Source organism: Glycine soja, chromosome 19 (genome assembly GCF_004193775.1).
Source record: "Glycine soja cultivar W05 chromosome 19, ASM419377v2, whole genome shotgun sequence".
NCBI lineage: Eukaryota > Viridiplantae > Streptophyta > Magnoliopsida > Fabales > Fabaceae > Glycine > Glycine soja.
The window spans coordinates 44,594,129-44,695,946 of NC_041020.1; the positions used below are offsets into that span (position 1 = coordinate 44,594,129).

At 32.8% G+C, this 101,818-nt stretch overlaps 12 protein-coding genes, 1 non-coding gene and 1 pseudogene across 20 annotated transcripts; 7 read left to right on the forward strand and 7 right to left on the reverse strand.

Annotated features, from left to right (window-relative positions):
* Positions 1-4,604: 4,604 nt before the first annotated feature.
* Positions 4,605-7,012, reverse strand: LOC114399556 (wall-associated receptor kinase-like 20). The gene has a single exon (XM_028361759.1). It carries the CDS (start codon positions 6,849-6,851, stop codon positions 4,920-4,922), a length of 1,932 nt encoding a protein of 643 aa, XP_028217560.1. The 5' UTR covers positions 6,852-7,012; the 3' UTR covers positions 4,605-4,919.
* A 5,282-nt stretch (positions 7,013-12,294) lies between these two features.
* On the reverse strand, positions 12,295-14,406 carry LOC114399632 (protein CHUP1, chloroplastic-like). Its single transcript, XM_028361840.1, has 2 exons — positions 13,316-14,406; positions 12,295-12,870 (listed from the first exon to the last, which is right to left on the reverse strand). The coding sequence occupies exons 1-2, from the start codon at positions 14,153-14,155 to the stop codon at positions 12,415-12,417; spliced, it is 1,296 nt and encodes a 431-aa protein (XP_028217641.1). The 5' UTR covers positions 14,156-14,406; the 3' UTR covers positions 12,295-12,414.
* A 2,100-nt stretch (positions 14,407-16,506) lies between these two features.
* Positions 16,507-28,018, reverse strand: LOC114400851 (E3 ubiquitin-protein ligase UPL7-like). Of its 5 annotated transcripts, none has more exons than XM_028363501.1 (15): positions 27,873-28,018; positions 27,572-27,694; positions 26,031-26,271; positions 25,186-25,775; positions 23,515-24,480; positions 23,093-23,427; positions 21,845-22,123; positions 21,482-21,734; positions 19,591-19,761; positions 19,403-19,495; positions 18,961-19,068; positions 18,251-18,367; positions 17,711-17,800; positions 17,333-17,426; positions 16,507-16,846 (listed from the first exon to the last, which is right to left on the reverse strand). In XM_028363501.1, the coding sequence occupies exons 1-14, from the start codon at positions 27,894-27,896 to the stop codon at positions 17,343-17,345; spliced, it is 3,474 nt and encodes a 1,157-aa protein (XP_028219302.1). In that variant the 5' UTR covers positions 27,897-28,018; the 3' UTR covers positions 16,507-16,846; positions 17,333-17,342. The 5 variants fall into 5 exon arrangements, 4 of the variants coding, with proteins under 4 accessions (XP_028219302.1, XP_028219303.1, XP_028219300.1 ...); XM_028363502.1 differs by having other exon boundaries at positions 16,507-16,939; XM_028363499.1 differs by having other exon boundaries at positions 17,330-17,426.
* Positions 28,019-28,670: 652 nt separating this feature from the next.
* Positions 28,671-31,924, forward strand: LOC114399551 (pentatricopeptide repeat-containing protein At5g03800-like). The gene is made up of 2 exons (XM_028361754.1): positions 28,671-31,474; positions 31,574-31,924. Exon 1 carries the CDS (start codon positions 28,750-28,752, stop codon positions 29,587-29,589), a length of 840 nt encoding a protein of 279 aa, XP_028217555.1. The 5' UTR covers positions 28,671-28,749; the 3' UTR covers positions 29,590-31,474; positions 31,574-31,924.
* Positions 31,925-36,967: 5,043 nt separating this feature from the next.
* LOC114400499 (probable glycosyltransferase At5g03795) lies at positions 36,968-41,820 on the forward strand. 2 transcript variants are annotated; one of them, XM_028362969.1, is made up of 4 exons: positions 36,968-37,567; positions 39,053-39,318; positions 40,278-40,626; positions 40,956-41,820. In XM_028362969.1, exons 1-4 carry the CDS (start codon positions 37,208-37,210, stop codon positions 41,622-41,624), a joined length of 1,644 nt encoding a protein of 547 aa, XP_028218770.1. In that variant the 5' UTR covers positions 36,968-37,207; the 3' UTR covers positions 41,625-41,820. The 2 variants fall into 2 exon arrangements, with proteins under 2 accessions (XP_028218770.1, XP_028218771.1); XM_028362970.1 differs by having other exon boundaries at positions 36,973-37,567; positions 39,083-39,318.
* A 1,437-nt stretch (positions 41,821-43,257) lies between these two features.
* Positions 43,258-44,351, forward strand: LOC114398424 (late embryogenesis abundant protein ECP63-like). Its single transcript, XM_028360614.1, has 2 exons — positions 43,258-43,873; positions 43,945-44,351. The coding sequence occupies exons 1-2, from the start codon at positions 43,316-43,318 to the stop codon at positions 44,155-44,157; spliced, it is 771 nt and encodes a 256-aa protein (XP_028216415.1). The 5' UTR covers positions 43,258-43,315; the 3' UTR covers positions 44,158-44,351.
* Positions 44,352-49,060: 4,709 nt separating this feature from the next.
* Positions 49,061-52,177, forward strand: LOC114398293 (sulfite exporter TauE/SafE family protein 4-like). The gene is made up of 12 exons (XM_028360475.1): positions 49,061-49,218; positions 49,309-49,468; positions 49,565-49,765; positions 49,897-49,958; positions 50,063-50,111; positions 50,337-50,392; positions 50,487-50,573; positions 50,664-50,714; positions 50,831-51,070; positions 51,159-51,252; positions 51,539-51,679; positions 51,786-52,177. The coding sequence occupies exons 1-12, from the start codon at positions 49,063-49,065 to the stop codon at positions 51,866-51,868; spliced, it is 1,380 nt and encodes a 459-aa protein (XP_028216276.1). The 5' UTR covers positions 49,061-49,062; the 3' UTR covers positions 51,869-52,177.
* Positions 52,178-52,680: 503 nt separating this feature from the next.
* Positions 52,681-54,699, forward strand: LOC114398004 (60S ribosomal protein L24-like). Its single transcript, XM_028360107.1, has 5 exons — positions 52,681-52,803; positions 53,410-53,485; positions 53,644-53,745; positions 53,913-54,061; positions 54,364-54,699. The coding sequence occupies exons 1-5, from the start codon at positions 52,793-52,795 to the stop codon at positions 54,518-54,520; spliced, it is 495 nt and encodes a 164-aa protein (XP_028215908.1). The 5' UTR covers positions 52,681-52,792; the 3' UTR covers positions 54,521-54,699.
* A 1,361-nt stretch (positions 54,700-56,060) lies between these two features.
* LOC114398380 (homeobox-leucine zipper protein ATHB-22-like) lies at positions 56,061-58,056 on the reverse strand. The gene is made up of 3 exons (XM_028360568.1): positions 57,831-58,056; positions 56,948-57,270; positions 56,061-56,389 (listed from the first exon to the last, which is right to left on the reverse strand). Exons 1-3 carry the CDS (start codon positions 57,919-57,921, stop codon positions 56,159-56,161), a joined length of 645 nt encoding a protein of 214 aa, XP_028216369.1. The 5' UTR covers positions 57,922-58,056; the 3' UTR covers positions 56,061-56,158.
* Positions 58,057-68,950: 10,894 nt separating this feature from the next.
* Positions 68,951-72,228, forward strand: LOC114399843 (protein Mo25-like). Of its 2 annotated transcripts, none has more exons than XM_028362062.1 (5): positions 68,951-69,218; positions 69,612-69,797; positions 70,049-70,130; positions 70,221-70,317; positions 70,937-72,228. In XM_028362062.1, the coding sequence occupies exons 2-5, from the start codon at positions 69,790-69,792 to the stop codon at positions 71,035-71,037; spliced, it is 288 nt and encodes a 95-aa protein (XP_028217863.1). In that variant the 5' UTR covers positions 68,951-69,218; positions 69,612-69,789; the 3' UTR covers positions 71,038-72,228. The 2 variants fall into 2 exon arrangements, with proteins under 2 accessions (XP_028217863.1, XP_028217864.1); XM_028362063.1 differs by having other exon boundaries at positions 71,816-72,225.
* A 5,117-nt stretch (positions 72,229-77,345) lies between these two features.
* LOC114398199 lies at positions 77,346-79,317 on the forward strand (annotated as a pseudogene).
* A 489-nt stretch (positions 79,318-79,806) lies between these two features.
* On the reverse strand, positions 79,807-79,879 carry TRNAR-UCU. Its single transcript has one exon. It is a non-coding gene; the product is annotated as a tRNA-Arg (tRNA).
* A 905-nt stretch (positions 79,880-80,784) lies between these two features.
* Positions 80,785-87,952, reverse strand: LOC114398116 (pyruvate kinase 1, cytosolic-like). 2 transcript variants are annotated; one of them, XM_028360264.1, is made up of 17 exons: positions 87,715-87,952; positions 87,537-87,633; positions 87,327-87,424; positions 86,883-87,038; positions 86,429-86,506; positions 86,051-86,182; positions 85,850-85,930; positions 85,651-85,722; positions 85,455-85,544; positions 85,190-85,334; positions 84,086-84,174; positions 83,411-83,506; positions 82,998-83,065; positions 82,703-82,802; positions 81,989-82,033; positions 81,578-81,637; positions 80,785-81,369 (listed from the first exon to the last, which is right to left on the reverse strand). In XM_028360264.1, the coding sequence occupies exons 1-17, from the start codon at positions 87,781-87,783 to the stop codon at positions 81,217-81,219; spliced, it is 1,629 nt and encodes a 542-aa protein (XP_028216065.1). In that variant the 5' UTR covers positions 87,784-87,952; the 3' UTR covers positions 80,785-81,216. The 2 variants fall into 2 exon arrangements, with proteins under 2 accessions (XP_028216065.1, XP_028216067.1); XM_028360266.1 differs by lacking the exon at positions 81,989-82,033 and having other exon boundaries at positions 87,715-87,949.
* A 4,567-nt stretch (positions 87,953-92,519) lies between these two features.
* Positions 92,520-95,269, reverse strand: LOC114397968 (leucine-rich repeat receptor-like protein kinase PXC1). Its single transcript, XM_028360063.1, has 2 exons — positions 93,501-95,269; positions 92,520-93,405 (listed from the first exon to the last, which is right to left on the reverse strand). The coding sequence occupies exons 1-2, from the start codon at positions 95,002-95,004 to the stop codon at positions 92,738-92,740; spliced, it is 2,172 nt and encodes a 723-aa protein (XP_028215864.1). The 5' UTR covers positions 95,005-95,269; the 3' UTR covers positions 92,520-92,737.
* Positions 95,270-101,818: the final 6,549 nt, after the last annotated feature.

The window sequence follows — 101,818 nt, forward strand, 5'->3', positions numbered from 1 at the left end:
TGGTCCTGGAAGCTCGATTTGGACGTTGATCGCTAACTTCAGACGTTGACGGCCACGTGTCAACGTCTGAGTGGTTCCATGTAAATGCTTCATTTTTTATAGGTAAAATTGTACTTTTGATCTCTCAGTTTTACTCCAATTTCGATTTTGGTCCCCCAATAATTTAATTCACACATTTGGTTCCCCAATTTTATAAACCTCTTTATAAATTGTTCCTGCAAAATTGGTTTTTTGAATAGTTTAGTCACTGGTGCTATATATATGGTAGGTCTTAATAAATCTCACACTTCTTTTTCATCGTAAGTTTTTCACTCACTTGGAACCCAAAGAAAAATCACTCTTTATCTCTCTCTCATTTCCGAGGTTGTTCAACTTGGGAAAGTGACGCATGAATTTCAACCTGGGTCTGAAATTTTCAGATCTCTTACTTTAACAGGTTCTGTAATAACCCCCTTTTTTTTTCATTTTTTGCTCCCCCATGCGATATTATGTGTATACGACTGCTTAAGTGATTTATGTATGACAATGATATTTTTGTTTGAAATTTGAAATACAACTTCTCTAGTAATGAAATTTGACTGAATTTATAAAGAGATTTTATAAAATTGAGGGACCAAATGTATGAATTAAATTATAAGGGGACCAAAATTGAAATTGGAGTAAAATTAGGGGATCAAAAGTGCAATTTACCTACAAAAAATGAAGCATTTACAGAGAACCACTCAGACGTTGACACATAGCATTGACATGTGGCAGTTAACGTCTGAGGTTAACAGTCAACGTCCAAATCGGGCTTCCAGGACAAAATTTGTAGGGATTTATAAAACTGAGGGACCAAATTTGTGAATTAAATTATAGGGGGACCAAATCCGAAATTGGAGATAAACTGGAGGACCAAAAATACAATTTTGCCTATTTTAAATATAATATAAAAATTTCTTAATAGAAGAAAAAAATTTAAATGGATAATCATTAAAAAAAGAAAAGTAATTTTCTCACCTTAATATTTAATTAGAAAATAAAAAACATTTGAAAACTAATTTAAATGGTTAGTATAGTCTTGTGTTTATTTTACCCTTTCCTTTGTGTGTTTATCTTTCTCTTTAATTTCAATTTTCTTTTTTTGCTTCTTATTTAGTGTTGTTTGGATTGTGAAAAAGGGTTTTCCCTTTTAGTTTTTGATTAAAAAATTGTCACCTTTGAAAATGTCCCTTGAATATTTTGTCATGTTGAAATTATTAATTGGTCAATGAGTATAAATGATTTTGTTTATACCATTATAGGCTAGACCAAATGTAGATCATTGTGGTAGAAAGCGCAAAGCAATAATATTTGCAATTGATGACAATGAGAGTTTGCCTAAGAAAATCAAGCAAGAATGGAGTTGCAAGTTGTGTCAAATTACTGTTACAAGTGAGCAAGGTTTGAACGATCATATTCAAAGCAAAAAGCATAAGGCTACAGCATCCACAAGAACTATAAAAATAGGTATGGGCAACAAAACATCATTATCATTAAAGAATAGTAAACAATAAACATTGAGTGAAATGTACTAAATCCATTGTTACGTCTACGTGTGTTTATGGCTGGATTCAAGCAAGTAGACAAAATACTTCATCCTTAGAACTCAAACAGAAATTGTCATGTAGAATTAAGAATGGAAAAAAACACTTGACTAATATGAAGAAATTTATCCAAAACATTTGTGGTGTTGCAAATCCTGAAAGACAATACAACACATATAACACATAAATATATACTAACTCTTTTTCTCCAACACAAAAAAAAGTTTAAGACTCTAACATTATGTTTGGATAAAAGTAAAGAACATATTTTTGATAATTTAAATGTACACACCTTGAATTTCAACACATAAAATAAAGAAGAAGAAAAGTGATTACTTTGAAAGTAAAAGTTCTTTTAAATTTTACAGTTGACATTTAAACATAACTAAATAGTTTGGTTCTATTTTACTTAGCATGTGCTCATTTATAAGTGAAAAACATGTTAGAATATTTGTTTTTTCTTTTGAATATCAATGCTACATGAGTGATAAATTTATACTTAACGCTTTATTTGAAACTTGGAAATGAAAAATCAAACAAACTTAATCATAGGAAAGGATTGCAAAAACTGAAGTGTGGTAAATGACTTCTTGTTAGGTTCAGTTTTTTTTTTTTTTTTTTACTTAAAAACTATTTTTAAATTAAAACTAAAAATAAAAAGTTTTAAGGATAAAGTAAAAATTGGTTGTAAAATTTCATTTTTAACTTGAAAGATCCTTTTAAATTAAAATTATCTGATAAAATTTTCAATAAGTTAGCCTTCATTTACAGAGCAATAAGTTATCAGGGTCGATACTAAAATCATGGATGAGTTTTTGAAACCCAGGATTGTAAGTTAATTTGGGTTTGCTAAGGTTGTTCAAGCCAACATTGGCAAGGATTCCTGCTCTACTCGTGTCATCGTGGAATCCACGACTGTGATATACAATAGGGAACATATTATTACACTATTAGAACTTATAAATAAGGAAACGAGGAAAGGAAAAATGTTGAACAAAAAGAGGTTTTTTTTTTGCTAAATTTGTAACAAAGACATAGGATAAAATTACAAAAAATAGATATAATAGGCAAAAGATTCTTTAAGAAATATTTTTTTATGAACAGCTAGTTTTGAAGAAGAAAACCTCACTCAATTCACAGATTTTTCATTTTCTATAACAAGGTGAAAGAATTCGTGGTTGCATACATATAATCAGCTATAACAACAATTTCATTTTGTCATTATAATCCTTCATGGTTTTGTCTTGCATACATCTTGCTTTTGAAGGTGCACGGATGTCTCGGTCCATATGATCGCTGATTTTGCATTAAAGAAATTACTGTAGGAACTAGTAATATAACCATTAATGCCTTCCAAAATAAAATAAAATTAATGTCAGTATGTTGAACTGGTTGAACCATTAATAAATAAGAATTTATAAGGTTGACCCTTCAAGAGCAAGAGTGTGTTATTTTAAGTCAAACCGACTTTCCAAGGAACGTTGAATGTCAATTTCACTCTCAGATTAAATGTTGTTCGACTTGAGCAAACGGAATTCAAAAGCAGTTATGAACGTAATGTTATTTGTACTTCTCAATTGTATTGATTTTCTTATGAATCCCATCAGCATTTAACAAAATAATGGGCGTGCATTCTGTGATTACACTCGTGTGTTTTTTTTTATGTACACGGACACGGGAGTGTAAAATTCCGAATAAACCATCAATTTAATTTGTAAAATACTATCTCCGTTCAGTTGTCGAATTTTGGAAATTTTTTTATCTATTATTAATTTTTAAAGTTTAAGATGACATTAATTACTCATTTATCATGATAATAGCTAGTCTTATTTTCCACTTAAAAAACAGTTAAAAAAGAACGGGAGAAATATTACTCTTTCTTCTAATTAGTTCTCGAAACAATATTAAAGTCTTAACAATTATATTAAGTAGACCCTTAAGTATTTTTATAATTTATTAAATTAGTATCTCGATGTTAATAAAATATATTAATGCATGGGCACGCTAATATGAATTGTACTTGCTCAACTTCTTTGGCCTTGAAGTGGAACAATGAAGAGCAAATATATATTATGCTTTAATATCGTATATGAAGAGCAAATAATTTTCTTCAATGATGTTTTATATTTTAATCGGAAGGAAAGTTTTAATCTTTAATTAAAATAAATATGATTTTTTATTCATAAAAAATATGATGTGTGTGGTTAACAATATTGTAGCAAGTTTGAATTTTAATTCTTTTGATTTTAGCTGCAAAAAGTTTTCATGTTTCCGCATAAATATATGTTTTAGTTAATTACTATTTTTATCCTAAAACAATTGATGTTTTAGAATTTTAAAATTTAACTAATACTTTTTTTTTCAAATATACTCTTATTTAATGTCATTAAAAAGTGGTGTAGCCATTAAACATCAAAGTATTAATTACAAGAATTTTTTAGTTTAAATATAACAATATTTTACCTTAATTAAATATTTCTTAATTTATATGGTGTTTTTTGAAGAGAATCAACACGCTACTTTCTTAATTTTTCTATTTGAGTCTCATAATAAACCATTTCTTATTTGTATATGATTTATAATCATCTATTTATATTTTATTAACACATTCGACATAAAATAAATAAATAAATAAATTAAATACCCCATGCTATACAACTACTAGTTAACATTAAAAAGATAAAGTTATGAAAAGGAGGTAGTACTTAACAAGTTTATAAAAATAAAAATAAAAAGGAAAGAAAGAAAGTACTTAGCAAAGTAGTGTGTTCATTCTCTTCAAAAAAGCAAGTAGTGCGTTCATTCTTTATTGATTTGAAAATTTATACAAATAATGTTTCTATATGCGCGGATATATTAGTGGAGGGGGAAGAGTGATTATCAACATGAGGCCTATAATAGGAAAAAGATCGCATATAATCCTTTGTGGATTATATGAATCATGACCTTTTAATGATGCTTTCCTAGTATAGCCAAATCGAGTTTCCATTTCAAAGTCTAATTGAAAATGCTTTCCTAAAGTTGTAAAAGGAAGATTACTTTGGACGAGAAAGAAATCCATTCTCAAAGATTCTAACAACTGCATATACTTTTGAATAGTTCATACTTTCCACAGATTGAAAGCATCTGATTTCGACTCAGTTCTTCCCAACCCAATAAAATTAATTTTGGAATCACTTTACCTCTTCTCTCAGTGGGCTAATCACTATCTGTCAAAGACCACATTGCCACTGCCATGTTTCAGTATCGATACAGCTTTTAAGTTTTGGCACCATTAATAATTAAATACTAACTATAAGCTAACTATTACACATTTCATTTATAATAAAAAACAAACCACATGTGTACACTAGTTCACTCTTGTTCTACAATCCTAATTATGCATAGTAAGCGTTGAACAATATCCCTCATATTAGGCCTTTCACCTTTCTTCTCCCTTAGACATTCAAGTGCAAGCTCCAAGAAGAGTTTTATGCTTGTGAACATTTTATCCCCCAACAAGGTCTCCACGGAAATAAGAAGCCTTTGATCCACCACTTCCATGATTGTACCATTGCTGGCATGTTGGTTCACATGAATGGCTAGGTTGACATCATCTTGATCACGATTGAAGTCAATCGCTTTCTGTGATGTCAAAAGCTCTAGCAACACCACCCCATAACTATAAACATCACTTTTATCTGTTAACTGGTAGTTGCGGTAGTATTCAGGATCCAAGTACCCCAACGTTCCCTGAGCACACGTTGACACGTGACTCAGTCCTGGGCTAGCCAATCTAGAGAGTCCAAAATCTGAGACCTTGGCATTGAATTCATCATCCAATAGTATGTTTGTTGACTTAATATCTCTATGGTAGATTGGAGTGTGTGCAGCAGAATGCAAGTAAGCCAATGCTTCTGCAGTTTGAAAAGCAACTTTGAGCCTTGTTTTCCAGTCTAGAAAGTTGGAACAATACCTACCATGAAGATGGTCATAGAGGGTCCCATTTGAGATATACTCATAGATCATCAGTGGAAGCTCAGATTCCACACAACACCCCAAGAGCCTGACCAGGTTCTTGTGATTCACTTGAGAGAGTATTGCAACCTCATTAAGCACTTGTTGGGTGCTTTTCAGGTTTCCCACTCTAGCTTTCTTCACAGCCACCAATGTTCCATCTTGTAATTCACCTTTGAAAACTTCCCCAAAGCCACCACTCCCCAAGAACCTCTCGTGGGAAAAACCGTTTGTTGCTCTCTTCACCTCTTTCAGTTGAAACATCCTGCAAGGCTTCTCCACAGCACTTGATTTCAGCTTATCTTCTCTTTCCTTGGCCTGATTCTCTTTATAGGTAGAGAGTTTGCAGGACTTTGTGATGATGGTCAGAACCACAGCAAGAGAGAAAAAAGTAACAACAACCCCTATTGAGACCACCAAGCTGGTTTTCCATTTGGATTTTCTCTCATACCTGACACAGGTTGCTTCAAAAGGGTTCCAAATGTGTCCCCCATTACAAAGACAGCGAAATAGGCCATTTCTACTTGTAGGGGAACACTTAGAGTCTTCAGAGCAATCCCTTTGTGTCTTGCACACTGGTTCAGGTGGAGGAGCCCATTGGATTTCAAGCCCTTCCTCCCACTGATTCGGAGGCTTGTCTTGGTTCAAATGAATTATGCTTCTGAATGCTTTGCAGCCAGAATCATGAAGCCTGATTCTGTAAGCTGAAGGTATCCCTCCAGCTAGAAAAGTGCAACAAGGGTGAAGATCATTTGCACACTCAAGTGCTCTTTTTGTGTCAACATGGCCTGAATTCTCCAAATAACGATGGCAAATACTAGAAGAAGTGCAGTTAAGTGGAGAAACCAAGAGGCGCGGGGAACAGTTAAAGAGGAACACTGTGTTGGATGAAGTTATGTTGAAAGGGAGTGACTGGTTTAACCATATACCATTGCTTCTAGGCATGTCTTGTGTGACACATGAACCTGGTAACCAAGGTGATGGCTCTACCACCATGCGTTGGTTTGAAGACATGATTCTTAGAACAAGATAGGAACTTCCGTTGAGGGTGTCGAAGAAAAGCCTTTGAGAGTGGGGATCACAACGAAGCTTGTAGTGTGGATCACCACAAGTTGAATCTGTGCTCAAAGGGTACGGAACTTGCATAGAGCCACAATTTGTACAAGTCTTCTGTGAAGAAGTGTGATGGCCAAGGACAAGGATAAGAAGAAAGGCATAGCAAAAATGGAAGTTGGGTCTCATGTTTGATTCAGCAATCATTTTTGCATGGAGAATTAGGGGAAGGAACATCTTATGATTTATGAACTCATAGATACGAGGATCAATAAATATAAAATGCTACACCTAGCTACTGTAAACGGAATAAAGTGGGGGGAATGCAAGTTAAAGGCTGCAAGAATCTACCATGTGGAATACTATTCTGGACCCGGCCTAGCCTAGGTCCAGCTTGGTCAAGTATGTCCAATGCACCAAAAAGCCTATATTATATGCAGTGGAAATTTTCAATTTATAAGAAATAACTAATAATACTTAATTATGTGTGTGCTATGTGAAGATTAATTGAAATATTCATAATAATATATCTATTTTGATATATCATAAACTCTCATATTATTTAAGAGTAAAAAAATAATGATAATTTATAAATATTTTTTTTCTCTTAATCTAAGAAAATGTCATTTTGTTAAGAATAAAATAATAAAGAATCATTGGCTACCAAAATAAATAATATCTGATAAGGTTCCAGAATGTCACAAATCTACTTATTTTCCTGTTTAGGGGTAATTTCCCTTTGAGATAACATATGATTCTCAGGTTTAATTTCCTATCAACATCAAAGGCGTATAAAGATGATCGATCTATAGCCATAGGAATTATATATGACGCCAATTTTGGCCTTTCCTGGTTTAAGTGTCCGAGTCTTTGCATCAGTCATCATCCCGCGTGGAGACCATCACTACACGCAGGCATCGACTTATTGGCTCACAGGAGGCACGTAATCCTCTATTTTGTGTCAGAAAGGAACAAATACCATAAAAATCGTGGTGATTTATGGGACCAATTTTGATACCGCGTGTATGGTCATAGAGACAACTTTTGTATAGCTATATATATTCTCTTTATAAGATGCAAAGAGAAAAGTTTTTTTGTCATGAAACCGTTTTTTTTTTCTTTAGTCAAGCAGCAGATACAATGATCATAGTGGAGAAATTACTAATTAATTAAAATATATCAAATTGCAGACGCATGGTCCATTATAATTCTTGCACTATCAGTAATGTGATGAGCCAATATTCTTCCATGTAGTATTCTGACACATGGATCATGCGCAAGCATGCACATTACACCGTTAATATCGGCTAGTGAAGTTCAATGTTCAAACAACTATATATACATGAGAATGCTTATAACACATATAAGAGTTTCCCCATTCATTAACTGGTATATTAGATATCTCTTAATTTACTTTATCAGAAAGCCACTGACAAACATTTCCTAACCTCTGGATATTTTTGAATGAATTCTTCCTCTTTTCTAGAAAGCATACAATCGCTATGCAATGGGTCCACTAAGTCCAGTTAATCAATATTCTGTAGCGGCATTTTGTTCCCCACACGGATATTCCCATTTTAGTCACTGATGTAGAATTTCCAAAGTGTAGAAAATGAAAAGATGGATTTACTTTCGCATAGCAAAAATTCGGAAAAAAGAAACTGTGTGGACAGATTCATCATATGCAAAATAAAAAAGACATAGATAGAAACATTATATATTCTCTAATCATATTAAAGGATTAATCGAATTAAAATTTTAAAAGATTATTTTAAGTCTTGTAAATTTTAAAGATTATATAAAAATATTATCAGATTTTTTATAAGACTTTTATGATAGTTTGAAAAGGATTTAAAATGACCTTATAAATTTATGAGGTTTGAAAGGATTTTATAAATTTTTAAAAACACATTCAAAATTATGAGTTAGTGAAAAAAATAATAAAAAAATGATGAGATTTTGATAAAAACAAAGTAAAATCAATATATTTTTTTAAATCTTTTAATAGCTATATTGGTTCTAGTTTTATGTCTTTCAATACTAATCTTTCTTACAATAACATCTTCTTTTTCTCATTTTTATATTTAAATAATAGATTTAAAATTATATGTTGACTTTCTAATTTTTTTTAATACTATAATTATTTCATGATAAATCTAAAAATATATTTAAATAGGATGTAATAATAATCATATACCGAAGGAGAGAGTACTGAGGGTGAAAAATTGGTATGAGAATTAGCAAGTTATGTGGATGATGAAATCAAGGGTGATACTCACAAAATATTACATCAAGTAGATGATAAACATAATTAATCAGGATAAGGAAAACATGATTAATTTTAATACACAAGAAAAATATTAATTTAATTTAGGAAACAAAGAAAAAAAAGTGCAACTTTACCGCTGCACCAGGGCTCGCCCTCAAAATTAATGATTCTTAAAAATTAATTCATCAAAATTTGTATATTTTTTATCATCAAAAAACTTTTTATAAGTTATAAAATATTATAATTGAATATCACTGAATTTTATTGTCTCTCTTAAAAAAATTTAATTAAATACCACAAGACTTATTTATACTATTAAAAAATTCTAATCGAATATCATAAGACTTTTTTATAATTTTTTTAAAATTTTTTTTTAAAATCCCAATTCAATACACCTCCTTCGATATTAAGGGGAAAAATATTTTTAAGATTTCTATTTAAAAGAATCAATACGGAATCATTTGAAAAAAGATGAAGACGAAATTTTTAAAATTTAAAGGGTCAAAATAAAAAAAATTAAAACACAAAGAACCAAAACAATAATTTAACTTATTGAGTAATGAAGTGCGCAAGACAACAAAGTTCCTACGTGCTTTGAACGTAACGGTGACTGTGTTTATCACAATCAAGATCTGATTTACTCGCGAATGCTTCTTGATCTCTGCAATCAGAAACATCTTGGAGATTTTTCCGAGTGCCAATGTTTGCAATATTTTGTGTGGGGAAATGGTGTTCATTGTACTATTGTGATCGATTAATGTGAAGTACTCTGGGTTTCTTTCTTCATGTTCTTTTTCTTTTTACTCTTTGTTGTTTTGTTCTCTTTGTGTGTGTTTCGATTTTGTGGATTTTTTTTTTAATTTGTGGGGTTTTTAGTTTCGCATAAATCATAAGAAGAGATTAGTCAGTGATTGACCAACGAATGAGGAAGTGACACGCAAAAAAAAAAAAGTGATAATAAGTATGAGAATCAATCGAGTTTAATTCTATAAAAAAATAATATATTAAAAAATACTAAAACATTGTATGAATGACAATAATATAGAAACTAAAATTACACTTAAGTTTCTTAAAAATAAGTACAGTTAAGTTGCATAAAGAAAAGTACATAAGTTTTTTTCATACTTTAATATTATTTTAATAAGCATAATTTGTCATATACACTCCACTTTACAAACAATGACTTTATGCATGTTAACAGTCAAATGGAGTGCCCAAGATAATGTGATAAACAAAGTTCACTTAGGAATGTCTTTTTGCAGTATTCGTGGCTAGGGAATTTTTTAGTTAGCACTGTCTACCGCATCATGATATCTTTGATTAGTGTGGCAATGTTCACTTAGCGATGCATTATCACAAACCCGGTTGAGTTTCTTAGTTTATCATAAAACCAACATCAAGTTTCCTATTAACCATGGTAAAAAGAAATAATAATGGCAAACACTCATCATCAACTTTCACTGGTTGCCAATATTTAATTTACTTTTATTCTCTCTGGTATTAATTTGTAATAGCTTAATGATAATCACAGCGACTAACTTCTACAAATCTCTGACTAATATTTCTTCACCTCTCGAAAGTGAGTAGCAAACTAGCAATATGATGGAGAGAATGCTATTCGTAAAACACTTGCATTAATAATTCCTTTCAATGTTATACCAACAGTTTCAAGCGTGATCACAAGTAGAAAACAATACAAGTAAAGGTTAGAAAATACGTGTTATTTGGATGGATTAAAAGAAGTGGAAAAAGTTCTCTCCACTTATTGTTTTGATCGATCTATAGAAGAGTAGATGAAAATAAATAATTTTTATCAACTTCTTTTTCAACGTATTAAAAATTTAACTTTAACTAAAAAATAAAATTATACTTTTCACTAAATTATTTTTCTTAACACCATATTAAACTATTTATAGTTAAGCATGTTTTTAATTTTTGTAAATAGGACAACATTTCCTTTTAGTTTCTTAAATGGATTACCCGAATGGGTTTTATTGTAAGCAAGCAGTTCCACATCTAATTACAGTCCGAATGTAGGAAACAGTCAAACAGAAAATTTGAATAGTGAAATAAATTCATTTATTTTAACATATAATAACTTTTAAATTGTTATATTGCATTATTTTTTTTACCATATATTTCGTTTTGTTTTCTTAATTGTGATTCTCACGTTTCAATCAATTTATTCTTTTCTTACGCATCATTTTCTTTCTATTTGAAATAAACCCCTTTCACTTTCTTTCTATTTCAAGTGAAAAGCAACTTTAAAAATATTTTTCTTTCTTTTCCTAAAAGTTGATGCATGAAATTTTTCTTTTTTTTTTCGAAAAACTTGACGCATAACACAACTGTTAATGTGGATTGGCCCAATCAATTTGGACCACCATAATTTAAGAATGGTTGAAATTGACTAATTAATTATTGGTTAATAATTTTCTTAGTCAACTCAACTAACCAGCCCTTTTTTATACATTCACTTCTTATTTTTAACATTATAAAGAATATAATATTATTTTTTTATTTATATATAATATTTGCGTAATAGTTATTTTTCTAACACATTATATTGTTCTAATGACTATTGATAATACTGTCAAATTTTTAAATTAATATATAAATAAATCTATTTAACAAAGTTCATTAAAAAAAACACATGAATCCAATATAATAAAAAAAATTAAAACATCATTTTAAAATAAATCTACCATTTGTAGGTTTGGATGGATCGGTTTACAAGATAATTCATCTTAATTGTGCATTTGGAGGGACTTCTTGGACTACCCTACATCCATAGGAAAATTAATAAGGAACGAATAATAGTACCAGAAGAATCTAATTAGTTGCTTATGATCTAATACAAAATGTTAACAATTTTCACTCCTTTCATACCAAAATATTTTGTTGAACTGTAGTTATCACAAACTATAATTAACACTTTTTTGAGACAAGCTGTGATCTCCCAGCGATGTTTTATAGAAAACTAATGAGTAATGACCATTGATTCAAATAGTAAGGAGTTTTTTTACACAGCAAAAATTAATCAAACTCCAAAATAATTTCTGAATATCAAAAGTAGCATTTCATAGAAGGCGAAACAAATCAACGTTTTGAAACTTCGAAAACAAAAGTGCATACTCAATCATCTTAAATGATAAACATTCTCTTCTTAAATTTGAAATTGTCAAAGTCAAACCAATGATGTGGCAAGTTACTTACAGATTTCTTGTAGCTCCCAGTTAGTAGGTGTTTATTATACTTCAACTGAATATAATATGCAGTCGATGCATATACTATGCTTAATAATTATTTACAGAAATTTACGTGGAGAAAAACTCCTTTAAATATGATCTCTATGCACGAGTTCATGGAAGATCAAACTGTGATGTATCTTGATAGAACATTGTGTTCTCATGAAGAAGGAAGGAGCTAGTTAGTATAGCAACAAATGTAGTGTCACACGGTCACTGCTTCTATGCCAAGCTCAGAAGTTTCTTGTTCAAAACTAGAAATAACACAGAATACTAATTTGAATCAAGCACTAGAGCATGACTTCCTTCTAGGAACTAGATGTTCCTCTGCCCCTTTGGAAACAGAATGCCTAACCCTCGCTTTTTCACTGCCATCAACCCATCTCTTTAGCCTTTCAAGCAACTTTGTCCTTTTTGAACAAGCACTGTCACTGTGATCATGACCCCTAGTATGCTCATCAAAGGAAGGATCACTGTGATGCTCCAAAAGGGAATTGTGTAGTTCATGCTCTGAGTCATAATGGATAAGTACATCATTTCTTCCAAATTCCAATTCTAAATGGTTTTTATCCTGGTTCTGTTGTTGTTCATGGTGCCTCACTAGATCATGCCTTAAACAAGCATTTGTCCACCGCAAGTAAATCAGTTCTTTAGCTTCATCTGCTCGTTCTTTCTTGGCCTGCTCCAATTCATCCAGAAGCTTTGTGTACTCTTCCCTACTTACATCTCCTGCTTCAATCTGCTCATGAAAAACCTTAAATTGTAACGATTTGGATGCTAGTAAATTTCCTTTAAGAAAGAACTTTGTTGAAATAAAATGACAGTGCAAAAACTCTTTATTGTAGCCCAATCATAAATTGTTATGCAATTGAATATTGTTAACTTTTGTAATAAATTCATATCTAGGGTGATTTTCTATTGGTTGATGTGAAAAAAAAAATTATATTGACATTGTATCAAAATTATAATCCCAAAGAATAAACCATTATATATAGTCCAACCCCTTTAATGACATGCCAATATATGATTAACATGTTAAATTTAACACTAGAAATAGATCAAAATTAAAATCATGCATACCCACTACTACTATTATTGGTGTTATTGTAGTTTATATTAGTTGATCAGAGAAACCTTTTAGATTTCAACCAGTACATGATTTTTTATACGTTTGTATTGCTTACCTTAGAAGCATAGGATTTTTCTGCTGTGTCAAGCTTCTTCAGAAGTTCATTCTTCTCATCCTGCAATTGATCCAAAGCCCTCTGCAGCTCTTCCATTTTATCCTCAAGTTTACCTATGACATCAATTTTTGTTTCCAAGGCATCACGGCTTCTCAAGATTTCTTCTTCTTCCAGTTTGAGCTTCGAAGCCTGCTCCTTCGCGAGGCGGGTTTGTGCCTTTGATTTCCTCATTAGCTTCTGAAACTTCCTCCGAAGCATTCTATTCTCAGATTTCCAACGCTCAATCTGTTCCACAACTCTGAGATATTGAGCAACAAAACTCTCCAACCTCCTATTCTGCATCTCCATCGACGAAATCTCCCTGTCCAAGAAGCCAACACGAGCAGTCTCCAGTGACAACATGTTTTTTATCTCCCCAACCACAGTTTCTTGCTCTTTCATATCACAATAGCGACCAAACTGCAAACGTAAGGCCAACTCCTTCATATGCATACCTTCAATCATGCTTCTCAGGCCATTAATCTCTTCTTCTAAACACGGGGTGTCATTGATCATCGAACTTTCAGCAACAACACTTTGATCTATTGTTGTACTATGTCCTTCATCTTCCAAACATGAAAGGCTATGACTATGACAACTTTCTTCATAGTTTGGCTCAAGATGGGAATTGGTTTCGTGGGAACTTCCTTCATTTAGTGATAAAGAAGAGGTTTTAGAGAGGCTTTTCTTTGCCACGAACCAAGCATAGATGCAACCAGCAAAAGACACAGCCAAAGGAACACCAGCTTTGAGGATAATTGGCTTTATTAGGACCTCAGGCTTTGATGTTGTGTTTTCCATCCTGAACAACAAAGACAAGTTTCAGCAATTTGATTTGGTTAGGCTTTTATTTCCATCAAAACCCAATGGAAGAAGACACCAAAAATCTTAATTTGATCCTTGTTGTGTGTTGTGTTAGCAATGGTTTGAAAGATGGTTTGCATAGTAGTATTATTTTGTGGCATTGGCATTGCTTTTTCTTTGGTTTAGAGGAAGAAGCACAATGATATAGCTTTTTGACTTCCCCAACACCACCAAATGCTGTCAACTAGCCTTGTTCGTGCTCTTTGGAATCTAATTCTTTTCTGGATTAATAAAATTTCGGGCTTCTTTTCTTCTATTTGAAATCATACGTGGGATGTTTTAGTTTCCACATGTTCAAAGCTTGAACATACATAGGGGTGTCCATTGGGAATTACCAATTTCGAGGAGTGCACTTCCAATATTCATTCAAGGTCAATGCTCCGTTGCCGCGAAAAAATATTCTGCATTTTTTTTTTGTGGGATCAGACATATGGTGTAAAACTATGTATAGTAACATCAAATAATTTTTTTATATCATGCTAGGAAGTATTCATTAATTTTATTCATCATTATTTTTGGTTGATCATTATTTTTAAGAAAGTTTTTTTCTTTTTATTTTTTTTATTTACAGGACTTAAATCTAAGATTTTTCTCAAAGGAATTAAAGCCAGTACCATTTAGATTAAAAATTTGTTGATTAAATATTTGTTTTTATGCTTTAAATTATTTATACAAGTAAGTATAAATAATTTATGTGCTCTTGGTATAATAAATCTTTTACTAACTTATTAAAAAAAATCTCACTAATTTAGTTTTTCTATTTTCTATTTTTTTGTATCATATGATTATGGTAACACAAACCGCCTTGTCCAGTGGTAGGATCGGAGTAATACGTATGGGATCGTAGGTTTAATTAAAATAGTAGTACATTCATGTAAATTTTTTACATTATCAATTAATTATAAATGTATCATTAAAAATAGTTGATTTTATGCTAATTATTTTAAATCATGTTGTAGTGTTACTTAATTGATTGAGAATGTAAATTTTTTATATTAATAATTTTAAAAAAATTAAAATCTTAAATATATTATATTAAAATTTTAAATTTCCTTAAAAAACATGGATATAATAAATACTGTGTTTTTTAATACACTAAATACATTATTTTCTAATCAAAAATATTTTTATCATATACTAAAAAATTTCATTCTTTAAGCCGGTTTGATTATCTAAATACTTCTTTTTTGTCATATAAATACGTACTCTAATAATCTAATGCAACGTATTCATGTCATAGCTTTAATTGCACAAATCTAAAGTCAAGTACATTTTGTGTGCTTATCACTAGCGAGACCAATTTTGTCAATTTTCAATGTTCAATAATTTACTTATTGTAGTCGTCAATGCTCCTAAATAAAACCCTACTTTTAGAGACCAACATTAAGCCTTTAGAATTAGATATTTAGGATAAATCCATTTAAGACATTAAAGAAGCATATTTCATCCCTATTTTCTTTTCTCTTACACTTTTACATTTAATGGTAAGACAATAAATAAACAATAAAGAAAAGTGAAAATATTATATAAAAAGGAAGACAATAGTAAAAAATTAATTAATATAGAATAAAAAAGATAAGAGGAAAATTATATATATATATCCTTTTATTAATGATGTATTTTTTATGTTATTAATGATGTATTTTGGGTTAGGCCTAGTAATTAAAATAAAAAAAAACCTTTTTCGTTATATTAGTGTCAAATTTCAATCAACTGTAAAAAATATTATAAAGAAAATGTCAAAAATAATATCGCTAACATTCATCATAAACATCAATTTCTAATTAAATTTTACACTGTCAAGTATTGTTAACTCGAAAACGTATCCATTACATCATGCCAAGAATTGTAATTCCTATCTGTTAAGGAAAGGATATGATTAATACCTTTGCGGTCTCAATAATTTAATTGAAATTGTGGTTGGTTTTTATTATATTGAACACAAAAGGCATCAATTAAACAAAAATGATGGAACCACCTCATACTTCAAAGCTAAGAATTTGTAAATACAGCTAGCTGTTAAAACTTCTTTATTGTCTCAAGACCTCCATTGTTTACTGAGTAAAACATAAAGATACAGATATTTCTATTATAATATTTAGATTACAGATCTCACAAGTTCATTTTTTAAAAAATTTATTGTTTTCTTTCATTTCTCTTTTTTCACATATATCTTCTTTCAAAAAAACAATTTTATTTGAAACATCATGTGTTAGGTCTAAATATGAACACCTCCCGATGAAATTCTAACCAAATGCACTAAACATTAATTGAACTGGACTTAAATATGCCATTCTAGTCGTGAAAAACTTATAACGATATATTTTGATTGCACAATGATCATTATTTTCATTTACACGCTTACTTCAAATAACCAAATATAATAACAGCGTTTCCAATATGAACATAAAACAAAACCTCCATGCACGGGGATAATGGAAAATTGGAGTAACATTGGCACCAACTGGCTGTGTTGACCACAGCCATTATTAGTCGCTTCCCAGACCAAATCAGGATGCTATTTTCTTCCACAAAAACATAAATAGCACGCCTGAGAATTTGCACAATTGATATATACTAGCCTCTTTGGGATATGATCACCAGGCTCACTAAAACAATGGTATGTGCCTGAAAACAGACACATAAAAAGTCACACGAACAAATAGACTACTCTCAAATTCCTTGAATATGAATTAAACAGCAAGAGATTAGCTAGACCACCTGCGGCATTTAAGTATCTGTTAATTGAATTGCAACAATGTACTATGTATGATTTTCAGACTCAGATAAACAGACACAAACTCAAACTGGAAATCCAAAATCCAATGACGTTATTCTAGAAACAATCCTCTCTCATTTGGCTTGTTTCTAAATTGCCCCTTAAAATGAAATGTTAGTCCCTTCAGAAACTTGTTTGACATAAAATTAAGACATAAAAACTTTATTTGTATCCTTAACACAAAAAAGGACACTACCAATAAGACTCACAGTACAGGACAGGTGAACAGAAGCACAGAAACATGCCCTAATCTTGCAGAGCACAATTTATCAAAGTAGATGCAACAGAAGTTGGCACCAATTCATTATATTATACAACATAAGAATACTGACCACCTGAAGCAGATCAAGAAAGTTCAAATCCGGCATTTGAACTGATGGCATATAGAAGCTTTGCTCTCAAAGTGCCTGGACGTTTGTATGTTGGAAGCTGTAATCATTGAAAGATGGAACATAAAAGTGTAAATAAATCTGAAATATGACAAGAGATTACCTTAAAATGTCAACTATTTTGTCTCAAGTGACTCAAATCACTAAATGGACAGAGTTAGTTAATGGACATCCAAAAGTCCATACTTCTTCCTAAGAAACCAATTTTCATGATATTTTCACTATGAGATTATGAAATTTTCAAGATTCTAAAGTTCAATGTCATATAACCCACAAGTAACATAACCATGTCTTCCGTCTTCCCTATTACTATATTAGTATTACCTTAAGGGTATTGTAGCAGGTTGAAGCTGATGGAAGCCGATCTACATCTTGTCCTCCAATTGTTGCCCAAAGAGGAACATCACATGCAACCTTTGTAAACAAATAGACATGAATGCCAATCAATGGAATCAAGACATTTTATTATTTTTAGGGATTCTTCCAACCCATAACTGGATCATGATGTTGCAAAGGAGGGAGAGAAAAGCAGAAATCCTAGAAACCAAAGGCTGGTACAAAATAAAGGCTGTAACTAATGCAACCCTTTCAACTCATAGCAAGCAATTAAAGCACTAACATCTAATGAAAAACTGATTCGTGCATAAATCCCATCTAGGGAAACAAGTTATTTTAGATAACTGATCAGAAGAGTTCAAGACGCTTTGCTTCCTAACTCTATTGTTGTCCTTAATGTACTCTGCTTGAGTAACAAAAAATACAAACCAAGCTTTAATCATTTAAGAACAAAGCAAAATGGGAACATAGAGGAGTTAGTATAAATGATTTTGAATGCCCATCAATCATAAAAGATCAAGAACATACCTTGTGGATGGTAAAAGGTGGCTGCAAGTATTTGAACCCAAGTAATGGGGCACGAGAACAACTGGTGACAAATTTAAGAAGCATACAGCGCTCTTTAGGTTCAAAGCCTTTAATTACCTGTACACAGTTGGCAGAAAGCAGAAAATAAACATAGATATCTTAAAATTGGCATCTGCACAAATAGCATGCATGAACTCTTCAATATAACTCATGAGGCTGAAAAAATGGCCAAATGTTGCATTCTTTGGTAATCAACATGTACAAAATTCACAAACTAGTAAGTTTGTGTGTCAGAGAGAGAGAGAACCAGTGGTTCAACCAAATTCACCCCAAAAAAATGAAACCTATAGCCTTTGCTTGGAGAGGGAAAGAAGAAGGGGAGTTCCCTGCTTCTTTAACTGTAGAGGATTTACTTCATCTATAAGCCAAACAACAGAAAATATAAAGAAATAACTTTGGCTCTTGTCAACAATCAAGTGCTTTTACTCAAATAGGAATCTACATAGTAATAATATAGCCTTTGTATGTATCTGTCCGATCAAAATTCTAGAAGAACAAATTGATTGTTTGAAAATAATAAAGAAAGCACAAACAATAATACATCATCTTAAATAATTTGTATTACACAGAAAGCTGTAATACCACTCAAAACAAATTAGACAAATATTCATGAAAATCGTATACATATATATAGTATTAGATACAAATACCTCCCAAAAAATCTTGATTGGGCGGCTTCCCTCATTGTAACCACCAGTGTATCGTGTGTTGTTTTTCAAATCATCAATGTCAATATCATAATTGCCACCTGAAAGCAACTGTGTTCTTGTATATCTAAGAAATCTTCCTGCCAAAATGAACTCACTAAAACATATTTTTCACAGTATGAATTATTTTGCACATCGGTTGCAGTTGGTGAGTAAACAAATGCATCTTGATTTGGGGACTCTATTTATGACTTTTTTCTCTTATTATGGCATTCCTTTGCACAAATTAAAAAGCTACTTCAGAAGTGATACAGCAGACAATAATAGTAAATGCAGAATTCTATCACAAAAATGTCCTGCTGCCTTTTGTGCGAGAGAAGAGGAAACAGTATACTTGCAAACAAAGTAAGAAAACCTTTTCAACACACTAAGAAAAAGAAGATACCTGATTAAATTCACTAGCATTGAATAACTTCAACCAGGCTGGAGATATAAGATCAGTTAACCCTCTATAAAATGCATTTGAAAAGGGCAATATCTGCAATTTCAACATTGTCACATATATACACATGATACAACAGGGAATACAGAAGTGAATAACCTGCATTATACTACAGTAAATGATGGTAAAACCTGTTGGTTGAGTTTGTAGTCTGCCATTGCATGTATGTACTGCATCTTGTTCTCATTTGTCACAGAAATATCTTTGCCACCAGATTTAAGTTCCACCACATACCTTTTGCCCAATGATTCTTCAGTAACTGTGAAATCAAGAGAGAGCTCCTTGACATCACCGTCATAATTCTGCATGAATGAGCATGTGAACCTTCCAGTAGTTTGATAAAATGCCAGAACAGGAATACACAGTACCCACCCAAGTCAAACATAATCAAGCTAAATTAAAAAATGAGACAAAGAAAAAACCTGATTCCTGACCCTAAAATCAAACTACATTAAATGAAGAATGAATAACATTAATGAAGTTTTAAGGTTGTCACAAGTAATACTTTTATTCTAGAGTTATATAGCATCCGGTTGCTACACGTACTGATAACTGCGAAATTTGAGCTAAATTAATAGTCATTTTTGGTTAATAATGATAATGATTTCTTCACTTTATTATTGTTTTTAACGAGATAACGAAGAAATTAACATCTGTGCAAATGTTTGATTAGTAGAAGTCAAAAGGAGAAGAACTGAAGTGCTTTAGAGGAAAATTGATGAAAAATGTGGAAGAAAAATCATTGTAGAAGAGTTGAAAGAATTCGACAACTCGCTCAGTGCACAAATCAGGCTCAGCGCGCAACTCTCGCTCAACGGGCGAAGCCAAGCTCAACGCCAAGTCTCGCTCAGCGCGAAGGTCAGGCTTAGCACGAGAAGGTCCACAAGGAAAAGCCCAGGGCTCGCTCAGCGCACAGATGCGCGCTTAGTGCGAAGTCAGCATGAAAAATAAGCTACCTTAGGCCTATAAAAGGAGTAGAAGGCAGAAGGAAAAGACACACCGAGTCTCAGAGCTCTCCAGTGCAAAAATCCAAAGTCTAAGCCTCTCCCCTAGGGGAAACCCCCTTTTCTTAGTCATTCCCCATTTTCTTATTACTAGTCATCTAGCCCTTTCTTTTATTAGCCTTTAAGTGTAAAGTCTCTCATAACTATAAGAGGCTAAACCCCCCGTAGTTGGAACCTAGCAGTCAAAACCCTTGTAATGTAACTGTTCTTCTTATCTATTAATGCAATTTCAATTTGTATTATTCCTTTTCTGCTTTTCATTGTTATTGTGTGGTTTGGCCATCCATTCATCTTTTTTTAAGGGTTATTCATTGGAAAATGATAATTTCTAAAGAACTGGGAAAGGGCATCTTAACATTGCATTGTTAGGAATAGAGTGACTTTGTTGTGTCTCTGCGTACGTCTTTATACTTAATGTTGTTTATGATTTCATCTTTGCAAAGGAATTTGAGAGAAAGAATACATAAATTAGGCTCGTCATCCTGAGGGATCAGGGTTGAGCATACTAGTAGATGTAGGTGGAAACTGGGAACAGAAAAAAACATTTTCTTGTTGTCTTTTTCTTTTGCCTTTTACCCTCAAATTTCACACTTACAATTTCTTTCCTCTTCTACTTCTTCTATTGCTTACAAATTGGGTATTTACCAACGCAACTACAAACAAATTCCATGTGAACTCGACACTCGGTCTTCCGTTTTAATCTTTACTACTTGTGATAAAATTGGTACACTTGCCAATCTATTAACACCTACCCGGCAAGACATGGACTCTTTTGAGCAATATTCACATATACAATATTATTTATGCCTAAGTAGGATTGCAAATGGACCAGGCTGTCTACAGAAGGAGAAAAATTTAGGTGTCAAGCCAGCATCAAACCAAGTCAAAATTCAAAAAACATGGATCCTAATATAAAGCAATGCGAGTCATTTTGAATGGTCCTGAATCCTGATTAATTTTGGCAAAATATTTATAAGAATGAGATGGAAAACAACATGGATTTGTCTCATGGGTTTACCTTGACATACATAAGGTTCCTGTATAGCTCTGGATCAAGTGTTGATAATTCATCAAGAAAGCTATATCGTCCCAATAGCTTTTGTACAAAGACATGGGAGAAAGAGTAATCAAGTAATATTCCTTCATATAGAGCTTTACCCACTACTCTTCCAAGGAATTCAATCATCTGAAGACCATTCTCCAAATATCTGGCAGATGCAGTTGGAATTAGAAGTCTGTCTGAAGTCGAGTTTTGGGAAAAGAGTCCATATCTAAGACAAAAGGAAAAGGTTTCAGTTTATAAAGTCACTCCTAGGTCCTGAAAGAGGCAATAACCAAGAAACAAAAAGCAAGAAAGTACAAAATAGCTTTTCAAACTTACTCGGGAGAAAATGCTGCTTTTGATATGTCAGTCAGAAACTCTTTAGACAATCCACCATAGTCCAGGCCAGCCTCAAGAAGACCACATTCACTGACAAATGATACATGGATGGATGACTTCAACCTTGACCCAAGGGAATTTAATTGCCGAAATCCATCTTCAACAATATGGCCCCGACGTATTACTATCTCAATGGCCCGTGAACCAGGTTCAGAAATTTCACCAGCCATTTTTCGGGATGCTTTGTCCATCTTGATAAATTCACGAAACATCTCAACTCTATTTCAGGGATAAAACAGCCAATTGAGTACTTTCTATAATCAGTAGTAGACTATATCATGTGTTACATACAAGACAAATGAAATGACAAGTTGCAATCAAATACAATTCAATCACTCTACTTTTCTTAAGAAGAAACAAATCCAATTCAATCACATTGATCAATACTCTCATTGACAATAGTTCTCACTTTTCAAAGTTAATTTTAATCGCTTGTCTTCAATTATGGCTTCCTAATGCTTAACAAATAATGTAGATAAATAAATGCAACCACTCATGTAATCAATATCCACTATTTCATAAGATAAATGAGTAATATTCCCAAATGATTTTCCATGAACATATCAAATTTAAAATAGTTTATAAGATAAAGACATGACATATTAACAGTAATCTTTTAAGGTGAACTCATTTATTGATTCTCAAATCTCAATTTGATCAGTCAACAGTAGAATAAAAAACTTCGTACCCCATTGCCAGCTCTTCGCTATGCGAAGGTATGGGGGAGGGATGTTGTACGCAGCCTTACCCTTGCATATGCAAAGAGGCTGTTTCCGGATTCGAACCCACGACCAACAGGTCACCAAGGCACAACTTTACCGCTGCACCAGGGCTCGCCCTCTAGTCAACAGTAGAATGAACAAATAAAAATAAGGTATGAAGGTACCTTGAAAGTTTTGCTGGATTAAGTTAATTAAGACAACCAGAGTGGCTAGATAACCAAATTAAGACTAACTTTTTTTGCAACTTGTACTTTCTACTCACAAAAGAAAAATTGATATATAAATTCAGGCTGGCTGCAACCCAGGTCATTTAGCTCTTTTTTACATGTATCTTATCCTTCTAAAGATCAATTGAATGTGACAGCTGAAATGTCACAAAGATATAAAGAACATAATAGCATAATTGCATAAAACATTTATCTCAAGAAGCAAGAGTCCTCTTAATGGTCATGGAGTTATTAGTTACCTTTCCTCAAAAGGGAAAACATGAGGAACAATGGTGACAACAGAACCTACACTCAGTGAAGCTGATGAATCATCAGATCTCAGGTTGGTTGCTAAAACTTCATGAGTTCTGGCAGCAACTGCAATTGGTGGCCGGCTTTTTCTAGCAGGAGAAAGCCACAAAGCAGGAGGGCAAAATGGGTGTCTGCAATCCCTTTCATACAGTAAATGTAAGCATCTGACAGCACAATCCATGAGAGGCCTATTATGATGACCACTAACATGGGACAAGCCATTATAAACCAAGGTATTGAGCATTGACGCAATTCTTCTTTGCTGCTCTATTTTGAATGGAATCTAGAAGCATTATATCCCGAAAAGTTAGTTTTGAAAATGTGAACTAATTGATAAAAGGACAGGGACAAGGAGAAATCAAGCAGTTACCTGTTTCTCATAGAACTCTATGTCATCAAGAACTAAAAGCAGGTGAGAATAGGTTGCACAGAAAAGATGAAGCATGGCAAACATATCCTTTGGAACGCCTTGTGGGCCATGCCTCATAGGTTCTGTGTCCCATACATCTGATGAATCGTCATTCACTCTGCTAGGCTCAGAGTGACTGCCAATGGAATCTATGCAATCGGTCGCTGCTTGTGACCTACCTGTAAATTTATGAAGTACGTTGACCCACTTATTAGCCCCATCTTTACTGACATGTTTTTGCATCTTCTCAAAGGCTTTGTGTTTGCTGCTTTCACTTGTGTGATTATCAGAATTATTTTTGTCTTCAGAAAAAAAGGAATCCTCCAGTACACCCCATAATCTCACAAGAAATCCAGGAGTGAATGCTAGCATGTTGAGAACTGATAATGGGCCACGAATTGGACTCAAAACTGAAAATATTCTAAGTAAGTTAGAATAAAAAAGTGCAACATCACACAATTCTAGCTTCCCCAGACATGCCAGGTCATTTGAGATCACAGTCGCAGCCTTGTTATTGGCATCTCTATCTATTGATGCCAAAAGATTTTTGAGATGCCACTGCTGACAAACAGGCCTAAATTGATCCATGTATGACATTATTATGGATTCATCGGTTGCTTCACCCTCATGCCGAACTGTATCAACTGGCTGTGTTGAACTTTCAACATCAATTTGAAGGGCTTTCTTTTTCTTTTTGACCCATCCAATATTATCAAGACAAGCCAGTAGGGCCTCTGCTAGAGTAATAACAACACGGACATACAATGCATACTCTAAACCTTGATTGAAGGATTCATTCTCATTCCCTGTTGCTAGGCATATACTGTTAGTGAGGGCCCAACCAACTGGTGGAATAGCCTTGAAAGAGACAAGTATTTCTGATTTGACGAACTCCAACATCTCCATCAAAACTTTCTCTTTCAAAATCTGTCATCACCTGTCAGAGTTTGATCAGTTCTGATATGTTTAAATCATAAACCATAATCTATGAAGTTATATGATCTTACTGACTTCAGGTGAAAGCTTAATAGAAGGCATATTCAAGAATTAACTTCAAATTCTAACAATTCAATTAAGGCTCATTATTTTTAATTTCATCTGTCACAGGAAAACAGCATCTCAATATACATCAGAGAGAGGTTTCCCTCACCATCAATAATATAAAATAATGCAATTAGGCAAAAAAAATGATAATAAATTTGATAGCTAAGGGTGAAAATTCACCTTTGAACCATTATTTTTTTACTTTTTAAAGAAAAATATATTGAGTGTTTTCAGTTTAGAAATGTAGTAAACTGAATGATAGATACTATAAAATACAAAACTTAGCTCTAAAGCAAGAAAGATTCATCTTTGATTTAGCAAACTTACAACATCAAACAAATTATGTGTGCATAGAAAAACCAAATGTGCATGCACGATCATCAACTCAGAAGGTAAAGAATTGGCACCAGTTTAAGTAAATTATACATATGGGTTACATTTACATGATCTGTCACAGCCTTAAAGAAGAAAAAAATTAAAAAATTCAAAACAGAATAAAAAACAATAAAAGAGACCAAGTTGTCATTAAAATAAAAGAGCGGACTAATAATTTTGCAGGCGAAACTGTTCTAGTTTAATGATGCTTACCAATAGAGTCCGGAAGCATGGAAACAAAATAGATTTGTGCTTTAAAGCAGGTAGAAGAACAGGTGGGAGATGTTGCACTAGCCAAGGTATAGTCAGAAGATAAACAAAAAACTGCTTAGCAGCATGGTTGACATCCAGTGCGCCAGGCACTTCTACATCATAGTTTGTCAGATAAAATGGCCGCACAGCTAAAGTTATTGCACTTGCAGTAATGAAAAAAAAATCATCTGCCTGGGTGATACTCTTTGACTGAGAGGAATGATTTTCTAATGCACTAATATATCTGCCAATAGACACATAACATCCACTTTTATTACCCCCCAGGAACTGAATTAAATCTTTCACTGCTAAATCTGCATCTAAGTGGTTGTCATCTGTAATGCCTTTCCATCCTTTCAGATCAGTTAACATTACAAGAACACGCATAGCTAGAGATGTGACAATAGTAATATCTTGAGCCCTTGAATTGCATTCACTAAACTCCAAAAGAATGAAAAAACTAAGAGAAGTCAGTTGTCGTGCCTGGTATCTCCATATTGTTCTTTCTTCAGTTGTACCAATTGCCAGAAAACAAAAGTTCTGCTTTGAATCTAACCAAAGACAAAAATAGATCCATTAGTAATGTATTAAATAGGTATGTTAAACGAAAGGAAAAAGGAGGGGTGAGGGTGGGGCAGGGGAAACAGCTCCTTTGAACTCTCAAAACTAAGAAAAACAGACCAACAAAAAGTATGTTGGCATTCATAATCATATAATCACTTGTCATGTCATTCAGTTAAAATGAGTTGCATAATTGGAAAGTGATCTTGAAACCCAATAAAAGACATCTGATTGAGGGGATATACCAGAAGATTTCAGGCTTTCCAGTAGGATTGTAAAGCACAGCTTCATAGAATCTATTCTCTTGCTGTGGACCTTCTGATGCTGAGTTGAGATACGGGTGATAAAGAACAGAAATGGTCTCAACAAATTGTTTGAAATCCAATTTGCTGTCATCACACCAGCATAATGATTCACCGCTATCTCCCACTCCTGCTGAAGCTGCAGGGAAATCATCTTTGTGACCTTGAAGCGCCTCCATACTCTCTTTTAACATTAAGAAAGAGCCGTTATTTCTCCATTGTGATACAAACATGAGGTGCAAATGAAAACTATAAAGATACTAACAAATTGTAGTTACCAACATTCTAATGTTGAGTTTACTAAAAAGTAGGCCTCAAATATACAAATTTTTGTTTTCAATGATTTTAAGTTCATTGTTTCATTTATTGAACAAAATAATATCAAGCATTGTCATCTAAAAGCATCAAGTAAAATATACTAAGAAAATCTGGACACTCTTACATTTCACTTTGTAACCCATTGCTTCTCTAAGCATTCAAGAAATGACACTGAATAACAGCTCCCAAACACAAAAGCTGGCATAAAAGGGAAGGCACAAGACTGGCTCCATAGTGGGGTCTAGGGAAGGTAAGATAAGATATACACATAGTCATGAGCATATAGGTTATTTCCACAACCAGAACTCATGACCATGAGATCACATCAGGCTGCAATTTTTCCATTGTACCAAGGTTCATTAAGAAGCATAGACACTTCTAAATGGTAGCCATGTTATAATAGACTACATCAACTTAGGGTCTATCATTCCTCCCTATACTTTTAGTTAATCAGTTAGAATTACAACTGATTGTTGTAACTGCTTTATAGCTGACCTCACCTAATGGGACAAGACTTTGTTGTTGTTGTAACTGCTTTAACAGACTCCAAATGTTTACAGCTGTGGCTCACTCATCTATAGATATGAGAAATTACAGCCATGTCAAAAGATAAGAACAACAGCTTCTTCTTTTTTTTCTGAACCTTAGTTTTCTTTTCTCTCTCGATTTTCTCATAAACTTGTAATTATAATGTGTCAAACAAGTATCAATGTCAGACACTGCATGAACACTTTGAATGTTTCTAGTTGTATTTTTTTTTTTTTTGCTTTTTTATAATTTCAGTATTTCACACCACAATAAAATTGAGTACAATAACATGAATTCTCTCTCTCTCTGATTTAAGGTTTTTATTTATATTAATTTTAGATTAATTCTTTTTTATAAAGACCATATGTATCTTCTGCCGATGGCAATATGCTCAAGCCGAGTAAGACCAGTATGGGTGCCCTCCACGTATTTAACAGAGTTGCATACTACACAGAGCCTGAACTTGAAACTTAAGCTAGAATAACTTTGTACAATTGATCCAGGTGGTCGGTGGTTGGTTAATTTTATATGTTATAACTTTGTCGTGTAATGTAATTTGTAAAATTTATCCTATTCCGACACCCATGTGGTATGGTAATTTTTTAAAATCAGGGAAATCGGAAGCAAAGACGAAGAACCTGAATGAAGAGCGCAGCAGAAGCAGCTCTTTTTGCGTAATTGCGAAGTTCTCTTTCCCGAGAGACCTTCTGAAGAAGCGCGTCTCTCGTTATCTCCTTCGCACTTGCTCCTCTCAACGATACCTGAACAGTGAAAATTAACAACAACCTTCCATAATCAGAACCGGCGAGTAATGATCAAAATCATAATTACTTGAATAATTGATTGCGGAGGCAAATCTGGAGATGCATTCATGCGAAATTAAGGAACGAGATTGATTGATTCATTGTTTAAAGGTAAGAGGAGAGAGTGAGTAGCTACCTGCTGTTTACGAGGTGCGTCCATGGAAATCACGAACAGAGGCTCAGCTCAATTCCATTTGCTTCCCCTTCGTATCATCTTCAAGCGCTCTCTTTTTCTTTGCTTTATTTTTAAGTTAATTTTCAAAGTGGAAAAACAAAACAAGGAGAAGTATGTTTTAAGTTTTTTTGCGTCATAAAAGTTTGACCAGTGATATTTTTAAATTTTATCGAAAACAAAGTGTTGTCATTATTATTGGTCGATTTTTCCCATGCCCATGATGACAACTCTACCCACAAAAAATATTCATAATAGTAGGCTAAATATTCCCTCGAATTATAATAGAGTTAAGAATATATATTACTAATTAACTTTAAGAATTAAAACATTGGATTTAAGAATAATTATGCTAATGATTATGTTTTTTTATAAGATAGCTAATGATTATGTTACTAAAATAATAAGATTGTGTTTAGATAATGTAAGAATGATTTTTCAATTATCAAACAAGTGAAATAACTGATGCATGATTTTGTGTACCCATGATAATTTTATCTAAATTGAGAGAGATTATGTCCAGGGAAAAAAGTTATATTAGAAAAATATTTAATATATGATCTTCAACATCTATTAAACTAATAACATGAATATTTTCATATATTATATTATAACCAATTCTTAACTATAAATATGTTATTATATTTAATATTAATTAAAGAAATACAACTTTTGATTAAAAAACTCATTAATACAATTGATTAAGGTGACAAAAGAAAAACTATTAATATAATAAGGTATTGGCAAGAAAAAAATGTAAATAGGATGTGTATTGACACGAAACGTAAAAAATGGAGAGTGCAAATTGCAGTTGCAGGAGAGGATATGGTATTGGTGGTAGATGGCAGGCAGCGGCGGCGGCGGCCTCCACTGCAAATCCTTCTTGAAGTCTTCCCTTTCTCCTCCATACTCCAAACCACCGCCCTCCCTCTCTCTCCGTCATGGCACCCTCCACGCCACGCTCCTCAAACGCGACCAAGACACCCATCTCTCCACTTACCTCAAACTCAACCTCTTCCCCCACGCTCTTGGTCTTTGTGGAACTCTTGGTCATCTTGATATGGGTAAGCAAATCCATTGCCATGTGGTTAAACGTGGCTTGGGATGTAATTTGGAAGTTGGAAATGCAGTTGTTAGCATGTATTTTAAGTGTGGGAGTGTGGATGATGCAATGAAGGTTTTCAATGATATGCCTTGTACTGATATAGTTACATGGAATACTTTGATTTCTGGCAATCTTATGCACAGACAGGGGGATAGAGCATTGGAAATATGGGTGGAGATGCTGCAGGAGGGCATGAAGCCTAACCAAGTTACATTTGTTTTGATCATTTCAGCTTACAGGAAAACTAACTTAAATTTGGTTGATGATTGTCGTAGTTTGTTTAATTCAATGAGAACTGTTTATCAAATTGAGCCCACATCCAAGCATTATGCTTCCTTCATCAGTGTTTTGGGTTACTGGGGTCTTCTGCAAGAAGCACTAGAAACTATCAATAACATGCCTTTCCAGCCTTCTGCTCTTGTTTGGCGCGCTTTGCTTGATGGTTGTAGATTGCATAAGAATGCGTTGATTGGAAAATGGGCTGCTCAGAATATTCTTACCCTAGAACCTAAAGATCCTTCAACATTTATACTTGTTTCAAATTTGTATTCTGCTTCTGGGATGGGACCGCTCTGAAATGGTCAGGGAGGATATGAGAGAAAAGGGGTTTTGCAAACACCCAGCTCAAAGTTGGATCGTTTGTGAGAAGAAAATAAATACATTTTATCCGAGAGATGGATCACATCCACAGGAGAAAGATATACACAGAGGTTTGGAAATTATGTTCTTGGAGTGCCTAAAAATTGGATATGAACCTGACACGAGCTTTGTTCTCCATGAAGTAGAGGAGTATCACAAGAAAATTTTTCTATTCCATCACAGTGCTAAACTGGCAGCAACTTATGGGATGCTGATGACCAAGCATGGAAAACCCATTCGGATTGTAAAGTTTCCTTCTTTGTGGGGACTGCCATTCATTCCTAAAATATGCATCTATTGTCACAAAGAGGGATATATTTCTGAGAGATTCTTCTGGATTTCATTGTTTCTCCAATGGCCAGTGCTCGTGTAAAGACTGCTGGTGAAACACTAGTTCATCCAACTGGTCACCATCATTCATGTCATGATGTTTGCTGAATAGTTTTTTTTTTTTTAAGTTATAGGATAGCAATGTTATATGAGAGTAGAATGATAGATTTTATGTAGATGTTACTACCAATTTTGTGGGACCAATCAAGTGGAAGGAAGATGCTTCTTACAAATGCTTTTGGAAAAAAAGTTAGGAATTAGAACTGCACAGCCTCGTCAGAACAAAGATGTATTTTCTTTGTTTACTGAAAACCTTCACCGTGTATGATCTGTCACAGTTAGGTATTTAGTTATATACCAACTCAGCTGGGTATTTTGTTGGGGTTTCGACTTTTGAAAATTTTACTCCAACTGCATGAATTTTTAATGTTCAGGTAACTTTTTTTAATTCATTTTATTAATGTTCTGTGCTGTGTCTTCCTATTGTTGTATGTACACCAGAGTAACACCTGCGTAATTTGTTCTTTAACAAAAATCGAACATTCAAAAGGTGAAATAATAGGCTGGAAAGGCATTGGCCTAATTGTGTTGCAGTTTGCACAGCTATGATCTCAGGTTATGTACTTCATGGACTGAACATTGATGCTATAAACACTTTTAGGTGGATAATTCAAGAGGGAGTGGTGCGTAATTGCCTAACTATGATTAGTGTTTTGCCAGCTTTTGCTGCTCTGAAATTAGGGAGAAGTTGCATTGTGACATTCTAAAGAAAGGATTGGAGAGTAAAGTTAATGTGGATCTGCCATCACTTATATGTATCCAAAATGTGGAAGACTGGATCTTGCTTATGAATTTGTCAGAAGAATGTTCGAAAGAGATAGTGTTTGTTGGAACTCAATGATTTCAAGCTTCTCACAGAATGGGAAACCAGAAATGGCCATTGATCTTTTTAGTCAAATGGGAATGAGAGGAGCCAAGTTTGATTCTGTGAGCCTATCTTATGCTCTCTCTGCTTCTGCAAATTTAACAGTACTCCATTATGGGAAAGAGATGCATGGCTATGTGATACGAAATGCTTTTAGTTCTGACACATTTCTTATGGAATGACTAGACAAAGTATGCAGATGAGATTTGTATTTATTTTTGTAATGTGTAATTTTACTGCAATTAAATTCATATTGATTTTTAAAGGTTTGACAGATATTAAAATAAGATAACTTGTATTTTCTGCACTTATATATTACGTGTATATGGACTAAAACCATTACTTGTTAAGCTATCAATGTATATTTATCATCTGCCATAAAGTTGGTCAAGTTGAAAGCATTTTCTAAATTTGAGAACACTTTACAAGCTCTAGAGGCAGCTACTTTACTTATTGATGGCAAGGCTAGCAAGGGTCTGCACAAGTTCCTGCGTGCTCTTTGTGAAAATGAAACACTAGCTAGGTGTGGCTGATTCAGAGCTTGGGAATGTGATTAAGAAGAAATTGGTGGGTCACTTAAGTTTCCCTTAAAAACCTATGATATGACATTTTACATTTCACTTATCTAATAGCTAACTTGATTATTTATTTTGTTGATCCTTTCAGAAAATTGACTGTATTTACAACAATGCAGTTATGGAGTTGATGAGTGGTGTTAGAAATCAGTTAACTGAACTCATATTTGGTCTAGCTATTCAGGACATGGCTCCAATGAGCTGGGGTTTATCTCACAGCTTATCCAGATACAAATTGAAGTTAAGCGCAGAGTAGGTGTATTTTATGATTATAAGGAATTGATGTTATCATTGTACTCGCTGTACCTTTTTTATATTCTGTTTTCCTAGCTAGTATATTGACATCACTGTAGATTTGTATTGTGTTGAGGTCTGTATCATATTCTGCTATTCACCAAAGAAATTCTCCCCAAATTTGGTAATTGATTGATATGGATAAAAATATCAAGGTATTATTCCAAAGGTGGTGTGATGAATTTGGTTTTTGTAAATCACATCGTGTGAGGAAAGTAACATAGTTAAAATAAGAGTAAGGAAAATACTCAATAGTACGAAGGATTTATCGCACCAAAAATACGAAAATGCAAATCAACGGCAGTCCGTGATTCTCGTTAATTCTTTTTTACAGTTTTTTTCTTTTCATTTAATCTTTAACCAATAAAACAAAGCCACATGTATTTGGTACTGTTTCGTAGATATTGTTTCATACTTAATAGCAGTACTGTTGGAGTAATTATTTGTTTTAACTTCTTAGTAGTTGTCATTTTTTATCTTGTATTTGAATTCCATCGATATGCCCTTTATTTCAATTTAAACTCGTTTGGATCATGCTTTTTAGGAGGAAAGTATTTCTCATACAGGACTTCTATCATTGTCACTAATTATATTAAATGATGTTTTATATACATACACCAGATCAGTTATCTAGATTTCTTAGTTTGCATGTTGCCTCATACCTGTGTTGTTTTCCATTGAGGACCAGCTTTTTTTGGGTGTTCATGTCTTTAGGAAGTTTATCTGACTACTTTTTTTTGCATATTTGAATAACACACCAAAGTAACAGTTTAAGCATTTAACAGTACACAGTTGTTTGGGGTGGGAATAGGATGAATCTTTGAACCTTTAGAGGTGGACCTTATAAGCAAGATTTTGTCTATTATTCATATTTCTAAATCACTGAATTTGGTATGATTGAGTTTTGGTAATGGCAATTTTGACCGATGCAATTCTTTTTCTGGTGGAAAAAAAATTGTAATGACAGTTTTGACCAATGCAAATGATTGTTCATTGTGTCTTTTTAGTTTTTGTTTGATACTTATTAATAACTATTTTCTGTCTTAAAGATTTTTTTTAGGTGGATACCATGATTGTCCAATCTATTGGTTTACTTGATGATCTTGATAGAAATGAATATTTATGTGTTGATAATATAAAAATATTTATATTATTAACTAATAAAAAATTATAATTTTTAAACTTACCATACAAACTTGCTATCCATACATATACTATTTACTCTTGTTTAAAATTTCATTTTACAATGTGACTGATGTAGTAACTGTGTTGTTGGAAAACCAGACACTGACAGAAAAGAAAGAAAAGGGGGAAAAAAATCAAAAGATTGAAATTTTACTGAATAATAGAAAGTAATCACACAATAATCATATAGTATTGATTTATATATCAGTAAAATCGTCAATTGTTTACAAATTAACCATGTGTTATCTCAGTTAACTAGATGACTATCAATTAAAATCCAAACAATATTATATAACATAAAAGTTGTCATGAGTGGCTATGTTTCATTTTCCCTCCACTCGGGAACACGAGAAATGGGCATAAATATTTTGCCTGCCTCTCCACCTCTGCAAGAAAAATTGTGGAATGTGGATCCAATGTGTTGAGTATTGACCACATCACCCATTAAAGAACACAAGAACAATTCTTGTTAACAATAAATATGTGAGTAACCAACCGCATATCCGTTGCTGTTCAAATTTGGCAACTTGCCAATTCCTTTCATTTGTTTGTACCTTTAATAATATGGAGGGTCAGCAATATCACGGAATGGAATGGCATAGATAAATTTCAGAACAACGTTCACGCCACGCAGGGCATGTATATGAATGTTAATTTGCTGGCATGTGGTACGAGGAAATAGAAATTACTACTACTTGGTTTATGTATTTATTTCAGTAATGGTGGAAATACGCATCAATATTTATCGTCAACTCTGCTGCTGTGTCGTTGCGTTAAGGAGTGGAATATAATGAATTAAATGACGCACTATTGTTGGCCTTAATTTGCCGCCACACCGCAAAACTTGCTTTCTTTAAATACACCAAAAAGGGAAAAAAAAATAAAGAAAGAAAAGTCTTTTTTCACACGAAAGAATATAGTACATTTTTTACGCCAACGGCAAGGATCCCAACATTTATAGTCTTGAAATATTTTTTCTCCGAAATTGACAAATATGAAGCCAATCTGGAACAATAATTTTTTTTTGGCTGATCGAACTTCAATCCAATTTGTTGAAAACGCTTTATGAAACAAAGAAGCTGCCCCTCCATTTTGGTTATATATTTGAATCATAAAGACTATAAAATAGACATGATGGAACACAAATGAGAGTTAAAATAATAGCAGTTATTTTAATTTAATAAGTGATTTGGAATCCAATTTTTTAAATATTTAATTAGTCTTGAATTTGATTCTTAATATGTGTCTGTATTAAGGATTCAGAACAAAGTTTTGTCATAATCTTATTCAACTTGAATATCTTCAAAAAAATAAAAATACATGTGATTAATATAAAAAAATAAATAATAATTAGAACTTAGAAGTCTAAGGAATGAGACCCGGCGGCACAAATATATTACGTGTCAGTTTTTATTAATTTGTTATTAGCCTATCAGGGTCATGCAAAATAATAATAAAAATTATTGTAAAATTTCAATTCTGCAAATTAGTGTGAACTGGTATCGCCGTTTTGGATTTAGTGAAGCTCTGGAGTATGTAGCGTCCCTTTCGTTTGGAGATATGTGTGTGTGTGGGAACCATTTGCACAAGTTGGGTTAAAGCAAAAGGTATAGAAACATACGGCACTGAAAATTATATATAAGACAGAACATATCTTAATAGTTAGTAGAGAGGAGAAAATAAATAATCATGATAATTTTTGTTCGTACAGTTATTGTTTAATGAAAATAGATTTACCAATATAAATACTATAAATTTATGTTAATAATATGATATATAAACAATATATATAGTTTTATATAAACAAAGACTAGCAGACAAATATATTTATATTAATAGATAAGTATACAATTATTAAATAAAATAGCATAAGAAATTAACAAAAATTCATATATGATATTATTAGTATTGGCTTATAATATCTATATTACCTTATAAATTATTGTTTAACTAAAAGATATATTAAACAAAGTAAACACTTAATAATTAAAAACTGACCAGAGTTTGAGCTAGTGATAAAAAGCTAATCGAGATAGATAGGTTTTAACTTTCGATTTTCTTCTATATCAAACACATCATAAGGTGTGTGGATGCGATCGAAGAAGAAAAAGATTGAGAGTAAAAAATAAAGGAATCAAGAGAAAATAATAGAGATAACAAGAAATATGATGAGAATAAAGAAAGAAGTAGAAAAATAAAGCGAAAATGAATTAGAGGATAAAATAAACAATTGCTGCGGAAAAATAATATATTCATCAACAATTTAATTATTACTCATAGTAAAAGCATATAGGCCGATAGTGAGTACTAAAAAAATATATCATTTATTAAAATAATTACATGAAATGTATTTTTAGTTAAAATATATTTTTATTATATTTATTTCTAGACTTAAATATAAGTAAAAGTAACTGATTTACGTGCTAATTAAGAATGTTAACATTTTTTTTTTAATTTTACTGATCTCATTTGAAAATATTTTTTTTTAAGTTATCTTTCATTATAATTTGACATCAAAAATAAAAAATATATATAATTAAAAATAAAATCTCAATTAAATAAAAAAAATATTTTAAATATAATAACATTAAATAAAATAAATTAAAATCCGTTTATATTTTCATTCATTATTCATAAATTTTCTTTTTATATAAGTTAAGAGGAAGTATTAATATTTTTAAAAATGTTTGGGGACAATTGGTGCTCTTTTCTTTTCTTGCATAAGAAATTATGAGTGTTTTTCGTTCCATTGAATAAAAATTAATTTTAATTATAATACATTATTGTTATTAGTATAAAAAGAATTATACATAAAAAAATAAAGAATAGATTCTTTTATTAAATAAATTATTATCTTAACATATGAACACAGAAGTTCTTCTTCTATTAAAATGCAATGTATGTTTACATAATTACATTTAACAATTAATGTGCAATTTTTTTTCTTAAAAGAACATTACTTCATGTTCTTAAAGTTTGAAGAGAGATAATAAAATTACTATTTTATTGGACAACACCAAAATAAAGAAATATTCTACAGCTCTTTATCGCAAAGTTCATCAATTAATTAACCTTCCCCGGTAACAAAATAATGTCACTATACACCCATTCAAAACAAGATGCTGAGCTGTGCTTGTGCTTCAGTTCGTGTGTTGAGAAAAAAATCGTTCATTTAATAAAATAGCATTATTTCAGGACATTTTTTTCTTTTCACAAATTTATAGCCTAAACTTTCCACTTGCCAAAAATAAGAAGAAAAGCCGAAATTTTCTACTATCGATTAGTTGGCTGCTTAAAAAGAATAACCTTGCATAAAACCGTGACGTTATTCTAAGCATTAAAAAAATGATAACATTGACCTCTAATTCCCGCTGATGAAATAAATGGGAGGTGGCATGCATCAGAGAGTTATGACTTGTGAACTACCTGCTTAATTACCCTTCTGCTCCTCATTCAATTTGTGAATTTGTTCTTCTTTTCACAGTCTTGTCTTCTGTTTTATACTCTCAATTATAATAGTACATTTTCAGTATAAATATATTTTACTCAATTAAACCCCTTGATTACTATTCTGTATAAAATAATTAAAGATAATAAAATCACTGTACATGTATCATAAATACCAATATAAAGTAGATATTTTAATGAGTAATAATATTTTAACATTTTGATATTTTAAATATTCAATCAATACTTCTTATTTCTCTCTATTTTTCTTCCTACCACATCATATTACTATTATATTTATATTTTTTTCTCTCTCACTATAGAATAGCATTTGTATGTCTAACTATGTGTATCCTATTTTAATATCCTCCTCAAATTCTATTCTTATGTTTGACTATTTGTACCCAAAACGACACATTTGAAGTGGATTGAAGTACCAAAACGACACGTGTGGAGCAAAACACCTCGCATGAGGGGATGAATAAGTGAGGCAAAAAAGAAAAGGGTAAAAACGGAAATCCAAAAAGTTGCATGCAAAGACTCGGATATTGACTATTGAGGGGAAAATGTGAGAAACGCTTGGCCTGAGATCGCACCCATTTATTACCAACACTTCACCATCATATTCCTCTGCCTCACTCTCTTCTAAACAAGTAAATTCTGTCTTCCTTTTTCTTCTTTCTTTCCATACAAAACAGAAGCATGAGTTCTGCTACCACAGTATTGTAGGTAGAGAACAGAAACCACCTTGTTTCGGAATTCTGTTGCAAAATTAAGAAGGAAGAAACATACTCCATTAATGGGTGGTGTTAGATGGGGTCGTCCAGAGTCATCTTCATCCATGAAACTCTTCTTGCTCATGGTGCCTCTGGTACTGGTTGCAGGGCTTGTTTCTGTATTGGGTCCTAACCCCTCTAGTTGGCTTTTTAGTGCAAACGCACCTGTGTTATATTTGGAGGGCTCTGTTACTTCCTCTTCCTCAACTAGTAGTGGTGCTGTGACTGTGACCAATCCTTCCGAGGTGAAGCAGAGAGAAGGGTTAGTGGTGGTGGCCGTGGAGAATCGTGGTGGAGAGAAAGTTATCTCCGATGACACTGACTTCAATCACTCTTCTACACCTCCATTTTCTGTTCAGGCCATACAAACACCTCAACAACCTGTAAGACCTTTTTCTTCTTACTTTCTTTTTAATTATTGTTAGATTACTATTTTGATTTTTTTTAATCCTAACTAATTTGGAATTTGGCTGGAGTAGTTAAGTAAAGTCTGATAAAAAAATATATTTTTTCAGATAAAAATCGAACTTGGATAATCAACTATTTATTTAAGTTGAAGTAACTTCAGCACTTGGATAACCAACTATTTATTTGTGTTGAAGTAACTTCAGCACATTAATCGCCAAGAATTGTTTACAATTTTTTTATACTCAAACACCTCAAATAGATTTTTTTTTTTTTATTATCTCTAAAAAAGTTATTAAAGAAGGGGTGGGATAGAACAAAACTTAAATATAGGTTCGGTCTGTTGACTGTTGGTAATTTTATTCAACTAGAATTGATGTTTTACTATGGCAATCCAAGTAATAAAGGTATGCATTAAAAGATTGTGCATATTACCAAAGTAAAACTCCAATTTTTATTGGAAGAAAATAACACTAATAATTCCTCTGATGGAATAATTGATAAGTAGCACTATGGAAGCAAGCTTCTCTGATGGAATTTTTACAAAATGCCAGATGATTCTTATGTTCAAGAAGGAAAGAATGTACAGATAGAAAGAAAAAAGTGTAACCAAAGCCATTGATTTTTCTTTTAATTTCTCTCTAGCTTTTTAAATACTACTATATGCAATTCTTTGAGAATGCCAATGACTAGTGACTTTAACCTTTTTTCTTTAATTTTGCAGAAAAGGTCGAAAAACTTAAATCATTTTTTTCTTTTGGGATATATAATATCAGAATGACGAGAGAGATGTTATTACATAATTTCACTATGTTTTCATTTAAAATTTTAATTTTATAGGAAATAAATTTAAAATAAGGAGATAACTAATGCCTCAGTTGAATTTAGTAAAGGAAAGGAAAACATCGAGCGCAGATTGAAATTGTAAAATGAAGATAAATTTCGAACGTTCCCTGTCACGAGTAATTTTAAATTACTAACATTTAACGTAACCTCAAGTTTTCGTCTACGCACCGCTATTATATTGATATATAATATACAATAGTATTTGCTTTATATTTCTTCTTTTCGAGGCAATTTTTCTCGGTGAAATAGAAGGATTTGAAATAATGCAAATTGCTGTATATCAACTTGGATGTTGGGTCATAATCGTTGCCTTAGTGTAGCGATCCAAGGAATTATTTACGGATTTGAGGATTTCAGACTTAAAATTTATGAATATCATGTCCCCTTGTTGAATTAACTTTGTAAATACGCAAAGAAATGTGATTGTATTTATCTTTTAAAAAATAGTTGTCGATTCCGTTTTTTAAGTTAGGGCAATAGACAAGGTAGGTTACGTTAATTTCTGGTGTATTATATTGAATTGAGTTTTCAGAAGCTACTTGTTAGGTAGAATATTCTAAATTTCTAATATATTGAAATTAAAATCTTATCCTTTTGTGAGTTTTAAATAAATTAAGGTGATGATGACCCATCATTTTATTTACAAGAACAAGGATGAGCAAAATGTTTCGCAACTTTGGGCCAACGTGACTGGTGTGAATGAGTCTTATCTTCCACCAGAGAGGCCGAAGCTACAAAGAAAATTCAGCATCTTAGATAGAACCGAAGCTGGTCTAAGACAAGCTAGAGCTGCAATTAGAGAAGCAAGAAACGGGAATCAAACACAAGATATAGACTATGTTCCAGTTGGACCAATGTATAACAATGCTAATGCATTTCACAGGTAAATAATGCACTGCCTTATTTTCAATCGGCTAAACTGTTATTATAAACTTTTAAATTGTTATTATAAACTCCTCACAATGTTTTGATTATTACGTATTAAAATAAATAAAATAAAATAAAATTTGCTGAACTGTTATTTCCAAATATACTCCTCTACATAGGTGTGAAATTGAGGGGGTAAACACTAGAGAAATTTTTACCAAATCATGAGTAACTACATTAGTGAAACATCACATTTTAATCCAAAACCTTAAGATCGGATTTTATGAATTTTATTCTTACTTATCTGGTATTTAACTTTTTCATCTATTCGATGTGAGATTTCATTTCATACTTAGACTCCAACAATTTTTTCTTTAAGTGAGTTTCTTTCACATGATAGTCTTTCTTCGCGATCATTTTCAATCTACTATGGTCTTTAGAGTTTCATCATAACTGTTTCGTCTTGTCTAATCATTACTACCAACATGTTCTGATATCTTGCACCGTCATAACACTCATTAGACCAACTACATAGCCTCCATTTATGGCTCACCTGTCAAGAAAAGAAAAACTTTATCCCTATCTCCATGGATCTATCATTAAATTCATTATACTTATTTAAGCCGGTCAGCAAGTCTAACTATTAGCTTTGATACCAATTGTCTTAAAATTAAGAGGAATAAATATCGAAAAAAATTTCATGGATGAACCATGAATAATTACATAAATGAATTTGGTACTTTAATCCAAAATCATAAAATGATACTTCATATATTCACACTTATACTCCAATCCAACAGTAACATTCACAATTGGCAATAATCAACAAGTAATTATGTACTGTAAGATTGCAATTCCCACTCACTTAATGGGCACGACTAATTCTTAAGTGCCACAAGCACAGTAACAAATAAAGTATATTACCGTTATATTGGTCTAATATAAATTAACTTATTTTATTTTTGCATATAACAGGAGTTACTTGGAAATGGAGAAACAGTTCAAAGTATTCGTCTACGAAGAAGGGGAACCTCCGGTTTTCCACAACGGACCTTGCAAAAGCATATACTCCATGGAGGGAAATTTCATCCATGCTATTGAGATGAATGACCAATTCCGAACAAGGGATCCTGAGGAAGCGCATGTGTTTTTCTTACCTTTTAGTGTAGCAATGCTGGTGCAATTTGTCTATGTACGTGACTCTCATGATTTTGGCCCCATAAAAAAAACTGTCACGGACTATGTCAATGTCATTGGCGGAAGATATCCCTATTGGAACCGAAGCCTTGGAGCTGATCACTTTTATCTTGCTTGCCATGATTGGGTAATTACATCACTATTACTTACTCATAAACCCTCGTTAATTTTGGCTTAAATATTTTTTCTTGTAATTTAGTATTTTTTATTTTTGTTTTTGTAATTTTTTTTAGTTCTTGTAAAATGTATTTATTTTATTTTTCATCTTTCAAATGTTTTAGATAATATTTTGAACAATAAAAAAAATGAATTTTTTTAGAACGAAAATGAAAAAAGTCCTAGATTGCAGGAGAAAAAGTATTTAAACCTTAAATTTTTTTTATTTAATGGGGGTATGTTAAATTAAATTAAATACTTAATAATGTAATGTTGTACAAATATTAAATTGTTTTTCAGGGGCCAGAGACATCACGCTCCATTCCTAACTTGAACAAGAATTCGATCCGTGTGTTGTGCAATGCTAACACCTCGGAGGGATTCAAGCCTTCAAAGGATGTCTCTTTCCCAGAAATTAATCTCCAAACCGGTTCAATAAACGGTTTCATTGGTGGGCCATCTGCGTCTAGACGTCCACTTTTGGCCTTCTTTGCTGGTGGGCTTCACGGCCCAATTAGGCCCGTTCTTCTTGAACACTGGGAAAACAAGGACGAAGACATTCAGGTTCACAAGTACCTTCCAAAGGGTGTGTCATACTATGAGATGTTGAGGAAGAGCAAGTTCTGTCTTTGTCCTAGTGGGTACGAGGTAGCAAGTCCCAGAGTGGTGGAGGCAATCTACACAGGGTGTGTGCCAGTGCTCATTTCAGACCATTATGTGCCTCCATTCAATGATGTTTTGAATTGGAAGTCCTTTTCCGTTGAGGTTTCGGTTAAGGATATTCCCAGATTGAAGGAGATTCTGTTGAGTATTTCTCCAAGGCAGTATATAAGAATGCAGAGGAGAGTTGGACAAGTTAGGAGGCACTTTGAGGTACACTCTCCACCCAAGAGATACGATGTGTTCCATATGATCCTTCATTCTGTGTGGCTTAGAAGATTGAACTTTAGAGTCCACGATGACCAATAGTAACTCGCTCATTAACGTATTAAGTTTCTGATTAGTTTGGCAATGTAAGATTGTGTGAATGTGTGATTCTTTTCCTGTCCTGTATAAATTTTAAATTTGTCAGAAGTAAACAATAAAATTAAAAAAATCCCCACATTAGGTGCCACTGTCCATTATTTACTACTACTGATCGGACCAAAGATGTTTACATATCTTGTAGAATCTAAACTGTTCCGCAAAGAAATATTTGTAGGAAGTATAGGATTATTATATGCATTAAGTTTATATCATCCAAGGAATGTGCGAAGAATAGATATGGCTTAATAAATAAAATTGAGATTATTACTTTTGACAATTCTACTTTTCTTTAATTTCTTTCTTGATTTTCTTCAAAAAAAAATATTTCTTGATTAATTTAAGAAATAATTTTGTATAAAATTGGGATAAAGTTTGGATAATTAATAAATTTTTATTTTCACGTAGTCTATTCGAGTCCAGCTGAATTGAGCTTTAACATGCTATCGATGAAGTGTGAATAACATCATAGACTCATACCGATAAAAAGAAGAAAAAAAACACCATCATACCCTCATTCAATTAGAGGTGGCAAAATGGATTATCTGATCCAATATGAGCTGGTGATCTGTTCCGATGCGGTCGCAGAAGGTCGAGAAGACTTCACTCTAATTTGAACTTCAAAAATGAAGCTCAAACCTGAAAAATTCCAACTTTTCAGGCTTTTGACAAGTTTTGCCTACTAACCCCACATTGGATCATAAATAGACTAGACAAAAAAAAATCTTATTTAATTATGACTCAAAATTTAAAGTACAAATCCTATATATTATCAGGCAGATTTTGGTTGGTTTGACTATCCCAGCCAGCCTGTTTTGTCAGCTTTACATTTATTAATTCAAGTATTAAAAAAACATTATTCTTTATGTAAAAAAAAAATTGTTCATATCTTGTGAAAGACAAAAAATAGTTATTAATAGAATTTTCCTTCTTTAAATGATTTCAATAAATTAATTGAAATTCATTTTAATTTTAAAACATCAAAAGTCTAAAATAAAACAAAATATTAAATGACTAAATATATAATTGATGAGATTTTAAATATAATTTGTTGAGAAAGAAAAATACTGGTGCTTATTTATTGATCAAAGGCCTAGTCTAGAAAAAACAGAATCATTCAATAGAAGGGTTGTCAGTTTTATAGACAAAATTATTGTTTACACTTTTGATGATAAAAAATACGCATATTAGGATAAGTTATACAAATTTAAATTATATTTAACAATATAAATAATCTTATCAAGCTAATGCGGATTAACACATGTAGTTAGAGAACGAATCTTCATCTCATCCCTCGCAACGTGCCTTGGTCAGACACGCGATCTGTAATCTGTGTAATGGATTTGATTTTGTTTCTGATTTCTGATAGACATGGAGATTGGAGATACTAGTTTTATAGATAGATAGATATCACCACCGAGAAGCATCACTTGCAACGTGCCACACTTCCATGCCTGCTAAACATGGAGAAGCATCCTCGAACTGCCATTTCCCTCCACGTGTCACTCAACCCTAACATTTTGTGCTTCTAAACCATATATATCCATGACCAATTGCCCATGCATCACACCACCTTCCACAACCTGTTCATTGAAACCCACATCAGTCACAACACTGTGCAATCATCATAAAGATCGATGGCGTCGAGACGGCAATTCAAGGAGGAGAGAGCGGAGGCAGCGGCCAAACTGGCAGCGAAAGACATCGGCGATATCAACAGAGCAAACGAGCGCGACGAGGGGTACGACTTGCGGAACGAAGCCAACTTCAAGCAAGCACGAGCGGAGGCAGCTGCAAAGCTCGCCGCGAAGGATCTGGAGGACGCTAACAGATTAAGGGACAGCACTCTAATCAACACTACATGTCATGATCACGATGAGAACAAACCCAGTTTGATAGGGTCCATGTTAAGAGCCGCCAAGGAAGCCGTGGTTGGCAAGCCTCACCACGACGAAGTTGACAACAGCTCAGGGTTTTATGAGAAGGCCAAGGAAACAAAGGTCGACGCGGCTGGGTCCAAGATGGGTGAATACGCAGATTATGCCACACAGAAGGCGAGGGAAACGAAGCAGAAGGCAAAAGAAGCAAAAGACTATGCTGCGGATAAGGCTAAGGATGCTAAAGATACAACAGTGCAAACCGCTGCTAAAAGGGCTATCGGTTTCTTCTCGGGGGGCAACAAAGACCAAACAAAGGTTATTTATTTAATAACTTAATTACTATTTGTTGTTGCATGAATGTATGTAATGAATTGTACGTGGTGTAGGAGGAGGAGGAAACGAGTCGGAGAATGCAGGAGGTGAGGGTGCAAGATAAGGAATACGGAACGGGACGGGGTGGAGAGAAGTTGGTGATAAAAATGGAAGAGTCGAGGCCAGGAGCGGTGGCGGATGCGCTCAAAGCAGCCAATAAGGCCATGGACGGCGTTATGGAGGAAGAAGGCGTGCTTCATGTGGAGCGTCGTAGAGAGAAAATTTGATTCTGATTGTGATCATCATCGTGCAATTTATGTGCTGGTACTACTAAGATGCATGGGGATCGATCTTGTGTTCTGTAGTAATAATAATGTATTTGTTACCTTTACTACTTAATGGATCCTCTTTAATTAGCTTTCATCCTCCTAAAACTCTTCTCATCTTTCATTTTAAGAATGTGTACTTCTTGGTTTTGAGAACATATAATACATGAAAATCGGGTTTGGTCATCATTCTTCACTCTTCGTCGAGTAATTCCTATATCGACACATACTTAATCTATGACATTTAGACATATCCAATTAACTTTATGGTTTTGAGAATATATAATATATGAAAACCGGGTTTGGTCATCACTCTCCACTCTTCGTCTCAAGTAATTCCTACATCGACACATACTTAACTATCATTTAGACATATCCAATTAATTTTATGGTTTTGAGAATATATTATATATGAAAATTGGTTTTGGTCATCACTCTCCACTCTTTGTCTCCAATAATTCCTACATCGATACATACTCAACCTATCACATTACATTTAGACATATCCTATTAACTTTATGGTTTTGAGAATATATTATATTTTGAGACATATCCAATTAACTTCATGTGTTAAAAATAATAATAATCACGTAATTTATTTAATCACTATTATTTTTTATTTTTTAACTAAAGTCTAAAGACCTTTTTGTAAATTTAATATTTTATTTTTAATTAATTAGTGTATCTTAAAAAGATATTTTAATCCTTTTTGCAAATTTAATATTTTATTTTTAAATAGTGTATGTATGTTAGAAAGATATTTTAATCCACAATTAATTCTTAATTTTCTAATTTTAAATCTAACTTTTCCTGCTTTATTTTATTGCTTCAATTAAGTCAATCATAAATTATTCATAATTTCAAGTAACAATATATTCTCGATCTCTAAAATTTTATTTGACGCTCCAAATTTTTAATGATTCAATCATTCTTTTTTGGGTGAATGTTGACTTCTCACTAACCAGTTCACTTGGTGATGGTAGTCTAGGAGAATGTTGACTTCTCACTAACCAGTCACTTGGTGATGGTAGCCAAAGAACAAAGGACTACTGCTAGAAGGCTATTGTGGAGATGGAGACGAGGAGGATGACGATTATAACTACGTCAGTATACGTTTTAATTTTTTGTGATGAAAGACTGCAATAATTTGCCGTCCTTGTTTCTTGTTTGAGGTCAAATTCTCCTTGATATATGACGTTTTTGAACTTTTCTTTCTAAAGTATTCAAGTTTTACTAAAAAAAATGTGAGGATGGCAGCTAAGATTGATAGAATGTAGAAAAAATTAGATTTAGAATTAGGAAAATTAACAAGGGATTGAAATGTTTTTAAAAATATATTAAATTAAAATTTAAAATAAAAATATTAATTTTTTTTAAAAAAAAACTCTTAAAGTTTTTATTGTAAAAAAGAAAAATTAATTATCTAAAATTAATAAAATCTCTCTCTCCAATTTATCCCGTTCCTTTCGGTCTTTTCAATTTTGCACCCCACATCCAATTGCAACTCCAACGTGAGTTTTTGAGTCTTTCCAATATAATTTGTTTTTGAGTTTCATGCTTTCGAGGAAGAGGGGGATTCTCATGGTCATCCTCTAATGGGAGATCTTAATCGCAGCATCTTGTTGCTTGTTCTGAACGAATAAATAGAGAGGAAGAAAGAGGTGAATGAGACGAGATTGACAGAAGAGAAAAATGTTTTTTTTTTTAAAAAAATTAATGATGTCTAAATTTTTAATTAGATGTGTTTAAATATGATGTATTAGGTAATATCAAAGAATTACTCCTTCATCCCTCTCTCCTTTACAGTTTCTCTTTGTTCAAGCCTACACTACAAGGTCAGCCTCCGTTTGCATTCTTACCTATTAAAAAAACTTATACGGTGAATCTATAGAGAGAGGAAGATTAGAATTTTTCCTGTAAAAATAAATTTTGAGTGTTAATAATATGCTATGCCTGATTTTGAAATATAATCATTATGGAACCTTGAATCTAGAAGATTCAAGTCTTCAAGAGACAAGACCAATTAATCTCTAGTATGACCCACTAGCAGGATGATGTCAAATGAAAGGAAAATTATTGTGGCAAAAAACATTACAATAATTTCATATGATCCAAAGGCCTATAATTTCAGAACGATATCGACTTTTTGTTAGAAATATATTTATCCTCAATTTTTCTTTAATCTCATTTTTTTATTATATCACTTTTTTTTGTGAATCTTTATTATATCGCTTATTAATAAAATCTTTATTTTACTTTTCCCTTCTTCCCTTTTCATCCCAATACATGTCAAAATAAAATTTTAGTATAATGAGTTAAACAGACACGAGCATACTAACATCACAAGTAAAATTTTATTCAGATTTATTACGTAAAAGTCTTGGATTCATATTTCTTACAAGTATTAGGTTTTTGTACATGCATGAAAAGATACAATTGAAAAAGAGATCTTACGTGGTCAAGCAATTGATTGTAAGTAACTAAAAAAAATTAAATGAAACCCTAGGTGGTTGCCCACTTCAACCACCTCAGGGCCACCACCGATCACCATAAGCTCCGTGGTCAAGCAATTGATTATTGCACTGCTAGCACGGTTTAATTAGCAAGCCAGGAGCTGAAATCTCATGTAGCTATACGTCATTCCAGATTAAAACAATTTTGTCATGTTTTAATTACCGAAAATGATAGTCTCATAAAAGTAGTATTGCATCGTTGATTTTTGAGTTTTAAATTGTGAACATTTAATATTAAAAAATATATATGCTATATCATCAGATTTTTTTTCTAGTTACTTACAATCACTCTACGTGTAACTAACTATCAGAAAATATGAAAAAAAATTAATATATTAAAATATAAAACTATTTAATATGTATATTTAATTTTAATAAAATACATCTTAACTTATGTTATCTTTGTGAAAATGATCTTTTGGTATCTAATGGGTATTATTGATCTTGGTTGACTCTATAGAGGAAAATATCAAAACTTTAGGCTAATTAGATACTATGATACAAACTGTGTTGGTGAACAAATTGAAAGGAAAATTGGAAAAATATTAGTGAGGAATGACATTTCATTGAAGTCTTCTAATATAAAATAGTTTTATGCGGCAGACAAATAAAAAGTCACAGTTAACCAGATGATTTATAATTCGATAACAATCCAAGTTATTTTACACTATAAATCTACAACTTAGTTTCCCATATAATTTATATATTTTGATTGTTTTATTTGTTATAAATTTTAATTATATAAAATAAAACTTTATATTTTATAATCCCATTAATTCATAAAAAAAGATGAAGTATCAACCGTTAAGTACTCTTTTTCATACTCAATTATTAAAGAGGTGTATTGGATTATGATTTTAAAAAAATATTTGAGTATAAAAATGTTCGGTGTATTTTAAAGATTACATAGAAATATTACGACTTATAATATTTTATTAAAAAAATTTTATGTTAATTTGAATTTTAATGAATTTATATTTTAAGAATTTAAGGAATTTGAAAAGACTTTATAAATTTAAAAAAATTCTGGAAAATTTAAAACAACACATTTAAAATTACAATAGTTAGTGAAAAAAAATAATGAGGTTTGAATAAAAAAAGTAAACCTAATATAATTTTTTAATCTTTTAATAGATATATTAATTATAATTTTATGTTCCCTTATAATGACATTTCTTGCAATAACATTGTTTCATTCTCATTCTTAGATTTGAACAATTGATTTATACATTGATTTTTTTTTATTTTTTTAACTACTATAATTATTTGATGATAAATCTAATGACATATTTAAATGAGATGCAATAATAAATATATATTAGAAGGGAGTAATAAGGGTGAAAAATTGACAGTTAATGAGTTATGTGGATAACGAACTTAAGATTGGCAATTATAAAAATATTACGTCAAGTGGGTGATGAACATATTATAACAAAAACATGATTAGTCTTAAAATATAAGACAAATATTCATGTAATTTATAAAATAAAACAGAAAGTACATAGGGGAAGAAGTATATTTGATATTTTTTATTGCAAAAGAATAGGAAAAATATATATGTAAAATATGCCGTTGAACATAATATTTTAAAAAAATTATTTATTTTAATTGAAAGAAGATGAAGAAAGTTAAAAAAGAAAAATTTATAAATTTGTAGGTTTTTGAATACCCAAACCTATGTCCGGACTAAAAAAGTAACAAATTTCAAATTTTCAAGGACGAAATAAAAACTAAAAATTTTACAATGAGACTCCAAATATTTCAATATTTATAGGAACAAAAAATATATTTTAACCTATAATTTAAGTTTTAAAAAATGTTACATATATTCAGATTTATCAAAGTCTAACTCTCGGAAAAAATAACACATTTTAATTTTACGAGAATAAAAAAACATATAAATTTTTTATAAAAATAAATTTTAAATTTTTTAATATTTATAAGAAAGAAAAATATATTTTAATCTTATAACAAATAACTTTTTTTTAAAAGGAGAACAAATATAATATTATGTGTGACTGGTCTCGTTTTGTGTACTTTTGTTAATCAATTATTAAAAGTATTATCATATAAAGTTTGGCGAGCATGATACCATTCCATTTTTTTTTCTATGATGATACCATTCCATTTTTTGATAACAATTAGTTAACATTTTTTGAAAAATACTTATTTTTAGAAGAATAAAAGAGTTAATTATGTGTCCCCCTTAGTCTCGTACCTCTTGTGTAGTTTTGTTATTAGTCTGTTTTGGTGGATAACAACATAAGACGTACGCATGCCATAACGTGACTATCTAATATCTATCTCCTTCAAGGTTTTTACTTTTTTGTTCCTCAAAATCTGGCCGCTACCCATGTCCACCAAAGGCTTCATCATCTATCTCCTATCCTCTTTCTCTGTCGCGCTTCTCTCTGCGTTGTTACTCCCCCGAACCAGCAACTACAAACATTATTCGTCAATATCTCCTCCCTCGCATGATTATGGATTCGGAAACGATAAACTTTGGCCCGTATGTTACACCTCTCTTATATGTCACGTTATCGACTTTATCGTTGTGGCGGTGAAAAAAAGATTAATGCTTGGTTTGTTGGGGTTGCAGGAATTGAAGGTGGGTTGGAGAGTTGCGTTGGCCACAGTTATTGGGTTTCTGGGATCTGCTTTTGGAACCGTTGGAGGGGTAGGTGGGGGTGGCATTTTCGTTCCCATGCTCACTCTCATTGTTGGTTTTGATACCAAGTCAGCTGCTGCTCTTTCTAAATGTAATGATTACTTATTTTCTCTTTCATTTTATTCTTTCTATCACGTTGTTGTGACTTATTAGGCCTTTTTGCTTTTGGTTTTGTGACTTGTTTCAGGTATGATAATGGGGGCGTCAACAGCGTCCGTTTGGTATAACCTGAGAGTGCCTCATCCAACCAAAGAGGTACCTATAATAGACTATGATCTGGCCCTTCTTTTTCAGCCCATGCTCATGCTTGGTATTACTGTTGGTGTCGTCCTCAGTGTTGTCTTCCCCTACTGGCTCATCACCGTTCTTATTATTATTCTCTTCATTGGTCAGTGTCTCTGTTTGTTATCTGTATTAGCAGAAAAGTTTACTTGCAAACCAAACCATGTTTTGGATAAACCAGTTCTTAGTTGGTCTATGCTGAAAAATGATGGAATAGGTTCTTTCACTTTTTGACAGGTTCTTCTTCAAGGTCTTTCTTTAAGGGAACTCAGATGTGGAGGGAAGAGACTCTTCTCAAGGTTAAACTTTCACCACTTAAGCTAAGACTATGAATAAGAATAAGTCCTCAACAGAAGCAATCTCATTAGTTCTCTCTTTATATTTTTGTGTTTGCTAATTGCAGAAAGAAATGGCCAGGCAACGAGCAACTTTAGTTAATTTTCGTGGCGAACGTAAGAAAAGATCATACTTTTTCATCTTTATTTGGGATTAATTAGAAGTAATCTTTTCTACTGTATAGTAATTCAACCATTTTCAAATTAATCACTAGATAAAAATTTGGAAATAGAAATCGTTAAAGCCTGCCCTGTCCCCAGTGTACATGTAACTTTTCAAAATGATTTAATTTCTTTGATCGTGTTACGTGTGATAGTGACTATATTTCATGAAATAGGCAGTTCTAATTGACACAGAATATGAGCAGTTGTTTCCTAAAGAAGAGAAATCATCTATGGTATGCAAACTTATCATAGTTTTCGTTGAGTCGTAGTAGGTGATGAGTAGAAACCTGACTTCTGTTTTTTTGTTTTCTCCCTTAAATGCCTCAGCAAATTTTTTGTTTCAACCTCAAATGGAAAAGGATTTTGATACTAATGTTCGTGTGGGTTTCTTTCCTACTACTTCAAGTCATCAAGGCAAGACCCCCCTCTCTCTGATTCACAATTTCACATCACATGTCCATTTATTATTTCTTTGTTTTAAGTTTATTTATTGTTGGTCTGCAGAATGATGTAAAGATCTGCAGTGTATGGTATTGGGTGCTTTTCTGCTTACAGGTATGATAATGACAGTAACATCAATTACACGAGCACAACTTGTTACTTAACTTTATTATGCAGTGGGGTCAAAATGTCAAATCAAACTTATTGACATGCACCTTTCTTGTTTCCAGTTTCCTATTGCACTTTTGGTGTTTGGCTACGAAGCAGTGAAGTTGTACAAGGGTCACAAAGAGAGAGTGAGCACAGGAAACCCGGAATCCATATGTGAGGCATCAATTGAATGGACTGTTCTGCACATTTTATTTTGTGCACTATGTGGAATCTTAGGAGGAACTGTTGGAGGCCTACTTGGTTCTGGAGGTGGCTTCATTTTAGGCCCTCTTCTCATTGAGATTGGTGTCATCCCTCAGGTAGGGTGCATGTGCACGACACACTTTGATTTGGCATTAATGTTCAAGCAACTTGACTTCCAAGGACGTGTTGTTGTTCAAATTGCAGGTTGCTAGTGCTACAGCAACGTTTGTGATGATGTTTTCATCATCTTTGTCTGTGGTGGAATTCTACCTTCTCAAGAGGTTCCCCATTCCTTATGGTAATTGTTATCATCTTTTTTCAAGCTTACATCACTTTGCAATGTCTTGCCTTTAAATTCTCAATGTCTGCCTTTTAAGAGGTGAAAGATGTCAACATATATGGTCCACCATATACGATATTTGTATTTAACCATCATTTTTCACTTTCCTTCCTTTCCACTCTAGCTACATGCTATATTTTCACCGGATTCAATGCATTAACAAATTTTAAAATAACAACCTGTAGTGATCTGATCTGCTGTATCTGTTTGTATGCTAAATGTTGTTGTCATATTTCTTTTGCAGCATTATACCTCACCGCAGTGTCTGTTTTGGCTGGCTTTTGGGGACAGTATTTTGTAAGGAAATTGATGGTAATTCTTAAAAGGGCCTCAATCATTGTATTCATCCTCTCAGGGGTCATTTTTGCTAGCGCTCTCACCATGGGTAAAGTAAACCATATTCAAAGCCAATTGCTGAATTTATATAGTTTCCGCATTAAAGTTCTACTGTAATACATGCAGCAAATGTAATGTAACCATTTTCTTTTCAGGTGTCGTTGGCATTGACAAGAGCATTAAAATGATCCAACACCATGAGTTCATGGGTTTTCTAGACTTCTGCAGCAGTCAATGATATATGTAGTGTGCAGTAGGTGGCAAACAAAAGCAACATTGTGGAGTCAGTGAAAAATGCTTGTAAATTCAGGGTAGAACAATAGCAACATTCATGAATGGTGGTCAAAGTCTAGTTGACCAACAAGGAGATTCTTCCTCTTCTAGTAACAAATAAGGCTAGCTTGCCCTCCCTAGTGTGAAACACTGTTGGTAGTTGAGTGTTAGCTACTGGCTTAACACTTTTCTCATTGCAGTGCAACATTTATTTGATATGTATATTTGATTTGTATATTAACTTATTAATTTATATAAGAATGAAGAGAAAACATACTCCAAATGTTCAAATGATATCAAAAGTATTTCATTATATTTTATTTGTTCTTGAAATTATATAAATTAATGCCATATTACAATTTTTTCATATTGTGGTTAATCATTGAACAAAATATGAGACGAGAGATATAATTTTTTCACACTCATATGGGCTGATTTACAGAGCCCAAATACTAAAATGGTAAACAGTATTGCTAGGTGCACCTAGCATTCTTTAAAAATGACAAAATTGTTCCTGCTAACTTCTCACCTTACGGATCAAGTTGATCTGTAAGTCTTAAAAATTAACTTACGGATCAACTTGATCCGTAAAAGACTTACAGACTTGATCCTAAGTCTTAAAAATTAACTTACTGATTAACTTCATTCGTAAGGGGTATTTCTGTCTTTTCGTAGTTAGGCTGAGTGCACCTAGCAGCACTCAATGGTAAAATACCGATTATATGGAATATAGGCCCAAATAAAAACACATGGACACGTAAAGTCTTTGGGCCCAGGAGTGCACTTATGTGGTTTTATATTCGGGGTATAGATAGCGAGGAATAAGGATCAGCAGGGAGAATTAGGTTTTTAGGGTTTACACCGAGCAGCCACACCTCCCGCAGCAGCCATGGTTCTCAAGTACGTATCCATCGCACTTTTTTCTTCTTCCTCCATCAACTCTTATTGTAGGATCTCAATCTTATATGTAACTTCTTCTATCATTTCTGTATTCTGTGATACATAAATTCATATGCGCTCAAAAGACGATGTGCCTTATGTTGTTTGTGAATTTGGTTTACCTTTTCCTTTCTCATTTTTCTGCCGTGATATGGTTACGTTGTTTTCATTTTCTGTTTTTTAAATAATTAGTTGTGCGTTCTACAGGTAATGATATCTATATTGAAATTGTATTGAACATTTTCCGATGTGCAGAAACGTTATTGCGCAAGATTTACCTCATTCTTCGTTGTTGTATTCGGCTTGATTTCAGTCCTGCAACGCAGTCTTTGAAATTTTGACCTAATTTAAAGCTGCTTCTCATTATCTGCTTTCACTTTTTCGATATTTAGAAACATCAGTAGCTTTTAAAACACGTTAAAACAGCTTTTGAGAAATATATCACACGCATCGAAGATTGATGAAAATAATTATTGCTAAAACAATCTGTGTCTTGAGCATTATTTTTTATCAAATGAATAATCATTTTTCTTGTAAGTGTATTAATATTTGATATTCCTTTATCAGAACTGAACTATGCCGATTCAGTGGTGCCAAGATCTACCCAGGAAAGGGCATCAGATTTGTTCGTGGTGATTCTCAGGTAACATAAAATATGTTTTGGGTTGATGTGTCGCATTATTTCAGTCTGGTTGTTCTGTTTGCAATGATGTGATCATTTTTTAGTTATGAGGGTTTTTTGTTTGTTGCTAGTTATGATATTGATACTGATATGAGGATTTTTGTTTGTTGAATCTACAGGTTTTCCTGTTTGCAAACTCAAAATGTAAGAGGTATTTCCACAATCGCCTGAAGCCTTCAAAGCTCACCTGGACTGCAATGTACAGAAAGCAACACAAAAAGGTGATTATTTAATTGTATTATTTTAAAGATGAAACAATAAACCAATGAGTGAAAATATTGTTGCCTTTAACTTGGTTATTCTACATATAAACAGGTTATGGTGCTAAGTAATTCTGCAATGGTTGCATGATTTGAATTTTGATTGTTTGTGTGCATGTGATATCTAGGACATTGCTCAAGAAGCTGTGAGGAAGAGGAGACGTGCTGCCAAAAAGCCTTACTCTAGGTCCATTGTTGGTGCGACCTTGGAAGTAATCCAGAAAAAGAGAGCTGAGAAGCCAGAAGTTCGAGATGCAGCTAGGGAAGCTGCTCTTCGGTGTGTTTTCATTTTATTTGTTTCTGCCTACTTTTGTATTTGCATTTTTGGATTTGTTATAGATGTGTACATAATCACATTCTCAGCCATTTATTTTCTTATCAACTGTTATAGTTGAATTTTATTCTCCAAGTTTATATTTCTCACTTTAGAAGAGCTAAATTCTGTTTTTTTTTTAAAACTTCTATCATTCTATCATGTTCGTATATATTTTACCTTGTGTAAAATTTTATTTGTTTCAGCGCTTTATTTTTAACAGCTCTACTTATTACATATTTATCGGAATCTATGATGTGGTGCAGTGAAATTAAGGAGAGGATCAAGAAAACAAAGGATGAGAAGAAGGCTAAGAAAGCAGAAGTTGCTTCCAAGTCGCAAAAAGCAGGAGGGAAAGGCAATGTTTCTAAGGGTGCTATGCCCAAAGGTCCCAAACTTGGCGGTGGAGGCGGGAAACGCTGAGCTTTTAGTTTTGTTCCTAATTTTGGCTACAATTTAAATAGTTGTTTTGACACTGCTGTACTGATATTTCATTTGGAAGATTAATCTTTTATTTTACTGTTTTACTAAACCTGTGTTTGGATATTCAGAAGGTACTTGGTTATTGAATGGATTTCGCAATCTGTGCTAGTTTTATATTCTTTTTACGCCAATCATCCTTGACGTTATCTATACTATTGGTTCATGTTTGATTGTGAATTTGACTAACTGAAGAGATGGAGATGCCAAATCCTGCCTTGGTTCAAATGTTGCATTTGTTTTGTTTCATTTGAAGCATTAGCGTAGTGGAATTGAGGGAATGATAATTTACGAGTTATAATAATTGTATATTTTAATATAGGAGGGAATGATAGTGTAATTCTCGCATCTTTAAGGGAGTGGAGTATAATTTACTCAATCATATTTTATTCTTATGCTGGGCTTACACCCAGATGGGCCTAAATTCTGGGACAGACAATTGGCCCAATTAGTAGCAGACCTTCTCAAGACACTAGCTTGAATCACAGTACAGTGCCATGAAATATCTAACAACCCCTGGAAATAAAGTAAATAGCATGGATTGCTTATCATTCAGTTATGGACTAGGATGTGCAAGGAAATGAGCACAATTTGAAAATTTAACCAGTTTATCTACGTATGCGTTTATATTATCTTCCGAATTAATTTAACGGCTATTATTTAATTAGATTACATTGCGCTACCGCTAGATGTGGACTGCGTATTAGAACTTGAATATATGACGAAGGCATTTAGAGTTATCATATTTCACCACTCCATTACTTTAAACATTTTATTAATATATATTATTTATTTATTTCATTCTATTACATCATGTTATCTATCATATGATTCATATCTATACTCTTTTTTTTTCTATTAATTTTCTTTATCATTCTAGGCGTCAACTAAAATAGTAGTGTTCAACAATATGCAAGCAGTATATGATTTAATTGCAATCATGTTCATTATCTTCTTATTCTTGTACCGATCTAACATTAATGACAATTATTTGCACCTAATTTTTGTGACATAATTTTTTTGCCTATTTTTTTTAATAAAATAAGAATTTTTTTTAACATTTCTGCACACTGACGCCAAAATCTAAAGTAGTGTCTGGTTTATTCACTTGGATGTATTTGAGCAAAAGTTTTAAAAATTAGTGTAGGTCTCACAACTCTATTTAACTCTAATTTAAATTTTTACCTTCTTTTGTCTTTTTTTACTTTTATACCTTTCATTTCTTTAAATCAAGAAGGGTGAGTAAACTAAGTGGTATGATGAAAAAGGTAAAAGGGATGGAGTGGAATTTTACTGTTCCTACGTAGAAGTAGCTAGTACGAGATAACTGATATGACTTTATGTATGCAAATCAATTAATTAAAACTACAAGTTAAATAAATTATGCATGCCCTGATTAGCTGTTTTATGAGTCATAACTACCATCCCGACAGGTCTGCATGGATCCTAATGTCAGTTCAGAAAAGGTTTATAGATCATCCTCTAAGCTAGAACACTATAACATTAAGTAATCTGAGTCATAGAGTTCAAGTTCAAATTAACTTGTGGAAGATTAACCATAACCAGGGATAATATTAATAACTAATAAGGCACAACTGGCCAGTGGCAGTGAGGCAGTGAAACAGTGGTGTTATAATCCTCCACAGCGAAAGAACAGTAGCCTTGATCTGCAACATGCTCAATGTTACTCTTTCCCCTTAGACCCTCTGACGTGCTTTCTACTGTTTCTTCCCCAGATATTTCTGTATAACCTCCAAATTTTTGCGTCCAATAACCTTGCTGTTTACTTAGCATTGCCTTCAACTTAATAACCTGCATGCTCACAACAGACACATATGTAGCAGTAGTTATCAAATCAACCAATTCAGGCAATAACTATTGCTATAGGTGCATATTCATGTTAAGACAGGCAAAAGCAAAAGAATAATCAATGTCATATTAATGTGTAAACACAATCTAAATTATTTCTTTGTCTTTATTTCTTTTAACTCGAAAGCAATCATGTAAAGATAATATAAAATATTAATGTGTAAATAAAAAAAATCAAATTTGAAAGCAATAATTTGGTATGAAATTAAAATGTTAATTTCACATTTCTTTTACTGTATTATCTTTCACATCACATATGTGACAGGATCAAAAGTTAAACCCTAATGATAAAGATGGAAAATCACATTATTCATTTTTTTGGGAATGATCACCAAGACATGAGATAGGGGCCACTACATATTCAAACTTGAAATGAAGAGATCTTTCAATTCTGAAAGGCAAAACCCATATAATAAATAGTTCAAGATCGAGCATAGAGTTTGAGTTACATGGAGAGATACAAGGATATGTGTGTAAAACATGTGTGAAGTGGGAAGGTACCTCTTCTTGAAGCTTCTGCTTTTCGTTGGAGACGACATCATATTGGTGTTTAAGCATATCGTACAAGTGCTCAAGCTGCTTGGCCTTCCACCTTGTACGTCTATTTTGGAACCAAACAGCGATTTGGCGAGGCTGCAGACCTAGCTCCCTCGAAAGCTTCATCTTCCTTTCAGGGTCCAACTTTATCTCCTCCTGAAAACTCCTCTCCAATAACTCTATCTGGTTATTTGTTAACCGCTTCTTCTTCTCTTTGTTTCCACGGTCCATTGCCGGAACCGACCTTTCTCCTGTCTCCATCAATGCCGCTTGTTTCACTTCCACTCCTTAATAAATGTAACACAGAGGGTTAGATTAGAAAGTTCAGTCTCTAATACATGAATGAAAGCATGTTGGTTAGGGTTATAACTTATTTTGAGATCAAAATAACATATAGTAATAACTTTGAAAATATAAATATATTCCTTCATAAATAACAGAATCCTAACAAACATTGAGGCTGTCAGATTGATTTTTTAGATGTTGTCCTATACCAACTTACCAAGTGTAGTTTTCAAATATATGCTTAATTTGTCAAGGTTTCCTATGTTAAGTTTGTCTTCTTCAGAAAGGCAAGAAATTGAAATGGGTCAATTACTTGGGATTGAAGTCGCTATTCATGTGCAAAACTCAGAAATAGTCCATAAATTTAAGTTGTTGCCAAATTATATGCGGGCTGCTTGGGAAGCCATTCACTGATTCACACACATGCGCTCACACACATATAGAAGCTAATTGCATTTGAAAATCACAAACCATGAGAAGTAGAAAAGAAATGCAACTTGGCATTATTCGAGGATAATAAGGATAAACTCTTTCAAAGAGTAGTGTTTTCATGTTCTTTTACCTGGATATGAGTTGTTGTTGTCATAGTTGTAGAAGAAGCTTAAGGTCTCTGGCCGAGGAACAAATGGTTTTGTGCCATGATGCCAATCCATGTTTGTTTCCACTTTCCCGTCTAGATCTCTTCTTTTCAATTATATTCCATCTGCAAAATTGATCTGTCTTATATGGACTGATCGAGGGCTTCACTGGGTTGCGATGGACCACATAGGCAGAGAGAAGATACAAAAGGTATAGGGCGAGTATGGCTAAGCCAGTGAGGTGTGGCACTATGGTTCTGACTTGTTATAATTATGAGAGGCCAAAGACTAGCTCTCTACATTCCTTTCTCTTTTTGGGTGCCACTTAAATTATTTAATTACTTCTATCTAATAAATTTAAGATTTTGTTAACCAATGTCATCAGATATTAATTAAGAAATTATCGTAAAAATCATGAAAAAAAAACATTAAAAAATCATAAATAATATAATTTTACGTATTTTAATACAAAAATTTTCTTTCTAGTTTATTATTTAATACCCCAGGTAACACTGATTAATTAGCATTTACCTAAGTTTACTTTAGAAAAAGTTAATTATCAAAATAATATAAAGAGCATTTATTTCGTTGGTTGTTTCTAAATCGAAGTTAAATTTAACAAAGGTACTATTAGTATAGACTATTACCTATCCTGGGCTTTATATAGTGCTATGCGCATCCAAGGTTAGTGTGTGTGACATTTGTGAATTGAAAGTGTGAGCTTCTTTCTATTCTTTTGGGAGCAACAAAGTTTTGTGTTAAGCTGGGTGGAGACTGTAGAAGGACCGTGCTGTCAGTGTCAGGACAAGGTGCGTAAAAGGGAAACCTTGTGTTAAGTTGGCCACAGAAGTAGCCTTTGCGCTAGGCATTTAGAAAAATGTTACTTGCACCATTTTTTTCACAACAATTCTTAGAATTTACTAGAGAAATAAGAAAAATTATCCTCTTAAACAATTTTTACAACAGTTCTTATATTTTTTTTAAAAAAAGTGACAAAATAAATGATGGGAGAGAAGGAAGTTAAAAATAAATTATAAAAATATATAATGAGAATTTATTATATAAAGTGGCATTACTTGACTAGATGTTTAATTTGATCAAAGACATTGAAATTTAAAAATAGAAAACAGTTTTCAAGCTTATCACAATTTATATAAATTAAGTTAGTGAAACTTTATATTTTTCAAGCTTATCACAATTCTTACTATATACTCAAAGGACAAGTTATGTCGTCATACTATGTTGATTAATGACATCTAAGTTACTAATTAGTCAATAGATAAATTAAACGAATATATAATAACTTTTTAATTTTTATAATGAATTATTAATTTGTTACTAAATTTGTAGACCGTAATGAGTTTGATTATTTACCTTAATTAGCAATTAGGTAATTTATTTGATATCAATGAATGATCGATGACATTTGTACATGATCAGTTTCATAACATTATTAATTCTACATTATTTTTGAATAGACACATAAAATTGCCTTCCAACCAACACTACTTTGTCTTTTTTCTTATTCAAATAAACACCATGACATCTATATGATATGGTTAATTGATGTAGCTAGAGAATAATGTAGAGGAATTTTCCATTGGCAAAAAATAGTCAAATGAGTTCCAAAATTGCAACACCGAGGATGACAGAGAAGCAGCTATTGCCTCTGCTGCACCATTAAAAGACAAGTAAAGGACGGCAAAGAAAACAGAACTTGGGCTAATCTTCTGTTCGTTCAACCTTATTTCCCTTTCACCTTCATTATTTATCGTGCAGTGTTGCAGAAGATAGAGGACAGCTGATACCATCTTATAACTTGCACCCCTTCTTGTGTCGGAGCATAAATTTGGGATCTAGGTTCCCTTGCTTTGACAAAAATTTAAGCAATATTTTTTATGTGGCTATATATTTTGATGAGTTATAGGACTGCACGTGTTTGGACTTTTGGAGTACTTACTAGACAAAAAAAACTGAGTGAAGAGGATTCCAAATGACAAGGGAAGTCCTTTCCTTTTCTTAGAGCCCGAAATGAATATGGTGTGAAAAAGATCGTGCATTGCATGGATAATATGAGACTGATAGCGTGAGACAAAGGTCATTGTAGAATAGAATAGAATCCAACCTGCATTGCATGTCATCAATATAATTAAGTTAATTGGTTTCGTTTGTTAATTTATTGATTCATGCACCATGATAACAACGCTACATACTTTTCAATAGGGAAAAGCCTCAGTTCTGATTCTGACGTACGGGTACGGCCCAAAAATAATGAAACACTGGCGTCATCTCCAAGCTTCAAATGCCAAGAGTGATCCATCGTAGAGAGCTATTTATTACTCCACCAACAGGTGCACCAAAGTCTTTACCATTTTTATTTTTGCATACTATTTTTTATTATGATCTTATCTTGTTTTATCATATTATTCACTTTTTTTTATCTCTCTTTCTTACACCCATCCACCAAAAATTGGATGGCATTTAAACATTTTTTTTTTCCAGTTTCTGCATGCCTTCTCTTGTTTTATCTGCTACTTGAGAAAGTGAGAAACGATTTTGTTTGCTTATTATGCGTACGGAAAATAATGTCATGTATATAGGAATAAGGAATGCAAGTGGCGTAAGAATAGGATATTTTTAATATGCCATTTTCCTGAAGAATAGGATATTTTTAATATGCCATTTTGGTTGCTGCCTGCAGCGCTGCTCATTTGATGGGTGCCTATAGTATGAGAATGAATGCCTGGAGTAGGGTTAAAATGTCAACTTAGTCACAAGTGATTGAAGAAGATGTTATAGAGTGAAAGTTTACAAGAATAGAGATTTCTATTCTATCAAACTATGAAAGAAAGAAAAAAAAAACAGAAATGTGCTTAACCTTTAATCTCTTAATTTTCTGTGTATCAAATACTTACTATTTGTCTATTTAGTGAATGTTTGGAAATATACTTTTGAGACTTATACAAATGGCTTATGAATTTTTTTTAATAAATTTCGCATACATTAAGTTTATAAATAAATTTAAATTTGGTAAAAAAATTAACAAATATAATAAATATTTGTTAATTTATTTATTTCTGAATGCACTACATGCATGTATAGGATAAGTGTCTCTCACTTTAACTAGATTTTTAATATTATCAGTACACATTTGATGGTAAAGATTTTTTTGTTACTATATATGTATTAAAGTTGGGTAGGATAATCCAATAAAAAAACCAATATAAAATAAAAATAAACAAACTGAAAATTGAAAAACAAAACAATTTATTTATTAGATTTAAATTTCAGATTTGATTTTGAAAATGATCTAATATTCTAAACCAAACTTTATATATATATATATATATATATATATATATATATATATAAAGTTTTAAGAGGATATATTAGGTGTATGTTAAGAGAGTAAAGTTCACCCCTTCAATAGATGGGAGAGTATTCAAATTGAAAGTGAATGTAAGAAAGAGTAGGAGAATGGATATACCAAGAAACAAATAATTTTACACATTTTAACATACACCTAATATGTCTTTTTTTTATTGCAACAGGTTTATATTATTTAATTAAAAAATAATTGCATGAATACAATTAGGAATAGTCTCAAACTTTTGTGGACTAATAAATAATTTAGATGCCCTTGTCAAGAAATAAACAACTGGATTAGCTTGCTTAGCTTACGGATAAAATTAACATAAAAAATATTATTACATAATTGACAAAATACTACCAAACTCAGAATTACGTACATGTTTTTACCAGAAACCCATGCCATCTAAAACCTGTCTTCTCTTCTTATATCTCTATCTTTGTAATATAAAAGTTTGTAGAAAAATATTGAACAAATAAAATTTGTGAAGATAGTTGTAACTTGGAAGGTTAATTAGTATTGATCAAATAAGAGGTAAATTTTTTTTTCAGTAAATGTTAATTTATTAATTTTATTATAAATGTTAATAAAAGAATTCAAACCGACAATGTCTCTTTCCTTTATTTTTCCTTCACCCTTAAGTCCTGTCTTAGCTTCTCAATTACTAAATAACCTTATATCTCCTGAATAAGGAGGTGGTTGTATGACCTTGTGTGAAATCAATGAGTACCATCGAAAGTATCAAAAGCAGTACCCCATTAAAGCTTTGCCTAAACCAAACTGCTTACTTCACTAAAAACTAATTACACCCTTGAAGCGCGGGGACAAATGTAGGTAACATATCTGGTTAGAACTTAATTCGATCCCCAACTTTTGTTGAGCTTAATTATTAATTATGACAAAGCCCAATGGTGATTTAGTTACTTCCTATTTCCACGTGAAAAAGTGAAAAGGATATTAACTAAACAAATCATTTTTCTAAGTATATAAAGAATTAAAAAAAATCAATATAATAAACGATTTTTGCATTTTTAATACAATGGTTATATATATATATATATTTTTAAAAATATATATTTTTTATTTTATTTCCTTAACCTTAAACTATATACATGAGTTCCTTAAACACATAATATTTTTTTAGCGAAAATAGATTTAAATAATTAAAGCTCAAGGTAAAGAAACTGCAAAACCATAAAAACCTAGCGTATACCTAGAAGATAGGTAGAGACTAGAGAGCTTCGATCTTTGACATCTTGACAGTGGTCCTGGGTACGTGTGTTTGCCTGAAGAAGATGGCCATGCAATACACACACATTTGTAGCTAGCTAGCTCTACTCATGCAGAAGAAATTTGAAACATTGAATTAAAGTGTTAAACACTCACTACCTAACGCCTTCCCAAAAAAAAAAAAAAAAAAAACTCACTACCTAACTGGCCTAAGAAATATATATAGTTCTGAAAGACTGAAACAGAAGCAAAAGGCAACAACTATATCTGACTCTACGTAAACGGCGCCGAACATGGTCATGGACCACTACGTGGGTACTTAGTTGTTACTTTGCTTCATCCAAATACCATATGATAGAGCATAGAGATTCTAGGTAGAGAAGATCGAGGTCCTCCTATATCTGCAATTCTAATATATATGCGTAGATGATCCTATACTATAACTATAAGATCTAACCACTAGTGTCTAACAAATATATAACGCATTGAAAAAATGTAGAAAGGACCTAAACCACGACAACCGACATTACTCAAAGAAATTTGAAGTTTAAAATAAAGCGGACAAGTGTTCTCACTATTTTTATTTTTTTTTTGCCTTTTGCAATTGTGGGGGCTGGGGGGTCCCAGATATAGAGTATGTATGACATAAGAAAAAGAGAACCTTAATTATGTATGGTATATATCTTCTTTCTCCTTCTTGTCTTCTCCCTCACCTTTCCCACAGTCTCTGGCCTGACCCAAAACACGGGTTCAGAATGATCTTGAATTTATTCTTCCACGGCCCTTCTCTGTCGTGCAATGAAACCATATATGGAAGTCTTTTTTACTTCAAAACTTGTGCTCGGTTAGGTAGCTACCTCAATTCTCATAGTCTAATTCATTTATTTTCTGAGAATTTATTTAATTAAAAAATTAAGTTGAATTTTAAACCGTTTAATAAACATTTATAGACCGCTTAACATATTAGTCTATTTAAGCTAACAAGTTTTATTTTTTATTATACATAATTAATCTTTGTTGAAAAATTTAATTACTTTTAATAAAAAAAATTCTTTTTAATTATATTTTTTATCTACAAAATTTCGAACTCAAAATTTTACTTGAGTGAATTGAAGCCAGTTGCATATATACCAACACATACAATTTATTTTTTTTTTTTATATATAATGGTAAATTTAACATTTATATATATATATATATATATATATATATATATATATATATATATATATATATATATATATATATTCTTATTTTAACATACTTATTAAAAAGTGATGCCTAATATGAGGTTATATATATAGTGGGTTATGTCTTTTTTTGTTGGACAACGTCTATCATTTCATCTTAAATTTAGACCGACAGTCTTGATTAATCCTTTAATTTAGAAAATGCATTAAGTTTGTTTAAGGTGAAGCCTAATATGAGGCTTCTCATTTAAAGCATTCATTTGAATCTTAAGCCTTTTAAAACATTCATTTTAAAAAATATAAAATAATTTAGAAACAAAAAAGGGAAAAATGCTTGGGTTAATTTGGACTTTGGAGGGTTCCAACTTTATTGACCAAAAAATCTACCAATTTAATCTTAGGGCTGTTTAGAGAAGAAATTTCCACAATAAAAAATTATGCTTCTTGATTATCATAATTCATGAGTTCAGAAAAAGATTTATCTCGTTAATACATAATGACTAATATTTTTAAAAATATATACACAATTTTTTAGAATTAAAATTTTTATATTTGATTGTCTTTATTTCCTGAATATTTTTTTTAAAACAAGAAATATTTTATGAAGATATGTTTTTAACTAGACATAGGTGTTGCCTTACTCCCACATAATTTTGAGTGGAATGATAAATCAACAAAAATATATTTTTGTTATATACTATCAAAATATGTTTTCATTGTATATATCTAGATAAGATCTTGTTGAGATACACAACCAAAACTTATTTATATTGTGTTGTGGGAGTCTCGAAATGTTAAGAGTATTTTAGTCAAAACAAATTTTTAACAAAGTGGAGGTTTTAATAGCAAAGGACTATTGGGTTTTTAGTCAATAGTAATACTCCTCAACCTTTTTATTGGGTTTTTGTAACAGACCGCCCCCGACTACAACTAAAATTCCTGAATAAACCTAGCAACAGAACTATTTATCGCTGACTATAGGAGAAAGTTTATAATAATTCAAAGAATAATAACTATATAGAACGGCATACCAGGGACCACTTACCATTTAAGATGCAACATACCAATTATTCTGCCTAAAACTTCAGTAAAAACTTTCTAACTTTAATAATTTTAAATTCAAGGTTTATTCATCCAAGCGTGTTCTGAATTTGGAATTATCCCAAGGAAGGCAGCATTCTGAACTTTGTTATCTATTGTTTCAAATTTGTTTTTTTATTACTAAAATTAAATTCCAATATCCTAATATATTTTTAAAAAAATTAAGCCCGCCAACTTTTTTTTATTGTTAAATCAGGTTCCTTTGTCAATTTCTTCTCTCTAAAATTTATAAATTTCTTTTACCCCTTAAAAACTCCATTAAATAAATCCAGCAAATTATTTTAAATCATTTACTTTAACTCGTTAATCAAAAATCATATTTTATCATAAATTAAATAATTCCAAAAGTTTGCCCTTTTAAATTCTTTTTTCATATTTTATCAAACTTTTAGCTCTTAACCACCAAGCACATATAAGACATTATTTCAGTTGAATTAATAATCTTGAGTTTGAATCTTGAATATTTAAGTACAATAAATATTAAAAAAGAAAGTATTGAATCTTGAATATTTAAGTACAATAAATATTAAAAAAGAAAGTATTGTCACTTATAATAGTTGTACATGCATTGAGCATAATTGCTTCTGATGAGAATATTTGTGATCTACCCCAAAAACAAACTTCTCGCACCTAGGACTTTCAAATCCTTAGAAATTCCAAAACCCTCAGTTATCTGTAAGGTTAATCCAAAAGGAAAATCATTTAACACAGCAAAACCATTTCATCAAAAGATCGATTCAGAAACGCACCTGAGTTGGGCATTTCCTTTTATTATTCGATCAAATTTTAAATATTTGTAGTCATGCAACTGCGCAACACAAGATTTAACCCAAAAACAAAACATATCAGTAAAGAGCTGAGAAAACGAGTACAATATTTGCTTGTGAATTGTTATAAAGGTAAGTGGAAATTTAAATAGTCAAACATCAGCTCTGCTTCTTAATATTGCCCTTAAAAAGAAGGTACACCTAAATTTCCCAAGCACACTCTTCAAAAATTGTGTCAATACCTGATGGAAAGCACAACAATATCAGGTAAGGAAAATCTACTATAGGATCACAATTAATTTCAGAATGAACAGACCATCCAAAGCAAGTGTTAGTAGAGTTTGTTTTCCTGTTTCTGTATCCATCTCATCTGACAAAGGTATAAAACATGGAAATGACAAACACAAACGGTGATTACATAAAAACTAAAGAGCACGCATACCAACTACCAAAAATTGAACGAAAAAAAAAATCCTAATGTGTGTGTGGTTATTTCAGAATGCCGCTTCTCTTGCGCTCTCTCAAATCTCACTGGTTTTATATCCCAACCATGGGTGTGTTCATAACTGCAGACACGTCGACCAAGCCTCTTGGAAAATCGTCCAAGGTGAAGCCTAAAGGAGAGAGTATAAATATCATCAGGAAAAGGGAAGCTGACCTCCCCATCCACTTTAAACCACCATATTTGCTGCAAATATGCTACAGTGTTGAACCTGAAATGAACAAATAATAAAGTGTAATGCAATACTCAGAAAAACGAGTTGAGCGATTAAACAAAGCAGTTTCAGCATCAAGCTTAAGGGTGCTACAATTTGCAAAAAGAAGCACAAGTAGCATATAAGCAGAAAGTTGGCATAATTACTATTTAAGTATGAAAAGTCATTGAGAATTACAGGTGTCCAACTATTCATAAACTAATACTAGAGTCTGCAAACCAACCAAAACCACCTATTTATATTTTACTCATAGAAGATAGAATGGGACAGTTAGTAATCAGGTTGATTAGTTCATGGATCAGTAGGGCTCAAGACTACAAAATGAGAGCAACCCATCAAAACTGAACCAAATGGCCAATAGTTGAAAGTCAAAACATCATTCCAAGGCACAAGCAATTGAGAGGGAATCACACTCCTCTCCTCTAAGAGATTAATGTGTTATATTTAGCCTATTTAAATGTAAAGAAGCCTTTAAACAATTTTTTTCCCTCTCCATGACTCTCAACATAATTGACAGGTACTTTTGAATCCTTTACTATCAACTTTGGCATTTTAGAAAATGGTGATTTTTGGGTAAAGTTCCAAAATAATAGTAAGAGTATTTAAAACTTCGTTTCATTTTCTAGCATGTAAAATTGATAGGTTGAAAACCAACTGTTGGTGACACTAAATTTGTAGAGGAAGGAAAAATACTCCCAGGGGGTTCATTCACAGTTCACCATCACTAAAAGGTTTGTTCACATTAAAATAGGCTAATCTTAGAATTTGGGCTTAAAGCTTAACTTATTTATAGTCATTGTGGAATCTCAATCTTCTAAGACACCAGCAACATCAATCTTCTAAGACACCAGCAACAACAATGGATTCAGAATAGGCTCTAATGTCATCTTAGAATTTGGGCTCACAAACTCAATTTGTGAAGTGAGGGCTGCCCAAGCTTTATAAGGAATACATTGGACATATTTCTAGATGATGTGGGACCTCAACCTATTGAAAGCTGACATCCGAGTGGTTGCACAATACGATGTTTTACTTAGCCTTTCTGATTAGCCCCTTAGTAGCCCTTTCTAACATTGGTAGACCGCTATTAAGGCAGTTTTCCAACAACTAAACTGTAGCAAATTTCATCTTTTAGGGGACAGGAGTGTAATTTAAGCATCTAGCATGAAGCATGACTTTTACCCAACAATTAAAATAGCAAATCCATGTCGTTCATTCACAGAATCACATCAAGGCATGTAGATGTAAGTAGAGAAATTTAACGGGCAAATATAAAAATGCTTCCAACAAAGTGCCAGCCCCCCCTCCCCCCCATCAAATAAATAAATAAATATGCCGGGCCATAATTTGCTTTTCTAGGGGAGGAAAAGAATGTTAAGAGTTTAGCTGAGGATGCCTTTGACTGGCTGCCTGCACAGGACAATATAGTAATCGAGCTCCCAAGTAGTCCATACTCTATACCATAGCAAGCTTTACATAACATTTAGGCCAAATAAAAGTACAAACCAAGTAACTCACAGGGTCATTCAGTTTTGGTGGCCAACAACACAAGCAACATGGACATTTTCAGGTAGCATCTTTGTAATTCCTGGGTAAGATTTTACACCAACAAATTCCAAGTCACAGAGACTGCTATATGATTGTTTTATTTTACATGAATTACATTACACTTGGTATCTAAGCCTTGTTGATGATCATCTACATTCCTAGTCAATATATTAAGATAAGATGTGAAGATTTTCACTTGATTGGAACAAAAGCCATATCTTGGAATGCCCAAAAACACTGATAGATTTATCCATCTACACTAATTATTTAAGGACACTAAAAAGCACATATCCTTCAGATAAATCAAAGGGGTGATTCCTGGAGCATGGTTAAGGCAGTCAAGTGCCAGCAATTGCAAAAAAACTTTACTTATAAAGCCAATTAATGACTTTGTAAGGAAAATAACATGATCTATGAAGTATCCCACTGACAACTTCCATACAGACTGAAGTAATACAAATTCACTGACTTTCCATTCTTTTACTCGAAGCAAAGGTAAGTTACTGTTCCCTCCTCTTTACCTTTCTCCACACATTGCAAAAGCATACATAGTTAATCTAAGGATCACATAAAAAGGTAAACCTGTCAAACACCCTATACCAATATACCACCAAATTACCCCATTCACGTAAAAATGTGTTTCATGATACCAAAACATATTGTTACTTACAACTTGAGTACAGCACTGTCAACAAGGCCACCTGTGTCATACACTTGATAGAGGCATGCAAAAACATTACAACAACAAAACAAACACACCACTTTTCTATCATAGCAAGGAATTTGCCCGATTGGAAGAAAAACAAATGAATCTCAATTCCCAAAGCATTCTGTGGACATGTGCAGCACTCAGCACCTTCTATCTAGTTGCCAAAACTCCCCACCCTACCATTACATTATGGTTGTTACGTAGCAGTTAGTTATTATAGGCCAGTTAGTCAAGAGTTGCCTATAAATTAGAGGCGTGTTTGATCTACAATGGCTAGAGAGATATGCTTATGTTATTTAGTTTCCGCTGTTTGAACTGAATATCACATTTAAATTCATTTGCATGTTTACATCACTAACTATATTTGTTTTAAAAAAAAAATTAGTGGAAGAATTGCATAGGAATGAATGAATAATGATAAGATTTTATTTTATTTTTCTCGTAAGGAAATATATATAGATTTATGTAAAAGGATGGTACCGCCTTCCTCAACCTGCCACATTTCCCACTACAGCTTGGGTTCTATTAGTTTTTGTGATTTTCTTTATTCATTTCACTTTTTAGTTGAGCGTTTTCTCGAATAGTTTCTGTTAAGCTTTAGATTTTTATTGTTTTGACATTCTTATTCACGACGAGGCAAACACAAGATGTACCAGTTCTTAAGGATTGTTCGAATCGCATTCCTTGCGGGCAGTTTTGGATGCTTATTGGACCTAATGGGCGTGGAAAATCTACTTGAAGGTATGTTGCACGATTTTGGTCATCTTTTCGTTGTTTTTTTTGCTGTGTTTTTCCATTTGCTTCGGAGAGGTTAAAGGAAAGCCACTGCACCACCATAACCACCAACTCCCCACCGTGACCAACCTCCGACCACCACCAAGCAGCACTGCCGCACCACCACTGTCGTGCCGCATCATCACCATCTCCTCCACCCTTCATCCACCGTGACCTCTCTCTCTCTTTTTCTCTTCTACGCTTCCTTCTCCCTCTCTTAAGAGTTTTGATTGTTTGTTTGTTTGTTCCATTAACTCTTGAAATGGGTAAATTGGAGATTCGATGTATTTGTTTTGACAGAAAGCAAAGTATTTTATATTTGTTGAGAGGGTTGTAATGCTGAATGTTGTTTCCAACCAGTGGAGTAGGGATAAATTCTGCAATGGATGATATGAATTTGATTCAGCAAACCCAGATACATCACTTGGTTGTGAGGGAGATTGGCGAGGAGATTGATTTAGACATCCCTATGGATATTCTTTGCAAGATCTTCTTACTAAGCATGTAAAAGTGGTCTCTGAATTTTTGACAGCTCAGTATGATGAGGTTTGTTTCCTCCTTGACATATTTATCTGATTTTACCATATCAAGGCAGCACTTTTGTGCTGATTGAGAAAAAAATGTGTATATACCCCAGGAAATTGTTTGGAAAATAAATAAATCGATTAACTGTTCTGTTCTCTATGATATAATTAAGTGTTCATATCCTCATATTTGAACATGTACATAGTGCATATTGCAAATTGAATGATTAGTGTGGTTTTATCTCTCATATTGCATTTCATCTTTTCTAATAGGACTTTATGTTCCCGGTTCTTTGATGTATATGAGAAACTCTTGACATCTCCTAATTATGTCACAAGGAGGCAGTCTTTGAAGGTTTGTTCTGGCCATAAGTTTCGATGTTTTTGTTTCTCGATCATATTTTTATTTATGTGAATTTAACAATTTAATTTCTATGAATTTCAGCTTATCTCGGAATTTCTTTTGGAATCTCCTAATTCCCAGATAATGAAGCGGCATCTTAAAAGTTCGTTACTTGAAAGTCATGATGACATTGTTGAGGGTATAACTTCTCATAACCATGTGTAATTGTATCATATTCTCCTTTCTACCCATGACTAATAGGCATGCTTACATGATGCTTAGTTTATGTGTTTACTTGCTTCACTTTTCATGATTATATGCAATATGCTATGCACAACTGAATGTGAGGCACATATAGCTTGGTTTCTCAACTCTCCTTATGAATGTTAGGCACATATGGTGAAGAGTATTTTTATCTTATCTCCTAGCTCGATTTTACTGTTTTTTGTTTTATATCATTACCATAACCAATTGCATGTAATTTCCTCAGTTCCAAATTTCTGTGGTATGCTTTATCTCAAATCATTTATCAAGTAAAGAAACAGTGTTTGAACACATTTTCTTTCGATGATTTCATAGTTGATTAACAACATCTGGTCGGTTTGGTTATATACTTATATGTAAAACAGTAATATTATTAGTGTGAAAATTGAGATATACACCTGAGTCTCATTCAATGAGTTATGCTCTCCGTTCTCCTCTCTCTTTCATTTTTCCTCAATCTTCTTTTTTGCTAACGAGTTATGTTCTATTTTTGCGTTTAATTTGTTTCTAATCATTTGTCTTCACCTCATAACAATGGATGCTTCAAGCACCAGGTGCCACAAGTTACATAGGTTGCATAGGAAAGGACAAATTTGTAGAGGAGATGAAGAAGAAATGTACACTTGATGGTGTAAAGGAAAGTTTAATCTTGTGATTTGTCTCCTCCTTTCTTTGTGATAAGCTACTTTGTGTCTGACCTAAGAATACCATTTCTGAAATTGAATTTATTCATTCGAAAATCAAGTTAACTATTATGAAATCGACAATACACCTACAGGAACTTGTGATGTTTGTGTGATTGGTGGTGAAAGATCAAATGATCAAACTTTCCTTGACTGTTTTATTCTACTTATTATATGGCTCAATAATAATGATATTTTATGCTGTTTTTTAATAGTATACTTCTTCGGCTTAACATAATACTTGATTGCAAGGCAATTTGGAGGAGTTGTGTGGCTTAATAAAAGGTTATCAGTTGGGTGGCTTAATAGCTTAAAGGTTTATAAGAAGAGTGATATTTTTTTCTATCAATTTGTTCTTGTCAGTCCTGATATCTAGACAGCCTTATATATATAAAAAAAGGGAATAATGTCTTTCATAAACTATTTTAAACTAACATGCATCAACCATTCATTGCCTTGTGTGAAACTTCTGTTTCCGACCATGTTTAGAACTGACTTGATCATTTATTTGTATTTGCAGTCTGTGTATTTTCTAATTTTGCCCCATTTACAAGTTTTTGACCATGTTTACAAAACAACTGCGTCTGCTTGCAAAAAAGATTAAATGTTCTAGCTGTGTTGGCTTCAATTCATTTTCAAACTTTAAATTTCCAAGTTTCAGTAAATGCTTTATCAATTTGGTTCATTTATTTTTTCTACTGTGAATTTTGCTCTTTGAAAATCTACAAATGATGTATTACTATTGAACAGATCAGCCGAAATGGGAGAAGAACTTGCTGGTCAGCTGCTTAAGATTCAGCAGCAATACCCAAACTACGTGAAGGAGGTACAAGGAAGAGGATTGTTCATCGGAGTGGAGTTTAACAGCAAAAATTTATTCCCTGTATCAGGCTATGAGCTATGCAAAAAATTGAAGTATAAAGGAGTCCTTGCCAAGCCAACACATGATACATTTATCTGCTTTACTCCCCCTTTGCATAATGAAAACAAGAAGCAATGTCTTTATATCAAGTTATCATTGTATTATGTTAAAGTTTTGCCTCTTGAAAATTATTAGTTCATATTAGAATAATTATTGGAAATGAAAACTGGATTGCTGTGTAGTCCAGATTTTACTGAAGCCAAACTATGATCTATAAATAACCGAAAGCATACACGGCAAAACATAAATCGAAAAAAAAAAAAATCTGCTAACAAGTAAAGAAAAAATTGGATTAATAGAATGGTTGAATTGAGGAGTGTTTGTGTTGTACACAAGCCAAACTATGATTATTAGTTATTTTTGTTGAACCTGCCCTAAAAAATTGTGAATTTAGGATTTTGCTAGCTGCAGGTGGTAGTATGCAGTTTTGTATAAGGAGGATCTTAGCTAAAGACTAAACAAGGGAGTGAGAGACCACTACAAAAGATAACAGTTCAAAGCCTCAGAGTAGTAGTGATCCTTAATCTAAGGATGTTGTTACGCAATAAATAGGCTGAAGTTGGTGTGCTGTTACTATAACAACTACAGCTAAGATAATGAGTTTAAATACATTTGGGAGATCCCTTTGTTTTTTAATTCCTTCCTTTTCCCCTTCTTTTTTCCAAAATCTTCTTCCTTTTTTGACTACTTTGGATCACGATTAAATGCTTTTTTTCTGACTACTTCGGCGCATGTTCTATTGCGCCCACGATTACTATTAAAAGATGAGTCGTTCTTCTTTTCTCTTGATATTCCATTTTTTTATATCTAAAGCAAGTTACTCTATCCTTGATTTTGAGTTTGTGGGGTTATGGTTCCTACGTAAAACTAATTTTGTGATGTACTCATGTTTTTGGATGAAATGCCCCAATGGAATGATATGAATGAAGGTCTATAGCTAATAACTCTTTTATATAAATATTATGTTTTTCATTAGAGGGTGAGCCCTGGTGCAGCGGTAAAGTTGTGTTTTGGTGACTTGTTGGTCATGGGTTCGAATCCGAAAACAGTCTCTTTGCATATACAAGGGTAAGACTGCGTACAATATCCCTCTGGGCAATGGGGTACGCAGTTTTTTATTATGTTATATGTGTATACATAATAAATCATAAATGTAATCAGGATGAAAAATCATCTAATTTATCCTTATACTGGACATGAAAATTAAACTCAAGTGATTAATGATGAATAACTATAGTATTTAATGTTTTGTGACTTGATTAGTGCAACCTACGTGATAAAAGGATGGGATGAAGGTATCAAAACCATGAAGAAAGGTGAGAATGCCCTTTTCATTGTTTAGTATTGTTTAAAGTTTCCTTCTTTCTCTTTTTTCAAAATCTGATGGGGTGGAGTTCAATGTGACACAGGGTTAGTCTCATGCTTCCAAAATTTGAATTTGATCTTTACCATGTAACTGGATTCTCATTGCAAGTAACAATAATATGACTTTTTTCTTTTCTTTTTTCATGCAGGGTATTTTTGTCCTGCTGTGGTCAAGGCTGTGAAAACAATAAAGAAGGGAGAGAAAATTCTCTTGAATGTGAGTTTATGGTCCGTGGAAGTGAAAAGAAGGGTTTTAGGTGACTGTTGTTTGAGGTAAAGATTTTTTTTTAATCTTTTTTTCTTCTCCTGGCGAAGAACTTGATTTTGCTTGATATCTGAGTTTTATTGTGATCAAAATGCATATATCAAAACGAAAGAAAGCATCAAAATTGCTGTCACTGAAGAATTCAAGCAGACATATTTTATTTTTCATTTACGTTATTTACCGTGTTTATTTCTTTATTTTTCAGCTTTACTCATTTATTTATTTATTTTTCCTTCTCGCTCCAACTATTTTATTTGATTTAAACAACCAAATAAAATAAAAAACATAGGCTCACACGGCCCTTGCGTATGCACCGGCCACATACTAGTTTTCCTGGGCAAGTGAACACGGGTTCAGATTGGGAATGTTTAGTTGGCTTCTTCAAGTGCCAGATGATACGGTGTGGGAGGATGCACCAGGATCAATGCGCTTCACTGCTTCTGGCTATTGATTCCAGGCTGGGAACATGCAATTTCAGGAGACAACCAGTGTATATAGTGGCTTTTAAATTTGCCAAGTCACTAAAAATGGTCCATTCTTACAGTAAGAAAAAAATGGTCCATTCTTGTTTTAACTCACCCAATCCCAAAATAATTTTTAATTAAAGGCAATTGTTAATACTTTCTCTTTTTTATTACCCTTTTTATGATTTCCACATTGAATATTTTTTTTCTTAATTTTTTAATTAATGCTATAAGAGCATCGATTAACAAGAGTTTAAATTAAAAATTAAAGGTATTTTTTAAATTATGTGAATGGTACGAAACATTTATTTATTTCATTTATAATTAATATTTGTTGAAAAATCTTAATGTATATTTTTCTTTTGAAAAAAAAATTGTGTACTTTTAGTAGGATTTTTTTAATCATATTTTTTTATTTACAAAATTCGAACTTAGAATATAATATAAAGATTCAAGTCTAGTTTCACTTAACTCATGAAAATGAATAAAAGTGTTTAATTGATAAAAAAAAATATTACAACCATCTTTACTTTATATAATTTTTGAACTCCTTTTAATAAATTTATTATGAACAAAATTTTAAGTGTATTTTTATCCTTGTAAATTATAATATACTTTTACTTTAGGTAAGAGTGTTGATGACATAGGTTATGTTGTATTTATCTTTATTATGAACAATTGTTTAAGTATATTTTTGGTTTTCTAAATACAAATGAGTCAACTATGAGGAATTTTTATAAAATTTTAACTTTTTCAAGTCAATTCAACCATGATATTCTTTTACAATCCTATGATAATTGTCTGGTTTTGTAGAAAGTGCTTATAACATGCTCCAAAAGTATCCGGTTTATTGTTTGCACCTTTGATTAGGTGTATAAAATTAATTTTTAATAATGACAATTATAAAAAAAAAGACCCAATTGAAAAAAAAACAAAATCCAGTGACTCAATTCAAGAGAAGAAAATAAAATTAAGAAACCTAATTAAAATTTAGTAAAAATATAGACCTCAAAATAATTAAACCTATTTTAAAATTAGATGATAGTTTAATATAATTTTAGTATCTCTTAAAGGAGAATATTTTAATCTACCGTAAATTGTATGGCATTTAGTAAATATATAAAAAAAATTAAACCTATTTAACATTTTTTGAAATCCTCATTTTTTATCTAAAATTTGACACTTACTTTTTTTTCTCACATGCATATTTCTTCACGAACAATTTTATTCGAGACATCGTTGTACAAAATCATAAAAAATAATATATTTTATGAATGGTGGATTTGTTTGAATAAATAATTTAATTAAGTACTTATTTAATCTTTTTTATTATAAGTTTGACTATGAAATATTGAAAAAGATTTAAAAATGTTTTAATATTTTTCACAAAAATACTGAAATAAATTAAATTATTAAAAAATTAGGTGAAAAAAATATTAAAATAAATTAAGTTATAAAAAAATAAGTCACTCTCAAAAATCAAATAAATTATTCTCAACCCCTTTTAAATCTCTCTCAATTTTTCATCTTTTTCTATATTTATTACTTATTAATATATTTTGTTTTATTATTACATTTTTCTTAACAAAAAGTGCTAGTAACATATTCTTATCCATACATATTATTAGTTAAATTTTATAAAACCAAAAAGACTCATTAAATATGAGATAATACTATTAAAATTTATGATTTTCAATCAATTTTTACGAATAATAAAGAGTATAGTATTTTCAAAACAGCGTATTAAGAAATTATATTGATATCATTTCCTTCGCTGTATATGACTGCATACACTTCAGTTCACACATGTGAATTTTTCTAATCCTATATCTAAATTAAACGATTACCGATCGGATAAACTAAGAAAAGAAGTTTCAAAACCCGCGGCTCCGTGTCGTGGTGCGTAGCGGCCGCGTTATTCGACCACAAGCCAAGAATCTTAAAGTAAAGTAGTAAAAAAATAGAAAAAAAATATATGTTTAGTTAATATATTTTCATGAAATTTTATTCTCAAAATATATGTTGATGTTATTTTTTACTTTGACAAATAAATTATATTGTTCATTTATAGTGCCAATTAATAGAAGTAATATTTGAAAAATAAACAAAATTAAAAGGAAATACAAAGAGGAATACACAGCAATCATTGAATAATGATTGTATAGATGAAGATAAAAATGAAGCTCTTGAAAGTTATAAATCGATATTTTTGAGAGAGATATATTAATAATTTTTTAAAAATAAATAAATAAAATTATTTTCCACATCATTTTAATCCGTTTTTAAAAAATACACTGTGTTTGTTATGTGAGACAGAAATTAACTGTCATTTGTAAGAATAGACTAAAAATAAGTTTTATGTAAAGTATAAAACTAAATTGAATGCTATAAATATTCAAATAATAAAAATAAAATTTTATAAATTTGATGATATTTAGATTAAAAATATATTTTATCCTTTAAAAAATTGATAAATCGTTGAAAGTGAAAGTGGGGTAGATATACAGTAAGTAAGCTTTTTGACTCACCATCAAAGTTCTAAATTAGTTTTTTAAGTTGCATTAGTCAGAATTTTTAATCTTTAAAACTTTAAAAGCTTTCCGTTAATTATATAAAATACATTTATTTCAATCTTTTTATAAAATAAGTGAAAAATAAAGGTTATATTTACCACATTTTTAATTAACAACTTTCTACACTAACAATACATAAATGAATATTAAACTCTTTAAATTAATCTGTAAAATTGTATAACTTAGAGTCTAAGATATGAAATTTTAAGATTCTCGGTTAACTTTTAATCTTATAAAATATTATATTATATTATAAAAGTTAATTAAATTATTATTTTCCAGTAAAAAAAAACTAATTTATTATGATAATTTGTAATTTAATGACATTACAAAAAGTTTATACAATGTTAATACATATACTATTTTTCTAATTTAAAACACATTTCTATCGAAAATGAAAACAAAAATCATGAATATTTCTATTTTAAATAAATGGCACCTTGTGAGAAAAAGAATATAAACATAAAAAATTATGATTAACACAGTAGAATTAATTTAGTGATAAATAAGGTTGAAATATGATGCAGAAGAGGGAATAAGCATGTATGTGCAAAATCCAGTGTCCTGGTTGAAATGACAGTTTAAGTGGACGTGGACCAGCCCATTTGGCACAAAACCTGTGGCTCATTTTTTCCAAACAAAACTATGGGCAGTTTCTGTCAGCACTAAACTAACATAACCAAACCAGCTGCTTCACCCTTTGTATTACTATTTGCTATATATCTATCCTTGTCTTTCTTCCAAGTTCCCACCAATCTAACAAACATGCTTCTGCATCATCATCCTTCCTATAATACCGTCTCTTCCCTTTTGCTTTTTCCTCTCCATCATTGACTTCTGCCAAGTCTTTCAAAAAGCTGATCTAAGGAATAATAACCTACACGAGGTCTTCGTGGAAGAAGATACCATTGCCACTTGCCACATGCCAAGCGATCAGGTGAATGTTACTTATGATGTTAATTACTCTACGTCCATCTCACTCTTAATTTCTTAACACGAGTCCTTTAGTCAATTGCTTTTTAGTTTTTACCCCTTTTGAAATTCCAATCTCATTCCAACTTTGCACAAACATTTTTCCTAGCGGTGGAAAATTGGATTTTTTTTTTTTTTTGGATATATAGAAATATTGGTGAAGTGGTCTTTATTAAGAGTTGATGGAACCCAATGCACTAGGTGGTGGAATATTTCCTAACATAAGTAGTGGTTTGCTAGGAGTAGAAAACCCTTTACAGCCGCAACAACAACAACAACAACCAAACCTTCAAAACCAGCGAAACCCTCACCCTTTGCACCATCCCCAAATGGTTTCCTACGCCACTCACCATGACACTGACACACATCATCAACAACAACCTCCTCAGCAACCAATCAAACATGGCTACAACTTTTCAGCCATCAAATCCAGCAAGTCACAAAGCACACTCAGTGACGAAGATGAACCAGTGTTCACAGCAGAAGACAACAGCTCCGGGGACCCCAAGAGAAAAGTGTCCCCGTGGCATAGAATGAAGTGGACTGACACCATGGTTAAGCTCCTAATAATGGCGGTTTATTACATTGGAGACGAGGCTGGTTCAGAATGCACTGATCCAACCAAGAAGAAAGCCTCTGGGCTGCTTCAAAAGAAAGGGAAATGGAAATCAGTGTCGAAGGGCATGATGGAGAAGGGTTACTATGTGTCTCCTCAGCAATGTGAAGACAAGTTCAATGACTTGAACAAGAGGTACAAGAGGGTCAACGACATTCTAGGTAAGGGCACAGCATGTCGGGTGGTGGAGAACCAAACCTTGTTGGACACTATGGATCTGTCGCCAAAGATGAAGGAAGAAGTTCGAAAGCTCCTCAACTCAAAGCACTTGTTCTTCAGGGAAATGTGTGCTTACCACAACAGTTGTGGCCACAACAACAACTGTGGCAGTACTTCCAACGTGCAACAATCAACCGAGGCTCAACCACCACATCAACATCAACAGCAGCAGTGTTTGCACTCATCAGAGAACGGGGTGGGGAGTCTGAGAATGTTGAAAGAGGATGAGGATGAGGACGATGATTCGGAGGAGTTTTCTGATGAGGATGAAGAGGAATCAGGAGAAGGAGGATCAAGGGGTATGGAGGAGGATGAAAATGATGTGATTAGGAGGAGAGCAAGGAATAAGGGAGGGTTTGGTGTTTCATCATCACAGATGATGCAGCAATTGAGTGGTGAAGTGAGTGGTGTGTTGCAAGACGGAGGGAAGAGTGCTTGGGAGAAAAAACAGTGGATGAAGAAGAGGGTTGTGCAGTTGGAGGAGCAGCAGGTGAGTTATCAAATACAGGCGTTTGAGTTGGAAAAGCAGCGGTTGAAGTGGGCCAGGTTTAGCAGCAAGAAGGAGAGGGAAATGGAGAAAGACAAGCTTCAAAATGAAAGGAGGAGGTTGGAAATAGAGAGAATGGTCTTGCTACTTCGCCATAGGGAGCTTGAATTGGTCAATGTTCAGCAGCAGCAGCATCAACAACAACATTCTTCTACCTAGGCCAGAAGAAATTACTGTGTAAATTTTATGTATGGTAGTTGAAATTATAAGAGCATATGTAGACTAGGCGAAATAGATGAAAAAGATTGTTCATTTTCTGTGCTCATTCTAACTAATTTCAAACATATATAGTATGCTTGCTTGTAGACAGTTTTTTCTTTCTTGTGTTAACTGTTAAATAAATATATAGCATGTTTTACTAAATATATATATCTCTACATACTTCGAGTTCTATTTCTATAACCAACTTCATAGGGAAATTTACTAACGAATGATTTTTCTGGGAATAAAACTTTTTTTATAAACGAGATGTTCATTGGGGACAAAAGCAACAAAGTGATCTGACGAAAAATGACAGAATAAGTTGTAATGTTACATTGTGTTTGCTAAAACTAAGGCAATGTAGCTTTATCTTTAGAAGAAAATAACAAAGCGACGAGTTATAAGTTATTGGTATTGAGCTGCTAGAGAGGGAAAACATTGAGTGTACCTCCCATTTAGGATGTAAGGAAGGAGGTGGAAAAGTAACAATTTTTTCCTATGAAGTTTTGACTAATGCAATAAATAATTAAGATTAAGATGTGTGGCAGAACCGGTGCTGACAACTACAAGAAAAAATAACAACAAAAAAATTAAGACCACGCCCGGTGGGACTCGAACCCACAATCGCCTGATTAGAAGTCAGACGCCTTATCCATTAGGCCACGGGCGCTTCTTGAAATTACGACGCAAAATGTAAAGTATATATACTTTTCCATGATTAATAAAGTGCAACGGTACAAGAAAGGCAACGATTTAACAATTTTATTAGAAAACATGCTTCAAATAAAACCAATAAATTTTGGTAAAATAATTTTATTGCATTCAGTTGAGTAAACATTAACTTTAGCCTTATTTTAACCTTGCATGATAAACCATGTCCTAAAGTCTTAAACCACTGCTCCTAAGTCCTAATGATAAATATTCTCAGAGTAAAGACTAATGTTTTTTAAACTGAGCTCATCACCAAACGTTTAAAGATACAAATTCATAATTTAATCTCTTGTTTCTTACGTGACAAGTGATAATTTTAAATTGATACAAAAAAAAAAGATAATATATGTTCAATAAGATTAAACAACCAATAATAAATGATAATCATAATCATATCCAGCAAAGTCACGTAACCATTAGTGTTTCAAAGTCCTGCAAAGGACGATGAATGAAAAATTCAATTTTACAACATAAAAGCTGGATAAAGGATAACGTATCATCTCATCATGTGCTTAATCTTGGTAAGTGGTAACTTCATATTGAACCTTCTTTCGCCTCAAGAAAGATTTGTTAGGGAGTTTTTTTTTCTTTGATGAAAAAGGTTTAAAGTGATACTCTTTCGATTTTAGCAACAAAAGACTGGGTCAACCAGTTTCTAGTTTTTCATTATTGACGAGCTTTAGGTTGTTTTTTTCTTCTTTTCAATGGAATTAAGTTGTTTCCCTAGAACTTCTGATTTGGAAAATCCAACTTTCACGAGTTCGCAAATGCATTCGTTAGAATTCAAACCTGTTTTTTCAGAAGTTGTTACTTTGTCTTTCTTGATATAAACAAGTCAACTTCGGCAAGTAAATCAGATAAATATAAAAGGGTAAAATATGGTCATTGTATTTGTTGGAAACCATAGCATAGAAGCATACCACAATATTGCTCATAATTAGACGTATACCACCAAACCAATACAGTATAACGTCGTACAACTGTCTACTGCCTACAAAGAGCACAACCAATTGGTAGTCTATTTGCTGGACAATATAACGAATACACACTTCTTTTCAAATTCTCCATGTGGAAAACTTTAACCAAAAAATTGGCATCAGGGCATATTCCCTCTGGTTTTTAAGTTTGACATCATGTAATAATAATTAGCCTAACATTCATTTTCAATCACAAAATATAAATAGTCACCAAACCCGGTGGAGATAACCTCAAAAAGTGGAAGCAGAATGATCAGCTACTGCCAAAAACTTGAAGACCAAAAAACAAAAAGCCTAAACTGTAGTTAGATCAATGCACTTAATCTTCAAGCTCGATAATCTTAACTACGGATGCATCACCAACTTTCTGGCAAACAACTACTCGATCGTGTGACTTTATAACTCCTGATGCTTTTCCATGATCAAGGGCAACCTTTAGAATAGACTCGTTTGTGGCACTTGTTGACTCGGCCTGCAGGAAGAATATGAAATCAATGTCTAGTTAAGTCTCCAAGCATTAAGTGATGGGGTCGTCAAAAAGCAACATGTATAAACAGATAAACCGTACCACCCTATATTCTAGCTTCCGTATGGCTTGATCTAAATTCAACACTCAGCTTCTTCCCCCAAAAGAAGAATCCCATAAATAATACAAAAAAAATTATGAAACAATCACTTACAGGATGTCGGGGATCGGCAAGCATGGGAAAGAGACCTCTGACAATAAGTGATTGCCTAGCCTGTGTCAAAAAATTGAATTGTAAGTTGGTAAACAAGATGATCCAACGTAACACAATATACATCCTGGTAAAGTTTCTAATCATTAGACGAACAAATGTGTCCAAATCTAGGGCAGTACGGCATCAACTTCCAAAGCTCGATACAATTCATGGTTGCATTTCCTTTACACAGGATACAATTAATTACGGGCGAGAATACTGGAGAGTGAAATTAGATTAGTACTATCATTGAGACGTAAAAAATGTCCGGTAGATAAAAAAAATTATAATCGATAATACTTGACAGAAAAACAAGATTGTAAAATATAATTGATACAAAAATATATACTAGAGAAGTAGTATATTAATTACATTAATTGTAAATAGGCTTTCCCACAAATGAGTTGGCAGTTGGTCCTGGAAACGGACAAGAATAAAATGTTCTTAGCAATGCAAAGCACAAAAAAAAAACATTTATTTATAAACTAAAATTTAATTCATATATGTATCTAGGAGGGGGGGTTGGAACTAAACCTAACACCACTCAATAGTTTCTTAAAGAAAATAAATTGGATCAATGCATTAATTATAGAATAACCAATTTTATGCAGTTCTTGCTTGTATATATTCAGAAAAGTTAAATAAAAATAGTTGTGACCTGGTTGGTGGTTTTCGTTTGTTTGAAAAATATATTATACATAATTTTAATGCATCTCAATAGATTAAAAAATGATTTTGGATTAATGTAAAACTGTATGAACCGGATACAGACATTCTACCTCAACACAATGGAATTTGTTAGAAGTTCATTTAACAAAAACTCAGAAAGTTATTCATTAACCACCCTAGAAAGTGTTATTCATTAATCATTGGTGTGATAGTGGTTTTTTACTTGCAAAGATATGTCCTAACTCAATTATCTTATCAAATCCAATCCTTAAAATCAGGCAATTTAGTTTTTACCAAAGCTACATATAAAATCATATCAGTAATAGAATCCAAACTGACAACAGGACAAGGGGGTGTCAGTTACATCCTTGGACACCTAACAGAAAATAAGATGCAAATGAGACAAAAAGATCTAACCTCAAAAGCTCCACTGAAGCTCCATTTCAGCTGATTTGACTTGAGTCGGGGGATCACAACAGAGAGAACCGGCATGGTTGGTCTATATTTTGCTATCAATCTGAAAAGCGCATGTGATGCTTTTAGAAAAGCCTTACAGTCACAAGTGGAATACAGAGAAGAAAAATTGATTTGGACATTAATTGATCCATAACATTCATTTTCCAGGATTACATCAAATTTAGAAGCTAGCCAGTTTATCTCTCCAAGATACTAAATATGAATATATTCATTTCAAATTATTTGTTGACACTACCTTGCAGCCCTTCCAGAAGAAGTGAAACAAATAATAACAGAAGCCTTCACCTTAATAGCTGCTCGTACCTAAACAAATAGGTTTTGCATATAAGAATTACCTTTCAAAGATTAAATAAAACCAATCACCAAGACAAGAAAGCAAAAATAATAGACAAAAAATACTTTTTTAAGATAGAGGCAAGCACTAGAAACTAAAAACAAGCCCACAGCACAAGGCTAACTCTAATGTGGGATCAAGGAGGATCAGATTCATGCATCTTTACCCTGTGAGCATCTGCTGATATTGCAACCAAAACACATGACCACTATGTCACAACTCACAAGACAGTAACCTTATTTTTGCACTCTCACCATTTCATGCACAAGGAACCAGCAAAAAATAAAAAAAGGGGAAAAGTTGAATGTAATTACCGCAGAGGATGCAATAGATTCCAAGTGGGTCATGGGTTCTCCAACATATTTGACGGTTTTCTTAAAATAAAGATCTTGATTGAAAACTTTCTCAGCCTGAAATAGAAGATGGAGATCTCAGCCAAAATTTTGAGTGACATAATGGCATTTCAAATAAGAGATTATTTCATGAATCAAAGGAACTCTGCCAACAAAGGATTCACATTCACATAACTAATGACACTATTATCCAAAGGTATTCTTTCAAACCACCATATGATAGAAAAAGCAAAAATGCTAGAAAGAAATAGATATTCAGAAAAAGAATAGGTGACAACAACATAGTTTCCAGCATTTCTTAGAAGATTTTGTCTAAATGAAGTCGATAGTATCTTCATCTAGTTAGATGAAACTTCGGAAATGAAATAGTACACAAATCAAAGAAATGCTAGAAATCAATGATAAGTAAAAATACAGCACTTCAATATATCAATTCCAAATTAGAAGTGTTTTTACATGATTGAAGTTGTCAAACCACAACACAACACTATAAGATACCAATTCCAAATTATTTAGGCAACAGACCTCATAATACACAGAAGAATTTGATCAGAAATGTTCCCTAAAATACAAAATCAACATCTAGAACAAATTTTAAGTATCAAATGAAATTAAAGAGCAATGAAGTGTACTTACTTCTGCACAAATTTTGCCAACTGTGGAAATAGTCTCAACAGGGTATAACCCGCGTAAGGTCTCAGCACCTAGAAGTATTGCATCACTTCCTGTATATTAATAACAGTTAAACAAATATCCATTAAATGATTATAACAAAACCATGCAGAACAAACACTATAAGAAAACCAAATTACTGTGAAGGGTCAAAATCAGAAAAAATCAAAGGAGAAATGTTTATTGAACGTCTTTAATAATCACCTAAAGAAGGTTGTTGGGTAACACACAAACAAATGTCAAAAGCACAACAACAAGCACACTGAATATATAGGCACCAATGAACCAAAAACTAAATGATTGAAACAAACAGGCCAAATTCTGAAAATGAAGATAGCAATATTTTCTGCCTCCGATAGTCACCTACAGAAGGTTACAAGTTACCATGCAAACCAATGTTGAAAACGCATTAGACAACTTCAAGGCTCAAGCAAATAGATAGGCACTAAATGGAAGAGAAATGACATACGTGAAATGTAGAGGGGGGAAAAAAATCCTGCATCTCTCATTTGTAGACCAGTGGTGCGTACAGTAATACAATGGCACTGATAACACACTTCATTTTTCTCACATACACAAATGATTTCAATTTCTTATTTTCACCACTCTCTAACTTCCTCTCTCACTTTCACAGACACACTCTCCTTTTCCTGGTATATACCCCATCACACTTTTCTTTGTGCTACACAGAAGAACTTTCAATTTCTCAGCTCACTTACATTCACTTCTCACACAAGCACTTACAACACTGTACTGGAGCATTGCACATATTTCTATGTCCTATAGTTGGTTGAATTTCACTATTTTACAATATCTAGAATATTAAAATGTATAAGTCAGCCAAGTTACCATTTTCATAAGTCTACAATATTATAGACCATAGTACCTCCAAATCCAATATCTACTAAAAATCAGAACTTTTGAGCATTAAATAGAGTTGGTTACAACTTTATTCTAATATGAAAATTTTAAGGTACCAAAATCTAAACTTAAAGAGAAGAGAAATATTTCCTGGAAAGCCTAGTAGTCACCAACCTAACTAGTGGCATCATATGACAAGTGACTTACCATCTAAAACAGCATTGGCAACATCAGTGGCTTCTGCACGAGTTGGTCTTAAGTTGTCAGTCATGCTATCCACAACACGTGTAAGCACAGCAGGTTTCCCAGCCATATTACACTTGTATAGGGCAGATTTTTGAAAGAAAAATACCTACAAAAGCAAATGGCAGTTGATTAACATCTCTGCAGGCATTCACATCATGGAGACAGCAAATGATCATAACCCATAACTTCAATCTACACAGAAGATTAATTGCAAGAATCTCCTCACCTTCTCCGGGGGAAGATCAATGCCCAAATTCCCACGGGAAAGGATAATACCATCTGCTTCTCGTAGAATCTCATCAAAATGGGTCAATCCCTAGAAAACACAGGTGTACATATGCAATTGAATCAGAATGGCTGATAGGAATCTAATTTACAGAGAAACTAAGCTCTCCAGTAAATTATGAAAAAATGCAGTTCACCTCAACATTTTCAATTTTTGCAAATATTTGAGTCTGGCTTAGATCACCTAACTTAGAAAGGAATTCACGTGCCTGCATTTCAAACACAAAAGAATTCTGTTAATAGAAAACCTGAAACAGCTAAAGAAAAATAAATTAAATGACCAATAATGAACTCCAAAAGACTAAACCAAAGTAAAGAATGTGGAACACAAATTACCTGGCGGACATCTTCAGCATGCCTAGTATATGACAATGATAGAAAATCAATTTTGTTTTTTACTCCCCAGGTGCTTATAACCTGCAAGGAAAGAATAACAGCCCACAACTTTAAAGAAGCCTATATTAAAGCACATGCAAACTATACATATTTTGATGATAGAAAACTCGTTAAAACATGGAAGTAAAAAGTAGAAATTACCTCCTTGTCTTTATCGGTGAGGGTAGGCAAGTCAATATGAACTTGAGAGGCATGCAAAGTGAACAATGACCCAGCCAATGTTGCCGAATTCTTTATAGTACAAATGACATCCTGCCCTTTAACTTCAGATACCTGCATAGTTTCAGGAATAACTCAACATGCATGAAGGACTTCAACTATTCCTATTTATGTTATCCTATGCCATTGCTATTGATTTTGAAAATATCAACAAAATTTTAACTTAAATTATACAAAATCACAATATAGACTCAATCAAATGGTTAGTATAGATTTTAAAAAAACTGAAGGACACGACAATAAAAAAAATGAAAAGGGGCTTATCAGAACAAATTTTGTCTTCTGTGCCCAACTCATTACCTCTAGCCATACGGAAGTAGTTTCACTTCCTGTGAACAAGTATTGACCAATAAAAATGGTGTCTCCCTTCGTCATTGACTGTAAACAATTCAAACAAGATTAAGGTTCAAACAATGCATGAGAAAAAAATAAAATGAGTCCACATAATATATGGATTGTATTCAATAACAAATTGCAATTCAAGCAAAGGGCCTGTAAGGAATCATGCAAATGCAATTTACTATTTATAACACCATAAGCAAGATCAAAATCGCATAGATAGCTGAAATTTACAGCTAGTTTTAACTAAGAAAAGGTAGCAAGTTGAGATTGTTTCCAATCCAAGCAAGACCACGGGCAACAAAGAGTAAAACTGACTAAAAGAAATCACACAGGTTAATACTCCCAGAAAATATGTACAAGAAAAGCAAGTCGGTCACATAATATCATGAGAAGGCTGAAAACTTTAACAAACCTTTGCCAATCCATCGAAATTGATCGGCAGTATCTGCGAAGACGCTTCTTGTCCCCGGTCTGGAGTCAGAACAACCTGACCATCGGCCTGGAGCGAGATCGCTTTCTCACTTTTGTTAACAACCTGCATCTCTGCACCAACAGTGTCCAGCATAACCTGGCAAAGGCAACAACAATAGTGTAACCAACACTCAGCTCCTTTTCCATCACATACAAGAAACCTAACCAACAACAATGCATGCGTACACAAATTGTAGGGACATAAATAGACATTCCCCATGCACTCAACAAAACCTTAATCCTAACAAAATAGACGCCAAACATGTAAAAGTAAAACACAAGGGTTTCATTTCTAACTTCTTCTCAAAGCAATCGACTTTTTTAGAATGTTTGTACCAAAAAAAAAATATTATTAAGTTATAAAAAAAAAAAAAAAAAAACTCACAGCACAGAGTTTCTTAGTAGTCTTGATAGCATTCTTCAGATTCTCCAAAGTTTCCTGATGATATTCAGGGTCACCCCAAGAGAAGTCGAAACGAGCCACTACAATAAAAACAAGTAGATACTCTCACATCAAATAAACGTTTAACAAACGGTAAAATATTAGAATAACAATGAAGCAAAAAGTAAGAGACAACGACATATACGGATATACCTGACATTCCAGCTTTGAGACAAGCAGAAATAACCTCGACCGATCGAGATTTAGGACCCAGGGTACCAACGATCTTCGTCATTGCCGGAAAGAAATTCTGAAAACGCAAAACATATTTATTTTAAAAAAAATAAAGAAAGAAAAGAATGTTGAAGAGAAATAAGAAGAAGAGACTCACAGGCTTGGATGGTTCGAGGATGGAAACCATGCGAATGGGTTCCTCGAGAAGTAAGTGACCGGAATGCATTTTTGCTTCTTTTTCACGCACACGCAGAGAGACAGGGAGCGAATAAAGAGAAAGAAGAAGAAGAAGAAGAAGTTTGATGAGCAGTGACACAACGCTGTTTTGTAGAAGGTTTTAGGAATATGCTTGCGCTCTTCTATTGACCCTTGCTTTAACCACTTTTTGTTTTCGTTTTACTTCACTTTTTTTCTTCCTATAATTCCTACTCCACTACAAGAAGTGGCTGAAGGGTTAAATATATTTTTTCCTTGGCTCAAAATTTGCAATTTCAAAGTAATTTTTTAGTTATCTAATTTAAGAATAGCAGAAATTTAATTTTATCAGAACTAAAATATCACATATTAAAGATTAAAAATGAGCTATTTTTAAAATTAAGAAATTATAAATTTAAGAGACAAAAAAAAACTTAGCCTAAATCTAATGGAATAAAAAAATATTTAAACCTATGAATAATAAGAGTATATCACCCAATTATTCTTCAGTTAGTACTGGGTTACATTAATTACACAATACCTAATGTTGTATTTTTCTTAAAAAAAGTTTTGCTGATTTCGTAAGTAGCTCAATGTTTTTCCTATGATATTAATTGTAAATGACATGAACAATTTGTTTTTAGCTCATTCGGTGCGGAGAATTTGTTTGTCGTTAGCCTAAGGAAGAAAAGGTTGAGACGTGATGACCTTTTGTAAAATTAATTTCCGTGTAGCATAACTCCGCTGCTATATGAAGGACTTTTATTTTGGTATGTGAAGGTCTTTTATTTTGGTATGTGAAAGGACTTTTTTTTATGACATTCAAAAGCTAGGATAACTATTTTTAAAATAGGTTAAATTCACGACTTTTTTTTTCCTAATTCCTCCCAAATTTAAAAGTGCGTATATTTTTCCCTGAACAAAATATCTAATCAGCTAATTATGGCTTTATTTGGTGGGGCATGATAAGGTAATTTTATCATTTTTATCCAATCTGTTTATCAGTTAAAATTTTATCATATGATGAAGATTGAGTTAAAACTTAAAAACTAGCCAATCAAATAGGATTAAGAAATATTTTCTCTATTTACTCTTGACTTTTTTTTAGTACCTTTATATAAAAAAAAAAATTCATGTGTCCAGAAATGAAATAAAACTTATATTCTTCTTGTGGTTTATTGATTAATTGCACATGACACATGTAACATGGTATGATAATGACAGAGCTCCTAATAAAAAAATATAATTATGTGAAGGAGGAACCAAAATGGAAAATTTTAACTCTTTTCAACTGGTTGTTTTTCTTTTATAGTATGTGAGACACTATTATGTCCTTTTTTTTAATTAAATCATTCAGTTAAAATCACTTTGTTATAATAAGGTTATTTAATTTTCAAATACAAAAGAATAAAATTCTTAACGAGAGGCATCAACAAATCATTCAAGGTTGTTTGCTCAAGCATTCCACCAATTAATAAACTTCTCCAATTCTATTATCCTCTTGCTTAATCCAAACTTAGATGTGAAGCTTCTCTCTTATTCCATTAAGTGTTATTCAATTGAAAAAAAAAATCAAATTAGTTAAATTTTATTCTTTTCCAATTTGAATTAAATCTTGGAACATCCCTATATGGTACACACTCATCCCAATAGGAATTGGGAAGCATGGGAAGAAACGAAAAGGTAAGATGAGCAGCACATGGTATTTCAAAGATAAGGTGTGCGGTAAAGCATTGATTCAAGCTGTAATGTTCTTCACATAAGTAAATACACATTGATTAATACTGTAGTATTTGTTTGATTCTTTTTACCAAGCTTACATAAAATTTATTACAAAATAAATAATATCTACTAAAATATAAAATAAAATTCACATTAAGCATTACATTTATAAAATAACACGGTATGCTTAAATTCTTGATAAAAAATTTCCTAAATCATAATTCAGACAGAAAGTCTTATCTTGTAACTTTGATCTAAATCACCATTTTGACATTTTGACTTCAAATAAGGATGCAGATCTTCTGGAATGAATAACATTTCTTAATAGATAGAAATAAAATTAGTTTTAAATTTATAATACAATATTTAAATAACAAAATAGTTTTATTTTAATCATTAAGTATCCAAAATCCAAATGCAATTCTATTCCGTAAGTACAGAACTTTATTGAAGTGGTTTCGATTCTCTGTAAAATTGGAAGCCTCAGATTTGTCCATTGGCACCACGATTTGCATGGCCCATCTAATTTGTTGGTTAAAGGTAAAATTCTGTGGATCGTGCTTACCGGTCTTTCCACTGTAACTTACTTTATAAGTTCTATTCCGTCAACAAATAATAATTATTGTGATCTCATTTTCTGAACGTAATTATTGTTTTTTTTTTATTATTGTGATCTCTTTTGGGGAGTCAAAACCTGAAAAGCATATTTCAAACTAATATCAAATATAAAAGAGAACAAAGAGTGAGGTTAATCTTATAAAGATTCCACTTATTACCAACCTAATCCTTCCTAAGGATGTATATATTGACGTTTTAATCGTCCTTAAGGACATTTTTGAAAACAATGCCCAAGTATCTCAATTTATTAGGAATATCAGCAACATAATTTTTTTCTACACTATTCTAAATATATTTTTTATAGTGGCCAAAATATATATATAAAGATTATTTTATTCTACAAACAAAGACTCAATTTTTTTATACAAAGGCAGATTCGTGTGGCAAGAAGGGAAGAGAGGGAAAGAGGAAAGTAAAGAAGGAAGAAAGGTTAATAGGAAAAGTTGGGTGTCAATAATTGGAGAAAATGGTATTTTGATTTTAGGCAATTATGATAGGGGTCAATAGCAATTGTGGAGGGGCTAATATCAACCCCCATTTTGTGCTTTCAAGTTCTTATTGGGAGGGCTTTGTTATTCTCATTTCCCTTTTTTTTTTGCTGAGTATTTCCCTTTTGTTAATGAAGTTGACACTCCAGTTTTTTTTTTATAAAAATATTTTTGACAAAAATAAGTTTCTATTATATACTTTATTCAATGGAAATTTATTTCTATTATGAATGTGAAATAGATACACAATAGAAATAAGTTTCTCTTGTGTAAAATTTCACAAAAAAAAAAACACAACGGAAACATATTATATAGTTTCTTTATATTTTTGAGCTATTTTTCAATCAAAATTAGAGATTTTTCTCGGTAATTAATTTATGTAATAGAAATTTATATAAACTCTTAACACAACTCATTGAAATAAAACTCCAGTTACAATTGTAAAAAAAATACTAAAAACATTTAAATACTTGTTTGTAAATTTAGTTCTTGAAAATATTAGATAAAATAATTAACTTTTTTATTCATTTATCTCTTACCATAAATATAATGAAATCTTTATTTTATTTTATCATAAATGACTCGTCTCACACTTTGCCTGAAGAAAACTAAGTTGTTGGTCTGTTAGCTAATTATGGTTATTCTTTGGAGGGTCAATTGAAGATATTTTATTTTGTTTCTTCCTCTTTGTATTGTGCTGTTTTAGTAGATGTTCTTGGAGCGTGTTTTCGCGTGATTTTTAGTGTTTCGTTGGGACTTTAGCCCCTTTACTTCACAAAAATAAAAATAAAGAAGGTAATAATGTATAATCAGAAATGTTTTTATATATCAAATATTTCATTAATATATGTATTTTTTATTTATTTTTTAATCAATACATGTAATTTTTCTCTAAAGCAATAATTTTTAACATTCTATTTTTTCAAACTTTTAATTAACACTCATTATTCTTCTCTTATCTCTCTTTTATTTAACACATTATATAATTTATTATACATATATATTTTTCTCTGTTTTATATTTCACTTTCCGAGTATCAAATAGATTTTTTTGGGTGTCCAAAATCATTTTACTATTCTTTATTTATCTCTTGGATCGTGTATCATACTAATACTCTATGTGTCTATTTGTCGTGTGAATGTTCATGCATGATTTTCCAAATATAAAACCATTCCAACTTTCTAAATGAAAAGTCAATCGCTCTCCATTTGCCTCTTCCACTCTATAAGATGAAGGCACTGCAGAAGATTGGATGTGCATGCTTTATTAACGGCCATTTACGAGACAACTGCACATGACAATAAAAATTGAATTTGTGGTATTTATCCGATTCCGTCTCAAATTTGATGGTTAAAATTTGTTTTAACCGGAATCAAATCTGGGATTTTCCCAATTTGAGAAGTGGGAGCCTGCTACATATACTTTTATAATTATTATTAATAATATAATTATATATTTATTATAATTCTATTCTTATATATATTATATGTAATTGTTACTTCATATTTTATTGTTTATAATTAATAAAAAAAATAGAATAATTATTTTAATAGTTAAATAAATAATATTATAGTTATAATGCTAATTATAACAAAATTAAAACTTATACATTTAACTAAAAATATAATTTAGTTCTTAAATATGTTTGCGTTATTTATTTTTTATTAAATTATATATATATATATATATATATTAAATTAAAATATAATTAATAACTTAATTTATGATTTATTTAAACAGACGAATAAATATTATTTTTTAAAAGATACGAGATAGATTTCTGAGGAGTTTCCCTAATGAAACCCAGTAAAAATAGGATTGGGTTATATATTTTTTACCTATTTTTTTAAAACCCAAATCTGTCTTACCTTTAGTGTGAATGGAGATAGGCAAATGAGTCCAGTAGCCACGCCATCCAAGAGAGAGCCCAAACTGAAACTAAACACAAACTCGGGCCATGCCCATGGTTTTAAGAGATCGTTGTTTTATATCTCAAGACAAGGGCAACAACATCAATACTTTTTCACAAAGCTCAAAATTTTTTACAAAGAAAAAAGAACTAACACAATTTAATTAAAGAGCTAACAAGAGTAATAATACCCAGGAAGACAATGGAACCAAAAATGAGGAGCATCCATGCATGACACAAGTTAGTGGTCATTGGATGTCTTGGGTGGTAGCAAGTGAAGGAGAAAACGAAGTGCGCGAGCGAGCCTCATCATAATCATCTCCGAGCGGCGACTGTTCCACCACCCTTATCTCCTCAATCATTTTCACAACCTCCAACATACACGGCCTCTTCTCCGGCTGCGCCGCCACGCACGCCATCCCCACGTGCAGCATCGCCACCAACTCATCCTCAATGTTCTTGTACCTCAGCAACTCCTGGTCAAACACCTCCGAAGTCCACTCTTCTTTCACCACCGACTTCACCCACTTCGGAAGATCCACCTCAGCCAGCTCCTCCACACGCGGCCGCGCCGGAGATGGGTACTGCGTCGACGGAGCCCTCCCCGTCAGAACCTCCAACAGCAGCACCCCGAAACCGTACACGTCGGCTTCTTGAGACAGCCTCTTCACTTCAACTTGCTCCGGCGTCCTGTACCCTCCCATCCTCGCAATCGCATGAACGGGGTTTAACATCAATGATAACCCAAAGTCAGAGATTAAAGCGACGCTGTTCTTATCGAGAAGCACGTTGGAAGATTTCACGTTCCCGTGAGGTATTTTTGATGCGTGAATCCGTGCCAACCCTCTAGCCGCACCTAACACCAAACTTATTCTTGTGGTCCAATCTAACGGAATCCTTCCTGGTCCCCGGTTCCCTATATATAATACAATCAAGCTTATCAAATTAATTAAAGTTTATCATGAAGGATCATGTCCCATCAGAGCTCGCTCGAGTTTGAGTTTAACTAACCATGAAGAAGAGCATGCAAGCTTCCATTGGGGAGATAATCATAGACAAGAAGCTTTTCTTCCTTAGCGTAATAATAAGCTCTGAGTCTAACAATGTTGGGGTGCTTGAGCTTCCCTACAACATCCATGTACTGTTCAAACTCATTTCTCTCGCAGGGGTTAGCGTCTTTGAGTCTCTTCACAGCCACGGTGCAGCCGTCATCGAGCACCGCTCTGTAAACAGTCCCCAAGCTTCCTTTTCCGAGCATCTCCGCCGAAGCTCGAAGCAGATCCTCCAACTCAAACTGGTTCCTCCTATCGAAAAACACAAGCTTGCTTCTTTCCGTCTCAGTATTGGTCCCATCGCTGTCTCTATCCAAGTTTTCACCGTTCCCATACACCTTCTTCTCGCTCCCACTGCTACTCCCACTCTTCCTCTTGGCACTCTCGCTCCCCACCACCGAGCCAGAGGTGGAACCTCTGGCGCAACAATGCGCCACCACGAACGACGTCGCCACCAGCACCGCCACGCAAACCGCCACCACGATCGCCACAATTACACCGGCGCTCAATCCTTTCTTTCTCGGAGTGTCGGGAACGGTTACACTACTTGTTTGCGGGAACGAGCTCGGTTTTGCAGGGACGGTTATTGTAGTCTCTGTGCCTGGCTCTGTTTCGGAGCATTTAGGTAGCGGGGTGGACCCGCAGAGGGCGTGGTTTCCGGAGAAGCTCGCATTGCCGAATTTGGTGAGCATGGAATCGGAGACGTGGCCGCGGAGTTCGTTATTGGTGACGTTGAGTTCGGTGAGGTTTTGGAGGGAAGCGGAAAGGTCGGGGACGTGGCCGGAGAGGGCGTTGTTCTGTAACCTCAGCGTGAGGAGGTGGGTTAGTTTCGCAAATTGTGTGGGGATGGGGCCTCGGATGTTGTTGTCGGAGATGTCTAGGCGGAGGAGGAGGCGGAGGGAGGATATCTCCGGCGGAATCTCGCCGGAGAAGTCGTTGCGGGAGAGGTAGAGGAGTTCCAGGCTTGTGCAGTTTAAGAGAGGTGAAACGGTGCCGTTTAAGCGGTTTTCGTGGAGGTCGAGGAAACGGAGGTAGGTTAGTGTGGAGAGGGAGTCTATTGGGCCGCGGAGGTTGAGGGAAGGAAGGGTGAGGCCCACTACCCTGCCGTTTGGGGAGCATTCGATGCCGCGCCATACGGCGGAGCAGGCGTCGGCGCCGGTCCAGTTGGTGAGGAGGTTGCCGTGGGTGTCGGTTTGGAGACGGAATTCGGTAAGTGCGAGTGTATCGTTCTGCCCTGCAGCCTCTGCAGAAACACAGAGGATGCACAAGCACAAGGCCAGTGTCAGGATTATGAGACAAAGACAAACCTGTTTCATGTTATGGTGTGGGAAGGGAGGGAACGATGGTGGTGTTTTTAATTTAAAAGAAATTTCAGATTTGGGATTAGCAAATGCAATGAGAATATGATTGGAGAGAGTGTGTGATTGAGGAAAAGTGTTGAAGCTGTTGTTATTATAGGTCATGGAGAGGTAAAGGTAATGGGATTTCGAAGGTCGAAGGGGTGGGTGGTAGTGTCTATGATTGCTGTTGTCCTCTTCTTCATAAGAATAGAATCAGTGACAAGAGGATGCTTTTTCTTTTGCTAGGCTTTTTATGCTAAAGGGAAATTAGAAAATAAAATAAAATGTTGTGGTTCTTGAAATCTTGATTGATTGATTCTGCCTGCTGCTTTGTTCCCTTATGCTTGCAGTACTAATGTACTTTGTCGCCAGAGGAAATTTAAATAGTGTAATGGAATTAAAAATACATCAGAAGAGCTGAATCAAATGTGAAATGTTATCTTAATAGTTTTTATAAGCCTGCAGTAATCAGTATTATTGTATTTTGTTAATGCAATGGGTGTCACTGTCTATGAAAATTTGAAGCTGATATTCTGGATAAACTACTTTTCAGCTTTTCTGTCCAAAGTTGTATTCACTCCCACTCTCCCACGGTCCCGACTTTATTTGGAGAGAACTCAAAAAAACTACTATATTTTACGTTACATTGGCAGGAAATTGATCGATCGGCAAAAAGCATGTGCAACAACAAATTTAAACTAAGGAGAGTAACTAACTGACTAACCATCATATTTGTACTGTTTTACACTTAGATGTTCATATTTCCTCATGACAATTCTGGTTGGAATTAATTAAATCACAAGCTAGAAGCTACAAGTCCACAGCCAGAACCTCAGCGAACATAATTATTTTCTTTAGAGGTCTTTCCATCTCTTGAACGTGCATTCTGTGCACAACCAAGTCCATAGTTCTTGATATATTACTGATCACACATATCAAATTCATGAGTTCACATGTGCTTCCAATGATGCAATTGGTAAGGTTTTTTTGGCCCATAAAGGTCAATTTTTTTAGTTATTATGCAAGGGTAAAAGGGGTTCACTGTTGACGATCATCTGGTCTAGAACAACTCATCCTAAACCTAAATAATTGTAGGTGATTCCTCTGATCTTTTTATTCTGTTTTATATTCCTTTTCCTATCACTCATCAATAGGTTAATAATACCACTACCCTTTCTCAAGAATTGTTTTCCCCAGTAATTACGGCACACAGAACTACTTAAGACGCAAGATCCACGCTTAAAGAGTTATTTCCCCTTAAGCAAGTACAGCACTTTTTTTTTAAGATGAGAAAACTGAAAATTTGAACTGGCTACATGCAACAGGAAAATCTTGTGTGTTGCTGTTTATGTGCATGTTGTGGATTTTTCTTTTCTTTCTTCACTGAAATTTATTTTGGTGGGGAAAGAAGCAATTGAAATTAAATATACCTTGTTAAATTTTTTTTAGTGATAATCCTAGTTTCAATACTAAATACTCTAAATTTTAGTTTACCATATTATAAAGAACTAGTCCGTTCCCCTTAACCTATCCTAAGCAGGTTACCCCAGTTTAGTTGTTACTAACAAGTATCGACCCTTATTTCTAAAAATCTCTTTGGATTTGGATCCCACATTAGTTGAAACCTTGAGCTGTGGACCACTAGGCATTGACACTGTGAATGCAATTAATCTGTGCAACTTTTTACTGCTCATGATATCCGCAATTTAACCGGATAAACATGATTAACTCTCCCGGACAAACTTTAGAGGCTTTCACCTAACCAAAGTGATGCATTATCTGGTTTGCCCGCTGCTCCTATCTTTTTCCATGTTGTGGAAGAAAAAAAGTGCCCTCTGAAGTCATGCACAAGCAAAGTTTTTCTCACATCAGACCCTGAACTCAAGCATAGAATTCAATGATAAACATGCAAATGCAAGGGACATGACTGGAATTCAAGCTTTCGTTTCACGACAAAAATTGACCTAGCTAGTCAAAACCCACCAAATATAGTACAGCAGTTGTCCAATAAAATTGAAAGAAATATGTTTCATGGACACCATTATGTTATAAAACACCTAGAAAGATGGAAAAAAAGAGAAAAAAATACAGATATTATAGAATTTATTTTGTGATAAGAAAAGAAATAAAAAAATGAAAGATATTGATAAAATATTTCAAATAAGTGAGTATTTATATATGATTGTTGTGATTGAAATTTGAAATTGTCGGTCATCAAAATAGAATAAGCTCAGCCCAACAAGGTAGTCCTTTTTCTTTTCGTTTTCCATTTTCTTATAGTTATATTTACTTTTGATTTGAGAGCTTTATTCTTCGTATTTTAGCGCAAAATCGGCAGATATAAGTTGGTCAACAGCCATGCACAGCTTTTTAAGGATTTGACTCTTTGAAAATAACACGTATTTATATTTAAAGGATAAAATGTTAAATTACAATAATAATTGATTAGAATTACAAAAATAAATTCCAATATTTTAATCAACATTATAATAAGACATTTAGAAAAACAAATTCCTAGTTTTTAACCCTTCTTTTCTCTTCCTGTGTATAGTAGTTGGGTTAGAGCACGTGGATTTTTGTTAAGCATAAAATAAGATGATGGCATGATGGGTAATGGCACATGGGTGGGGGCAATGGTACCGGTTCCCATCTCCATTCGAAGCCTTCCGTAGAGTTTCCACCAATATGGTAATGGATGTTGTCGCAAAAAGTGAAGGAATGGTTTCAGCTTTTTTCTCTTTCATCGTGAACAATGGTTGTTGCATTAAGAATTTATAATGACACCCTAAAGAAAAAGGGTTAATAAAGCAGAAGGTCGAGGCGAGATTGGCGTTCCAAATTTAAAATGAGCCCTGGTTTGATATATTTTGCTTTGAGCGGAACACAATATTTCTAACATAGTTTTTTGTTAGTTACAATTTATGTAGATTGCATTAGTTGGGAAATAGCATTCAAAGAATTAGTTTCTTATTCACATGTTTAATGATATCTACATAAATTTCACCTGACAAAAAGAATGTGTGCAAAAAAGAATTTGTTAGAAAGTGTCATGCTAATATTTATCCTCGTATTCATGAAATTCTATAACTAGAGTCACCCGTCCGTTCCCAATGAGTGGTTTCACTTTACCTATGTTGTAAAATTAGGAATGTTTAATTTTATTATACATTCATGTTAAAGGAGGCATTTTTCTTAATTTTACACGAGAGATTAACCTTCCTAATTTTCTTAATGTAAAGTAACGAATATAATCCTATCATTGCCTATTAATTAAAGTATAAAACATTTCACATAAATCCCAAAATATTTTGCTATAAAATACTGATCATACAGAGCGATCATATGCAAGCTTCCAACCCATGACTTCCTTTATGTTTTAGATCCGTGATCCTTACATTTAAAACAAAAAATAATACTGTTAATAATTATGGAATGTGAAATACAGAGCGTATGAGTTTTTGAGCAATTTACTTGTATTAGTGATTCCTAAATTTAGAAGTTGCTTGTTAATAATACTGTTGTATAAACTAAGGCAATAAATAATAATATATATGTTGTCTTTAATATAAAATAACTGTTTAGCATTAATATTTATGGAATGATAGATATGATTATTCGTACCAATTTCAATTGTCTAAATTGACAAAGAAATTTCTTGTCAGTTGCTGATGAAGCAAGACTCGAGAAAGCGCAACAATAGCAGAAACGGGCAGAATTTATGTTTTTATCATTCGAAAATGGAACAAAGAACAGAATCTGAGTTTAAGAACTTTGTGCATAGATAAAAGCCAAAGCTGAAATTGTCGATGTCTACAAGGTGTCTATTTTTCCATTTTGGTCACATTATTGGGTATACATCATGCATATATAATTGTGACAAAACCAAGTGTTCTAGTAACTTGAGCTTATCTAACTTCAAAGAGATAGACGAGACGTGATTGATGTCCTGACAAAGAAATACTAGTAGTAATTTGCAAATAGAGACCAAAAAACAGTGTCAGATTGCAATGATAATAGTGTTGATTTTGACTTAGATTCATTGATGCAACTGCCACGGTTGAGCATGGATTGGGCAATTCTACTGTCTTAGATTCTCTGATTATTGGGAAGGTAAGTTGCATGCCGTTTTAGTGTAGCAGTTAACATTGATTTGATTTGAATTGGATATGTATGTATGACATTACTACAGTTCCAGAACTGTGTTCTTTATTCGGAGAATATTTCAAATTTATACGCGAATACTAATTAAAGAGATGTAAGGTGCATTCCTCCATCATGGTGTCATGAATACACGATTCACAGGTATGATAATCTGTTAAAAGGTTGAGAATTCTATGCATATTGTTTTTGAAGGGTCATTTTTCAATATTTCCTATAACTCTTTTGTGCGCCTGAATATCTAATTTGTCCAAAGGTGAGTTTAATTGGACCTTTCTAAAGAAGACATTGCTTTCCTACCGTGTCTCCTTTTCTTTGAATGGAATAATTAAAAGTTAAATCAGGTTGTTGAGTGTATCTGAATTTTTTATTGCCTAAACCTTGTTTGTTAATTATGTATACTTGATGGCCAGAATAGAGATTATTTGATCAAAATCCCAAATCATAACAAGCATATGAAAAATAGAGGAGAATATTTTCAGGTCTTGAAATGATTCTTTGACTGAGAGACTTTTACATGTAACCTACAACATAAGTTTCAAGGTTTTAAAGGTATTTAGAAATGTAAACATTTATTGATATTCATTAAGCATTTTTGGAAAAAGTCATACTCATCCCTTATAAATAGGAAGATTTGTGAGAAAGTTGAATAATCCGTCTTAGCAAAGAAGCTCATCTCCAAATTGTTTACTATGAGACATTCATCTAGTTGTCAATGCAAGTACAATGAGAGTTATACGAGCAACCACAAAATACTTTAATTGGTAAGAAACAATAAACAGTGAATTTTTAAATGTAGATCTTAACAAAACAATATTCATGAGACAACCTAAAGGATCTGTGAACCCTACGTACTCTACCTCAGCACACATGCAAACTTACTAGTCCCATCTATGGCCTATAACAAGCAGCGTGATCGTGATATGATAAACTAAGAAAGGCCCTGCTAAGGTCTGGGCGGTCAAGAACACTACAAGTGACTTTTCTTTCTTCATTCTCGAGTAAGGATCATATCAAATTCTTCCTCATCTATGTTGACGATGTAATTATAATTGGTAGTTTTTAGCTCATTTGAGGCTATGTGAGTTCAACCTAGTTTCATCACATTAGATGGGGGAATGATTTTTGTACATCATTTTCTGTTCACGATATTTTCTTACATTATAGGATTTAGATCAATCTTTATGCATGAGTTTAGATGATATAAAAAAGATATGTAGAAATTTTGTGTAAAGTTTGAAATGCTATGTAAGGTTTCTAACTTTCTATAGCATTCCAAATGTTCAATACCCTTGTATCCAAATACATACAATACTACTACCAAATGGGCAAGGCACTAAACCTTTGGGGTATATTGCAGTACTACTACATCTTGAAAGTTAAATTAAAGGCATATTGCAAGAGATGATAGAAGCCACTCCAAGGTCACGCCTATATGATTACATTTTTTTCCTATCATTAATATGGTATCCCAATGTTCAATACGTCTGAATCCAAATACATTTAAAACTACCGTTTGGGCAAGGTTCTAACTTTTAAACCTTTGGGGTATATTGCAATACTACATCATAAAAGTGAAATTAAAGGTATTGTGAGAAATTACAGAAGACACTAGCTACAAAGTCACGCCTATCTAAAATATGATTACATTTTATTTTCTGTCATTAATTATTGATGATCATTATGTGTCAAAATTAAATAAAATTGAGGATCACTTCATTTTCAATTGGGACTCTGTTATTCTATTTTCATGTAGAATTTTCTAAAAGAAGACAATGCTTATTGACAGATATAAATATATTTGTATATTCAACAGATTAAGCTTTTAAAAGCAAAAAACAGATTAAGCTTTTGGGACGATTTATTCACAACAACCATAGTACGGTTACTCAAGTTACCGACCTGGAAAATTTTCCACACTAACGAATTTTCAGAATCTAAAAAGAACTGATAAAATAAAGGAGATGCCTGCAGATTCATAAGCAAATTGATGATTATCATATCAAGATATTCTAGTTCGATTGATTTAAAAAGATGTATGAATTTTTATAAATTCACACATATCTTAAATTCGTTCCTGAATAAAAAAATGATCATTATGATTCTTTTTTAATTTTTGGTCCATAATTAGGATTCTTATGAAGCTGAACTTAATCGTATGTTATATGGGCTCAGTACACAAGCCATTATTGCTACACTTCCACTATTGTTTCATGTACTTAGCATTTCCGTAATGGGAAGTGAAAGAAGTAGTAATAGAAGTACTGGAAACAACAGCCTTATTGTGGGGCTCAAACTTGCAAACTCAGGATGAGTTTTATCTTCTAAGATAGAGTACTTGTGCAGGAAATTGCTTCCTGCACCTCAGAATTTTCTACCTGCACTTCCATAATTTTGAAAATCCCAGCATTGCCCTTAATTTGTTTATTAGTTCCTCTCATCTTTTTGTACTTCCGTCTCGCGGGTGGCTCCCTCACCCTCAGGCAGTCACCCCTCATTTGTAGGTGAGTGGCAAAGTTACTACTATTTGAGGTAAGTTTGTCATTTTTTCCCCAAATATGCTAATATTTATAGACTAAATAATCCAGAAAAGAAAAAAGATGTGCACTTAGGGATTGGCTCTTCCAGAATTATACAAACATAATTTCGGATCCTTTATTTCCTAATAGAGGGTGATGTTTTTGTATGTTTCGGATTTGATATTCTGGAACTGTTTTTAGAATGTTTGAAATTCCTTGTTCCGGAAGACATTTCCTGATTCAAAAAATCTATTCCGGAA

Bases quoted from the DNA above. Each gene is read 5' to 3' on its own strand.
- LOC114399556 (XM_028361759.1), bottom strand. From the start codon at position 6,851: ATGTTCCTTCCCCTAATTCTCCATGCAAAAATGATTGCTGAATCAAAC.
- LOC114400851 (XM_028363501.1), bottom strand. From the start codon at position 27,896: ATGGACGCACCTCGTAAACAGCAG. The intron at 27,695-27,872 runs GTAGCTACTCAC...TTCACTGTTCAG, and splicing joins ACGCACCTCGTAAACAGCAG to GTATCGTTGAGAGGAGCAAG. The intron at 19,496-19,590 runs GTTTTACCATCA...TTGAAATTGCAG, and splicing joins ACTACAAACTCAACCAACAG to ATATTGCCCTTTTCAAATGC.
- LOC114398293 (XM_028360475.1), top strand. From the start codon at position 49,063: ATGTCCACCAAAGGCTTCATCATCTATCTCCTATCCTCTTTCTCTGTC. The intron at 50,112-50,336 runs GTAAGAAAAGAT...TGAAATAGGCAG, and splicing joins AGTTAATTTTCGTGGCGAAC to TTCTAATTGACACAGAATAT. The intron at 50,574-50,663 runs GCAAGACCCCCC...GTTGGTCTGCAG, and splicing joins TACTACTTCAAGTCATCAAG to AATGATGTAAAGATCTGCAG.
- LOC114398116 (XM_028360264.1), bottom strand. From the start codon at position 87,783: ATGCATTCCGGTCACTTACTTCTCGAGGAACCCATTCGCATGGTTTCC. The intron at 86,507-86,882 runs GTTTGTTAAAGT...AATTGTTTACAG, and splicing joins ATTTCGATGGATTGGCAAAG to TCAATGACGAAGGGAGACAC. The intron at 85,723-85,849 runs GTAATTTGTGTT...TTTGAAATGCAG, and splicing joins ATGCTGAAGATGTCCGCCAG to GCACGTGAATTCCTTTCTAA.
- LOC114398004 (XM_028360107.1), top strand. The intron at 53,486-53,643 runs GTAACATAAAAT...TTGAATCTACAG, and splicing joins TTGTTCGTGGTGATTCTCAG to GTTTTCCTGTTTGCAAACTC. The intron at 54,062-54,363 runs GTGTGTTTTCAT...GATGTGGTGCAG, and splicing joins GCTAGGGAAGCTGCTCTTCG to TGAAATTAAGGAGAGGATCA.
- LOC114399632 (XM_028361840.1), bottom strand. From the start codon at position 14,155: ATGGAAAACACAACATCAAAGCCTGAGGTCCTAATAAAGCCAATTATC. The intron at 12,871-13,315 runs GTAAGCAATACA...TTTCATGAGCAG, and splicing joins AAAAATCCTATGCTTCTAAG to ATTGAAGCAGGAGATGTAAG.
- LOC114400499 (XM_028362969.1), top strand. From the start codon at position 37,208: ATGGGTGGTGTTAGATGGGGTCGTCCAGAGTCATCTTCATCCATGAAA. The intron at 37,568-39,052 runs GTAAGACCTTTT...AAATAAATTAAG, and splicing joins TACAAACACCTCAACAACCT to GTGATGATGACCCATCATTT. The intron at 39,319-40,277 runs GTAAATAATGCA...TGCATATAACAG, and splicing joins AATGCTAATGCATTTCACAG to GAGTTACTTGGAAATGGAGA.
- LOC114397968 (XM_028360063.1), bottom strand. From the start codon at position 95,004: ATGACCTATAATAACAACAGCTTCAACACTTTTCCTCAATCACACACT. The intron at 93,406-93,500 runs GTTAGTTAAACT...TATTATATATAG, and splicing joins CTTGCATGCTCTTCTTCATG to GGAACCGGGGACCAGGAAGG.
- LOC114399551 (XM_028361754.1), top strand. From the start codon at position 28,750: ATGGCAGGCAGCGGCGGCGGCGGCCTCCACTGCAAATCCTTCTTGAAG.
- LOC114398380 (XM_028360568.1), bottom strand. From the start codon at position 57,921: ATGGATTGGCATCATGGCACAAAACCATTTGTTCCTCGGCCAGAGACC. The intron at 57,271-57,830 runs GTAAAAGAACAT...ACATTTATTAAG, and splicing joins CAACAACAACTCATATCCAG to GAGTGGAAGTGAAACAAGCG. The intron at 56,390-56,947 runs GTACCTTCCCAC...GTGAGCATGCAG, and splicing joins AGCAGAAGCTTCAAGAAGAG to GTTATTAAGTTGAAGGCAAT.
- LOC114399843 (XM_028362062.1), top strand. The intron at 70,131-70,220 runs GTTTGTTCTGGC...TATGAATTTCAG, and splicing joins CAAGGAGGCAGTCTTTGAAG to CTTATCTCGGAATTTCTTTT. The intron at 70,318-70,936 runs GTATAACTTCTC...TTCAAGCACCAG, and splicing joins TCATGATGACATTGTTGAGG to GTGCCACAAGTTACATAGGT.
- LOC114398424 (XM_028360614.1), top strand. From the start codon at position 43,316: ATGGCGTCGAGACGGCAATTCAAGGAGGAGAGAGCGGAGGCAGCGGCC. The intron at 43,874-43,944 runs GTTATTTATTTA...TACGTGGTGTAG, and splicing joins GCAACAAAGACCAAACAAAG to GAGGAGGAGGAAACGAGTCG.